General features: G+C 42.7%; 1 protein-coding gene across 1 annotated transcript; it reads right to left on the bottom strand.

The window, feature by feature from the left end:
* Positions 1–56,761: 56,761 nt before the first annotated feature.
* Positions 56,762–124,261, bottom strand: LOC140721565 (contactin-6-like). Its single transcript, XM_073036394.1, has 8 exons — positions 123,936–124,261; positions 90,946–91,251; positions 86,851–87,141; positions 68,837–69,097; positions 67,688–67,804; positions 64,680–64,781; positions 57,245–57,358; positions 56,762–56,769 (listed from the first exon to the last, which is right to left on the bottom strand). The coding sequence occupies exons 1-8, from the start codon at positions 124,165–124,167 to the stop codon at positions 56,762–56,764; spliced, it is 1,431 nt and encodes a 476-aa protein (XP_072892495.1). The 5' UTR covers positions 124,168–124,261.
* Positions 124,262–144,179: the final 19,918 nt, after the last annotated feature.

Below are 144,179 nucleotides of genomic sequence, written 5' to 3'. Positions count from 1 at the left end.
TCCGGTACTCTGGGTCTAAAGACCCACATTCCACTGACTGCATTGCTGACACTGTGTACATGTCCATGACACGTTATTGTCTGATGAACACAGACCACACAGGGTTAATGGATCACTATCGATGCAATGCTCCTCAGACAGGATGAAGAGGTCAATACTCCCCAATGCCATTAGGCTTTACAATTCAACTGCCAGGACTTAAGAACTTTTTTTTAAAGTTATTATTAATGCTTTTTGAGTTAGTGAGTTAGATGCATATCATATTATTACTGAGTTAAGTATTGTATGTAATGAGTTTTTGCTACAACAAGTGTATGGGACATTGGAAAAAATGTTGAATTTCCCCATGGGGATGAATAAAGTAGCTATCTATCTATCTAATTTGTCCTGTCCTTTTTAAATCTAATAAAAGACTTTGTATTCACCTGCATTAAAATCCAATGACATAATCCTTTCCCATTTGTACCAACTTTCTGTGATTTATTGTTGCCCTGTTTCGATATCAATGGAAACTTGTTTGTGACTGTTTAAAATCCCATCACTGGACTCAACCTGATGAAAAGTTGCAGTCACAACAGATTTGCCACCATGAATTCCCCAGTCTGGTCAGTCGTACGCTTTCAGTTCCATCAGGTTCACTTTTGGGAGTTTATCAAGCAGCTTCTGGAAGTCCGGACACACCCTGTATAACCTCCAGTGTCTATATTGGGTCAAACCTCCAGCAGGTCTCCCAGTCCCCAGCTGTAGACTGTGGGGCTGAGGACTGCAGGTGCTGGTGTTCCATATAAAGCAGTTCACAATGTACTGACTGAGATACTCATTCCATTCCTGCACTGAGTAACATAGCGACCATTTTAATGTAATTTAAGAATATTTGTGCACATACCTTTAGATATAAACCAGCAAATGAGGGCAATGAGGATGAAGACAAGAGCCACAATGTTACAAATATTCAGGCGCCACCACCACCGCTTGTCTTCTAGAGTCCACAGGGAGAAATGAACAACAACATTAGAACTGTTTCAAACTGTTTCAAAACTGATCAACACAAACAGTTCTACATATGTTTCAGTGGACAAGTGTTCCAGATAACAGACATGGACTGGGCTTGGTCAGGTTGGCTGTGATAATGAATGTCCTAAACATGAGACAATCCCACCAGGTTGGAAAAGGACCAGGTGTCAGAGCAATGCAGTGAGGGAGGTTCAGAGTGTTCACTCCACTGTCAGTGTGTGGAGATCCCCGGAGAGACTAAAGACCTTGTCGTTAGTTCTGGAAATATATTGTAAAACCTGGGTATCCATTATCCTCAGGCCGTTAAGATGGAAATGGCAGGAAGACTGCAGTCTCTCTGTGTACACACTGAGCCAATGAGACAAGACCCCACTGTAAATAAGCTCAGTGGTGTTATCCCAGTGATCAAGTGCTGCAATTGACATGGTCCTACCAGTCAGCCAATCAGGATGGTGGAATTGGGAGAAGGTTCTGGAGAAAGCTGGGCTGAGAGACATTTGTACCGGACTCTGGAGGCATTCTTGGTCTTTTGGCAGGAGATGGAGAGAGGAGAGGATCGGGAGAGGCAGCAGCAGGATCAATCCGATGGGAAGGTGTGATTCAAAGGAAACCAAGATGGGAAGTTCTACTGGAGATCAGTGATGAGGAGTTGGTGCCGTGATTAAGGGATATACCTAGATTTTGGAAGTTATGATCTCCAACACTGTGCACATTTCAGTATCTGCTGAAACTGAAGGAAGCTGAAATTATCAAGGAGTCCTCATGTGTCAAGGTACAAATGCATGTTGACTATTGGACACTGAAGTGACGTACAGTCCCTGACCAATATACTGTCCCATGGATCGAGGATGCTCTGGCCTGCCTGAGTGGAGCAAAATGGTTCAGTGTGCTGGACCTAAGGAGTGGGTATTATCAGATACCCATTAGTGAAGCTGACAAGGAGGAGACAACATTCAGATGTCCACTTGGATTCTTTCAGTTTGAGAGAATGACCAGGGCATTTCAGGAACACAACATGCCATGTAGAAGACTGTTGGGACATGAACTTGCTTGAGGTACTGGTGTACATGAATGATCTCATAGTGTTCAATTCCACACTGGAGGAGCACAAGACAAGACTAATGAAGGTGCTGGACCGCTTGAAACTAAAGGGTTAAAACTGTCACTGGACAAATGCCAGTTCTGCAAGATGTCTGTCAATTACGTCAGGCACATAGTCTCCCAGGATGGAATATCTATGTATCTGTCCAAGGTCGAGGCGGTGACCACACGGCCAAGGCCCAAGAATGTGAGAGCTCTGCTCTCATTCCATGGAATCTGTGGGTTCTACCAGAGATTCGTGAAGGACTACTCCAAAGTAAGCCACCCTTTGAATCAGCTTCTGTGTGGTTACCCTCCCTTGGGAAATAAAGGGAGGAGAATGAAAGGAGATGAAGGTAATGTTTATCTTTGCCCTTTGGAGACTTTCGGAGAAAGATGGGATGCAAAATGTGGAGGTCTTTCAGCTACAGGAAGAGCTGCTGACTAAAGCACTTGTGTTGGCCTTTGCAAACCCCTAGTTGCCATATGTCCTGCATACCGATGCCAGCCCATGGGTTTAGGGGGTGTTCTACATCAGGACCAGAGCAAGGGGTTGAGACACGTTGTTTTCATCAGCTGGAGTCTATCACCCTTCAAAAGAAGCTACCCTAAACATAAATTGGGTTGTAGTGGATAAGTTAGGTGACTATCGATATGGTGCCAAGTCGGAGGTGAGGACAGACAACAATCCTGACTTTGGTGAGGTTGGGTGCCACAGGTCACCGTTGGTCAGCAGCATTGTCTGTTTGTGATTTCAGCCTGAAATATCGGCTGGGGAATCAGAACATTGATGTGGATTCATTGTCCTGACGGTCACATGAGGTGCTGGAAATGGACGGAGAGTGGGAGAGTGTTCCTGCCTCTGGTGTTAAAGCAATGTGCCAGCTTTCTACCACAGGGAAATCAGCAGCAAGGCTGTGGCAGGATAGAGCTGTGGATCATTTGGGAGCTTCGGGTTGTGCCATTCCACAAGTTTATTGCAACTTGACAGCTCTGGATACAAAGCAGTTGCCTGCCTTGAGTCCTGTGGAATTGGCAGTAGCCCAGTGAGACAACCCTTGTATAGGTGCCATTTGGTCATCTGTTGCAGAAGGGGATATGGCCCAAGTTGAAAAGATGAAACACCTACCCTACCCCTACTGATGAGGGAATGGAACAAACTGGAGTTGCGGAACCAGGTTTTATACAGGGTCACGTCTCCACACAGGACTCAGTATTCCCAGTTGGTTTTGCCTGAGAAGCATCAGAGGATTGTGTTGAAGTCACTTCATGATGATTCTGGTTATTTGGGGTTTGACAAGACTGTTGGTCAGAAAGAATGACAATCTACAAATCAGTTAATTCAAATGAATCAATGACAGTGGAAGCAGACAGACTATTTGTCTTTGTTCTTGCTGCATGCTTGGGGATGGAGGCTGCCATTTTGTGAAGACACTCTATTCTCCATTTTGTGAGCTTGATATGCTGGGCTTGATCAATGTTTTAAAGAAGATACAATGATACTTCAGGTAATATGTTGGACTGGAGATCAGATATTCTTTGTTTGGTTATAACATGCAGGTTTGTGAATGTTGGGGTTGATGCCTGCCTGAAGTGATTCGAGCTCATTGTTGATTGAGAACAAAGAGCCATAAATTATCAACAGCCACGTGATGGGAAGAGGGCAGTAATTTGATGCTGGCTTGGAGCAGAGCCAATAAAAAGGTGTTAAAGGACAGACACATGACCTGTGGCCCACTGGAATGCAATATTTGAATTGATAAGGAATTGATGTAAAATTTGATGCTTTGTGTGTGCTGGTAATGGTAACTTTGAAGAATAACCACTGCAGTATTATGAGAGACACAGGTTTGTACTGTGAGTGTTAAAGTGCAGGCGAGTGAAGTGGGACTGGAACGTTAGTCACAAGCTGCAGGAGAGAGAGAGAGAGAGAGAGAGAGAGAGAGAGAGAGAGACAGGCTGTTGGAAATTCAGCTTGTCATTGCTATGGTTTGGAACTCTTCCATGCCCAAAAGATTGGGTTGATCATTGGCACATAGTGCACAATGGTCATGTGACTGTCACTTCACATAATCCATATGTGTGGATTTGTTGGAGTATCCTGTGGTATCACTTTTGTTGGCCCTTACCTTTGTGATAACCACTTGAAGACGATATTTCTGTGACTATCACCTGGTGATATTTCTCAGTGCATTCCAGAATGACTCAATGGACAGGATCTTCGACGACTGTTTTACCAGCGTGGAACGTGAAATTCTTTGTATTTCCCTCTCTCTACATACATCTATGTGGATTACAAATCTCTCTCCCATCATTTATTCCGTTGATTACTGAATCTTATTAACTTGCCATCTAAGACTTTAATAACTGTTCCTAAGCTTGATAGTTTGGAAGACACACACACACACACACCCACACACACACACACACACACACACACACACACACACACACACTTAACTTTTGTTTATCTTGTTTAAGTTACTATATTACAAGTAGATACTAATAAAGATCGTGGTTTTAACATTAAAACCCAACTCTGTGAATGATCTCTTGCTGCTGGTACGTTACAAGATTTTAACAAAATTGTGGGCTCGTCTAGGATATGAACAATATTGGAGCTTATTGATTGATGGATTATCAGTCTGATTGGCTACTTCCTTTTGGATCGATTTGTGTGGGGAAACCAGTAGTAATGGATATTGTGGAATTTCTGGCATTTCCAAACCCTGAGACATTAGAGAATGCCAAACAGGACGACTTGTTGGCCATTGCTAACAAGCTGGGACTTACTGTGGTAAAATGGGATATGAAAAAGGTACAGATTCAAAGCAGAATAGCTGAGCACTATATTACTTTGGGGAAGTTTGACAACAAGGTGTTAGGGCTGTTTCCTGAAAGTAAACCCAGTGATCTTGAGCTTCAGTACAAGTTGGAAGAACTAAAGATTGAGGCTAAGTTAAAAGAAAAACTGGTCAAGATTGAGTTATGACAAAAAAAAACCTGAGGCTGAGGAAGCAGAAAAACAGAGGGAATTTGAGCTAGATAAGATAGAGAAATTTCAGCAACGGGGTCTATCATTTGACTCTGGTGATAAGTTTGTTGCCAGTCTGGAAGTAAAATTGGTCCCTCCATTTGATGAAACTTCGGTTGATAAATACTTTCAGCATTTTGAGAAAGTGGCTCAGAGCCTAAAGTGGCTGGAAGGAAGCTGGCCTCTCTTATTACAGAGTGTAATTAAAGGTAAGGCACAGCAGGCTTATTCTGCCCTATCAATTGAAGAAACAGCTGATTATAAGGCCATGAAACAGGCTGTGCTTAAAGCTTATGAACTGGTTCCAGAAGCCTATAGGCAAAGGTTTAGGAATTTGAGGAAATCTGTGAACCAGACATGTGGAATTTGCATGCGATGTCTGTGTGTTTTGAACGATGCTGCACATCTAAAAATGTGGATGATAATTTTGACAGACTGAAATAATTGATTTCAACTGAAGAGTTTCAAAGGTGCATCCATATAATATAAAGGCACATTTAGATGAAAAGGATGCTGTCATCTTGCAAGAGTCTGCTAAGTTAGCAGATGAGTTTGCCTTAACCCACAAGTTTAAATTTACCCTGAGTAAGACCTTCCAAAAGAGTAGCATGGATAGTCATGGTAAACCAGAAACCAAATCTGGGACTAGTGACAAAAGAAAGGATGAAGGGAAGCAATTAAAGTAGAAACATTCTGGTCCTACTTGTCATTATTGTAGGAAACCTGGTCATGTTATGGCTAACTGTTTCCTCTTAAAGAAGAAGAAGGAAAAGGAGGCAGTTCCAGATGCCTGGTTTCAGCGCTTTGAAACACCCATAAACCCACAGGGTTCTGACGAAGCTCTGTTAGGGGCTGAGATGTCTGACCGAGTTAGGAAAGAATTCGATCTTTTTATGTCAGAGGGATTTGTTGCAGTAAGGGAAGAGTCAACCCCAGTACCAGTGAAAATTCTTCAAGATACTGGGGCTTCTCAGTCACTTATATTAGACAGTGTTCTGAAGTTTAGTAATGAGACTGCCGCTGGTGAGGTAAATCTTATTCGAGGTATTGGGAGCGACATTTCAGTATCTCTGCACAAGGTAATTTTAAAATCAGAGTTAATTTCAGGACCAGTTAAAATAGGAATATGGGCTAGTTTACTGTGCCAGGTGTTTCTGTGTTGTTAGGGAATGACCTAGCATGTGGCAAAGTTGTTCCTGCAGTGTAGTGTTGATGACTAAGCCAATCACTGATGACCCACAGATAGACCATAACATGTATCCATCCTGCACAGTGACTCGAGCTATGGCAAAGAGGCTTGCCAATGCGGATGGTTCTGTGCAGCATGGTTCTGCTACCCATGATAGCTAAAATCAGGATTCAGGTTTTGATGACTTGTCAGTGACTTTTCTGCCTTCATTGTTTCACCAGGATCCAGATACTAAATCTGACAATAAAGATTTGTCTCTGCCTAGGGAGGAGTTTATAGCAGAACAGAGCAGAGACCCTAAGATTTCAGCCTTGAGAGCTCTCCTAGGTGATGAGATTGGGGAACTGCCAGTAGGGTATTATCTCAAGGATGGAGTGTTAATGAGGAAGTGGAGACCTCCTGATATTCCTGCAAGTGAGGAATGGGCAGTTGTTCAACAGGTTGTAGTTCGTAAAGTCTATAGGAATGAGATTTTAACTTTGGCCTACAGTAAGCCCTTAGGTGGCCATCTAGGTGTGAATAAAGATGTGAATAAGATTTTGAAACAATCTTGTCACACTGGTCAGGTTGTGGGTAAATCTAATCAGGTCACGCCAGTGGCTCCACTCCAGCCTATTCCTGCATTCGGTGAACCGTTTTCTAAAGTTATTGTGGATTGTTTGGGCCCATTGCCCAAGACTAAAGCTGGCCATCAGTATTTTCTGATCATCATGTGTACATCATCTAGGTTTCCAGAAGCAATACCTCTCGGGAATATCAAAGCTGCAATGGTGTCAAAGGCTCTCATAAAGTTCTTTACTTTATTTGCTTTGCCTAAAGAAATACAGTCTGATCAAGGTAGCAATTTTATGTCAGGATTATTTCAGCAGGTAGTTTATGAACTGGAGCCAAACAAATTATGTCATCTGCGTACCATCCAGAATCACAAGGGGCCTCAGAAAGATTTCATTCTACCCTCAAAACAATGATAAAGACATTCTGTACTGAAAATGAGAAGGGTTGGGATGAGGGAGTTCATTTGCTTTTATCTGCAGTGAGGGAGACACTGCAAGAGTCCCTAGGCTTTAGCCCAGGTCTGAGGATCTTTAGCATTATTAAAGGAATGGTTGGTTAACAAAGACCTGCATATTAATTATGTTTTGAAATTCAAGGACAGACTGAAAAGAGCTTGTGATTTAGCAGTGGAAAAGCTGTTTGATGGGTTTTCAAAGGCCAATTTTAAAGTTAACTTAGCTAAGAGTGAATTTGGACATGCTACTGTGACCCATCTTGGTTATGTTGTAGGACAGGGCAAGTTGGCCCCTGTTCAGGCAAAAGTTCAGGCAATTTCTGAAGTTCCCAGTCCAACTGGTAAAAAGGATCTCAGAAGATTTCTGGGAATTATCAGATATTATCGCAAGTTCTGTAAGAACATTATTGATATTGTCTTCCCATTGACTAACTTCCTGAAGAAGGGTGAAGAGTTTGTTTAGACAGAACCTTGTCAGGAGGCATTTGATCAACTCAAAGATAATAAAAGTCACGTCACCTTCCTGTGTCATCTGACTTTGCAAAGCCATTTTCCAATGCGGACGCATATAACGAAATGATGTATCATACTCCTGCAAAATCAAACTCCAATTTAACAACCTTCTGTTCTTGTTTTCACCTTACTCAAAGGTGGATGCCAGTGATGAAGCTAAAGGGGCAGTGTTACTACAAATGGATGATTATGATGGGGTTGACCATCCTGTGGCTTACTTTTCAAAGAAATTCAATGAGCATCAACAAAATTATTCAACTATAGAGAAGGAAGTATTGTCACTTATTCTGGCTTTGCAGCATTTTGATGTGTATGTTTGCTCAGCTCAGAAACCACTTGTGGTTTATACAGATCATAATCCATTGGTGTTTTTGAGTAAGGTGAAAACAAGAACAGAAGGTTGTTAAATTGGAGTTTGATTTTGCAGGAGTATGATACATCATTTCGTTATATGCGTCCGCATACTATACGGATTCACAGGTATGCGAGTAACCTTCTACCAATGCCTCCTTATATGCGTCCAAAACTCGCAGTTATGCGAGGAGCCCCACTTTCCCACCAATACAAGTCATGGGCACACGCCTCACAGTCTCACTGTTGGGATGAGAAGCACCGCTTTCCCACCAATACAATTCAGGTGTGCGTGCCTCACAGTTTCACTCCCGCCAGTCTCGCATTGGTTTTTGTAAGGTGTAGTTCTGAGATCTTGTGCTCTTGAACTTTTGTTGGTTTTACCTATAGTGCAGTGATTTTGTGCTTGAAATACTCAGCTATGCCTCCTGACCATCCAATATCATGTCCTGGGCCATCAGCCAAGCAGCAGAGAACCGCTTTAACACTTGAAAAAAAGTTGGAAATTATAAACAGTGCGGCATCAGATAAAGATAACACAGCTCTGCAACCTACTGCTGGGAACAGAATCTTGCCTTTAAAGTTCTTTTGTTGCTTGACAATGCGCCAGCCCATCCTAAACACTTGGGCAGCATTCATCGTAATATAACAGTGTGTTTCTTGCCACCCAACACAACATCGCTGATTCAACCACTTGACCAAGGTATGATCCACATTCAAGGTGTATTTTTTTTTACGGTGAACTATCTCTCAGATGCTGCAAGCAACAGATGGTTTTGAAAACCCAGGAGTTTACCAACGGTGAGGGAATGGTGGAAGTCGGCACAAATGGCGATGTACATGGACCCGTTTAGAACGGAGTCAGCATTTCAGCTGTTCCCTGCCATCAACCCTTCTTCCCTACAAGCAAATTTATGCTGAAAAACAAAATGCTGCCAGGCAAACAACCCTCACCACTTTCTTCAAACTGGTGTCATCTCCTGCTGCTGTTCTATGAGTCTTCCTTCACCCCTTGCTGTGCTCGATGTCCACCTTATCCATAAAAAGCTGCCCGACACCACAACAACCACTCATCTCCCGGAGTGAACACACCTGCCACTGTTGGTGAGTACTGTACACCCTAGTATGTTAACTTTCTATGATTTATTACATTGAATATTACCTTAAATTGATTAAATATAATACAAACATTGCCTTGTGGTACTGCTTTTGTGTCATATTAGTATGAAAATGTGAATAAATTACAGATAAAACATATTTAGGAAGCCCTCTGGAATGCATCCATATTTTCTCCATTTAAATAATTATTCACATTATTCGATTTCACACTATGCGTCGACTGTGAGAAATGTATCCGCCGCATATAACGAGGATAGGGTGTATCATGATAGCTCACATTAAGGGCAAAGATAACATAATTACCGATTGCCTTTCCAGATGTTAAGTTGCAATGTATTAACAGTGGAGTTGAATTTATTAGTTGTATGTGCTTCTGCAACATGTTATATTAGTCTACGTATGTTAACCATACATATATTGTTTAACAAACTGTAGTTTGCAGTTAAAATTTTAATCTTCCAGATCAAGATTTTCCCTTTTTGGGGGGAGGTGTTATGAGAGATGCAGGCTTGTATTGTGAATGTTACTTTAAGTGCCTGAGTGAGGCAGGACTATGACATTAGTCACAAGCCTGAGAGAGAGAGGGAGAGAGAGAGAGAGAGAGAGAGAGAGAGAGAGAGAGAGGGAGAGGGAGAGGGAGAGGGAGAGGGAGAGGGAGAGGGAGAGGGAGAGGGAGAGGGAGAGAGGGAGAGAGGGAGAGGGAGAGGGAGAGGGAGAGGGAGAGGGAGAGGGGGAGAGGGAGAGGGAGAGGGAGAGGGAGAGGGAGAGGGAGAGGGAGAGAGAGAGAGAGAGAGAGAGAGAGAGAGAGAGAGAGAGAGAGAGAGAGAGAGAGAGAGAGAGAGAGAGAGAGAGAGAGAGAGACAGACAGGCTGTTGGAAATTCAGCTTGTCATTGCTTTGGTTTGCAACTCTTCCATGCCCAAAAGATCGGGCTGATCATCGGCACGTAGTGCACAATGGTCATGTGACTGTCACCTCGTATAATCCTTATCTGTGGATTTGTTGGAGTATCCTGTGGTATCACTTTTATTGGCCCTTATCTGAAGTCGGGGTGTTATGTGATAACCACTTGAAGATGATTTTCCTGTGACTGTCACCTGGTGATATTTCTAAGTGCATTTCGGAATGACTCGATGGACAGGATCTTCGATGACTGTTTTACCAGCGTGGAACCTGCAATTCTCCGTATTGCCCTCTTTCCACATACTTCTATATGGATTATAAATCTCTCTCCCATCATTTATTCAGTGGATTACTGAATCGTATTAACTTGCCTCCTTAAGACTTTAATAACTCTTCCTAAGCTTGATAGTTTGGAATCCACACACATGTACATATAACTGTTAACTTTTGTTTATCTTGTTTAATTACTATATTATAAGTAGATACTGATAAAGATAATGGTTTTAACATTGAAACCCGACTCAGTGAATGATCTCTTGCTGCTGGTACGGTACGAGATTGTAACAGCAGATACAAGCGTGAGCAACCCTGTGTGAAACATTTAGCAAGTGAATCCAGACAGAGGGAACGCCTGACCAGTGTAAACTCTTTTTCCTGGGTAATACTTTTGCTATTCTTTGACTGTTCAGGAGAGTCAGGAATACTTAGTGGGGGTGCACACAAGGTATTTAGTGTATGAATTCTTTTTAGTTCAAATTCACGTACTTGTTAGTTTAAATGGCAAGGGTACTTGTCAGTAAATACAGATCTCTCTGTGCCTCACTAATCATTGTTATAAGCAGGATTTTGTTTTACAACAAGACCCACAGATTGGTCCGAGATTGGTTCTATTGGCCCTGAATGAAGCCTGAGGTTTGAGAGTACTGTAAGTCCTGCATTTGATCTAATTGGAGGAAGCAGAAGTTGGCTGATAACTGGGTGTCTACACCTTACATAGCGGACAGCCAGATGCCAAATGTGCCAGTTTTCCAGGTGAAGCCAGAATCCAGGAATGGCCCTGTCAAAATTCTCCATTGGAATCACATTTTACCTCCAGGGCAGGAGGTACATTTTGACCAAGAGCCTGACATGGACCCTACACCTAGTTGGAGAAGAGCAGAGAAAGAATTAGTGGAAAAATCTGAAAAGGACCTAACCACTGAATGCTGTACAGACTCAGAGGATGAGGAAATGGGGGTGTGGTATACGTTACCGTATGCAAACTCTGAAACTTTGTTTAGAGGAACAAAGTTGCAGAGAGATCACTGAGTTTTGCAAAGAAGGTGATTTTATGTTTCCACATATTGATAGAGACTCCCATAGTGTAAAGGGACGAGATGGGATAGAGTTTGTCATTTGTTGTTCAGGAAAGTTTCCTTAGTCAGAACGTAGAAGTCCCAATGAGGAAATGTGCAATAGTTAATCTGTTGTTAGGGAATGAGACAGGGCAGGTGACAGAAGTTTGTGTTGGTGAACACTTTGCATTGAGTGATCACAATGCCATTAGATTCAAATCAAATTTGCAAAAGAATGGGACTGGTCCACATGTTGTGATTCTAAATTGGAGAAAGACCAACTTTGAAGGTATCAGAAAGGATATGACCCCAACAAACTCAGAGGTGAAGTGTCGCATCACCTGGAAAGACTGTTTGGGGCCCTGAATAGTACTGAGAGAGGAGGGGTAGGGGCAGGTGAAGCACTTGTTCCACTTGCAAGGATAAGTGCCAAGAGGGAGATCAGTGGGGAGGGATGAATGGACAAGGGAGTTGCATAGGGACCGATTCCTGTGTAAAGCAGAAAATTGGCGGTGGGGGTGGGGGGGGGGGAGGGAAAGATATACTTGGTGGTGGGATTCTGTTGGAAATGATGGAAATTCCAGAGAATTATGTGCTAGTCTTGGAGGCTGGCTGGGTGGTAGATGAGGACAAGAGGGACCCTATCCCTAGTAGGGTAGCATGAGGAAGGGGTGAGATGGCTGATGGAATTTGATGTAGACAAGGGTGAGGTATTACACTTTGGTTGGACCATCCAGGCTAGGTCTTACACATTGAATGGTCAGGCACTGAGGAGTGTGGGAGAACAAAGGGATCTGGGAATACAGGTCCATAACTCATTGAAAGTGGAGTCACAGGTAGATAGGGTCATAAAGACAGCTTTTGGCACTTTGGCCTTCACAAATCAAAGTGCTGAGTACCGGAGATGGGATGCAATGTTGAAGTTGTACAAGACGTTGGTGAGGACTAATTTGGAGTATTGTGTGCAGTTTTGGTCACCTACCTACAGGAAAGATGTAAGCAAAGTTGAGAGTGTGCAGAGGAAATTTACACTCTGAGAGACCTGAGTGATATGGAAAGATTAATCAGGTTAGGATTATATTCCCTGGAATGTAGAATATTGAGAGGAGATTTGACAGAGGCACACACAATTATCAGGGGTATAGACAGGGTAAATGCAAACAGGTCTTTTCCACTGATGTTGGGTGGGACAACAATCAAGAGTTCACAGGTTAAGGGTGAAAGGTGAAAAGTTTAAGGGGAACATGAAAGTTGTGAGAGTATGGAATAAGCTGTCAGCACAAGTGGAGCTTGCAAGCTCGATTTCAATGTTGAAGAGAAGTGTGGATCGGTATATGGACGGTAGGGGTATGGAGGACTGTGGTCCTGGTGCAGGTCAATGGGAGTTTAAATGGTTTGGCATGGTCTAGAAGGGCAGACAGGCCTGTTTCTGTGTTGTATTTTTCAATGACACTCCCTCCCCAGGGTCACTTCTCCCAAAACCCCCTCTGCAGTTGGGTCAGGGTTGACTCCAGAACAACTCCAGACATTCTGTGTCACCACTTCATATCTCAACCTATCAATCATGTAGGACAATTGCATTCTGGGTACCACAGGAATCCAGAGACTCTGTGGGGATGGTGGGGAGGGGTGTGGAAGGAGTTCAGTTTGTCAACATGAGTCACTTGGTATTTCTGCTGAAATGCAAATTAGACAGTAACAGGTACCTGGGTATCCTTTCCATGACCAGCACATGAATATGATAGCATATGCTGCAGAAAACACCAGTCCCACCATCGATGTAATGGCAATTCCTACATCCTCTGGTCTGAGGCCTGCAATTAAAAACAGTTGAATAACTGTATCTGTAACCAAATCAAGGTGATAAGAGGAGAGAATGCTGCCTCTTGAACAGAAGGCTGATGCCCACATGAACTGTCATCAACAGGTCTCTCTATCTCCCCGTGACCTTTTATTCAGACCATAAGACCAGAAGATATAGGAGTAGAATTAGGCATTTGGTCGATCGAGTATGCTCTGCCATTTCATCATGGCTGATCGAATTGTCCTCTCTGTCCCAGTCACTGCCTTCTCCCTGTTTCCCTTCATGCTCTGACCAATCAAGAATCTATCAACCTCTTCCTTAAATATGCCGTACATAAAGACTTGGCCTTCACAGTTACCAATGGCAAAGAATTCCACAGATTCACCACTCTCTGGCTGAAGAAATTCCATCTCACCTCTATTCAGAATCAGAATCAGGTTTATTATCACCAGCATGTGATGTGAAATTTGTTTATTTATTATATTTTTTTTCTCTCTGTGAGATAATGTATTGCATTGAATTGCTGCTGCTAAGTTAACAAATTTACGTCACATGCCGGTGATAATAAACCTGATTCTGATTCTATACTAGTCCTCTTGAAATAAATGCTAACATTGCATTTGCCTTCCTCATCACAGACTCCACCTGCAAATTAACCTTTAGGGAATCCTGCACAAGGACTCTCAAGCCCCATTGTACCTCATTGTTTTTTATTGTCTCTCCATTTAGAAAATAGTCAACCCTTTCCCTTCTTCAAGCAAAGTGCATGACCCCACACTTCCCGACACTGTATTCCATCTGCCATTTCTTTGCCCATTCTCCTAATCTGTCTAAGTCCTTATGTATCCTGTCTACTTCCTCAAAATGACCTGACAATCCATCTACCTTCATATTATTTGCAAACTTTGCAACCAAGTTATCAATTCCATCATCCAAGTTATTGATTTATAACATAAAAAGAATCGGTCCAAACACAGACCCCTGTGGAACACTACTAGTCATCACTATTATCTGCCTTTCCTGCAATACTTCTTGCATTGAAATATTTGCAGCTCAGGACACCAGTCGCACCATGCTCAAACTTTTGATTTCTATCTTTATCTGTGGTCTTACCAACATCTGCCTCCACAACGTCTCCACTGACTGTTCTGACACTCTGGTTCCCATCTCCCTGCAACTCCAGTTTAAATCCCACCATGAAGCATCAACAAACCCTCCCTCTCCAGTTCAGGTACAAACTGTCCCTTCTGTATTGGTCTCACCAAAGTGACATACCTGTTGTTGAAGGGGATGGCCACAGGGGTATTCTACACTGGTTCCTTAACCTCTTTCCCCTTCCTGACTGTCACCCAGTTTCCTGATTACTGCATCCTGGGTGTAACTACCAGCCAATATATCCTACCACCCCTCAACCTCATGAATAACCTGGAATTCATCCAGTTCCAGCTCCAATTCCTTAAGGCTGTTTGTTAGAAGCTGCAGCTGGATGCACTTTTCCCAGCTGTAGTCATTAGGGACACTGCCTTCCAACATTTCACAAAAGGATCATTTCATTATCCTGCCTGGCATCTCTACTGTCCTACCTGGGCATATATAAAGAAGAGAAGGGAAAAAAAAACTTAAGCTTTTCTTTCCATTGCTTTCTCTGAGTGAAGCCTCTCTTTGATAAAGCCTCAAAGAGCTAAAGTCTCAAGATCACCACTCTGACGATGTCCACTGAGACGATGGACACTGTGCTTGTCCCTGCCTTCCTTTAACTTGCTCTTGCTAAGCAATCCCAAACACCAATTGGTGGCTGGTCACCGAACCGTGACCCATTCCTGCTTTCATCTTCAAGAAATGAGACAGATTGATGTCCCCTCCTGATGTCTGGATTGGCTGCTGGTCAAAGCTCTTTTTCTTGTAAAATATGACTACTTGTAAACTTTAACTACTTCACCCTTTAACTGTCTCAGATTCATTCAGCACAGCCCTAGTTTCTGCAAATTCTGCTCAGTAAGCATACACCAGAATCCTCAAAGACCAATTTCGGCTTCCTGTGATTTAGGACACACAATTCCTCTCTGTCTCAAGGACTTGTCAGAATCCTGATGCCCAGATGAATCTGTCTGGTTGTACAGTGGCATTTATCCCTGGTTTTGCTCATTCCCATCTACTAATCCCTGTTGACCAAAAAGCTGCCCCACTTCTCCTTTCGTCATTGGGAAATGTGGTCATAAAATCTGTCACCCGTCTATCAATCTGACACAAGTTGTAACGCAAACACAAATCCTTGCAGGACACCATTAGTCACATTCTCCCAACATGGGCTACGTAATCTCCTGCAAATTATCCCCACACTCTGCCTTGTCCCATTGAGGCAACTGTCTGCTCAGGTCAACATTTTGCCTTCAATTCCATGAGCATTAGTGAAATGCCATTAAAGTCTAAGCCTCCAGCAGATCCCCCTGTGGGAAAGGACTTCAGCTGTGGGACTGAGGACTTCAGGTGCTGGTGGTCCTAGTAAAGCAGTTCACAACATCCTGACTGAGATACTCACTTCATTCCAACCAAACTCCAGAGAACAGAGTTCATCATTTACATGGAAATACAGAATAATATTTCAGCACATACCTTTTAACGCCATCCAGGAAATTGTTGCAATGACGATGGCAATGAGAAAACCAACATTATAGACAGATGTCAATCTTCTAAATGTACCAACACCTTTGGATAAATGAAAATTAAACAGTTTGAAAGCCGTTGTAACAGATCTACACAAATGATTTAACATAAGCATCAATTTACAATGTGTTCTTGGTAATGAAGATGAACCCTGAGTCAGTCAGGCTTCTTAAACACAGGGAAACCCAACCAGTTCAGAAATGGAGCAGAAATCCAAACACCGGACTGAAGAAAGTCCAGGGATCTTTCTCACACTGGCAGCAAGCAGAGAATCCAGGAAACAACAGATAAACACAAACAAACACATATTTGATAAATTCTGTAATCCCTTATCGAGTGTCTGCACATGCAGAATTGGCAGATACACTGCAGTCTCCCTGTGTACATATCCAGCAGATGAGGTAACAATCCACTGCAAATCAGCTTTGTATTATTCTAGAGATGGTGAAGGTTTCAGTTGATGTGGTCCTGCCTGTGGTGACAATACCCAGCCCCAGCTACAGCACTGAAGTTCCACTGTGAAGCCTGTTCTGTTGTTGAGGACTGAACCATCACCACATCCAGATGCTCAAGGCTTCAAACAGTGTTCTGGTCCAAGAAAAAACTGAACTCAATGTGAGTGCAGACTAAACTGTCCAAATGCTGGGACATTTAACATGGATAAGGATAGTGGTTGTCCAGGAAGTCCATCGGTAACCAGTGACACATGTCTGAGGGATTGTCCACCATAAGATCCAAGGGACACTTTTCCTTCACTGAGATTTTTTAATTCATTCAGACTGATGGGTTCAGTAATTATTGTTTAGAAGGCTACAAGACCATAAGACATAGGAGCAGAATTAGGCCATTTGGCCCATCAAGTCTGCCATTCGATCATGGCTAATTGTCTTTTACCCCTCCTCAGTCCCACTCCCTGGCCTTCTTCCCATAACCTTTAATGCCTTGGCCAATCAACAACCTATCAATTTCTGCCTCTAATACAACCAGCGACCTGGCCTCCTCAGCTGCCTGTGTTAACAAATTCCACAAATTTACCATCTTCTGGCCAAAGAAATTTCTCCACAAATCTGTTTCAAATGGATGGCCCTCTATCCTGTGGTTGTACCTGCTTGTCCTAGACTTCCCCACCATGGGAAACATCCTTTCCACATCTACTCTGTCTGGGCCTTTCAAAATTTGAAATCCTTCTAAATTCTAGTGAGTACAGGCCCAGAGCCATCAAACGTTCCTCATATGATAACCCTTTCATTCCCAGAATCCTCCTTGTGAACCTCCTCTGAATCCTTTCAAATGCCAACACATCTTTTCTTAGATGAGGAGCCCAAAACTGTTCACAATACTCAAGGTGAGGCCTCACCAGTGCCTCATAAAGCCTCAGCAACACATCCCTGCTCTTATATTTTAGACCTCCTGGAATGAATGTTAACATTGCATTTGTCTTCCTCACTACTGTCTCAACCTGCAAGATAAACTTTAAGGTGTTCTGCACAAGGATTCCCAAGTGCTTCTGCATCTCAGATTTTTGGATTTTCTCTCTGTTTAGAAAATAGTCTGAACATTTATTTCTACTACCAAAGTACATGACCATGCATTTTCCAACATTGCATTTTATTTGCAACTCTCTTGCCCATTCTCCTTATCTGTGTTTCTACAGCCTTCCTTTTTCCTCAACACTACCAGACCTTCCACCAATCTTTGTATCATCTGCAAACTTGGCAGCAAAGCCATCTATTCCAGGCTTTCTCAACCAGGGTTCTGTGGGAGTTTGTGATTGAAAAAATAAACTTTGTCTACTTGAAGTCCATGCAACGTGTGATGCTAGCACTCACAGTGGTTGGCCGTGACCGAGCAGACACGTTAGCAATCTCATTAGAGATCTCTCAGCCCAGTATGGCAGTGCAGAGTAGGGCCGTGTTTATTTGGCCATTGACAGATGTTGAGAACTGTATTGCATGGAGGGGAGGACGGTAGGCTGAGAAATGATGATAGTAGGTTGATGAGGAGCATGAAGTTTGTTTTCAGAACATTGAATGGACTCACCCATTTTTATATTTTACTAACCCCTGTGGTTTACAGAAATGTCTGAGGTTCCAATGTGGTGATTTTTGAATTACAATCTTTTGAGTCACTTCTCTGCACTAGTGCAACAACGGACACAAAAAGCCCATTTCTACATTGAAAGCTATTTATCAATGGGTGTTTCATGGACTGGTGATCCAAGTTGTCCTATTCCATTGAGCCCAGGCTGTGACAAACAACTTACTGCGTCCTTCCTGTGTCTCCTCTTCTCTTCAGCAGTCGCTCTTCTGGATTCCTGAAAATTCCTGTCTACACCGTGGATCAGTGTTCTCCAGCGGTCTCTGTCACAAGCCAGCTGCTGCCACTCATTCACCTTGATATCTGTCTGAGAGAGCTGCTGCTTAAGTTGGTCTTTGTGCCTCTTGTGCAGGACACGGTGATCTCTCTTTCCCTGAGAAATTTCTCTGTAGAGTACAGCTTTCGGTAACCTGGAGTTGTCCATGTGAGACGTGTCCTGGCCAGCAGAGCTGCCTGAGCAGCAAAGTGGCTTCAATGCTTGGACGTTGAGCTTCTCCGGGACCTCACTGTTGGAGACACGATCCGGTCAGCTGATCCCCACGATGGAGCAGAGGCAGCACTGATGGAAGTACTTGAGCAACTGGATTTGCTTGCGGTACAAGACCCAGGCTTCGGAGCCGTATAGCAGTGTTGTGATGACGGCAGCCCTGTACACCTGGATTTTTGTGGACAGATTCAGCTGGTGTTCTTCCACATGTTTCTGGAGGCATCTGAAGGCACTGCTACCTCTGGCAAGTCGATTGTCAACGTCCCTTCCTACCGTAGAATCACTGGATATGACACTACTCAGGTAGCTGATCTGCTCAAACGTGGTGAGAGGGTGGTCATCAATGATGATCCGAGATGGGTTGTAAACCCCACCAGGGGGCTTCTGATACAGGATCATTGTTTTTTTCAGACTGATCATTAACCCCAAAGTCCTTGCAGCCTTGGTGAACTGAGTGACTGCAGCCTGTAGCATGTCCTCTGTGTGTATGAGACAAGCACAGTTTTAAATTAATAGTAGCTCGAGAATGGGCTCTAACATGGATTTTGTTTGGACAAGAAGGCAGCCACCCTCAAACATTTCGATATGTCGACGTGTTGATGACATGTAACATGATGCTGAAGAGGTTTTGTGTGACAAAGTGAAAAACAACAGCTTCTCTATCCCGGGTGATGAGTCAACAGATTTGACCAATAAATGTCATATTGTAGCACTTGTAAAATTTGCAAATGATGGTGAAATTCAAGAAAACTTTTTCTGTTGCAAAGAGATGCCTGAAACAAGCAAAGGCCAAGATATATTTAATGTTTTGTCTTCATGCAGTAAGTAACTGTATAACGGAACTCTTTAGTATTGTCCTTTTAATACTCCTAAAAGCAAGGGACAAAGGGATTTGCAAATCAAGACTTTTCATTTTTAAAAGTACACCTAACATGGACATGGAAGTGATCACATAGCTTAGGACTTTATTACTGGAATGTAGAAGATTATGGTGAGATTTGAGGTATACAAATTTATGATGGGTATACATAGGGTAATTGCAAGTGTCCACTGAGGTTGGGTGGGTCTACAACTAGAGGTCATGGGCTACGGGTGAAATGTTTAAGGGAGCATGAGGGAAAGCTTCTTCATTTAGAAGATTGTGATAGTGCGGAACGAGCTGCCAGCACCAGTGGTGCATGCATGCTCAATTTCACTGTTTAAGAGGAGTTTGGTTAGGTACGTGGGTAGTAAGGGTATGGATGTTTATGGTCCAGATACAGGTCGATGGGAATAGGCATGCAGTTTAAATGGTTCCGCATGGACTAAATGGGCCATAGGGCCTGTTTCTGTGCTGTACTTTTCTATGACTCTATGACTCTACATCTGGAAACAAAAGGTCCATTTTGGAGGAACCGTGTTGGCATCTGTACTGATGGTGCCCCTCGATGGCCCCATGAGAGGTTTCATTTCTCTTGTGAAAAAGAAAATCCTGATGGTCTCACAGCACACTGCTTTCTTCACAGAGAGGTGCTGATGTCAAAAACTCTTGGAGGTGATATGAAAACATTCTGGATGGTGATTCAAAAATGGTTGACTTTATTAAACAAAGACCAGTTCACTTGAGAATGTTTAAAAAAGTGTAAAAACCTGAACAAGGAGCATACAAGTTTCCTCTACATACAGAAATCTGGTGGCTTAGCATATTAAGAGTGCTCAATAGGATGTTTGAGCTGGAAGATGAATTGCAGAAGTACTTGCAAGAAAATAGTAGGCCAGGTTTTTCTGAGTGCTTTGATGATGAAGAATAGCTGCAGAAAGTAGCCTACTTAGCAGACACTTTACATCATATGAACCAGCTGAACAAGTCTCTGCAAGGTGCTGGAGAAAATATTTTGACTCTAAGTGACAAAAATCTTGGATTTAAAAGTAACTAAATCCTTGGAAAAATCATGTTGCAAAAGGAAATCTTGAAATGTTTCCAGTGCTGCTTGGGTTTGAGAGTGAGCAAGGATCAGAAGGTCTCGAGTCTTATTGAAAACCCCCTGGAATAACTGCAGAACAAAACTGAACAGTATTTTTCCTCCCTTTCAACACAAGTGTATGACTGGGTGAGGGACCCTTTCTCTGAATCTTCTGCTCAACCTGAGAACTTGACTTTGAGAGAAGAGGAGGAACTTTGTGAAATGCCATCTGATCGTGCACTCAAGTTGGGATTTACTGACCTGCCCCTGGACAAGTTCTGGATTTCTGTGGAAGAAGAGTATCCTGCCATTCATAGGAAAGCAATGAACGTTTTGCTGCAGTTTTCAACTTCTTACATGTGTCAGCAAGCTTTTTCTTGTTTAACAAGCAACACGAGCAAGAATAGAACCATAGAACCATAGAACATTACAGCACAGAAACAGGCCTTTTGCCCCTTCTTGGCCGTGCCGAACCATTTTTCTGCCTAGTCCCATTGACCTGCACCTGGGTCATATCCCTCCATATCCTTCTCATCCATATACCTATCCAACCTTTTTTTAAATGTCAAAAGTGAGCCCGCATTCACCACTTCATCTGGCAGCTCATTCCACACTCCCAGCACTCTCTGCGTGGAGAAGCCCCCCCCCCCCCAATGTTCCTTTTAAACTTTTCCCCCTTCACCTTTAACCCATGTCCTCTGTTTTTTTTCTCCCCTGGCCTCAGTGGAAAAAGCCTGCTTGCATTCACTCTATCCATACCCATCATAATTTTATACTCCTCTATCAAATCACCCCTCATTCTCCTATGCTCCTGGGAATAAAGTCCAAACCTATTCAACCTTTCTCTGTAACTCAGTTTCTCAAGTCCCAGCAACATCCTTGTAAACCTTCTCTGCACTCTTTCAAACTTATTAATATCTGTTCCATAATTAGGTGACCAAAACTGCACTCAATACTCCAAATTCGGTCTCACCAATGTCTTATACGACCTCACCATTACATTCCAACTCTTATACTCAATACTTTGATTTACAAAGGCCAATGTACCAAAAGCTCTCTTTACAACCCTATCCACTTGTGACGCCACTTTTAGGGAATTATGTATCTGTACTCCCAGATCCCTCTGTACTACTGCACTCCTCAGTGTCTTACCATTTACCTCGTATGTTCTACCTTGGTTTGACCTTCCGAAGTGCAATACCTCACACTTGTCCGCATTAAACTCCATCTGCCATTTTTCAGCCCATTCCTCCAACTGGTCCATATCCCTCTGCCATCTTTGAAAACCTTCCTCACTGTCCACTACACCTCCAATCTTTGTATCATCAGCAAATTTGCTGATCCAATTTGCCACATTTATCATCCAGATCATTGATATAGATGACAAATAACAATGGACCCAGCACTGATTCCTGTGGCACACCACTAGTCATAGGCCTCCATTCAGAGTAGCAATCCACCACTACCACTCTCTGGTAGAGATCATTTCATTTCAGTTGAAGGTGAAATCTGTGTGTTCTTATCTTAAGTATGATCCAGAATTGAGTATTTGTGCAGCAAAAAAACAAGCACAGGCTTCACATGCTGAGCCTATATCTGTGCCTGATCATGTCACTTAGTAAGAAAATGTTATTTCAAAGTCTTCTATACAATTGTGTCTTAGGCTATATTTTAATTCATACTGCATGGGCTTATGGCTTTTAGTAACTTTACTATTCAACGTAGTCAATAAATTTTCATGTAGTAAATAGCATTAATTAAAATCAATTTACAAGCTTTATTTCAATTAAATTTACTGAGCCTTATGTCAGTTTACTAAATTAAGTCAGTTATTTAACAGAAATTTGTTATGTTTGCCTTATCAATTTTTAAAATTTCTTAAGAAAGGGAAAGAAAGAGATTAATTTCAAGAATGGTTAGCTCAGCTTAACTGCCTGTTTTTTTAAAGAAAGTTTGGCTAAAAATTCATTCTGTACTCAAAAGAGCATTGACAATTATTTTTGGATTACTGTATCTACAACTTACTGATCACACTAATGTACCATGGGCTGCAGATAAAATAATTTGTATCAGGAGATCCCTGAGATCTGAACATTAATTCAAGGGTTCCTCCAGAGCAAAAAGTTTGAGAAAGGCTGGTCTAGCCTGTACGTGTTTGGAAGTTAAGCACTTGTGTGCCAAAGAGGATATAACTCTTATTTATTTGGATTTTTGATGTTGCGTACAAGGTACAGGTTGGTGGGCTTTTAATGTTGTTTCTATTGGGTTTTTTTTTAATTGCCACTACCATATTGCTTTTTTATATTTTGTTTTATTTATTTTCATGCTGAATACGTAACTAGTCGATACACAAATGTGTGGACCCAAGTTAAGATTTTGATAGTTGCTTTCTGCATTAAAATATCTCAAACAGATAAAGGAATTAAAGACTTGGAAAGGTATTTATTGTTCTGAGTGTGTATTCTTCCCAGGCTACAAAATTTGGTAGCAGCAGTGAGGTAATCCAAGCCATTTTAGAGGGTTTTTGATGTTTGTATGCAGTACAATATACAATACATAATAGGGTAGTGGTGAAGGACAGGACAGTCGTTCCCGTGAGACGGTGTCGCATGGAGACCATGATAGAGTCTTGATGCCGGGTTGGGACATCAGGGACTGACGCCAGGATGTAGAACTGTGACGGTGATCCAGAGCAACTGCGGCCGTGAAGTCATCGTGTTTTCTGCAGGAGATGTCAGCAACCCCTTTTCCAGGCTTGTTGTAGAGACTTTTTAATGACTTGAGTTTTCATAATGTTACATTCAGAGGATGAACAAACTGAACCTGAATTCAATGAACAAATTAGAGAGATGTGTGGTCGGCATGGGGAATTCATGGCAATGGTTATAAATTTAAGCAAAAGGTCCTATGTATACACTCCAAGGGAAAGACACATCGCTCCATTTACGGGGGATGCTGAGAAAGAAGGGAGGTCTGTTGATGACTTTATTGAAGAAATCGATCATGTACTTCATGCTGGAAATTAGACTGACCAGGATCAGTATGATTTTGTTATGTCACTGCTCAGGGGTGCAGCTCTAGAAGAAGCACTGATGTGCAGTGATGACCAGGCTGATGGCTTGTTCACCTGTCTCAGGGAGGCTTTCAGAGACAAGCATAGTGCACCCCAGCTGTTGCATAGCTTCTATAGTCACAAACAGTGTGAGGGTGAAGACATAGAGAGTTTTCACATGCCCCAGCCCAAGCTCTTAACTTTCAACTGAACTGTTCCCCTGATGCTCTGGCCAGTGAAAGGGTGGTTTTTGGAGATCAATTTATAGACGGGATCAGAGATCCTTCCCCTGGAAGGGAGCTCCACTGATTTGTGTGGAATAACCCTGGGTCCTCGAAGTTAGAAGTGTGAGAGAAGGCTCATCTGTGGTTTTTAAGAGTCCACAGGAAATGCAAAGACTGTAAAGTCAAAGTGTGTCAGTAGCCAGGCACAGTGCTCACCTCCAAAAGCTCAGGAATCCAAGTCTGTCACTCCAGACAATGTCCTTAAAGTAGTCACAGAGCAGGGCAAAGCCACTAGTGAGTTGACTCAAGCAGTGAAAGATCTTACTGTACAGAGAGGTGTTGCATATACTATTATCAGTGGACCCAAGTTGCAGCCTAGATTCACAGAGGATGGGCAACCAGTATGTTTCAAGAGTCAGGTGGGGGGGGGGGGCACGTGGTCAAGAATTGCCCACAGAAGTGAAGTATGAGGGATGTACAGCCAGCATCTTCCAGCCCTCAGGTCATTGAGTTGGGCAATTCGGGGCAACCTCATAGATAATGTACAGCCATCCCGTGACCAGTTGCTGCAACATGCCATAGGACCATGTACTGTCGCTGAGCTTAAGATATCAGGTGTCATTGTCCGTTGTCTGTTGGACACAGTTAGTCAAGTGAGCACCGTGACTGAGCAGTTCTTTCGAGAACACTTGAATGGAGAGGATGAGGATATGTTGTCCACTGCCGGCTGGCTTAGGTTAACAGCCACCGACAGTCTTGATATTCCTTACCTTGGGCATCTAGAGCTGGAGGTTCAAGCGATGGGCATGAAAATACCCAATTGTGGCTTTCTAGTCATCAGGGATCCTGTTAACAACCTGTCCCATGCATTGTAGGCATGAACATTATAAGCCAATGTAGACAACTTGTCTATGCAGGATTTGACACGACTCTAGAAGGAAAGTTGGATTCTGACTGGAGAGATGATTTCCAGAAAGTGCAGATGTGAACTACTGAAAAGAAAGCCGTCGTCCGAGTATCAGGAAAAGATACTGAGCACATACCTGCTGAATCTGTAGTTACCATTGTGGCTAGGAAGGCCACTGGAGATGTTGGTTGTGACCAAAATATGTTACTTGAGCCACTTAACCCTCTCTACTAGTTGGTCTCGGAGCTAATCCCATGATCATTGATTCTTGTAGTCGTACAGTACCAGTACAGATTTTGAACCTCTCTCAAGAGGATGTATGGCTCTCACAAGACCCGATTGGGTATACTGTCAAAGTTAGAGTGCGTAGATAGTGATCAGCAATGTGCTGTAAGATTTCAGCGGATTTCAGCTGGCATTGAACAAGTGACTGTTGGTGTAAAGGAGGAGGGTAGTAACCACAAGTTAAAGTCAATTCTAGACAAGCTCGACATTGGGGTAGTGAAGAACAACAAGCTCAGCTAAGAGCTTTACTGGCTAAGTACCTGGATATCTTTGCAGATGAAGATGAAGACCTTTGGTATGATGAAAAACTCAAACATGAAATGCAGTTAATTCTTGACCAGCCCATTTCACAGTCACATCGTCGCGTTCCGCCAAATCAGTAGAGTGAAGTCAAAGAGCACATCTCAAAGTTGTTGAAGAAGGGTGTGATTCAGGAGAGCAATAGTGTGTATGTCTCACCTGTAGTGTTGGTACAGAAGGAGCAATAGTGTGTATGCCTCACCTGTAGTGTTGCTACAGAAGGCTGATTGTAGCGTAAGACTGTGTGTAGATTATTGGAACTGAATCTCAAGACCAAATTGGACACATTCCTGGTCCCGAGTATTGATGAGAGTGTGGATGCCCTGCAGGGAGCACAATTTTTCTCAACAATAGACCTCACGAGTGGTTACCACCAAGTAGTGATAGAGGAGTGTGATAGGCATCAGACTACTTTTCGTCCCAGTTTGCTCTATATGAATATTTTCACATGACATTTGGGTCTGTAATGGGCCGGTGACTTTTCAAAGATTCATGCAGGCAATCATGAATGACTTAGTCTTCCAAATTATGCTTGTGTACCTGGATGATATTCTGATGCATTCACAGACTTTCCAGGGACACTTGGAGAGGCTTGACACTGCGCTTCAGCACCTCAAGGAAACTGGTCTGAAGGTGAAATTGGAAAAATGTCATTTCCTTCAGTCAGAGATTAAGTTCTTAGGACACCAGATATCAGCCAATGGGATAGGCACAGATCCCGAGAAGGTCTCGACTGTTCCGCAATGGCCAGTACCATCGACAATCAAAGACTGAAGATAATTTATCAGCGTTTGCAGTTCTTATCGACGGCTCATTCAGGGATTCTCAAAGATTGCAGGTCCGCTGCATGATGTAGTGAATTTGTGTTTTAATGCAGGGAGTCCGAGTAAAACAAACCAGCTGTTAAAACAGTCTTGGACAGAAGAATGTCAAACTGCCTTTGACTTGCTCAAAGAAAAACTAGCCATTTCACCCATCCTCAGCTTTGCCGATTTCACACACCCTTTCATAGTGGAGACTGATGGCAGCATAAGGCTGTGCAGATTATTGGATAATGAATCTTAAGACCAAAAATGATGCGTTCCCACTCCTGTGTATTGATCAGGGAGTGTAAGGAGTTACAGTATCGTGTATTTGAGGATGAGAAGCATGGGGAGTGTTATCAGCTTCTGCTACCTACCAGCTTGAGGAGTAAAGTGTTTGGGTATGAACATGACTCTATGGGGCATCAAGGCATAGAGCCTACTCCACACCTGTTGAGAAGCAGATGTTTTTGGGTGGACATGCACGAGGATGTGGCATGGTGGATCAAAAATTGTCAACATTGTGTGCCTCACTTTAAGATCCGTCCCCCCATGAAATCATCCCTTGCTTCTCGGCCACTCAAAGTTGTCGCTGTAGATTTCACTGTGTCTGAACCGACAGCTGATGGGCGTGAGAATGTCTGAGTAGTCACAGACATTTTTACAAAATTCACCCAAGCATTCCCAACTCAGGATCAAAAGGCGGATACCACAGCAAAGGTGCTCTTGAGCGAATGGTTTATGAAGTACTGTGTTCCTGAGAGGTTGCATTCTGACCAGGGCCATAACTTCAAAAGTGAGGTCATAGCTGAGCTCTGCAAACTGTACGGGGTAAAGAAAAGCCGTACTACACCCCATCGTCCTACTGGCAACACTCAGTGTGAGTGTTTCAACAGGACGATGTGTGATTTGTTGTGTACGTTGTCTCCAGAAAAGAAACGCAGGTGGCCAGAGCATCTACCCGAGTTAGTGTATGTGCATAATGTGGCACCTCACGCCACCACCGGATATTCCCCTTATTACCGACCGTTCGGTGTTGATCACCACTTGCCAGTGGATGCTCTGCTGGGGTGAGAACAGTCTGTGGACAGGAAATATGACTGGTTAGCCACACACCAGAAACAACTGAGTGATGCTCATGCCAGAGTGAAGGAATACTCTGAAGAGAAGGCTGCAGAACGCATTGCCTCACTGGGGGGTAAAATTCATTGTCCTAAGATTGACATAAATACACTGGTTTACCTCAGGAACAGGCCATTAGGTCGTAATAAGGTCCAGGATGCTTGGAAATCAACTGTCTACAGGCTGGTGTAGGTACTAAACAACACATACACTGTGGAAGCTTTGGAGGGAGGGCTGATCAGGAGGGTGAACAGGGTAGACATCAGGCCCTGTGAGAACCTTCCCACCCCAGCTCCTCAAAGGAGACTATAAACTCATGTCCCTGGGACATGAATCAGATTCTGAGGATTTAGAGAATGATGTGATATTGGTGGAAGATGTGTCAGAACAGGGTGTACAGAATCTTGACTCCAGCCTTGACAGCATATCTTCTGGAACTGTAAGAATGTCTGGAACTGAGACTGTAGCGCCTGTGACTGATGATACAGGGTCAGATGTTGGTGGCCCTCCTGTTGTAGTACCCCACAGGAGTAAAAGAGTAAATGCTGGACAGCACTCTAACCCACATCACGAACCAAGGTCAGTCCGAGATGTGGCCTCCATAAGTCCTGCAGCAGTGTCACAGATACTGGCCGGTCGAGGTTCAGTTCCATTCAGAGAAGCAGTTAAAGAGGTTAAAAATACCTTTGCACTGAGCGAGTAATCGAGGATGTTTACCTGTTTGCAGGGGAGAATATAACCATGTGACTGTTGAGTATTATTTTTTATTGTTAAAAGTGTATTTGTGCTTTCACCCTGGTAACGCTAAAATAGCTGCCCGTGCCTTTAAGAGAAAACAGTGATGTCATTATGTACACGTGGAGTAGAAACAAGAGTTTTAATGTTCTGCAAAGACAAACATCGAGTGCTGGGAGTATGCTCTGGAAAGAGGGAGTGTTAATTAAATTGAAAGAATTAGGGGTGGAAGGAACTTATATAACTGGGTTCTAGACTTTCTTTTTGATTGAACAATTCAAGTCAAGGTGGAAGAAGAGTACTCCAGAACATATTTGGTTGAAAACGGAACACCACAAGGTAGTGTCTGCAGTCCATTACTATTTACCATAATGATAAATGACATATTTGCGCAAGTTGAGTATAGTGTGGGGAAATCCTTATATACAGATGACAAGGCTTTATGGGTGAGGGGAAGAAATTTAATTTATATACAAAGGAAAATGCAAGAAACAATTAATAAAGTGGAGGAGTGGGCAAGTAAATGGGGTTTCAAATTGTCTATAAGAAAGTCACAAGTGATATGTTTCTCAAGAAATCACAAACCTGTTTCCGTGAAATTATATGAATAACAAAAATTAGAGCAGGTAAAGGTAATTTGGTTCCTCGGTTTGTTATTTGATGAGAAACTTACATGGTAAAAGCAAATTGAGAAATTACAAACAAATGTAAAAAAAAAACAACTTATTGAGGTTTCTTGCTGGACAGGATTGGGGTGCGAGCAAGTTATCGCTATTAAATATTTATCAAGCTCTAATGAGGGTTACATTGGATTATGGATGTGTAGCATACATATCAGCTGCAGAAAGTAATTTAAAAATGCTGGATGTTGAGCAAGCTCAGGCCCTCAGGATATGTAGTCGTACATTCAGAACATCACCTGTATCAGCTCTTCAAGTCGAAACAGGGGAAATGCAATTAAGACTTAGAAGAATAAAGCTAATGCTACATTACTGGGTTAACATCATGGGGCATAACTATCCACATCCAGATAAAGCTATATTAAAAGACTGCTGGGAACATAATAATTGAAATTATAATAGCTTTGGATGGATCAGGGATGCATCAGCACAAAAATATGGTCTACATGAGCTGGAATATTGCCCTCCAGTTCCATTATCTGATATTCCTCCATGGCTCTTTACAATACATGCAGTGGATATCAACCTGCAGCAACTTTTAGAAAAGAAGTCTAACTGTGGAATCAAACTGATAGTACAAGAATATATAGACCTGCATTATAGAAACAAATTAGTAATATTTACGGATGGATCAAAAGACCCTAGCTCTGGCCACACAGATATTGCAGTCTACATTCCTCAGTGCAAAACTAGCATTAGGAAAAGAACATCAAGCCATTTATCAGTGTATACAACAGAATTAATGGCAATACTGAGTGTATTATCTTGGATAGAAGAAAATAATGTCAAAAAGGCTGTAATTTGTTCAACAACACACACAAAATGATCGTAGAACACAGCAGGCTAGGCAGCATCTATAGGGAGAAGCGCTGTCGACGTTTCGGGCCGAGACCCTTCGTCAGGAATTTGTTCAGACTGTTTGTTTGCATTAACCTCTATCAAATCAAGAAAATCAGAAAGTAGACAGGATATTTTATTGGAGATTCTATGCAAGTTGTATACACTGACCAAAAATGGGGTAGAAGTAAGCTTCCTTTGAGTTCCTGTTCATTGTGGTGTGGAGGATAATTAAAAAGTGGACATTATAGCTAAACAATCACTCAAATCGTCTATAACAGAGGTCCAGATCCCTCTAAGCAAAGCGGAAGTCAAAAGCATTATAAAAACACGTATTGAGGAAACTTGGCAGAAGCACTGGGGTGAGAGTGAAATGGAGACAACTGTACAAAATAGAAAGGCAAGTCACATACCGAAGAATATCAAGTGGACATAGAAAGATAGAAGTGATCATCAGTCGTTTAAGAATTGGACACACAAGTCTTAATTACACATTATACAAAATAGGGAAACATCCAACTGGGTTGTGTGAATACTGTAATCAACCAGAAACAGTTGAACATGTATTGATAAAATGTAAGAAGTATTAAAGAGAAAGAATGAAGATGATAGGAGTGCTTAAGAAAAAACAAAAAAAAAACTGCTGTAGGTATAGAAGACATTTTAATTGAGAGTTCAAGAGAAATATGGACCTATATCATGAAGTATCTGAAAGACTCTGGTTTATTATATAGAATTTAGGGAATGCAATTCTTTCCATTCCTCCTGTTTATCAAACGATCCACACTCCAGTCTAGTAGGTGGCAGTAATGCACCTAAAAGCTGGTTTGCCAACCACCATAAAACAAAACAAGAAGAAGAAGAAGAGTGCTGGGAGCTGCTTTTCCCAGATTTTTGCAACTAAGGTATCGGCACAGGATGGCGTGGTTGTGTAAAGTTCCTTATTGGCTGAGCAGCGTGAGCAAGGAGAATTCATTTCATTTCAGGGTCCAGCCTGTACGTGTTTGGAAGTTAAGCACCTGAGTGCCAAAGTGAGTGTACATCTTCATTAACTTGAGATGCATTTATTGATATTTTCGATGCTGTGTGCAAGGTACAGGTTGGTGGGATGCTAATGTTGTTTGTGGTTTTTTTTTTAGAATTTCCACTATTGTATTGGTTTTGTATATTTTGTTTAGTTTATTTTCATACTGCATACGTAACTAGTTGACAAACAAGTGTGTGGACTGAAGTTAAACTGAAATTGTAATGGCAGGAACTGTGCATTTAAAAAAAATAATTTTGTTGTTTTTACTTCGATTCCCTCTTTCTACTTTAAAATATCTGAAACGGATGAAGAAATTAAAGACCCGAAAGGTATTTGTTGTCCTGAGTGAGTATTTTTCCCAGGCTACAAAATAAATCACTCTTGGGTTCCTGTTGACCTACATTCCACCTTGTTTGTTTTCATCCGCCATGATGCACACCAACATCCCCTTAGGCCCCCTTACGATGGCCCATTCTGTGTTTTGGAACAGAAGTAAAAGACTTTTATCATAGATAAGAGGGATAAACCTGAACATATTTCAGAAGATCGCCTTAAACCCGCCCACCGAGATTTGGAGTATTCCACTGCCATGCCCCTGCCATCACCTCTGAACGAGCACAGGACACGAGCCGGGCTGCTGATCTGAGCTTCAGACAGGCTCACAATGCTGGTTTTAGTTAATTCCAGAGGGGCCTGTGTAGGGTAACGTGATTGGCAGAAATGTACATAATTCAGAACCATCCACGTTGAGTTGTGGTTTCACTTTAAAAGGCTGGTCTGACAAGATGACGCAATTATGTAAGGAGTTTTAGCATATTTTGCATGTTGGTTTGGGAGTTCAATAAAATATGTTATGGGCTTTCATTAAACATAAAATTCCTCACTTCATTTTATTTGTGAAAACCTACATTAATCCCTCATCTGAGTGTCTGCTGTGGTGGAGCCTCCATCTGCACTCCCTCAAATGAGAGATGCAAGTGTGGGTGTGTCCTCAGTGAAAAATGGCTTTAAACGCCCATCGTCAGATCTGGCTGCACCCTATTCAGCATCATCAGGTCCTGCTCTCCTTCACCAATTGTTTATTCAAAGACTATGCAGAAATGCAAAGAGAATCCCTAATTCACCATTGTTTCCACAATTCACCATGCTGAAATATTCTAACAATGTGCACTGAACCCATGAATGGCTGGGATTCAGACTGTGCACCTGCCCCTGTAGTTTCCCCACTTCCCTTTGCCCACTGGACCAACCCTCCCAAATGTCCCTCGATGCCCTGGTGTTGAAATTGCATTGAGTCTGGATTCTATCCATTTCTTTTTCATGCTCAACCCTCCTTCCGTTAGATCCTGTTCATCACCAACCTCCTCTCCTGGGTCCAATGTTAATGCCATTGCTAATAGTTCCCTCTCCTCAGGTATTGTTTCTCACCCTTTCACATCTCCCATCACCAGCTCTGTGCACAAAACAAAAGGCAAGACCCCACTTTCCTTACCACATGGAAGGAGGCCATTCAGCCCATCTATGCCAGTTCACTCAGCTGTCCATTCCTGATTACTTCCCCTTGAAACCATTTCTCTCCACATTCACATCAAGTCTACCACACTTATGCTACTGCAATTGACAGAAACCAGGTAACCTAGCAACCCATCTTTCTGGGATCTGCGCCCATGAACATTGAGAGTTGTCAGTTCCTCTCCATGTCTTAGTCTTCTGTTTACTGTTTGTTCCTTTGCATAGTTTGCCCTCTCCAAAAGCACTGCTGTAAACATTTCCAGACTGAATTCCATTTCCTCTTTTGTGTATCCAAGGAGACCAGTGATATCTTCCTGTGACCCAGGCCTTTCATCTTCACTGTCAACCAAACTGCTGATATTGTGATCAACAGGAAACTTTCTGATTGTGTTCCTCAATTCAAGTTCAAATCATTGACATGAACCTTAAACAACAAGGGACCTGTTACTGAGCCCTGCTTAACTCACCACACATGGCCCTCCAGACACTGAAACTCCCGTTGATCCTCACTGTTTGCTTCCTCCCTCTCAACCAATTTTTATTCCAACACCATCTTCTCTTGGATCCCATGGACATTTAGTTTCTTGAGTACGCCATGAGGAACTTTAACAAAACTTTGCTAAAATCCACGTCATGAGGAAGGGCTTTACCACTCTCTCACCTCCCCTTCATCAGGATTAATTAGCAACTTTCAAGTTCAAGATCAAGTTGTTGTCATACCATCAAATAAGACCACTTTCCTCTGGATTAATGTTCACACACAGTACATGTAACTCACGCACATAACACAAAATAATTCACCACAAATAAATTAACCAATTACAAGGTGCATATATAATACAACTGAAAAGTAAACAGTATAACACTACTGGTGCTTCATACACGATGAGACCTGGGTGGTGGCACGAAGTTCAATAGTTTTACGGCCTGGGCGAAGAAACTATTTCTCATCCTAACAGTTCTTGTCCTAATGCTACGGTATCTCCTGCCTGATGGTAGGGGATCACAAAGATTACTGGATGGATGGGAGGGATCACTGACAATGCTAAGTGCCCCGTGTATGTAACACTCCTGATAAATATATCTACTGGGTGAAAGAGACCCCAGTGATCCTCTCAGCAACACTTCTGATCCTTTGTTGGGACTTGTTGTCAGATGCCTTGCAATTCCCGTACCAGACAGAGATGCAGCTGATCAGGACACTCTCGATTGGGGTCCTGTAAAAACTGGTTATCATGGGGGATGGGGTGGGGGTTAGCCACGATATCCTCAAGGAATGGAGATGCTGCTCTGCTTTCTTAACCAAAGAGGTGGTGATGAGAGAAGTGTAGATAATAACACAAGTGTAGATAATAACACTTACCTTCATACCAAAATGTTTTCCAGTAAAGAATCACAAACAAAATAAAACCCATTGGAAGCAACACCACCATTGTGATTGACGCAGCAAATATTTTAGTGTCCTCGCTGTAAAAACCTGCAATTACAAATAAATTCAAATCAGCAAACATGCAACAACGCACCAGAAAAATGAGCAGGAGAGCTGCCAATTGTTGCCACAACCAATTTGTTCCCCTTATCTCCTGCAGGGAACAGATGTGCTCATCACTGCCCAGTCTTGTCAACCTTGACTTCTGGTCTGCACCGACTGACTCTACCTGCTGTGCTGGGTGAACAAGCCACTGATTTCTTACGCCGGCCAAGAATAGACTGACTCACTCTCTCTTCCTCAGCCAGTATTTCCCTGTTACCTGCTGCCAGTATCCTTCAGAAGCCCCTGCCCCTCCTCCATCCCTTCCTCTCATGGGCCACTCTCCTGTCCGATTGGATTAATTTGTCAGTCATTTGCCTTTTCCATCTATTACCTCCCAGCTTCTCACTTCACCCCTCCCCCACCCACCTACCTCCTCCTCCACATGGCTTCACCTTTCACCTTGTACCCTTTCCCCCTCCCCCCACATTCCTATTCTGGCTCTTTCTCCTTTCTTTCTGGTCCTGACGAAGGGTAGCCCGAAACATCAACTCTTTATTCCTTTCCATAGGTGTTGTCAGACCTGCTGAGTTCCTCCTGCATTTTGTGTGAGTTTCTCTGGATTTCCAGTATCTGCAGAATCTTTTGTGTTAAGGATCACAATCCATTGTTCTTTTGCAAGAAGATAATAAACACAAGAAAATAAGCATGGTGTAGGCCACTCAGCTTCTTAAACCTGCACCACCGTTCAATATAATTGGAGCTGACCTGCCCCTGGCCTCATCTATTCTTCTGCTTCAGTTCCATACAATCATGAATTCCCCAATCTTTCAAATATTTTTCCATCTCTTCTTTAAGTACCTCCCAAATGCTTGTGGTGGGAAAACCCACTCATCCCAGGAATTACTCACATGGATCACTTTTAGACTGCCTGCAGTGTCAGTGCAATTCTTCTTAAACAAAGGGAGCAGAACTGTGCACAGTACCAAGCAGGTCTCCAACATTCTGCACAACTGTAACAATACTTCCCCATTTCTAAACTCCAAATCCCTTGTAATTAAGGTTTATATGTCACTTCTGTTCCTAATTACTTGCTGCAACAAATCTTTTGTGATTTCTTTACAAGAACATCTTGATCCCTCTGCAATTCACTCATTTACAATTCCCCTCCATTGACATAACAGTCTGATTCCTCTTATTCAAGGGCTTCACCTCACACTTTCCTGTATTAAGCTCCATGTGCTGAAATATCACCCACTCATTGAATCTATGGATATCCTATTGTACTGTCTGAATTTCCTCATTGGAACTTGCATTTCCTCCAGCTTTGATGAATTTCAATATCTGTTCATTATATTATATTAATCAAGAATTAGAAACTCTGCTACTTCGAATCTGTCAGGTCTGTGTTTAAGAAAAAATGAAAATGTTGGTAACACAGAGCAGTTTGTGTAGCATCTGTGGAAGGTGAAACAGAGTTAATACCGCAGGTCTAAGACACTCTCAGAATAGGGAGAACGACTTTTAAGTATTCTTTTCAGCAACGCTCTATTGGAGAGATCGGATGCTTGAGAAGACATAGTTCACTCCCGTTCGCCCATTGTGCAGAAAATGCAGTGACTCATGGCAGTTTGGTGCTTTGGGCAGCGTCCAACCAGAATTCAGGATTGATTGGCATGAACAAATTAGAGTGAGGCAGTGGCTAGTGGAGCGGCCATCATTGGAGTGGTCAGAGTTAGAGTGGAGATTTTGAGGCTTTAGCACTTCAAGGCTTCAGTGAGGAGAGGCTTCAGTCAAAAACGGCAAAAACAAAGCTGCAGGTAGAGTTTTCTTCCCCCCCCCCCCAATTTTACTGTTTTTCCTTCTTTATGGTTGCAGAGTTAGGAGCAGTAGAGATGCCAGGCAGGATAGTGGAATGTTCCTCTTGTGGGATGTGGGAAGTCAGGGAGACCTCCAGTGTCCCTGACAACTACACCTGTGAGAAATGCTTCCAGCTACAGCTTCTCACACTCTGTGTTAAGGATTTGGAGCTGGAACTGGAAGAACTCCGGATCATTCGGGAGGCTGAGGGGTTGACAGGTAGGACATAACGAGAAGTAGTTACACCCAAGGTAGAGAACATGAGAAATTGGGTGACAGTCAGGACAGGAAAGGGATTAAACAGCCAGTGCAGAGAACCCCTGTGGCCATCCCCATTAACAACAGGTACATCACTTGGATACTGTTGTGGGGGGATGACCTAGCAGAGGAAAGTCACAGCAGCCAGGTCTCTGGCACGGAGTCTGGCTCTGTAACTCAGGAGGGAAGGGGGAAGAAGGGGTGAACTGTGGTGACAGGGGATTTATTCATTAGGGAACAGAAAGGAGGTTCTGTGGACAAGAATGAAATTCCCAGATGTTATGCTGCCTCCTGGGTGCCGGGGTCCAGGACATTTTGGATTAAATCCTCAGCATTCTTAAGTAGGAGGGTGAACAGCAAGAAGTTGTGGTCTGTGTATGTAGGAAGAGTGAAAAGATTCTGGAAAGTGAATTCAGGAGTTTGGAGCTAATTTGAAGGGCAGAACTTCCAGGTTGTGATCTCAGGATTGCTACTCAGGCCACGTGCGAGTTGAGGCCTGAAATAGGAAGATTATACAGTTTAACACATGGCTAATGATTTGGTGTAGGAGAGAGGGTGTCAGATTCTTGGAACATTGGACTCTCTTCCAGGGTAAATGGGACCTGTATGGAAGTCATAGTTTGTACCTGAATTGAAGGCAGACTATTATCCGAGTGGAAAGGTTTGTGAGTGCAGCACGGGGTTGGGGAGGAGTTGTTAAACTGGAGTTGCATCTGGATGGGAACCAGAGTGACAGAACAGATAGTGGAGAGGTTGTGGGGACAGACAGGAATCAAAAGGTTGAGCATGGTGCGACTGATGTCCTGAGCTGTGTATACTTCAGTGTAAGAAGTATCAGAGGAAAGGCAGATGAGCTCACAGCATGGATCAACACCTGGGAATATGGTATTGTAGCCATTAGGGAGACTTGGTTGCAGGAGGGGCAGGACTGGCAGCTCAATATTCTGGGGTTCCGTTGTTTTAGACACAACAGAGAGGGAGGGATTAAAAGAGGAGGGGATATTTTACTATTCAAGGATAATATCCTGGCAGTGTTCAGCCAGGCCAGACTGGAGAACTCATCTAGTGAGGCATTATGGTGGAACTGAGGAAAAATAAAAGTGTGAACACGTTAATGGGGCACATTACAGATTATACGAAAATCTGTGGGACTTAGGGGAACAAATTTATGGAGAGATCGCAGACTGTTGCAAGAAATATAAGTTTGTTATAGTTGCTGATTTTAACTTTCAATATATTGACTTGGACTCCCATAGTGTCAAAGGACCACACTGGAAAGAGTTGGTCAAATGTGCTCAGGAAATTTTCTTAATCAGTGTTAGAAGTCGCAACGAAAGAGTGTGTGATACTTGATCTGCTGTTAGGGAATGAGATAGGAAAGGTTTCAGAAGTGTGTGTAGGAGAACACTTTGCATCTCGTGATCGCAATGTCATTAGTTTTGAAGAAAATATGCAGAAAGGTAGGTCTGGTCTGCAGGTTAAGATTCTAAATTGGAGAAAGGCCAATTTTGATGGTATAGGAGAAGATCTAGTAAGTGTGGATTCGGACAGGATGTTTTCTGGCAAATGTGCACTTGGTAAGTGGGAGGCCTTCAAAAATAAAGTTTTGAGAATACAGAGCTTGTGTGTGCCTGTCTGAATAAAAGGTAAAGATAACAGGTGTGGGGAACTTTGGTTTTCAAGAGATATTGTGTCCTTGTTTAAGAAAAAGAAAGAGGTACATTGTAGGTACAGGCAGGTAAAACAAATGAGGTGCTTATGGAGTATAAGAAATGAGCGAAGAGTTAAGAAAGAAATCAGGAGGGTGAAAAGAAGGCTTGAGGTTGTTTTAGCAGACGAGGTGAAGGAGAATCCTGAGGGACTCTACAGATATGCTAAGAGCAAAAGGATTTCAAGTGACAAAATTGGTCCTCTGGGAGATCGGAATAATAATACATGCATGGAGCCAAAAGTGATAAAGGAGATCTTAAATGCATATTTTACATCTGTATTTACTCAGCAGACAGACACAGAGGCTATAGAAGCAAGGCAAGATGGCATCAACTTCATGGACTCTATACAGCCTACAGGCCTGTCTGACTGGAAGCCTGTGACCAGTGGAGTTGGGTCCATTGATTGTCATCTATATCATCTATCTGGATGATAATGTGGTTAACTGGATCAGTAACTTTGTGGATGACAGCAATATTGAGGGTGTAGTGAGCAGCGAGGGAGACCATCATGGCTTGCAGCGGGATCGAGACCAGCTGGAAAAATGGGCTGAAAAATGGCAAATGGAATTTAATACAGACAAGTGTGAAGAGGAGTTTGGTAGAAGAAAGAGATCCAGGAATACAAGTCCATAATTCATTGAAAGTGGTATCACAGATTGATGGGGTCATCAAGAAAGCTTTTGGCACATTGGCCTTCATAAATCAGAGTATTGAGTGCCAGGAGATGGGATGTTACGTTGAAGTTGTACAAAACACTGTGGAGGCATAATTTGGAGTACTGTGTGCAGTTTTGGTCTCCTACCTGAAGGATAAGTGTAATTAAGGTTGAAAGAGTACAGAGAAATTTTATAAGTATGTTTCTGGGCCTGGAGGACTTGAGTTATATGGAAAGATTGAAAAGGTTTGGACTTTATTCATTGCAGCCTAGAAGATAGAGGAGATTTGATATAAGTATACAAATTTATGAAGGGTACAGTTCAGGTAAATTTCATTGAGGTTGGATGGAATTTCAACTAGAGATCATGGGTTAATGGTGAAAGGAGTAAGGGGAACATGAGGGGAAATGTCTTCACTCAAAGGGTCATGAGAGTGTGGAATGAGCTGCCAGTGCAAGTGATGCATACTACCGTGATTTCAGCCTGTAAGAGAAGGTTGGAGAGGTACATGAATGGTAGGGTACTGAGGTCTATGGACACAGTGCTGGTCGATGGAAGTAGAGAGCTTAAGTGGCTCAGCTTGGGATAGATGGGCCAAAGAGCCTGTTTCTGTGCTGTACTGCTCTATAACTCTGTAACAGAGAAAATGGGGAAGGAATGGGTGGATCAAAGGGAATACCTCTGATACACTGATTTATTGTTGCAATTAGAAGCACATAAAGCCTATTTGTCAGTGTCACACATCACAAATAACAGGGCTGTAGGACATGACTTGTCAATAGAGAGAGAAAAACATGAGGCAATGTCAGATAGATGACTGGCAGAAATGGCTGGTTCTGACAAAGATAAACAGAGAAAGCAAGTTACCTAATGTTACTGAATTCAATACTGAGTCCAGAAAGGAATGACATGGCTTGAGATTATGTTCAGGAATACAATCTGACTTTGTATAATTTGTCTATAATTATATGAAATTTTGTGTGGCCAGTTGTTCTGAACAGAGATTTAAACTAAAATGGACATTCAGATATTTTAAACCCAGCTGTGGGGCCAAGGACTGTATGTGTTTGTGGTCCAGATGAAGCAGCTCACAATGTTCTGACAGAGACACTTCATTCTATCCCTCTGCTCAGTACCAAGTACATCAATTCATGTAAATACAGAATTATGTTTGAGTTACTTACCTGCAATTGCAGTGCTGACAGAAATGCCAAGTAAGAATACCAGGTTAAAGATACTAGTTTGGAAGATCACCTGACCTAAAAAAAGAAAATAAAACCATTTAAAATTCTCAGAATCAGAATTCAGACTCAGGTTAATCATCACTGACATACATCATGAAATGCGTTGTTTTGTGGCAACAGTACAGAGCAATAAATAAGAGACTATAAATTACACTGAGAGATATAGTTGTGAAAAAGAGAGCAAAAATAGTGAGGTCATCTTCATGGGTTCATGGAGTTTTCAGAAATCTGATGACAAAGGGAATGAAGCTGTTCCTAAATCATTGAATGTGTGTCTTCAGGCTCCTGTGCCTCCTCCCTGATGGTAGTAATCCCCCTGAGTTACAATCTACACAACTTATTCAAAACTTGCATCAATGAAGTGCTGCAGTGAACAGAGATGAACCCGGGCTTGGTCAGGTTCATTGTGATATTCACTGTCCTAACATGAGGCAATCAACCAGCTCAGAACTGGACCAGACATTCAAGCATTGGACTGAAGGAGGTTCAGAGAGCTCTCACACACTGGCTACAAGTGGAGAGACCAGGGAGGGACCAAAAGCATCTTCTGGTTCCCTCTGGAAACACTACATTTGATAACTTACTGACCCACAGGCATCACATGTGGAAATGACAGGTACTCTGTAGTTTGTCCGTGTTCACATCCAGTGGATGGGATATCAGGCCACTGTAAATCAGTTCTGCTGAATTATCCCAGTGACCTGGAGGACTGCAATTAAACATTTTGCCAGTGACTGAGTTCCATGTCTGACAGTACAGCCTGTTCTGATGCAGAGAATCACAACATCACTGTTTCCAGCTGTTCAATGGCATCGGACAGTGTTCTGGTTCAAATTGAAAACTGAACTCCACGAGGGTGCAGGCTGAACAGTCCACATGCTGGAACATTTTATGTAGACGTGTTGAAAGATTATCCTGAATGTAAAAATAATGCCTTAGTTCCATCCTTTAACTTTTGCAGCAACTTATCAGGATGCCATGATGGTTGTGATCGAGATCATACATCTGTCTCTGCTCCTTCAGTCTGCCCACAGGATCAACCCTTCGAAATGTTACCCATCACTCCAGTACTGAAAATTGTATCTGTCTCCAGATTCATCTGTCTCTATATTCTACCCCATCTCCTTGCCAAGTTTCACATCCACCCATCCCCCTCACCCATACTCTCCTGTCGTTTCTTGGTATCTTTGTATAAAGCAATCACATTTGCTGTTGTCCAATTTAATGGCAACTTTTCAGAACAGGGAGAACATTTAAATTGCTGCATGAAGTATGTCATTAGCTGCCTCTTTTAGACTCCAGGATGAGGTCCATCTGGATATCCAACTTGTCAGATGGTTGCACCAACAATTGACTCAGTATTTCTTCCCTGGTGATTGTCATTTTCTCAGATTTGTTGCTCGACACTGGTTCTCACTCAGATTACAGCTCAATGCTCATCATTTCATCATGAAATGTTTCAAGAGGCTCATCATGAGGCACATAAAGACCCCGCTGCCCTCCTCACTGGACCACCTGCAGTTGTCCCAACCACTCAACTGACGACGTCTTTGCCACCCCCCTGCACCTGGCCCTAACCCACCTGGACAAAAAAGACACATACGTTTGGATGCTGTTCATAGACTTCAATTCACCATTCAACACAATCATTCCTCAGCACCTGATTGGAAAGCTGAAACTGCTGGGCCTAAACACCTCTCTCTGCAAATGGATCCTAGACTTCCTGACTGGGAGACCTCAGTCAGTCCGGATCGGGAGCAGCATCTCCAACACCATCACACTGAGCACGGGGGCCCCCCAGGGCTGTGTGCCCAGTACACTGCTGTTCACTCTGCGGACCCACAACTGTGCTGCAACACACAGCTCGAACCACATCATCAAGTTCATAGATGACACGACCATGGTGGGTCTCATCAGCAAGAACGACGAGTCAGCTTACAGAGAGGAGGTACAGCGGCTAATGGACTGGTGCAGAGCCAACAACTTGTCTCTGAATGTGAACAAAACAAAAGAGATGGTTGTTGAGTTCGGGAGAACCTGGAGCGACCACTCTCCGCTGAACATTGACGGCTCCTCCGTTGAGATCATTAAGAGCACCAAATTTCTTGGTATTCACCTGGTGGAGAATCTCACCTGGTCCCTCAACACCAGCTCCATAGCAAAGAAAGTCCAGCAGTGTCTCTACTTTCTGCAATGGCTGAGAAAAGTCCATCTCCCACCCCCCATCCTCATCACATTCTACAGGGGTTGTATTGAGAATATCCTGAGCAGCTGCATCTCTGCCGGGTTCAGGAATTGCACCATCTCGAATTGCAAGACCCTGCAGCAGATAATGAGGCTAGCTGAGAAGATCTGACATCTGGCAAAGCATTCGGGCTCTCATGACCAGACTGTGCAATAGTTTCTTCCCCCAAGCCATCAGACACTTGAATACCTAGAGCCTGGACTGACATCTACATCATTTATTATTATATTGTAATTTGTCCTCTACTGTGCCTATTGTCTTGTTTATTAGTTATTGTACTGCCCTGCACTGTTTTGTGCAGGTCTGTAGTCTAGTGCAGTTGTTATGTTTGTCTAGTGCAGTTGTTATGTTTGTCTAGTGCAGTTGTTATGTTTGTTTAATGTAGCCTTGTGCTGTCACATACAGTCTAGCGTAGTTTTGAGCTGTTTCAATTAGCTCCAGGGTCCTGGAGGAACATTGTTTCGTTTTTACTATGCACTGTACCAGCAGCAGATGGTCGAAATGACAATAAACTTGACTTGACTTGAATACTTTCAGAAACCTCTGACTTTCCAACTCACTTCCTCCTTCCTCTCTGCAGTCTATAAACCTTTATATTTCTGTTCTAATCCCCTCCTTCTCAGCAAGCTTGATCTCTGTGCTTTCAGCAAATTGTTCTTTACCTCTGAATTTACCCCACTAAAGCTCACCACCTTTCCTTAATCCTTCAAGCTTTTCTCTGATACCCCACTGTCTGACCGAGCCTGGGGTCATCTGCCCTCATCTTGCTTTACTTGGCTTGGTGCCAGACTTCATTTGGTCATTTGCCTGTGAAACAGCCGGGGGCGTTTACTGTACAAACATTGATTCTATTCTTGGACAACTGTAGTCTGTACAGTGAAGTAGATCTCAAAGTGAACTTAGCCAGGCTCTCCTTGAATTAGGCCACGAGGAAGGAATGTCAATATTTTGAACCCTGGATAGTTTACAACTTGGAGAGGAAGAGGGGGAATGTGTTCCCTTGTGCTGACTATCTGGAAGGTGCTGTTGAAAACAAAACTATTTCAAATATCCAGGAAAGATCGGTGAGAGGCCTCCCGACACTGAATTCTCTCGAGGATCAGAGGGATACCTATCATGCAAACACCTCACCATCACTGGGATAAAGGGGATTCTGTCCCTCATTCCTCAGCTGATTTCATTTTGAAGTTGAACAACACCACGTGTCAAACACCAGACAGCTGAGACAGCTTCCTCTCAACCTCTTCTGAAGACCCCTCTGGAGACTGGAGCTCATACACAAAGGTAAATTACACAAAGTCACATACCTTCATCAAAAATCTTCTTGTAGATCAAGTAAAGCAGAAGCAGAACATTCACCAATGGCAACATCAGGCCAATGAAGACCAAGGCTGCAATTAAAGCGTCCTTGATGGAATCACCTGCAAGTGAAAATAAATTCAAATAAGAAAACATGTAACAATTCACCAGAGAAATGACCACAACAGCTGCACAATGTTGCAAACAACCAAACTGTTCCACTTTCATCCTGCAGGGACGGGCATGTGCCAACCTCTGCCCAGTCTTATCGACTGCATGTCCTGTACGGTGGGAAACCTAGAACAGACAATTCACGAGCCCTGATCAGTTGTCCTCAGACGTCTCCAGTCAAATCTTTCCAGGTCACCTCCTGCCAATATTCTGCACCAGCTGCTCCTTCTGGTGTTGCAATGGCCACTCCTCTGGGAGTGCACTACACTGACCCACATGTATGTAACTAGTAGAGTGGATAGGGGAGAACCAGTGGATGTGGTATATTTGGATTTTCAAAAGGCTTTTGACAAGGTCCCACACAGGAAATTAGTGTGCAAACTTAAAGCACACAGTATTGGGGGTATGGTATTGATGTGGATAGAGAATTGGTTGGCAGACAGGAAGCAAAGAGTGGGAATAAACAGGACCTTTTCAGATTGGCAGGCAGTGACTAGTGGGGTACTGCAAGACTCAGTGCTGGGACCCCAGTTGTTTACAATATATATTAATGATTTAGACGAGGGAATTAAATGCAGCATCTCCAAGTTTGCGGATGACATGAAGCTGGGCGGTGGTGTTAGCTGTGAGGAGGATGCTAAGAGGATGCAGGGTGACTTGGATAGGTTAGGTGAGTGGGCAAATTCATGACAGATGCAATTTAATGTGGATAAATGTGAGGTTATCCACTTTGGTTGCAAGAACAGGAAAACAGATTATTATCTGAATGGTGGCGATTAGGAAAAGGGGAGGTGCAACGAGACCTGGGTGTCATTGTACACCTGTCATTGAAAGTGGGCATGCAGGTACAGCAGGCGGTGAAAAAGGCAAATGGTATGTTGGCATTCATAGCAAAGGATTTGAGTACAGGAGCAGGGAGGTTCTACTGCAGTTGTACAAGGCCTTGGTGAGAGCACAGCTGGAGTATTGTGTGCAGTTTTGGTCCCATAACCTGAGGAAAGACATTCTTACCATAGAGGGAGTACAGAGAAGGTTCACCAGATTGATTCCTGGGATGGCAGGACTTTCATATGAAGAAAGACTGGATCGACTAGGCTTATACTCACTGGAATTTAGAAGACTGAGGGGGGATCTTATTGAAATGTATAAAATTCTAAAGGGATTGGACAGGTTAGATGCAGGAAGATTGTTTCCGATGTTGGGGAAGTCTAGAATGAGGGGTCACATTTTAAGGATAAAGGGAAGCCTTTTAGGACCGAGATGAGGAAAAACTTCTTCACACAGAGAGTGGTGAATCTGTGGAATTCTCTGCCACAGGAAACAGTTGAGGCCAGCTCATTGGCTATATTTAAGAGGGAGTTAGATATGGCCCTTGTGGCTAAAGGGATAGGGGGTATGGAGCGAAAGCAGGTACAGGGTTCTGAGTTGGATGATCAGCCATTATCATACTGAATATCGGTGCAGTCTTGAAGGGCCGAATGGCCTACTCCTGCACCTATTTTCTATGTTTCTATGATCCAGGATTTGATTTTCCCAACTTCCACAACAATTGGTTATGGAGTTACCCCACAATTTCACTGGAAAGTCACTGAAGCTCTCAATCTCAATTACATCAACCTCTGTCTCATTTACCAATGATAACTGGGGTCAGACTTTAACACATTCAAGAAGAGAAATTTTCCTTGTGAAGGGCAGGTTGATGCCCAGACAGCTGACTGACACCTGCACATCACACTTATTGTCACCAGCTACTTTATTTCAGATATCAGGGTCTGATGTTGCATCGTGCCAGGAACAGGAGTGTGTCTGACAGCTCTTTACATTCTTCATATCGTTTCAATGACATCACACAGGAACTGAAAAATTCAGCCAGCTCCTGTGAGCGGGGGCAGAGTGAACTTCTCCACGTGAGAAACAGAACCTGTAATCTCACAGCATCTTTTACCAGTCTCTGGTCCAGACAGTGAAGTACTTTAAGTGCAGTCACTGTTGGAGGGAATGAGACTCAGTTTGTACTGAGTAAGGCTGAACAAACAGTCATGTAAAAGCTGGCTTTGTGATGTTGGTTAACAGAATTATTTTTCCGATACTGGGGAGAAATTCTTTGCTCTTTTAGAAATAACGCTGAAGGATCATTTCCACCTTCCTGAAGAAGGCAGATGGGACTCTGGTTTAATGTCTCATCCAAAAGTGGAGATCTCTCAACGTGCAACACTTCCTCCACACTGGTTCTGAGAATGTGGGTGATGCTGGTAAAGCCACAGATATTCCCTGTCCGTTTACCCTGACAGGGGGATGGTGAGCCTCCCACTGGAACCTCTGTTGTTCCCATGGTGATGCTGGGTGTTGGTCTGTTGTTTAAGAGGGGCAGCAAGGACAAGCCCGGGAACTACAGCCTGGTCAGCCTGACATCAGTGGTGGGGAAGTTACTGGGGGGAATTCTGAGCAATAGGATCTACCAGGATTTCATTACACAGAATCTGATTAGGAGGAGACATCATAGCTTTATGTACAGGAAGTCATGGTTGATGAATCATTCAGTGTTTTGTTTTGAAGAGATAACCAAAAGGGTAGAGAGGACAATGAATGTTATTTATTTTGACATGATCCTGACATGAATCCAGGGGGATTCAAAATTGGATCCGAGATAGAAAACTGTTTTCCGTTATAGAAGCTGGTGACTCGTGGTGTGATGCAGGTATCAGTGTAGGGACTCTTGTTATTTGATATTTTTATCAGGGATTTGGATGTAAATGCACAAGGCTTGATCATTAATTTTGTGGATGACACAGAATTAGGTGTTGTTGTTGATAGTGAAGGAGAATATCGTGGGTTGCAGTGGACTTTGACCATTTAGGGAAGAGGGCTGAGGAGTGTCAAATGGATTTCAAATCTAATGGAACCTTCTCCCAATCAAGAGAACTTGAGAAAATTAATACTGATCATAAACTATAACTCCATTTCATTCACTTAGACCCCAGGATGAAGTTCATCTTGACCTGGGACTTGGCAGATGGAAGCTCTAACAATGTGCTCAGTACCTCTTCCCTGGTGATGGTAATGTACCCAGTTTACTGTCCCACATGGTTCTCCCTCAGACAATGGCTCAATATTAAAATGCTGATCTGTTCTTTCAGACCCCTCTGACTTTACATTTCACTCCCCGTCTCTCTCAGTCTACAAGTTTCTGTATTTCTGCATCTCTTTCCTCCTGTCCACCTGAGACAACCTGATCGTCATCACTTTGTGCTTTGAGCTGTCTTGTTCCTTATCTTGAATTTACCCCCAATAAAGCTCTCTATCCCTCCCTGATCCATTAAGCTCTTCTTTAATACACAACTCCCTGACCAAACCTGGGGTCACCTGCCCTTTTCCTGATTCCTGTCTCTCGGAGACAGACTTCATTTGGTAATTAGTCTGTGAATCAGCAGAGAACATTTACACTACAAACACCAGTAGTACTGGTACTGTTCTTGGATAACTATAGTCTGTGTGGTTCAGTTATTCTCAAAGTGAACTTAGCCAGGACTTGCAAAAGTTAAGCCATGAGGAAGGAATGTCAATATTTTGAACCTTGAATGGTTTATAACTTGAGGAGAAAGAGGGAGAAGGTGGTGTTCCCTTGCATTCATTGATTAGAAGATGCTGTTGTAAACAAAACTGATGCAAATATCCAAGCAAGATTCCTGGCAGCCTGAAGGAGAGGCCTTCCCACACCCAACTGTATCAAGGATGAGAAAGGCCCCAAACACTCACTCACTCACCTCACCATCATTGGGATCCTTTACACCAACCTGATATGATGCTGAAATTTGACAACACCATGATCAAACACCAGTGAGCTGAGACACGTTCCTCTCCAGACTACTTTTTCTAAAGACCCTCTGGAGTCAGATAAGAGGCGACTCCAGAATCATTCCAGTGTGGTGACACTGTAAATCAGAATTTCATAACTGGGAAATATGTCAGACAATTTCATCCCACAGGTCACAGGAATCCAGAGGGGTCAGTGGGGGTGAGGATTATTCAGCTTTTTTTCTTTTCTATCTTTTTATTAAAATGAATCTAAAATTATTTGGAGTTGTGACTGGAGTTAATACACAAGTGTGAAAATACAATGACAGATACCTGCGACCAAATGCTTTTTAATGGACCTGCACTTCAGAATTAAAGTGAATACAATTGGCAGTACGATTGACAAGATGATACTGACGATTCCCGCGATGGAAACGCCTGCAATTAAAAACAAATTCAAATGAGTAAACCTATAACAATTCATCAGGTAAATGACCATAACAGCTGCCTATTGATGCAAAGAACCAATCTATTCCACTTATCTCCACAGGGCAGGAAATGTACCAACCTCTGCCCAGATTTGCTAACTTTGTCTACATGACTGAACCAACCAACTATGCATGGCCTCTGATGTGGGATATTTTGGTGAACTACATATACCTATATCTCGCCTCACGTCTCAGAGAGTTATTGATGGTGCATCAGGATAACAACATGCTGATCTGTTATTCCAGACCTGAATTATTCCCTGCAGTCTAATCTATCCTGGTCACTTGCTGTCAATATTCTGCACTGGCTGCATCTTCTGGTGTTCCAATGGCCACACCTTGAGGAGTGCACAACACAGCAGCCAGACATCCCACATGGTCCATGGTTTGACTCTCCTGACATCCACAACAATTGGTTATGCGGCTATCCAACAATTTCACTGGAAAGTCACCGAATCACCCAAGTTCCATCACTCAGTCCAGTTTACCTATGTGTCCTCCAGTGATTTATCTGACCTGTATGTGTTCAACTGACCTGTGCTGTGTTTCTGGTGGTTCTGAACTGTTGATGCTTGGCCATTACTGTCTGAACCTCCAGCAGGTTTCCCTGCACCCAGTTGTGGGGCTGAGGACTGCAGATGCTGGTGGTCCTGATAAAGCATCTGACAATGTACTGACTGAGATACTCAATGCATTCCAACCACCCTGCAGAGAACTGAGTTCATCACTTTCATACAAGTTCATTTGACTACATACCGACAATCATGACGCTGACGATCCAGGCAATGATTAAACAATTGATGAGGAAAATATCACAGATGGCTTTCAATTTCAACCAAATTTTGATCATCTGAGAACCTTTGCAAAAATAAAAAGAAATTTACAACACTTGATAACCAAACAATATGAATGATGTAACACATGCATCAATGGACAAATGTCCCGGTAACAGAGCTTGACTCAGGTTGTTTCGATTGGTGATGATATTGCATGTCCTAAACATCAAGCAACCCAAACAACTCTGAAATGGATCAGATGTCAGAGCTTTGGATTGAAGGAGGTTCAGGAGTTCACTCACCACTGCAGCAAATGGGGAGCTCAGAGAGACACAAAACACAGTTTGTGGCTGCTACCAGGATTTGTTTTACATTTGATAACTTAGATAAACCCTCAGCCAGTGACTGTGCATGTGGAAACAGATAGACTGCAGCTTCCCTCTGGACATGTCCAGCTGATAAGGCAACAGCCACTGTCGATATTCTCTGCTGTATTCCCTCATGATCTCAAGGGCTGAGACTGACATCAAGTTGCCAGTGTTAACAAAAACCAACCCCAGCTGTAACACTGAGGTTCCACTGTTTGACTGTGAATCCTGTTCTGATGCCGAGGACTGGAACAGCTGCTCACAGCATCAGGCAGTGGCTTATTCCAACATTGAAACTAAACAGCTCAAGGGTACAGGCTGAACTGTCCAAATGCTGGGATATTTAATACAGATAAGAGGAGAGGTTGTCCAGGACATCCAGTGGTGAGCAGTGCACACGATCCAAGGACACCTCTCTTGTAGTGGTTTTTGTTCATTTCCAATTGCTCTCAAGAAAGGGGGGGGTGGAAGAGCTGGTTTCTTATTTTGCACCCACCACCTAAATTCCCACCCTCTTCAGACCCCACATTACTGAAAAAGAATTTCTCTCAATTTCCTCACAAATGCTCTTCCACATTCCCAAGTTTATCGTCCACATCGCAGGAGTTACTGAGGTGTTGAATCAAACCCTCTTCATATCACCAAATCCCCTTTCCCCATTATAACTATAACTCATTCACCTGAGACTCTGCCCATTGGCACAACTTCCATCACTAAACACTCAAGATTAACAGGCTGAATACCCTGTCTGATAAACTGGTTTAACTAATCACAAATAGATTCAGCTCTTGCCCACTGAACTGTTTGAAGATGAACTAGAATCCAAAGTTATCCCCCAGGTCATCACCCTGATGTTTTTCAACGATATGAACCAAACCGTGAATGTTTGTGTAAAAATAAAACAAGCTGCATCAGGTCTCAACCTGAAATGTTCACAACCCCTTTACCTCAGACAAGAGAAAATCTGCAGATGCTGGAAATCCGAGGGATACACACAAAATGCTGGAGGAACTCGGCAGGCCAGGCAGAGAAAAGTAGAGTTGATGTTTCGGGTCAAAACCCTTCAGCAGGACCATTTTGTGTGTGCAACCCCTTTACCTTCACAGATGCTGCTGACCCACCGAGTTCCTCCAGCAACTTGTTTTCTGTTCCTGATCCCAGTGTCATCAGTCTCCTGTCTCCATGGAGACTTGTGGTTCTGACAATTCATCAGCCTCTCTCCTTTCTCTTTGTCCTTGTTGCCCATCATGGAATTTTAACTCAGTTTAGATTTTATCCCACTATCTCCCCACATTAAACTTACCCATGATGCATACCTTCCATTCATTACCAATTTCCCTTCCAGCACTGAATGTTAACAAATCTGACAGGACTGATCTTCCACCTATTAAACCTCCAACATTACCCCTCTCACAGACCAACCACTAATCGCTCCCCCACCCCACACCCAACTTCAAGATTCCCACTGTCATTGTAATTGAGTTTCTCCATCACCAGCCTACCTTTCCTCATTACAAATCCTTGTTGGCATCTCCTAAATCAGTGGGAAATTTGATGTCTGGGTTCCCAGCCCTGTTACAGTAGTAAAACAGTTTTGGCCACCCTCTTACAGGAGAGATGCCATCGGCTGGAAAGTGTGCACAGGAGACTTGTGTAAGGATGTTGCCAGGACCTATACAGTCATAGAAAAGTACAGCACAGAAACAGGCCCTTTGGCCCATCGAGTCTATGCGGCACCACTTAAACTGCCTACTTCCATTGACCTGCATCGGACCATAGCCCTCATACCCCTCCCATCCATGTACCTATCCAAACTTCCCGTAAACATTGAAATTGACCTCTCATGCACCAGTTGTGCTGGCACTTCGATGCAGAATCTCACGACCCTCTGAATGAACAAGTTTCCTCTTAAACTTTCACCTTACACTTTCCACCTTTCAACTTTCCAGTTTAAGATGGCGCTGCTGAAAGCATGAGACAGCTCACTGCTAGTTTGAAAGCAAAGGAATTCGATTAAACCCATTATTAATAACATTTTATTCTAAATAAATTGTGGTAAACTTCCACCACAAGCAATGAAGAAGCGAGCGAAGGCAAAGCGAATTCGTGGGATGTGCCCTGCTGGTCCGCTGCAAGATCAACGCACTTGGAGTTGGAGCCGTGCTGGTTGGAGTGCAAGATTCAGAGGGGAGAAGACGGGTAAGAGGAGTTCGATGTCCGTCCAACTAACCGGGTATGAGGATGGATCGCTCTGTGCACTGAGCCGAATTAGAGAGGTTGAGAACGGCTTCTTCGGCAGTGAAATCTGGGTCTGAACCGAATCACTGGGTGGTGTTTTCAAGGCTCCTAATCTGAGGTACAATCCGCTGTTTGGACCACCTAAATGCCAGCCCATATAGACTGGAAAGGCAGGATGTGGAGAGTCGGACAAGGTTGGATCATTCTGAGCACTGAGCCGATTTGGAGAGGTCGAAAACAGCTCATTCGACAGCTAAATCTAGGCCTGTAGTGATTCATCTGTAGCAGGGCCCGGGTTCTAGTGTGAGGTTCCAACAACTTCAACCACTGAGGTTTGGAGGGTCAAAGGTCTTTTTTGTGGGTTAATTTATTCTTTTACTTTCTTATGGACATGTGTTTTTTTATTGTCTGCACATTGGGTGTTAGACAGAGTTTTTTCAAATATATGGGGTTAGTGTTTGTGTTTCGTTGTTTCATGGCTGCCTGTTAGGAGATGAATCTCAAGGTTGTATAATGTATACATACTTTGATAACAAAATGTACTTTGAATTTAAACACTGGCTCAGATAGTCTGGGGGGTTTCTCTCTCTGTGAGGCTAAGGCTGTGAGACTGCCCCTGGTTGCTGTGCTTCGTGTCTGTGAACTTTGCAGCTGTTTACCCCGTTAAAATGTTGAAGTGAATACTGAGGCTTTGGGCCTACTCCAGGCTGCCAAGGGATTTGGATCTAAAGACTCAATTTGGTTCAGAATGCTGTTGTTGTTGCTCGCTTCTATTGTTTATATAATTTGTTTTGGTGTTTCTGTTTCTCTTTCTCTCTGGGCACTGGGGAGTTGGTCTCATTTTCTTCAATTGGGTTCTTTCGAGTTCCTTGCTTTGTGACTGCCTGTAAGCAAATAAATCTCAACGTTGTATAATTTTAACATTCTTTGATAATAAATGCGCTTTGAAACTTTGATCTTTGAAACTGAACCCATGACCTCTATTTGTAGATCCACCCAGCTTCAGTGGAAAAATCCTGCTGGTATTTACCCTATCTAAATCCTTCAAAATCTCTGTCAAATCTCCTCCCCAAACTTCTTTCCAAGGAATAAATTCCTAACTTATTTAATCTTTCCTAATAGCTCAGGGCCTCCAACATCCTTGCAAATTTTCCTGCACTCTTTCAACCTTATTTCCATCTTTCCTGTTGGTAGGTGACCAAAACTGCACACAGAACTCCAAACTGGGCCTCACCAATTTTGTATCCAACTTCAACATAACATCCCACTCCTGTACTCAATATGTTGATTTAAGAGGACTAATGTCAGGGAACTGGAGGTGCAGCTCGATGACCTTCGTCTGGTCAGGGAGAGTGAGGAGGTGATAGAGAGGAGCTACAGGCAGGTGGTCACACCGGGGCCACGGGGGACAGAGAAATGGGTCGCAGTCAGGAGAGGGAAGGGGAAGAGTCAGGTACTAGAGAGTACCCCTGTGGCTGTACCCCTTGACAATAAGTACTCCTGTTTGAGTACTGTTGGGGGGCGGAGGGACAGCCTAGCTGGGGGAAGCAATAGTGGCCGTGCCTCTGGCACAGAGTCTGGCCCTGTGGCTCAGAAGGATAGAGAAAGGAAGAGGAAGGCTGTAGTGACAGGGGACTCTATAGTCGGGGGGTCAGACGGGCGACTCTGTGGAGGCAGGAAAGAAACTCGGATGGTAGTTTGCCTCCCGGGTGCCAGGGCCGGGATGTTTCTGATCACATCCAAGATATCCTGCGATGGGAGGGAGAATATCTAGAGGTCGTAGTACATATTGCTACCAATGACATCGGTAGGAAAAGGGAAGAGGTCCTGAAAGAAGACTACAGGGAGTTAGGAAGGAAGTTGAAAAGCAGGACCTCGAAGGTGGTAATCTCAGGATTACTGCCTGTGCCACCTGACTGTGAGAATAGGAATAGAATGAGGTGGAGGATAAATGTTTGGCTGAGGGATTGGAGCAGGGGGCAGGGATTCAGATTTCTGGATCATTGGGACCTCTTTTGGGGTGGGTGTGACCTGTACAAAAAGGACGGGTTGCACTTGAATCCCAGGGGGACCAATTACCTGGTGGGCAGGTTTGATAGATCTGTTGGGGAGGGTTTAAACTAGTTTGGCATGGGGGTGGGAATCAGAATGTGACTGCAGGGATTAAGGTAGAAGGACAAGGGCATGATGCTAAGAGTTCTGAGTTGATGAGAAAGGACAGGCAGGACACAAAACATAATTGTAGCCAGTTAAAGGGGTTGACATGTCTCTATTTCAATGTTAGGAGTATTAGGAACAAGGAGGATGAACTTAGAGCATGGATTAGTACGTGGAACTATGATGCTGTGGCCGTTACTGAAAATTGGTTGGAGGAAGGGCAGGATTGGATGATGCAGGTCCCGGGGTTCAGGTGTTTTAAAAGGAATAGAATGGGAGGTAGAAATGTGGGGGGGAGTGACATTGCTGGTCAGGGATAGTATCACGGCTATAGAAAGGGAGGACGCTGCAGAAGGAGTGTCCACTGAGTCAGTCTGGGTGGAAGTCAGAAGTAGGAAGGGATCAATCACTGTGCTGGGAGTAGTTTATAGGCCCCCAAATAGCGCTCGGGACACCGAGGAGCAGGCAGGCAGATTTTAGAATGGAGCAGGAAATACAGGGTAGTAGTTATGGGTGATTTCAACTTCCCTCATATTGACTGGCACCTCCTGAGTGCAAGGGGGATAGATGGGGCTGGATTTGTCAGGTGTGTTCAAGAAGGATTCCTGACACAGTATGTGGACCGGACGACGAGAGGAGAGGCTATACTGGATCTAGTTCTGGATAATGAACCTGGTCAGGTGACAGACCTCTTGGTGGGGGAGGATTTTGGTGAGAGTGACCACAACTCCCTTAGCTTCAGCATAGCAATGGATAGGGATAAAATCAGACAAAATGGTAAAGTGCTTAACTGGGAAAGGGCTAACTTTGAAGGGATGAGGCAGGAACTAGCGAGAGTAAATTGGAAACAGATGTTCAAAGGGGAAAGCACAGAAGTAATGTGGGAGAAGTTTAGGGACCACTTGAGCTGGGTTCAGGATAGGTTTGTCCCACTGAGGCAAGGAAAAAATGGTAGGAAAAGGGAACCGTGGCTGACGAAACATGTGAGGCAACTCGTCAAGAGAAAAAAGGAAGCACATGTTAGATATAAGAAGCAGGATGTAGGAGGGGCTCATGAGAAATATAGGGTGACAGGAAGGAGCTAAAGAAAGGACTTAGGAGAGCTCAAAAGGGGCATGAGAAGACCTTGGCAGGTAGGATTAAGGAGAACCCCAAGGCGTTCTGTGAGTATGTGAAGAACAGGAGTATGATGAGAACGAATGTGGGACCGCTAAAGGATAAAGAAGGCAACATGTGCCTGGAGGCGGAGGAGGTTGGGGAGGTCCTAAATGAATACTTTGCTTCAATATTCACAAGTGAAAAGATCAGGGTGATGTCGAAATAGAGCAGGCCTGTGTGCTGGACAATGTGGAGATTAAGGAAGAAGAAGTGCTGGATCTTCTTAAAATCATTAAGATTGATAAATTTCCAGAGCCAGATACACCCCAGGTTGTTGTGGGTATTGAGAGAAGAGATCACTGGAGCATTAGCTATGATCTTTGAATCCTCTTTGGCTACAGGGGAAGTGCCGGAGGACTGGAGAATGGCAAATGTAGTTCCCTTGTTTAAAAAAGGTAATAGGGAGAAACCTGGGAACTATAGACTGGTGAGTCTTATGTCGGTGGTATGCAAATTACTGGAAAGGATTCTTAAAGATAGGATCTACGAGCAGTTGGAGAAGTACAGTCTACTCAGGGATAATCAACTTTGCTTTGTAAAGGGAAGGTCATGCCTCATGAGCCTGATTGAGTTTTTTTAAAGAGGTAACAAAAGAAATTGATGAGGGTAGGGCAGTGGATGTGGTCTACATGGACTTTAGCAAAGCATTTGACAAGGTCCCTAATGAGAGACTCATCCAGAAAGTTATGAAGCATGGGATAAGTGGAACCTTGGCTATTTGGATAAAAAATTGGCTTAAAGGAAGAAAGCAGAGGGTAGTTGTGGAAGAAAAGTATTCTGCCTGGAGGTCGGTGACTAGTGGAGTGCCGCAGGAATCTGTCCTGGGACCCCTGCTATTCGTGATTTTTATAAATGACCTGGAAGCAGAGGCGGAAGGATGGGTGAGTAAGTTTGCGGATGACACGAAGATTGGAGGAGTTGTGGATGGAGCTGTAGGTTGTTGAAGGTTACAAGAGGATATAGACAGGCTGCAGAGTTGGGCAGAAAAATGGCAGATGAAGTTCAATCCGGACAAGTGTGAGGTGATGCATTTTGGAAGGACAAACCAGAAGACTGAGTACAGGATTAATGGTCAATTACATAAGAGTGTGGATGAACAAAGGGACCTTGGGGTTCAAATCCATTCATCCCTCAAGGTCACTGCACAGGTTGATAGGGTAGTTAAGAAGGCCTATGGGATGTTAGGCTTCATTAACAGGGGGATTGAGTTCAAGATTAGAGAGGTCATGTTGCAACTCTACAAATCTCTGGTGAGACCGCACTTAGAGTATTGTGTTCATTTCTGGTCACCTCATTATAGGAAGGATGTGGAAGCTATGGAGAGGGTGCAGAGGAGATTTACCAGGTTGTTGCCTGGTTTGGAGAACAAGTTATTTGAAGCAAGGTTAGCAGAGCTGGGACTTTTCTCTTTGGTGCGTAGAAGAATGAGAGAGGACTTGATAGAGGTCTACAAGATTATGAGAGGCATAGATAGGGTGGATAGTCAGTACCTGTTTCCCAGGGCACCAATAGCAAACATCAGAGGGCATATGTACAAAATTAAGGTAGGGACGTTTAGGGACATCGGGGGGAATTTTTTTATACAGAGGGTTGTGAGTGCCTGGAATGACTTGCCAGGGATGGTGGTGGAGGCTAAAACATTAGGGGTATTTAAGAGCCTCTTGGACAGGCACATGGATGAAAGAAAAATGGAGGGTTATGGGGTTTAGTACTTTTTTTAAGGATTATATTGATTGGAACAACATGGAGGGCTGAAGGGCCTGTTCTGTGCTATAGTGTTCTATGGTTCTATGGTTTAATGTGCCAAAGGGTTTCTGTATGACCCTCTCTTACTGTGACACCTCTTTCAATAAATTCTGGACCTGTATTCCCAGATGCCCTTGTTTTACCACACTCCTCAGTGCCCTACCATTCTCTGTGTAAGACCTGCCCTGGTTGGTCCTCCCAAAGTGCATCACCAAGCACTTGTCTGCATTAAGTTCCACCTGCCATTTTTCAGCCCATTTTTCCAGCTGGTCCAGATCCCCCCACAAGCAATGACAGCCTTCCTCGCTGTCCACAACACCCCCACGCTTGGTGTCAGCCACAAATTTACTGATCCAGTGAATCACATTACCAACCAGATTGTTGACACAGATGACAAACAACAACGGACCCAGCACCAATCCCTGGGGAAATAAATTTTCAACACAGATTATAGTTCAAGAATAGTAGCAAAACATCCAGCTCCTGGCATTAATATAATGAAAAGTACTCTCTCAAAATGATTTACATCTTTCCTGTAGGTAGGTGACCAAAACTACACACAGTACTCCAAATTAGACCTTACCAAAGTTTTAGACAACTTCAACCTAAGCATCTCCTGTACTCAATACATTGATTCATGAAGGCCAATGTGCTAAAAGCTTTCTTTATGATCCTATCTACCCATGACACCACTTCCAATGAATTATGGACCTCTATACCCAGAACCCTTTGTTCTACCCCACTCCTCAGTGCCCTACCATGCACCCCTAATCCTGGTGTAATCTGCATATTTACTGATCCTGTTAACCACATTATCATCCTGATCAGTGATATTGAGGAGAAAAAACAGACTCAGTGTTGATCCTGTGACACTACATTAGTCACAGGCCTCTAGTTAGAGAGGCAACCACTGTCTGGCTTCTCCCACAAAGCCAATGTTTGATCAATTTACAAACGTGTACTACCTCATCCTGAAAGCCAAGTGTCTGAACCTTTCTGACCAACCTCCCATGTGGGACCATGTCAAATGCCTTGCTAAAGTCCATAAAGACAACATCCACTGCCTTGCCTTCATCAATTCTCCTGGTAACTTCCTCAAGTAACTGAAAAATATTGGTTAAACACGAACTATCATGCACAAAGCCAAGCTGACTATCCCTAATGATAAAGCATCTTCTGATCAGAGAAATTCAGTGATAAGCTTCCAAAGATCTTCATTGTTGAAAATCTAACAAGTTTATAATGCTGATTGTTTTATACCTTAAAATCTAAAAAAAGTACAAATACAGTGTGCTGTAACGTTTTTATCAAAACACGACGTTTTATCAGAACACCAGTTGTAGGAAGGATGTGGAAGCTTTGGAGACAGTACAGAAAAGCTTTACCAAGATGCTGCCTGGATTAGAGGGTATGAGCTATAAAGAGAGGTTGGACAAATTCAGATTGTTTTATCTGGAGTGTCAGAAGCTGAGGGTGTGGGGGATACCAGACAGAAGTTTATAAAATTATGACAGAAGTAGATAGGGTAGACAGTCAGTCTTTTTTCCAGGGTGGAAATATCAAATACTAGACAGATACCTTTCAGTAATTCCCTGATCTTGGTCACATATAGAAATTCATTGATATAAAATGAAGAAAGTAGCAGTCCTATGATCGTCACACCAATCACAACAAAGTCCAACGGTGAAAGGCCTGTAATTAAAAATAAATCAAGTAAGCAAACATGTAACAAAGCTCCAGAGAAATGTCAATGAAAACCTTCAGTGGTTGCAACAACCAAATTCTTACACTGATGTCCAAGTGAAGGGAATGTGCCAATTCCCACCCAGTGTGCCAACCTGTGACCCAGACCTGCACCAACAGACCCTGTAGTAGATTAACAAGACACTAAACTGCAATACCAGGCATGTATGACTAATTCATAGTGCCCTCTCTATTTTCCACATGGGTCTCCAGCCCAGTCTTTACATGTCACCTGCTGCCAATTTCTGCACTGGTTGCTCCCTCTGATTCCAATGGCCAGACCTTAAAGAGTTCATTAAGGTCCATAGTTTCATTCTCCCAACATCCACAACAGTTGGTTTGGAGAAACCCATAAATTTCACTGAAAGATGTTCCATTCCAATTCTGACCAGTTTCCGTAGTATCTGCTGTTCATAACTGGAGCTCGATGCCAATTCTTCACTGGTGGAAATTCCTCACTGACTGCATTCAATGTGATTGCAACCTAATTTCCCTAATTTCATGATGGGGGTCAACAGTCCATCAGAGAAGAAAAAGCTGTACATGGCATTCATCGAACACTCAGACATGTCAGTCACTGTCACCAGCTCCATCACTCCAGATGTTTGTGTTGGAATGTCAGATGGTGAACAGAGGAAAGAAACAGGAGTGTTTCTGACAGCTGATTTGACTCTGCATATCTATTCACTGATGTACATAGATCGAAGAATTCAAATTCTGTGAATGGGAGCCACAGTGAAAAGCTTCTTTAACTCTTCCCACCATCTTGGTGAATTTTTTCTGTACCCTATCGAAACTAATCATATTCTGACAGGCTGCATCACTGTCTGGTATGGTCAGGCTACTGCACAGGACTTGAAAGAAGCTGCAGAGGGTTGTTAATTTTGTCAGCTCCATCCTGGGTACCAGCCTACAAAGTACCCAGGACACCTTCAAGGAGCAGTGTCTCAGGAGGGCAGCATCCATTATTAAGGACCCCCAGCACCCAGGCCAAGCCCTTTTCTCACTGTTACCATCAGGCAGAATGTAGAGAAGCCTGAAGGCACACACTCAGCGATTCAGGAATAGCTTCTTCCCCTTTGCCATCTGATTCCTAAATGGACATTGAGCCCTTGAACAAGACCTCACTTTTTTATCATATATGATTTCTGTTTTTTTTGTATGGTTTTTCATCTATGATTTGGGATCTATTTCAGGGAGAAGGAAGTCTTAGAATCAGAATGGGAGAGCTGTGGGAGCCATTTTGATTTTTTCTTCTCATCGGGGTTAAGAGAGGCGGGACTGCATTGGCGTGTGATGTCGGGCAGTGAAATGCAGAAGATTTAAAATAACAGAAATGCTGATTTGGGTTTAATTTGGAGAAGGAAATCTGAGAATCAGAACAGGAGAGCTGTGGGAGCCATTTTGACTTTTTCTTCTCATCGGGGTTAAGAGATGCGGGACTGCACAGGCGTGTGATGTCAGGCAGAGAAGCAGGGAAAATTTAAAAGGAGCACAGCCTTCTACAGTGGGCAGCGGAGTGAGCCGGGAGCAGAGTGAAGGCTTAAGGGCTTTGGCTCAACGAGCTTAGGCGGAAACGGGCAAGGCAAGGTAGGTTTAGGTTTCAATTTTTCCTGTTATTTGAGGAAACGGGGAATTATGAGTGTGAGGGCAGCTTATCGTTCTCGTTGTCGGATGTGGAAGGTCCTTGAGTCTCCTAGCCTCCTGGACCTCCACATCTGCGCCAGGTGCACTGAGCTGCAGCTCCTGAGGGATCGTGTTATGGAACTGGAGCTGCAGCTCGATGACCTTCTTCTGGTCAGGGAGAGCGAGGGGTTGATAGAGAGGAGTTACAGGCAGGTGGTCACACCAGTGGCTGTACCCCTTGACAAGAAGTACTCCTGTTTGAGTACTGTTGGGGGGTGGACAGCCTACCTGGGGGAAGCAACAGTGGACGTGTCTCTGGCACAGAGTCCGGCCCTGTAGCTCAGAAGGGTAGGGAAAGGAAGAGGAAGGCAGTAGTAATAGGGAACTCGATAGTTAGGGGGTCAGATAGGCGATTCTGTGGACGCAGTCAGGAGACCCGGTTGGTTGTTTGCCTCCCTGGTGCCAGGGTCCAGGATGTTTCTGATTGTGTCCAAGATATCCTGAAGTGGGAGGGTGAAGAGCGAAATGTTGTGGTACATGTAGGTACCAATAACATTGGTAGGAAAAGGGAAGAGGTCCTGGAAGGAGAATATAGGGAGTCAGGAAGGGAGTTGAGAAGAAGGACCGCAAAGGTAGTAATCTCGGGATTACTGCCTGTGCCACGCGACAGTGAGAGTAGGAATAGAATGAGGTGCAGGATAAATGCGTGGGTGCGGGATTGGAGCAAAGGGCAGGGATTCAAGTTTCTGGATCATTGGGACCTCTTTTGGGGCAGGTGTTACCTGTATAAAAAGGACGGGTTGCATTTGAATCCTAGGGGGACCAATATCCTGGTGGGGAGATTTGCTAAGGCTACTGGGGAAACTTTAAACTAGAATGGTTGGGGGGTGGGAGTCAAATTGTAGAGACTAGGATAGAGGATGTTAGTTCACAAATAGAGAAAGCCTGTAGACAGTGTGTGCGGGAGGATAGGCTAGTGATACAGAAGGGGAGCGCTCAGACTGAAGATGTAGGGGAGAAGGAAGAAAACGAAGATAGTAAAGTTATTTGTACTGTTAGTGATAAACAGAGAGTAAGAGGTGGAGAATTTCTTAAATGCATTTATTTTAACGCTAGAAGCATTGTAAGAAAGCTGGATGAGCTTAGAGCATGGTTTCATATCTGGAAAAATGATGTTGTAGCTATTAGTGAAGAATGGTTGCAGGAGGGGTGTGATTGGCAACTAAATATTCCTGGATTTCATTGCTTCAGGTGTGATACAATCGGAGGGGCAAGAGGGGGAGGTGTTGCATTGCATGTCGGAGAAAATATTACAGCGCTGCTTTGGCAGGATAGATTAGAGGGCTCGTCTAGGAAGGCTATTTGGGTGGAACTTAGGAATGGGAAAGGTGTAGTAACACTTATAAGGGTGTATTATAGTCCACCTAATGGGGAGCGAGAATTGTAGGTGCAAATTTGTGAGGAGATAGCAGATACTTGTAGTAAACATGAGGTTGTGATTGTGGGAGATTTTAATTTTACACACATAGACTGGGAAACCCATTCTGTAAAAGGGCTGCCTAGTTTGGTGTTTGTAAAATGTGTGCAGGATAGTTTCTTACAGCAATACATAGAGGTACCAACTAGATAAGGGGCAGTGTTGGATCTCCTGTTAGGGAGTGAGATGGGTCAGGTGACAGATATATGTGTTGGGGAGCACTTCGAGTCCAGTGATCGCAATGCCATTAATTTCAATATAATAATGGAGAAGGATGGGTCTGGACCCAGGGTTGAGATTTTTGATTGTAGAAAGGCTAACTTTGAAGAGATGTGAAAGGATTAAGAAGGAGTGGATTGGGACATTTGTTTTATGGGAAGGATGTAATACAGAAATGGAGGTCATTTAAAGGTGAAATTTTGAAGTGCAGAATCTTTATGTTCCCATTAGGTTGAAAGGAAAGGTTAAAAGTTTGAGAGAGCAATGGTTTTCAAGGGATATTGGAAACTTGGTTCGGAAAAAGAGAAAGGTCTACAATAAATATAGGCAGCATAGAGTAAATAAGATGCTCGAGGAATATAAAGAATGTAAAAAGAATCTTAAGAAAGAAATTAGAAAAGCTAAAAGAAGATATGAGAGCTTTGGCAAGTAAGGTGAAAATAAATCCGAAGGGTTTCTACAGTTATATTAATAGCAAAAGAATAGTGAGGGATAAAATTGGTCCCTTAGTGATCAGAGTGGACAGGTATGTATGGAGCCAAAAGAGATGGGGGAGATTTTGAACAATTACTTTTTCTCGGTATTCACTAAGGAAGAGGATATTGAATTGTGTAAGGTAAGGGAAACAAGCAGGGTAGTTATGGAAACTATGTTGATTAAAGAAGAAGAAGAACTGGTGCTTTTAAAGAATATAAAAGTGGATAAGTTTCCAGATCCTGACAGGACATTCCCTAGGAACTTGAGGGAAGTTAGTGTAGAAATAGCAGGGGCTCTGACAGAAATATTTCAAATGTCATTAAAAACAGGGATAGTGCCAGAGGATTGGCTTTTTGCTCATGTGTTTCCATTGCTTAGAAAGGGTTCTAAGAGTAAACCTAGCAATTAGTGGCCTGTAAGTTTGACATCAGTGGTGGGTAAATTAATGGAAAGTATTCTTAGAGATGGTATATCTAATTATCTGGATAGACATGGTCTGTTTAGGAACAGTCAACATGGATTTGTGTGTGGAAGATCATGTTTGACAAATCTTATTGAATTTTTTGAAGAGGTTACTAGGAAAGTTGACGAGGGTAAAGCAGTGGATGTTGTCTATATGGACTTCAGTAATGCTTTTGACAATGTTACACACGGAAGGTTAGTTAGGAAGGTTCAATAATTAGGTATTAATATTGAGTAGTAAAATGGATTCAACAGTGGCTGGATGGGAGATGCCAGAGAGTAGGGGTGGATAACTGTTTGTCAGGTTGGAGGCCGGTGACCAGTGGTGTGCCTCAGGGATCTGTACTGGGTCCAATGTTGTTTGTCATATACATTAATGATCCAGATGTTGGGATGGTAGATTGGATTAGTAAGTATGCAGATGATACTAAGTTAGGTGGCATTGTGGATAATGAAGTAGGTTTACAAACCTTGGCGAGAGATTTAGGCCAGTTGGAAGAGTGGGCTGAAAGATGGCAGATGGAGTTTAATGCTGGTAAGTGTGAGGTGCTACATTTTGGTAGGAATAATCCAAATAGGACATACATGGTAAATGGTAGGGCATTGAAGAATGCAGTAGAACAGAGTGATCTAGGAATAATGGTGCATAGTTCCCTGAAGGTGGAATCTCATGTGGATAGGGTGGTGAAGAAAGCTTTTGGTATGCTGGTCTTTATAAATCAGAGCACTGACTATAGGAGTTGGGATGTAATGTTAAAATTGTACAAGGCATTGGTGAGGCCAAATTTGGAGTATTGTGTACAGTTCTGGTCACCGAATTATAGGAAAGATGTCAACAAAATACAGAAAGTACAGAGGAGATTTACCAGAATGTTACCTGGGTTTCAACACCTAAGTTACAGAGAAAGGTTGAACAAGTTAGGTCTTTATTCTTTGGAGCATAGAAGGTTGAGGGGGTACTTGATAGAGGTATTTAAAATTATGAGGGGGATAGATAGAGTTGATGTGGATAGGCTTTTTCCATTGAGAGTAGGGAAGATTCAAACAAGAGGCCCTGAGTTGAGAGTTTGGGAGCAAATCTTTGGGGGTAACACGAGGGGGAGCTTCTTTACTCAGAGAGTGGTAGCTGTGTGGAACAAGCTTCCAGTAGAAGTGGTAGAGGCAGGTTCGGTATTGTCAGTTAAAGTAAAATTGGATAGGTATATGGACAGGAAAGGAATGGAGGGTTATGGGCTGAGTGCAGGTCGGTGGGACTAGGTGAGAGTAAGTGTTCGGCACGGACTAGAAGGGCCGAGATGGCCTGTTTCCGTGCTGTAATTGTTATATGGTTATATTGTTATATTCAATGTACATGCACTGTAACTGATTGATTGATTGATTTATTCTTCTATATTATATATTGCTTTGAACTGCTGCTGCTAAGTTAACAAATTTCACCACACATGCTGGTGCTAATAAACCTAATTCTGATTATGTAATATTTATTAATGATTACATTTTTATAAATTATTTATTTATGTCTACAAGATTAGAACAGAATACTCCAAGTATGGCTTGACTAAAGATAATACAATTGTAACGTGACGTCTGAACCTTGTACTCGATGCCCTACCGATGAAGGCAAGCAGGCCATTCACCTTCTTTACAATCCTGTCTGTCTTTGTCACCACTTTCAGGGAACTATCCACTTGTCCTAAGTTAATTACCATCTGCCATTCCTATGCTGACTTACACAGATGATCTTGGTCTTGTTGTACACTGAGACAACTTTCTTCACTGTCCACTATTGCACCAATTTTGCTGTTGTCCATGGATTTACTGATCATGTCACCTACATTTTTGTCCAAATCGTTAACGTCAATGACAAACAACAGGGGACCGAGCACCAATCACTGCAGTACACTATTTGTCATCCATTGCCACCTCTGCCTCTGACAACCAAGCTAAATCTGCTTCAGTGATGCTGGTTGGGAGAATTATTTTCTTGGATACTGGTGAGAACTTTGTTTCTCTTTAGGAAATATCACCAGGTGATCCGTTACATTCTCCGAGGGAACATAAATGGTTCCTTGGTTTAATGTCTCATCCAAAGGCAGAGGTGTACTGGGGTGTTAAATTATCAGAGATTACACAGACCAGGACTGCATTCCCTGCAGTTTACTCAGGTGTAATTGGAGTTTTCAAGATATTAATGGTAGATGGAAGCTATTTCCACACGTTGGGACTGAGAAACGTTACCACAGAAATTCCCTTACAAAGCACCATTTTGATTCAGTGTTTTACAGTTGGGATTTACTTTTCCAGAGTGGAAATGCCCTCCACAGAAATTCAATAGTGTGCTGTGTACAGTGGTCATCCTCACACCCTAATGGGGTTTCCACATCCGGAACACTGGTGATGTCATTTCCTGTGCAACATCCTCCTGTCGGGAAACTGCAGTGTCATTAGACTGGAACTTGGAGATGCTCCTGACTACCTGCCATGGTCTCCTCTCAGTGAGTAAATGTAGCCTCAGTAACACCATCTGAAGTCCCCATCACTTGTTTAAATGGTCAAGACCAGACTTCTGAAAATGCAACACTTCCCTCGCACTGGTTTGGGGGATGTGGGTCCTGTAGTTACTCCCCTCAGCTTGTCCTGAGAGGCTGATATTGAGCATCCCACTGGAATCCCTCATGATGGGAACTGGGTAGAGACTCCAGGAAACTAACCCAGAGACAATAAACTACTGGTCTCTGTGTGCTGACACTGTGATATCATTGTATGAACACAATTAAACCTCAATCAAATCCGGCACATCAGCAGCCCCTCAGGATTAGGGTTGATCTGTTACCACCTCAATACCATGGGTTCTGAAGTGAATAATGTTATTATTATTATTATTATTATTTAGCTGCATCATTCCAGAATAATAATTATTTTGTTCTCCTTGACATTTGTGTATAAGGAAACTACATTAAACAATTTTGAATGAAACAATTCTGAATGATAAGAGTATAGATCACATACCTTCAACGACAATCCAATAAATTAACACAATGTACATTGCAGAAAATGACAAAGTATTACAGACCCACAGGCTTAGAAAATAAAATCTGTATCCCAGACGTCCTGTGGAGAAATAAAAAAGAATATGAAAACTGTTAACAATCTCAGCATACAGATTATCTCACTGAAGGAGACCATTCTGGACATCAATCAATGCTAGCTCCCCAGTGAGCAATCACAATTTCACTGTTGACTCCACTTTAACTGTTACTCTCTCATCCCAGTTGTTACCAATGGCAAACCCTCCATCTAATCTCCCCAAATGTAAAAGACATAACAGTAAATGTCCTTGGTGAGAACTGTTTTAAACCATCAGATCCAGCTGCACCTGATTCAGCATCATCGGTCTTCCTCCCCATCACTAAATTATTTGTTCAAAGATTAACCTGAAGTGCAAGAATAATCCCTGATTTGCTCTTGTCTCTGTAATTTTGCTCCAACAACATGTTAGATGCCCATCGATGGGTGTGACTGAGACTGTCCACCTGTCTCTGTGGTTCCCTCCCATCCCTTTGCCCACTGGATCAATGTTGCCAAATGTTCCTGTTGCCCTTGAAATTGCATCTCTCTCTCACTGGATTCTATCCCATCTCAGTTCTAATTTCAGTTTCTCTACAAAGCCACCGTGTGTCTGTGTCAGGCTTCGTGTCTGTGGACTCACTTTCATCAACTTCAGTTCTGAATGTTATCTGTTTAGTTTTATTGTTTGCATTTTTTTCTACACATCGGGTGTTTGACAGTCTTCTTTTTAATGGGTTCTATTGTGTGTCTTTGTTTTGTGGCTGCCTGTAAGGAGACGGATCTCAATGTTGTATATCGTACACATACTTTGATAATAAATGTACTTTCAACTTTGATGTACCATCCCCGTTCTGATTCTGCCCCTTCTTGTTCAATTGATCCTCTACACTGCCAACTTCTCTTCCAGAGCAAATGTTAACTGACATTGTTAATAGTTCCTTCTCCTCAGATATTGATCCTCCTACTTTGAAATCTCCCATCGTCACCTCTCTGTATTTAAATAAAAGCAAAATCCTGCAGCTCAGCCATGGCAACATCACTGTCTGGTCATTCAAATCCATCCGGTTGCCTGGTGACGGGAGCTGAACACAATGTGTCCAAAACAATATAGTGACTGGAAAACCCCACGTGTTGAGAATCTGAAATACACTCAGTGGCCACTTTATTAGGTACACCTGAATATCTGCTTGTTAATGTGAATATCTAATCAGCCAATCATTTGGCAGCAACTCAATGTATAATAACATTCAAATATTGTCATGAGGTTCAATTGTTGTTCAGACCAAACACTAGAACGGGGCAGAAATGTGATCTCAGTGACTTTGACTGTGGAATGATTGTTGATGCCAGATGTGGTGGTTTGAGAATCTCAGAAACTGCTGATCTACTGAGATTGTCATGCACAACAGTCTCTAGAGTTCACAGAGAATGGTCCAAAAAGCAAAATAAAACATCCAGTGAGTGACAGTTCTGTGGCTGAAGATGTTTTGTCAGAGAAGGGCCAGACTGTATCAAGCTGACAGGAAGGTGACAGTAATTCAAATTACCACGTGTTACAACAGTGGTGTGCAGCAGAACATCTTTGACAGACAACATATCGAACCTTGAAGTGGATGGGCTACAGCAGCAGAAGACCATGAACACACACTCAGTGGTCACTTTATTAGGTACAGGAGGGAGCTGATAAAGTGGTCACTGAGTGTATCAGAGAAAATGCTGGAGGTACTCAGCAGTAGAAGCAGCATTTGTGCAGAGATTTGATGTTTCTAGTCACAGAGAAGAGTGACAGAAATCCTGAGAAATACAAGAGAAAGAAAAACAACGGTGTACGATACACTGCAGTTGCTGGACATTTGGAGTAAAAAAGAATTCTAGATTTCCATTTCTGCATCTGTGGAGAGTGGAAAACAGAGTTATGGTCACACACTCTGATCTTGTATCAGAAGTGGTCAGTTCTAACATAAACTGGAATGGCTGGTTATCTGAAATTGATGAATTCATTATTGCAGCTCCTGGGACTCAATGTGGAATAAGGGATGCTGCTCCTCAATGGGCTTTGCTGGAACTGGGGAAGAGGTTAAAGATGGGAAATCAGAGAGAAAACTAAAGTGATCGGCAACTGGAAGCTCACTGTTACCCTCAGTGTTCTGCAAAGTGGTCACACAACCTGTAATGGTTTCTCCAATGTGCAGGAAACTGCTGTGAGGACACAGAATTGGAAGTACAAGTCACTCACTGCTTTACCTGGAGGGGTTATATGTGTGCCAGGAATGGGGAAAGGGAAGAGGTAATAAAGCAGGTATTGCATCTGCTTTGGTTCTGGGAGACAGAGGTGTCCCATGTGGAAAACTGCATTGGAAAGAGAGGTTCTTTCAAAATAAACTTTTGCAAACACCCAAGAGAAATTGCCACCGAGTCTGAAAGAAAGAGTCACTGTACTGTATGCTCACCAGCAGGTCTGAGAGACAACTGCTCAATCCCCTGACACTAGATGGGGAGTAGAACTCCCTTCACAACTCTGCTCTCTATGTGAATGAGGCCCCTGTTTCCAAAGACACAGCCACCATCAGGATGAAAGGGCATCTTTCCCTCAGTCCCACCTCTAACCAGACTTGGTGACACAGTGAGATGAGACAACACAATGCAGCAAACACGAGTGAATGAAGACGGCTCCTCTCATGGCTACTTCTCCCAAATATCTTCTGCAGTTTGGTCAGAGGTGACTCCAAGATGGTTTCTGGTATTGTATGTCACTGCAAAGCACCTCAAAACTGGAAAAAATGGGCAATTGCATCCCACAGGTTACAGGGTCAGAGGGGAAGTGGGGGGGAGGGGATTGCTGGTGAAATGATTTCCCACATTTTCCCTTGTTTATGTTATCGTTCATTCAGGTTTACTGGGTGGTGTCTGAAAGTTCCTGCAAGAGGAAATTAATCAATGACAGATACCTCCGAGGGTTTTCCACCTCCACTGGTCCGGTAACACGGCTGAATGAAGAGATGGTGCAGAAATCACCAGTCCTGCAGTCAATGCAGCAATCATTATAACATCATTGAGGAAAAACCCTGAATTTAAAATTAAATTCAAATCATTAAACATCTCACGGGCAGTGGATGACAAATGATGCAACAACCATAATGTTCTATAATTTCCTGCCGAGAAGGGAATGTTCCAACCCCCGTCTAATCTCACCAATCTGTGACCCAGGCCAACACCAACTGACTCTACTCTGAGAATCATTCATCACAATGCATCGTTATACCAGTCAAGAATGGACTATTCAGATTCATTTATTTATCAGATGTACATCACAACATACAATGAAATGTATTGTTTGCATTAACAACCAACACAAGCTGAGGATGTGCTGAGGGCAGGGCAGCCTGCAAGTGTCACCACACACTCTGGTGCTACTTTCCACCTGATGTCAGGGGCTGCTACACAAATGCACATGTGGGCAGTTTGTTCTCATTGATCGGTGAAGTGCATTATCTGCCGATTGATCCATCCCAAGAGTAGGAAGAATGAGGAGAGCATACAAACTCAAGGAGCCAATTCTAAAAGGGTTACACCAACAAGACATTTGTTGAAAGGGTTAAGAAAGTAGCTTAACAAAGTTAGGATCTTTGCCTTCATGAATAGAGGCATAAAGTGGAAGAAGATCATTGTGAAACTTTCTAAAACCAGTCATGATTGGGAATGAAGGTGATTGGGAGAAGAACAGAAAATATGTTGGGGATTCTCTTTATGCACAGTAGTGGACAGGGTCTAGAATTCATCATCAGGAATAGTGAAGGGATATTCAACTGTAATTTCATATGAGGGCTGGATAATTATCTGAAAGAAAGAAATTACAGAGCTGTGGGGAGAGGACAGAACAATAAGATTCAGTTGTTTGCTCAGTGATAGAACCAATCCATTCTTAAAGGGCTGAATGTCTTTCTTCTCTGCGATAACTATTCTGGGATTCTGTGAACTCAATTAATTCAGCTTTTGCCTCTCTCTGCTGCAACACTGATTTGCATCGGCTGCATTCAATAGCCCACCAATATGGTCTAAATGTTAACTGCAAAATGTCATTCATAAATGAAGCTCACCTCGCAACATTAAGGTGTAGTTTGTCTGGATGGAGCTGACAGGATTGGTTGTGATGCAGGTGTACACTCCACAGTCTTCAATTGAAGTGCTTGGGATAACCAGTGTTCCGTTTTCATCTGTTAGTTGGTGATGCTGGGAGATTTCCCCTCCATTCTTTCGCCACTGATACACATTCAGATCTCCAAAGACATCACAGGTGAGCCGGACTGTGAAACCCAGTGATTCGATGTTGGTAAATATGGAAGCTTCTGACAGCTCATCTAAAGGAGAGAATATGAAACCATGATATTCCTATCTTGATATAGAATGCAATCTTACCATCTGACATTGCACCAGATATGTACAAAGGAACGAAAGCACAGTCGGTTCTGCACACCAAATATATACACACCAATGGAAATAAAAGCCATTTAAACCTCAATCCTGCTCTGTCATTGCTCAAGATCACAGCTAACCTGATGATAGATATTCTCATCTCCCACAATAACAGTTCACCTCTCTGCTTATCCAGGATCTATCTACCTCTGCCTCAAAAATATTCAGATTCCAAACAATCTTCTTCAGAGCTGTGGAAGCAAAAACTCAAAACTGTTTCATCTCTGTTTTAGACGTTCATTTGCAAGTTCATAGACGTGCCAGTCAGAGCAGGAATAGGATGATGGTACAGATGAATGAGTGGCTCAGGAAGTGATGTTTGAACCTTTTCCCCATTCAGATAATAGTCCGCACTATTGTTCCTTTTACCAAAATGCATTATCATATATCTCCCAACACTGTATTCCATCTGCCACTTTTTTGCCCATTCTTCCAATTTGTCAAAGTCCTGCTGCAAACACATTGCTTCTTCAGCACTACCAACCCCTCCAACTATCTTCGTATCATCTACAAACTTTGTCACAAAGCCATCAATTCCATTTTCTAAATCACTGACAAACAATGTGAAAAGTAGCAGTCCCAATACCGACACCTCCCCCCAGGAACACCACTCATCACCGGCAGCCAACCAGAAAAGGCCCCTTTTTCCCCCACTCACTGCCTCCTGCCTGCCAGCCGTTCTGCTATCCATTGCTGAATCTTTCCTGTAGCACCATAGGATTTTATTGTGTTAAACAGCCTCATTTGTGGTTGCTTATCAAATACCTTCTGAAAATCCAAGCAAATGACATCCACTACCTCCCCTTTGTCCACATTGCTTGTTACTTCCTCGAAGAACTCTAAAATTGTCAGGGAAGATTTTCCTTCACAGAAACCATGCTGACTTTGACTTATTTTACCATTTGTCTCCAAAACCCTTTAAACTTCATCCTTAATAATAGACTCCAACACGTCCCCAACCACTGGGATTAGGCAAACTGGACTACAATATCCTTTCTTTTGCCTTCTTCCTCCCTTCTTAAGGGGAACTGGCCAAAATTGACTGGAAAGGGTCACTAGCACGAAGGACAGCAGAGCAGCAATGGCTAGAGTTTCTGTGAAAAATGAGGGAAGTGCAAGGCAGATATATTCCAAATCAGAATGGATGAAGGACACTACCGTAGCTGACAAGTGAAGTCAGAGGCAAAGTAAAAGCAAAAGAGAGGGCATACAAGGAAGCCACAGCTAGTGGGAAGATAGAGGATTGGGAAGCTCTTAAAAACTTGAAGGAAACTAGGAAGTTCATTAAGAAGGAAAAGATGAATTATGAAAGGAAGCTGGGGACTAATATCAAAGAAGATACTAATAGCTTTTTTAAGGATATAGAACGGTAAAGGAGAGTCGAGGGGAGATATAGGACCAATAGAAAATGACCCTGCAGGTATTCTAAGGAGAGATGCTGAGATGGCAGAGGAACTGAATGCGTATTTTACATCAGTCTTCACAGTGAAAGACATCTGCAGTATACCGGACATTCAAGAGTGTCAGGGAAGTGGTGTTTGTGCAGTGAAAATTACAACTGAGAAGGTGCTCAGGAAGCTTAATGGTCTGAGGGTGGATAGAACTCCTGCACCTGATGGAATCGATAGATCCTGGCATCGTGCTGGATGACTAGAAAATTGCAAATGTTACTCTGCTATTTAAGAAGGGTGGCAGGCAGCAGAATGGAAACTATAGACCTGTTACTCTGACATCAGTGGTGGGAAGTTGTTGGAATTGATTGTTACGGATGAGATTACAGAGTCTGGAGGCACATGACAAGATTGGCAAAAGCCAGCATAGTTTCCTGAAAGGAAAATCCTGCCTGACAAACCTGCTGCAATTTTTTGAGGAAATTACAAGCAGGGTAGACAAAGCAGATGAAGTGGACGTGGTGTACTTGCATTTTCAGAAGGCCTTTGACAAGGTGCCGCACATGAGGCTGCTGAGCAAGATTATATCCCATGGAATTACAGGGAAGTTACTAGCATGGGTGGAGCATTGGCTGATCGGTAGAAAACAGAGACTGGGAATAAAGGGATCCTATTCTGACTGGCTGCCGGTTACCAGTGGAGTTCCACGGGGGTCAGTGTTGGGACCGCTGCTTTTTACGATGTATGTCAATGATTTAGACAATGGAATAATGGATTTGTGGTTAAATTTGCCGATGATACAAAGATAGGTGGAGGAGCGGGTACTATTGAGGAAACAGAGAGCCTGCAGAGGAACTTAGATAGTTTAGGGGAATGGGCAAATGAAATACAATGTTAGAAAGTGTATGATCATCAATTTTGGTGGAAGAAATGAACGGGCAGACTATTATTTAGATGGGGAGAAAATTCAAAATGCAGAGATACAAAGAGACTTGGGAGTTCTTGTGCAGGATACCCTAAAGGTTGAGTCAGTGGTGAAGAAATCGAATGCAATATTGGCATTGATTTCTAGAGGTAGAGAATATAAGAGCAGGGATTTAATGTTGAAGCTCTATAAGGCACTCGTGATTTGACACTTGGGAGTATTGTGTGCAGTTTCGGGATTTTTATTTTAGAAAGGATATACTGACGTTGGAGAAGGTTCAGAGAAGATTCACGAGAATGTTTCCAGGAATGAAAGGATTAACGTATGAGAAACGTCTGGCAGCTCTTGAGCTGTATTCTCTGGACTTCAGGAGAATGAGGGGGGATCTCATTGAAACATTCTGAATGTTAAAAGGCCTGAACAGAATAGATATGGCAAAGTTATTTCCCATGGTAGGGGAGTCTAGTACAAAGGGCAGGACTTCAGGTTTGAAGGATGTCCATTTAGAACAGTGATGCGGAGAAATTACTTTAGTCAGAGAGTTGTAAATCTGTAGAATTTTGTGCCACGAGCAACTGTGGAGGCCAAGTCACTGGGTGTATTTAAGCAACACACACAAAATGCTGGTGGAATGCAGCAGGCCAGGCAGCATCTATAGGGAGAAGCGCTGTCGACATTTCGGTCCGAGACTCTTCGTCAGGATCAGAATCAAGTGATTCATTTTTTTAGAATCTTTTTATTGATATATAATCTTCAACGGCTATAAAATGATACAAAACTTCAACAGATTAATATGTATACAATTAATAAAGCTGAAGAAAAAAACTGATCTTAAAATATAAAAATGGGGGGAAAAAATTATATATAGGAAAAAGGGAAAAAAAAGAACCCCATCTAACTGGGAAAAAAACCCACGAACTACAAAAAAAAACATCCATTAGGAATCAACACCCCGGAGCAATATATTTAACCATCATCTAAATATATTTTAAAAAGTCATCAACCACCATTTCATATTTATAAAAAAAATAAAATTGGAAGAATAACATATAACTTAATTCAAATTATATGATAATATTTGGCAAAAGAACCTCATCTTCTCTCAAAATCAAATCGAGGATCAAAAACTATACTTCTAATTTTTTCCAAACTAAGACATAACATCACTTGAGAAAACTATCCAATTAACGTAGGGGAAGAAATATCTTTCCATTTTAATATGATAGCGTTTCTTGCCAGTAGTGTAACAAATGTGATTACATATTGATCTGAAAATGAAATACCCTGAATATGATGCAGAACTATTCCAAATTTTCAAAGCTTTAGAAATTGTAGAAAATAAAGATTTCCAAAACGATTTTAATGCAGAACATGACCAGAACATGTGTGACAAAGTAGCTACTTCAGTTTTACATCTATCGCAATAGTTGTCTATACTAGGAAATATTTTAGATAGTCTCCCCTTTGTTAAGTAATAACGGTGTACAATTTTAAATTGAATTAAACAATGGTTAGCACATACAGAAGAAGAATTTATGTTTTTCAAAACTCAAAGCCAATCTTCATTAACAAAGGTCATATTAAGTTCTCTCTCCCAATCTTGTTTAATCTTTAGTGATAGGTTCTCTTTTTGTAACAAAAATAAATTAAAAATTCTACTAATGGAACCTTTCACTAAGGGATTCAATTTCAAAATGATATCCAACAAATCAGATTCTTGTAAATATGGAAATTTAGGTAAATATTGTTGTTAAAAAATGGGGTCAGTTGTTGAAGGTTTAAATGAGAAGTTTCGATATAAAAAACTAGATAACTTAAATTGTTTAAAATTTTAAAAATTATGAAACTGAACCCAAATCCATAAAGATTGTTTAATAACCAGATAAAGATTTAAATTTGGAATTTTAGAGAGCTGTAAAGGTAATGGAGCTCCTAAAATTGAAGTTAAACAAAATTGTTTAACAGCTTTTAATTCCAAGTCAACCCAATAATGGTTTTTAGTTCTTATCAAGCCAATATAGCCAAAAACATAATTGTCTAATATTCACAGCCCAATAATAGTCTTAAATTAGGAAGTGCAAGTCCACCATCTTTTTTAGATTTTTGTAAATGATACTTATTAATTCTTGGTCTCTTATTGTTCCAAATAAAAGAAGAAATAAGAGAGTCAATTTGATCGAAAAATTTTTTTAGTTAAAAAGATAGGTATATTTTGGAAAATGTATAAAAATCTAGGTAAAATCATCATTTTCACAGCATGAATATGACCGATTAAAGAAAGAGTAAGTGGATTCCAGCTAGAAAATAGTTGTTTCATGGAGTCCATTAAAGGAACTATATTCGCTTTATAGAGATCTTTATATTTTTTAGTAATTATAATACCTAAATATCTAAACGTATTAACAATTCTAAAAGGAATGTCATTGTATATACTAACAGGGACATTTAATGGAACAATTCACTTTTATTCAAATTAAGTTTATATCCTGTGTTATGAATGTGAAGCAAAGGGTAGAAAGTCGCCCCCTCTTTTTTGAGAATCGCAAGATCGCTATTAATTCGGGTCTGGGACCCAGGAAATGAGAGAGAGACGTCCAGAATACACAAGGTTTGGAATGTGTCCTGACCTCAGCGAAACGGAACCACTGATTACTGCCATTGTCTCTTGGAGACGGAATTGTGTATTGAGTACTGTACTATTCATTGAAACCCCCCCGCAGGGGAGAACCAGAGTGGGCTGGTTGAGGGATTGCATCATCCCAACCTGATTGACATCTGAGACCCCGTGAGTAAGGATAAAAGAGGGGTCTGGGGAACAACCCCTTTAGACGCACCAGGAGAAACGCTAGACATCCCATGACAGCGTTTAATAGTGACAGCCGGTGAGGGCTCGTGTGTGTCCTCCCTTGCCAGGGTGGCGGGCTCACCATGGAAGAACGGTTTAGCTAAAGGAGAGGTCACAATTGAACAGCCACGACAAAAGAGACACCTGACGGATCGAAATCATAAAAGGAAAAGCCGGCAAGTTTTTCTCCCAAATCTCTCTCTCTCTCCAACCATTGCAACCCAGGGGTCCCCAAAGGCTGCAGCCTGCATGAACTGAGTGAACTTTATATTTCCATCGGACAATACATTATCCCCTAGACAATGATGGAGCTTATTTCTTATTGATTATTATTATACCCGCACTTTTAGATTTAGTATTGACGATGTATATTATCTGTATATTTGCATTGATATTATTTTTGTGTACTTTTACTAATAAATACTGTTAAAAATAGTATCATCAGACTTCAACGGACGTCTCCATCTTTGCTGGTAAGTGACCCAGTTATGGGGTTCGTAACACCTGAAAATTTACCAAAATCTTTAAGTATTTCCAAAAGATTAGAAATTGATTCCTCAAGATTTGAAATAAAAACCAAAAGATCATCCGCATAAAGAGAAATCTTATGTATGGTTCCATTCATAGAGATACCATGAATATTTTTAGCTTCACGTAATGTTATAGCTAAAGGCTCCAATACAAGATTAAATAATAAAGGACTTAATGGACATCCTTGTCTAGTGCCACGAGAAAGTGAGAAAAAAGACCTACAAAATATTAGTAATAACCATGGCAACAGGATTCTTATAAATCATTTGAATCCATCTATTAAAATTATTACCAAAACCAAATTTTTCTAATACTTTAAACAAATATGGCCACTCAACTCTATCAAATGCCTTTTCTGCATCAAGAGAGATAACACATTGAGGTTGTTTAGATAATGAAGAATATATAATATTCATCAATCTCCAAACATTAGAGAAAGAATAATGGCCTTTCATAAAGCCTGTTTGATCCATAGAAATGATTTTGTTAAAATATTTTCCGAGCGATTAGGCATTATTTTAGAGAGAATTTTTGTGTCCACATTTACTAGCCAAATAGGTCTATATGATGAGCAATCAACAGGATCTTTATCTTTTTTAAGAATTAAGGAAATAGATGGTTCATAAAAAGAAAAAGGTAAATTACCCTTCTCAAAGGATTCATGAAATATTTCCAAAAGATATGGAGAAAGTAATCTTTCAAATTTTTTGTAAAATCCCACTGAATAACCATCAAGTCCAGGAGCTTGACCTGATTGCATTGATAAAATAGCTTTCTGAATGTCATGCTCGGTAATTGGAGCATCAGGCATCTGTTGATCTTCAAGAGAAATTTGTGGAAATTTAATCTTATGTAGAAAAGCCTTCATTTTAAAGGAATCTGCAAGAAATCGAGATCTATAAAGATCAGAATAAAAATCTTGAGAAGTATTATTAATTCCTCATGATTACTTACTATATCTCCATTGTTTTTACGAATCTTTAAGATTTGTCTTTTAGCTCTGGCTGCTCTTAATTGAGAAGGTAAGAGTTTATTATTTTTATCCCCAAAGATATAAAATTGACTTTTCAATTTAAGCAAATATCCTTCAATAGGATATGTTAGTAATAAATTATACTGTGATTGTAATTCTACTCTTCTTTTAAATGAAACAACATTTGGAGAGATTGCATTGATGTTATCTAATTCTTTAATTTGTTTATAGATTTTATCTAATTCCAATCTTGTTTGTTTCTTCAGTTTAGCTATATACGAAATAATTTGACCGCGTAGGTAAGCTTTTAATGTATCCAAAATTACTAACTTAGAAAGGTTTCCTATATCATTAAAGAGAAAAAACTCTTTTATCTGAGCTTCGATAAACTCAACAAATTCTGAACTTTTTAATAAATGTTCTGGAAAATGCCAAAATGGTCTGGTAGAAACCACATCTTTCAGTTCAAATATTAAGTTTAAAGGAGTGTGATCAGAAATAGCAATCACATCATACTCACATTTCTGAACATTGAATAAAAGTCAACTATAAAATAGTCGATTCTCAAATATTTATTTTGAACATGTGAAAAAAAGGAGTATTCTCTATCACTAGGATGCATGTGCCTCCAGTCCTCAATTAAACCATAATCAATTAAAAAGGAATTAATAAGTGATGCAGAACGATTAGGGAGTTGATGTTTGGATGATGACTTATCCATTAAAGGATTTAGGCAATTATTAAGATCACCACCCATTAATAACATATATTCATTTAAATCAGGTAATAGAGCAAAAACAGTTTTAAAAAAATGAAGGATCATCAACATGTTGTCCATAAATATTAACCAAAACCATTTTCCTATTACAAATTATTCCTTTAACAATCAAAAATCTACCATTAATATCAGCTATAATATCTTCCTGATTAAAAGGAATATTAGAATCAATAAAAATAGAAACACCTCTAATTTTACTCTGGGAGTTTGCGTGAAACTGGGGACCCTTCCAAAATATAAAAAAATCGATTTTTATCACATAACCTGATATGCATCTCTTGAGCAAAGATTATATCAGGCTGGAATCGGTTAATAACATTAAATGTTTTCTAATGCTTAATAGGATGTTCCAACTGCGAACATTCCAAGTTAAAACATTTAACTGTCTAGATATCATCATGAGACTTTGTATCTAAAAAAAGTAGTTTGATGCATGTCAGGATAAGATAGTCGAGAATGGCGGAGATGAACAACAATAAAAATAATTGATGTATGCTCCGGGATTCCATAATGGGGGAAAAAAAAGAAAAAAGTCCCACCCAAACTACAGTGCCCAGAAACAAGTCGATATTGATCGACGCAAGCCCCAAGAAAAGCATAGATGCAGTACAGATACAAACTCCACCTAAGTTTAAAAGAGAGAAAAAAATAATCTCTGTCTCCCTCTACCGAACATAAATCACATTACAGTCATCATGTATCTCAATATAATTAACTTGGAAGGAAAGTGTTTTTCTTGTAAAAGTAAACTTCATAACATTAGATAAGGAAAGAAAAACACATCCAAAACAATTCTTGAAATATTTGCACAGAAGAAAAACAATCACCATCTTTAAATTGTCTGGTCTATCTTTGAAACACAAAGAAATCCAAATAATTACTTAAAAAAATCTTTACAAAAGCATACAATACAAAAAAAAATGATTAATTCATTTAAGTGCTGCAAAAAAAATTCTAAATGGTTCAAACTTATCCTTCAACAGTTCTCCCTCTATGTCTTCTGAAATTGAAGCCATCCAAACCAGTCTTTTTCAGAGATAAAAATGTTTTTTTAAGGTAAATACTTCTGTAACTATCAAATCTTCCAATCTCATCACTCTTTACACCGCGAGACAATCAAACCATTATAAATCATTCAAGCTTCAGATTCGTCATCGGATGCGTCGGGTAAAGAATTAATAAAACTCAATGCTTCGATTGGATCAGCAAAAATATGAAAACCAGACTTTTTAACAAAGAGCTTTAATTTTGCTGGATATTGAAGTAGTGGGAAGAGCTCTTTTTCATACGCTGATTTCATTGCAGTTTCAAATTCAGCACGCTTCTTGACAATTTCACGTGGAAAATCTTCAAAAAAAACAAATGTTTGAATTCTGATAATGAAAAAGTCATTTTTTCCTCGCAAGCTTAATAATACGGTCTTTGTCTCTAAAACAGAGAAAACGTACAACAATATATGTTTTTACCTTGATCCAAAGATTTTAAAGTGCCGATTCTGTGAGCCATTTCGATATCTGAAGGCTGTAAACAAACCTCCGGAAATAAAGACTGAAACATTTTTGCGAAATAATCCAATGTGTTGGCCGATTCTGATTTCTCTTTTAATCCGATAATTCGAATATTGTTCCGACGTGATCGAGCTTCGAGGTCAACGATCCGTTGTTGAGCTCTTTCCAAATGAGAAAAAAGGTCCGCAGTATTTCGACTAACTTCATTAAGATCAAGGCTCAAAGAGTCGACTTTTCCTTCGAATTTCTCTTTCAGTTGATTTATCTCAATGCTGATATTGCTGATTTGAGATTCTAGTCTCTTTACCCAGAGGGGTTCCTCCCAGAATTCTTCAGTTTTCTTGGACTTTCCATTGCCTGGGTCCGGATTTCTTTTGGTGCTTCTGAGAGTAGCCATAATTATAGCTGATCCGACTGATTAAAATTGAAATTTCAAAGTTTAAATCGGAAAAGGGAGAGATTAAAGGCGGACAAGAAGCAACAGTGTCTTACATGTCTTTAACCAGGAGGCGGAGTAGAATCAAGTGATTCTTGAAAGATAATGACCAATGCATCCGTTATCTCTTCAGCAACTTCTCTCAGGACTCTGGGATGTAGTCCATCTGTCCCAGGTGACTTATCCACCGTAAGACCTTTCACTTTGCCGCGCACTTTTTCCTTTGTAATAGCAGTGACACTCACAGACCTCTGGCACACTGCTAGTGTCTTCCACAGTGAAGACAGATACAAAGTACCGATTAAGTTCATCTGCCATTTCTTTGTCTCCATGACTACTTCACCGGCATCACTTTCCAGTGGACCAATATCAATTCTCACCTCCCTTTTACTCCTTATATAACTGAAAAAGCTTTTGGAATCCTGCTTTATATTATTGGCCAATCTGCCCTCATATTTAATCTTTTCCCTTCATATAGCTTTTCAGTTGCCTTTTGTTGGATTTTAAAAGCTTCCCAATCGTCCATCTTCCCACTCACTCCGCTTTGATTCAAGTGTCTGATGGTTGAGAGTCAAAACTTGTTTCTGAATGAGTGGTGGGGTCCCTGATGATGGAGGCTGCTTTCCTGCAACAACTCTCCATGTACATGTGCTCAATGGTGGGGAGGGCTTTACCCATAAAACCATAGAACACTACAGCACAGTACAGGCCCTTCAGCCCTCCATGTTGTGCCGACACATATAATCCTTAAAAAAAAGTACTAAACCCACACTACCCCATAACCTTCCATTTTTCTTTCATCCATGTGCCTGGCCAAGAGGCTCTTAAATACCCCTAATGTTTTAGCCTCCACCACCATCCCTGGCAAGTCATTCCAGGCACTCACAACCCTCTGTGTAAAGAACTTACCCCTGATGTCTCCCCTAAACTTCCCTCACTTAATTTTGTACATATGCTCTCTGGTGTTTGCTATTGGTGCCCTGGGAAACAGGTACTGACTATCCACCCTATCTATGCCTCTCATAATTTTGTAGACCGCTATCAAGTCCCCTCTCATTCTTCTACGCTCCAAAGAGAAAAGTCCCAGCTCTGCTAACCTTGCTTCATATGACTTGTTCTCCAATCCAGGCAACATCCTGGTAAATCTCCTCTGCACCCTCTCCATAGCTTCCACATCCTTCCTATAATGAGGTGACCAGAACTGAACACAATACTCTAAGTGCGGTCTCATCAGAGATTTGTAGAGTTGCAACATGACCTCTCTACTCTTGAACTCAATCCCCCTGTTAATGAAGCCTAGCATCCCATAAGCCCTCTTAAATACCCTATCAACCTGTCCAGCGACCTTGGGGGATGTATGGTGGATTTGAACCCCAAGGTCCCTTTGTTCATCCACACTCTTAAGTAACTGACCATTAATCCTGCACTCAGTCTTCTGGTTTGTCCTTCCAAAATGCATCACCTCACACTTGTCCGAATTGAACTCCATCTGCCATTTTTCTGCCCAACTCTGCAGCCTGTCTATATCCTTTTGTAACCTTCGACCACCTACAGCTCCATCCGCAACTCCTCCAATCTTCGTGTCATCCGCAAACTTACTCACCCATCCTTCCACCTCTACATCCAGGTCATTTATAAAAATCACAAATAGCAGGGGTCCCAGGACAGATCCCTACGGCACTTCACTAGTCACCAACCTCCAGGCAGAATACTTTCCTTCCACAACTACCCTCTGCTTTCTTCCTTTAAGCCAATTTTTTTTATCCAAACAGCCAAGGTTCCACTTATCCCATGCCTCATGACTTTCTGGATGAGTCGCTCATGAGGGACCTTGTCAAATGCTTTGCTAAAGTCCATGTAGACCACATCCACTGCCCAACCCTCATCAATTTCTTTTGTCACCTTTTCAAAAAACTCAATCAGGCTCATGAGGTACAATCTTCCCTTCACAAATCCATGTTGACTATCCATGAGTAGACTGTACTTCTCCAAATGCTCATAGATACTATCCTTAAGAATCCTTTCCAGTAGTTTGCATACCACTGACGTAAGAGTCACCGGTCTATAGTTCACAGGTTTCTCCTTATTACCTTTTTTATTTTTTTTGTAATTTATTTTTTTATTGAAGTTCATCATCAAACAAACATTTCCATAAGATGTATTTCAGACATTGTACATATATATCATATAATCATATATATCACAAATCTCCACAAAGTAGTCATCTGAGATACACACTTATAGAAAAGAGTGGAAAGAAAAAACAAGCAAAAGGAAAGAACTATGTACAAGTCGGGAGTGATCTTTTCTTACAACATATTCATTGATTTGTGAGAATAAAATCAGGCCTATGTAGTTAAACCATTTTTCCCCAGTATGAATCAAATTGTTCCAGCTTATGATTAACAGATGCTGTTATCTTCTCCATTTTGTAAATGTCCATTGTAATTTCCATCCCTGCATTTAAGGTTGGGCTCTCCTGTGATAACCATTTCCTAATAAGAGTCTTTTTACCAGCCAACAACAGTATATTCATTAAATATTTATCTCTTTTCAACCATTCTCGAGGTATATATCCAAAATATATGGTCTTACTCTGCAAGGGTATTTCACATTTAAAGATGTCTTGTAGGGCATTGCATATCCCCCTCCAATAGTTTTTGATAACAGGGCAGTCCCAAAAAATGATAATGATTTGCATTTTGATTTCCACAATTTCTCCAGCAAACAGGGAGGTTGCTATTATAATGGGATTTCTGAGAGGGTGTAATAAAATATCTTATCAAGTTTTTCCAGCCAAACTCCCTCCATTTCTGTGAACAGGTACACTTCCATTGATAACTCCATATTGTTGTCCATTCTTCCTCAGATATAATTATCCCTCCTTCCTTCTCCCATTTTGTTTTAATGTATGAAGTCGAATGTGTTTTAAGATTTGACAACCCCTTATACATGCTTGAAATGATTCTACTACCATTATCTGAATTATATGCTTTTCTAAAGAGCTCTATCAAGCATGCATTTGCCTTGGTTACATTTTTAAGCGTCTTATTAACATACTGTTGCATCTGTAAAAACCGATAAAAATCTAGTTTTTCTAATAAGTGTTTCTCTTTAAGCATTTCAAAACTGAACAGTGTTCCTTCTTTCATTATGTTGCAAAGAACTGTTATTCCTTTAGCTGTCCAGTCCTTAAATCTAGCATCCAATTAATTTGGTGTAAAATCTGAGGCATATGCACACCATTTAAGAATTGCAATATCTCCCTCTAGATTATATTCTTTTATAGTAGTTTTCCATATTTTAAGAGTCAATTTCACCCATGGGTTATCAATAGTATTTATGTACCTTTGCAGGTTGTTATCAGCCAAAATTGCTTGTATGGGGATGGGAAGTATCCGCTCCTCAATGTTTTTCCATTGAGCGTCATATGATGGGTTGCACCAACATACACAGCTCTCAACTGTGCTGCAAAATAATAATCTCTAAGAGAAGGTAGGCCCCGCCCCCCTTTTCCTTTGCTAATTGCAAAGTTTTGAGATGAACTCTAGGCCTTTTACCCTGCCAAATATACCTTGATAGCATCTTGTTCCATTCATTGAATTGATTTTGATTAATCTCTATTGGCGGGGTCTGAAAGAGATATAACAGTCTGGGCAGAACATTCATTTTAATAGACTCAATCCTTGAACTGAGACTGAGAAAAGGAATCAGGTTCCATCTTGCCACATCTTCCTTAATTTTTTTTATATAAAGGCTGATAATTACATTCTGATAATTTTGCCAAATCTTTTGGTATAATGATGCCCAAATATTTGAAAGACTGTCTGCCATGCCCAGGGGTATCGACTTTCAATTTCTCTGGGTGGGCTATAGTAATATGAAAGTAATTGGGTTTTATCTATGTTGATCTTGTATCCTGATAATTGACCATATTGTTCAAAGGACTGCATCAATTTAGGCAAAGAGTATGTTGGTTGCCCTAGATAGATCAAGATGTCATCCACATAACAATCCAATTTATGATCTGTCCCTTTAATAGTAATTCCCGATATCTTCATTTTGTCTGATGTATTGAGCTAATGGTTCCAGATATAACGCAAATAGTGGTGCCTATGCACAACCCTGTCTCATGCCCCTTTCTAAGGTAAGACTACTTGATAAAAAATATCCATTAATTTTAATCCTAGCAGTAGGATTGTCATATAATGGCTGTATAGTTTTAATAATTGTGTCTTGGAAACCAAATCCATGTAAAACTCTGTAAAGAAAATTCCAATTAACCAAATCAAATGCTTTTTCAGCGTCCACGCTTATCACTATTGCTTCGATTTTATTTTTTGTATATGATCCATAATGTGGAGTGTCCTTCGAATATTGTCTTTTGTCTGGCGTTGTCGTATAAAACCTGTCTGATCGTTTCATATCAGTATGGGTAGAAACTCCTCTAATCATTTGGCCATGTTGGAGGTAAATAACCTATAATCTATATTAAGAAAGGATTTTGGTCTAAATGACCCGCATTCCATTTTATCCTTGCCTTCTTTCAGTATAGCTGAGATTATCGCTTCCTTCCAACTGGGTGGCATTTGTGCCTTTTTAGAGCCCAGTTCAGTGTGGGGAGTAAAACAGGAATTAACTCATTTTTAAATTCTTTATACCACTCTGCCGTATACCCATATGATCCTGGTGATTTGCTTAATTTAAGCCTATTAATTGCAGCTTTTAATTCAACTTCAGTTATATCAGCAGTCATCGTTCTATTTTGTTCTTTGCTTAAAGTGGGTAACTCTAGAGATTTCAAGAAGGTGTCAATTTGGGTTATGCTTCTCCCTGGAACTTTGGAATATAGAGTTTTGTAAAACACTTCAAAAGCTTCTTGAATTTCACTTAGCTTATTTTTTAATCATTTTCATTCTTGGGTCCCTAATTCTATGAATTGTATTTTCTGCTACCTTATTTTTCAGTTTCCACGCCAGTATTTTCATAGATTTCGATCCACTTTCAGAAACATTAAGTTTTTCCTGATTTCTTGCGTAGCCAAATTATTTATTTCATCCTTAATTCTTTTAATTTCCCCTAATATATCCTGTGCCAAATTCAATTTGTGTTTTTTCTCTAGTTCCTTCAGCCTATTTTGTAATTCCTCTAATGTTTTATTCCTTATTTTTTTCTTATATGAAGATATCGCTCTAATTTTCCCTCTTAAGACCGCCTTCAGAGTATCCCATAATATTGGAGGTGAAACCTCTCCATTATCATTAAATTCTAATTAGAGACCAATTTCTTTTTTAATTTGTTCCTTAAAGTACGGATCATTGAGTAGACTTGAATTTAGTTTCCAAATAGTATTCTTTGGTTGTAGGTCAAAATCAACAGATAAATATATAGGTGCATGGTCACTTACATCTATTGTCCCAATTCCACAAGTGTTTATTTTGTCTTTGTCTTTTCCAAATGTTATGAAATAGTCTATTCTTGTATATACAGAATGGGGAGCAGAAAATAATGAGTGTAATCCCTTCTGTCAGGGAAAAGGTCTCTCCATATATCAATTAAACCAACATCCTCAAAAAGTGTATTAACTTTCTTATGTAAAGATTTTGTTTCATAGGTTTTTCTATTGGAAGAGTCTAAATTTGGTTGTAATTGTAAATTTAAGTCTCCCTCACATATCAGGAGACCTTCTGTTTCCATTACCATAATATCAGTAATTTTCTGAAAGAAACCAATATCACTTCCCGGGGGTGCATATATATTCAATACAGTAACTGAACTGCCGTCTATATTCCCCCTTACCAGAATATATCTGCCCTCTTTATCTCCCATTTCGAATACTTTTTCAAAATTTAGCTTACTTGAGATAAGAACAGCAACTCCTCTCCTATGTCCTGATTTATACGAGGACACTAGAACCTACATCTGCCATTTTCCAGTCCTCCGGTACTTCCCCTGCAGCCAAAGAGGATTCAAAGATCATGGCTAACGCTCCTGCGATCTCTTCTCTCAATTCCCACAACAACCTGGGGTGTATCATATCCGGCCCTGGGGATTTATCAATCTTAATGTTTTTAAGAAGATCCAGCACTTCTTCTTCCTTAATCTCCAATGATGGACTGGGCCGTATCCACTACTCCTTGTAGGATTTTCTGTTGAAGGGCATTGGTGGTTCCAATGATGCAGCCAGTCAATATACTCTCCACCACACATCTGCAGAAGTCTGTCAGATTTTCAGGTGTCACGCCGAATCTCCACAAATTTCGAAGGGAGTAGAGGCACTTCTGCACCTTCTTCATTTTGTTCTTAACTGCTGACCCAGCATCAGTCCTCTGTAATGATAACACCAAGGAATTTAAAGTTGCCGACCCTCTCCGACTCTGATCCTCTGATGGGAATGGCTCATGGACCTCTGGTTTCCTCCTGAAGTCAGTAATCAGGTCCTTGGTCTTGCTGACATTGAGGAAGAGGTTATTGCTGTGGCACCACTCAGACAGATATTCAGTCTCCCTCCTATATGTTGATTCATCACCACCTTTCATCCCAGAATCACCACCAGCTCCAAGAACTCTTGCTGTTTTCCCAGTGGGACTGAGCAGCCTCACACATGGAAATGCTTTACTGACTTTTGTCATGAGGAACAGACATTGAAATCAATGAAATGGGCACTGCCGTGGAAACCATCAGACACGACACCTCAGGAGGAAGGGGAAGGTGTACATTAAATAAGCTGTGGAATTACCCCTCCCTCACACTCCATTACTGCATTTTGACCCATCAGTGACCCATCTGCACAGGGAACATCGATACCCTGACATCTCAGCATTTTAAATAAGATTCTGGTCTTGTTATTTCAGAGAACATCCTCAGGTTTGTTGCCTTTTTGTCAGCCAGGCTCTTAATATCTCTCATTGATCACCTTCTCCAGGGGCTGAATGTTTATGTCAGAAGCAGGGTTTAAACAACAAGATTAATGTGATCATTGTGAGCCTTGTATGGATTTCAAAAACATAAACAGAGACACCAATCTTAATTCTTTTTATATCCTCCATCTTCCTTCCTGGTCAATTGCCCAAAATTCTAGTCCTTATCTCAGTACCTGGAATTACCAAACAGAATGGAAAAGTTTATGACAATACATTGCTGACTTCACAGTGCAGAGAATGGTTTTATCCCACATAAACACGCCAATAAAAATTTGGTGGGATGAAATTTGACAGCTCCAGGAGCTTTCTGTATCTTTTAAAATTAATATTAATCTTGTCTTCCCTGATTTCAAAACTCTTAATGGTTTGTGACCAGAGTACATCACAGAATCACTTTCCTTTCATAATCCTGCTCAGGCTCTCAGGTTTTCTGCCACCGGTCTCTTAAATTTAAAAAAAAAATCTCCCTCAGAAGAAAATAGGCAGGTCAGCTTTTTTGAACTGCGTTCCTCAATTGTGGAATTCAATACTAAAACTATAGGGGATGCAGACTCAGTTAACACCTTTAAATGAGAGCTTAAAATCTATTTATTTAACCTTGCATCGTTTTGTCTTTTATTTACATTTATTTTTATTTTATTTTTCATATTTGTACTTTTATCCCATTGCAAACAACTTTGAACTACATCAACTGTGTGAAAAGTGCTCGACAAATAAATTTCATCTTTTTATTTATTATCGTTATTGAAGTTTCTTTCACCATCATGTCACACCCCTTTCCCCATTTCCCACACTAATCTAATGCATTTTGTACCTCCCTCCCCTCCCATCCCTTCTCTTGCTACTTTTTCCATTTCTCCACCTTTTCCATCCATCCACACTTTCACTTCACAACCATTTCCTTCTGTTCTCTCCAACAGGAAACCCAAGCCTCAGGTTTGACAAACAATTCTTCTTCTCTCATCCCACCAGTGCAGCAATGAATGTTGGATCAAATCCCAAACGGGCTCCTCCTCGGGATGACAGGTACATTACAGAGATGGGGGTTGAATGACAGCAGCTTTCAATATCTGCTACCTCTGTGTTTATTCTATCAGGTGAAGTGCCCAAAGTGTCTAGCCTCAACTGGAAAATACAACCACAAAAACTATGGTGACTTCTGTACCCAATGACATCCTGAATAAACACACGGATAAAAGAAAAATGGATGTCTATGAGGGACGGAAGGGTTAGATTTATCTTGGTATAGGTTAATAGGTCAACATAACATTGTGGGCCGAATGGCCTGAACTATGTTGTACTGTTCTATGGAACATAAAGCTACCTACCAAAGAGGTGTAGCTCTATTATTCTCAGCTCTTCTTCATCCACAATGAAGGTGTAATCTCCTTGGTCACCATGTTCTGCTCCATTCACAGTCAGAGCACCATTAGAAGTATTAAAGTGCAGACGAAACTTGAACTGGTCACTCAGTTCCACTAAGCTGTGACCTGGGACATGATGCAAAATGCTCCTGCCGATGAAGGTCCAAACTATTTCACTCTTGCTGGGATCAACTTTGAGTTCAGGATCCAGTAAAACTGATGAGCCAAGGAGACCAACCTCTTCTTTAACTTTATCTGTTAATAAAAATAATTGTACTCATTTAAAATGTGGTGGCTGTGAAACACTTAAACAGAGAACTTTGTGAAACTTCAGCAAATGAGAACATACTACTGAATAGATATTGAGCCACTCTTTACTGGGGTTACAGGAACTTGTCTTTCAGACAAGAATGTTGTGGAAATTCTTTCTGGCCCAGCCTCCCACCTCAAACCCCTCATCAACTTTGTCTGATCCAACACTCTCGCACTATACCTGTTCCAGCCAGACCCCAGTGCTTCTGATCTACACTGGCTCCAAAACTGGGAATTCACTGGCTTCAGATTTCTCTATTCTCCATCTCTCAGAAAGTTGAATTGCCTCACCTTCAGATTTCTCTGGGGTTCATTCATCCCCTTTTCAGGAACATCCCTCAGTTTCAACACCTTGGCAACACAGGGGACAGGCAGAACCTCAGCACGTAGTGGTACCTGGTGCCCATGTATTTAGGTTCCACACACAGCCTGATGCAGCCACACATGAAGTTCGTCATCAGAGAGAGGGTGATATTGGGTACATTTTTGCACCCGTTATACAGGGAGTGCGTTGTGATCTGTGCCTCACCTACTCCATCTCGGACCCCCAGATGAACCTGAAAACAGCTCGGGTGATTCTCAAGCTGGAGGAGCGGGGCATGGGCAACACTTGCACCAAGTACAGCAGCCTGAGAGAAACTCACACTTGTTGACCAGGTTCTTCCCAGATATCGATAGGGAGCGCCCTCCCCACAGTCCCAATTTCAGTTTTATCCTCTCAGTCCAGTCCAGACAATTATTCAAAGTTCAAAATACAAAGTAAATTTATTATCAAAGTACATATATGCAACCATATACAACAATAAGATTTATTCTCTTGTAGGCATTCACAGTAACTACAGGAAACACAAATGACGCCCCCATCCAATGTGCAAAAGACAACAAACTGTGCAAATACAAATAAAATAATAGTAGCAATAAATAAGCAATAAATATCAAAAACATGAGATGAAAAGTCTTTGAAAGCAAGTCCATTGGTTATGGGAACATTTCAGTGATGGGGCAAGTCAAGTTATCCCCATTGGTTCAAGAGCATGATGGTGGTTGAGGGGTAATAACTGTTCCTGAACCTGGTGGTGTGAGCCCTGAGGCTCCTGTGATTCTTCCTGATGACAGCAGTGAGAAGAGGGCACAACCTGGGTGGTGGGAGTCCCTGATGATGAATGCTACTTTGCTGCTACATTACTCTGTGTAGATGTGCTCAGTGGTTGGGAGGGCTTTCCTTGATGATGGACTGGACCATATCCGATACTTTTTGGAGGATTTACCATTCAAAGGCATTGGTGTTTCCAGACCAGGCTGTGACACAACCAGTCAATACACACTCCACCACACATCTATAGAGGTTTGTCAGAGTTTTAGATGTCATGCTGAATCTTTGCAAACTCCACACTTCCAGTCCCACGTAGCCGAGTACAACTCAGTCAGTGAACCATCACCATCCTTCTGAAGGGGTGCTGAAGGCATTGTGCAGCTTGTCTATTTTAACTGTTTCCATCAGGAATCTGGAGGTGCTGTCCAGCCTGTTGTCGGCACTACCAGCTGCATCGATGATGTCACCAACCAGAATGACCAGCTGTGATGTCACCGGCAGTGGTGGGAGCGGCTCGAGGATGGCCAGCCGCTCACTCCGCACGGGTGAGGTGTAAGTGTTAATTAACCAGAGTAGAGTGTTTCAGTACATTATGTATGCCACAAGGAGCCACACCCCAACCACCTCTCTGACTTGGGTGATTGAGAAGTTGTCACCCTGTAACAGAATTCCCAGGCCAGAAGGATGACAATCGTTGCCCCCAACCACACAGATGGACCATGGGGCCACCATCACAACCAACTCTGGTAGTTGCAGAGTGTGTTAGCCCACACTCCTGTAAAAAACTCACATCAGCCTTGACCTTGGCCAGTTATTGTAAAGCGTTGACACATCAAACTGTTCTCTTTACACTGATCACATTCAAAGATGCCAATTTTGCATCTATGATTAGTTCTTGTGTTACATTTCTTGTCCAGGTCACTCAGCCTCAGCCAACACGGACATCCCTCTCTTTTGAGGCTGTGCCCTCTGGTCCTCGATTCTCCCACGAAAGCAAACATCCTCATCACATCCACTCCATCTTGGCCTTTCAACTTTCAATAGGTTTCAAAGAGATCGCCATCATTCTTCTAAATTCCTCTGAGTTCAGGCCCAGAAACTTCAATCACTACTCGTATGATAACTCTTTCATTCCAGCAATCATCCCTGTGAACCTCCTCTGAACCCTCTCCAATGTCAGCACATCCTTTCTTAAATAAGGGGCCCAAAACTAATCACAATACTCCAAGTGAGGCCTCACCAGTAATTTATACAGCATCAGCATTACATCCTTGTGTTTATGTTCTGGTCCTCTTGAAATTAATGTGAACATCTCATTCACTTTCCTCACCACCAATTCAACCTACAAATTAACCTTTCAGGAATCCTCGAGGACTCTCAAGTCCCTCTGCACTTCAGATTTTGATTTTATCCCCCATTTAGAGCATAATCTATGTATTTCATCCTTCTACCAAAGTGCATGACCATACAATTCCTGACACTGTATTCCATCTGACACCTCTCCAAATCTGTCAAAGTCCTTCCGCAGCCTCTCTGCTTCCTCAACACGACCGGCCCCTCCACCTTCAACTGACAGTTTAAGGCGACTGAAACTAATCATCGAATCAGAATCAGGTTTAGTATCACCAACAAAGGTCATGAAATTTGTTCTTTTACAGCAGCAGTACATTGTAAGACATAATAATAAAAAGCAATGAATTACAATAAGTGTATATTAAAAATAAATTAAATAAATAGTGCAAAAAGAGAGCAAAAAAAAGTGAGGTATATTTCATGGGTTCATTGTCCATTGAGAAATGTAATGGCAGATGGGAAAAAACTGTTCTTGAAACACTGTGTTCTCCACATACATTTGTAGAAACTTGCATGAGTCTTTAATGACATACCAAGTCTCCATAAACTTGTAATGAAACATAGCCGATGTTGTGCCTTCATTGTAATTGCATCAATATGTTCGGCCCAGGACAGATCTTCAGTGGTGTTGACATCGAGGAACTTGAAACTGCACACCCTTTTCCACGGCTGATCCATTGATAAGGACTGGGGAGTATTCTCTATTGACTTTGCCTTCCTGAAGTCCACAATCAATTCCTTGGCCTTACTTACGTTGAGTGTAAGGTTGTTGTTGTCACACCACTCAACCAGCTGATCTACCTCACTCTTGTACGCCTCCTTGTCGCCAAAAGTGTGCTAAGCATTCCAGTGAGGAAGTCAAGAAGGGAGGTACAGAGGCCCAGGTTTAACAAAAGAGATGTATTTTGGGTGTTTGGAGTTTGTGCTCTGAAGCTTTCAAAAGGATTCTACTGGCTGGGATGTACGACTATTGTAAATATGTAATTCTACAAATATTCAAAATGTTAGAGGTCGGTAGGAAATTATACCTATTGAAATTGTGGTGATTCATTTATCACTTTATTTGTGTTTAAAAACTGTAAAACTGTGTGTGATGAGAGGAGAATCAGATTCCCTGCAAAAATTCTGCTGTTTTTATATCACCAGCTTCAATGTCTCTCTGATGACTCAGTTGATGAGTCACAACAGAGGTTATCCTGCTTAGACTTTGATGGAAATAAAAATCACACATCATAGTTTCTATGGCAGATTCTGCCATTAATAAATCACACACTACATCACAAATATCTGAAACTTCTTACCAATGACAAGCAACTCCATTATTTTCAACTCTTTCCCATCAACAGTGAAGGTGTAATCTCCTTGGTCACTGGCATTTAATCTGCTTATCGTCAGTGCACCACTCAAAGCGTTGAATTGTAAACGGTCCTTGAACTGTTCATTTGGTTCAAATGTGGCGACACCTGGGATGTGATCCAAAATAACATCACGGCTTTTGTTGCTGGCTTTGAAAGTCCAAAGGATTTCATTCTTGCTGGAATCAACGGTGATTTCAGGATCCAGTAAAACTGATGAACCAAGGACACCAACCACTTCTTCCCTTTCAGCTGATTAGAATAGAAAGAAAATATAATCACTTAAACTGTAGAGCAGGTGAAAGTGAGACAACTACAGCACAGGAGTAATATTACATGAACAGATGTTATTGGACATTTTACTGCAGTTTCAGGACCAAGCTGTGTAGGGCGACTTGATCTGTAGCCTTGGTCACCTGGACAATACTAATACTTACGTCAGGATGTTGTTTGTTGGCCTCAGCTCAGTGTTTAAAACAATCATTCCCACAGTTCTGACTGGAAACATTACAGCCTTGCTTTTATATTCTAGTCCTCTCAAAATGAATGCTAACATCACATTTGCCTTCCTCACCACAGACTCAACCTGCAAATTAAACTTCAGGGAATCCTACACAAGGTCTCTCAAATCCCTGTGTGCATCAGAATTTTGTATTTTCTCTCCATTTAGAAAATCATCAACCCTTTCATTTCTTCCACCGAAGTGCATGTCCATATACTTCCCGACACCACATTCCATTTGCTATTTCTTTGCCCATTTTCCTACCCTACCCAAGTCCTTCTGTAGCCTCCTTATTTCCTCAAAACTACCTGCACTCCACATCTACACTCACCACTGTCCGTATCACTCACTGCGGAGTCCTGTGATTGAGGGAAGTACAGTTCCCATAACTAGGCAGTGATGCAGCCAGTCAGGATGCTCTCAATTGTGCCCCTGTAGAAAGTCCTTTGGTTTTGGGGATCCATAAAAAACTTAATCGTGTATTGAAGGAAAATGAGAAGGAATTTCTTCAGCCAGAGAGTGGTGAATCCAAGGAATTCTTTGCCCCAGGACGCAGAAAAAAACAAAGATGGTAGTTTGCCTCCCAGGTGCCAGGATCCGGGATGTTTCTGATCACATCCACAATATCCTGAAGTGGGATGGTGAACAGCCAGAGGTCGTGGTACATGTTGGTACCAACGACATAGGTAGGAAAAGGGAGGAGGTCCTGAAAACAGACTACAGGGAGTTAAGAAAGAAGCTGAGAAGCAGGACCACAAGGGTAGTAATCTCAGGATTACTGCCTGTGCCACACGACAGTGAGTATAGGAATAGAATGAGGTGGAGGATAAATGCGTGGCTGAGAGATTGGAGCAGGGTACAGGGATTCAGATTTCTGGATCATTGGGACCTCTTTTGGGGCAGGCGTGACCTGTACAAAAGGGACAGGTTGCACTTGAATCTGAAAGGGACCAATATCCTGGATGGGAAGTTTTTGAAGGCTATTGGGGAGAGTTTAAACTGGAATTGCTGGGGGGTGGGAACCGAACTGAAGAGACAGAGGAAGTGGCTCAGAAATTGAGAAAGCTTGTAGGCAGTGTGAGAGGGAGGATAGGCAGGTGATAGAGAAAGGATGTGCTCAGACTGATGGTTTGAGATGTGTCTATTTTAATGCAAGGAGTATCATGAACAAAGCGGATGAGTTTAGAGCGCGGATCACTACTATGATGTTGTGGCCATTTCAGAGACTTGGATGGCTCAGGGGCAGGAATGGCTACTTAGAATGCCAGGCTTTAGATGTTTCAGAAAGAACAGAGAGGGAGGCTACAGAGGTGTGGACGTGGCACAATTGATCAGAGATAGTGTTAGGGCTGCAGAAAAGTAGGAAGTCACGGGTGGAATTTAGAATCAGGAAGGGGTCAATAAATCTACTGGGTGTTTTTTATAGACCATCCAATAGTAACAGGGTCATCGAAGAGCTGATAGGGAGACAGATTCTGGAACGATCCAGTAATAACAGTTTTGAATGTTAAAAGGCCGCCTGACAGATTAGATATGGCAAAGTGATTTCCCATGGTAGGAGAGTCTAGGACAAGATGTCACGACTTCAGGATTGAAGGACGTCTATTTAGAACAAGAGATGTTCTAGTCAGAGGATGGTAAATCTGTGGAATTTGTTGCCACGAGAGGCTGTGGAGGCCAAGTCATTGGGTGCATTTAAGGCAGAGATAGATTCTTGATTAGCCAGGGCATCAAGGGCTACGGGGAGAAGGCAGGGGAGTGGGGTTGACTGGAAGAATTGGACCAGCCGATGAATGAATGGCAGAGCAGACTTGATGGGACGAATGGCCTCCTTCTGCTCCTATATCTTATGGTCTTATGGTCTAACAGGGTTGTCGTGATGGGAGATTTTAATTTCCCAGACATTGATTGGAATCTCTATAGAGCAAGGAGTTTAGATAGGTGGAGTTCATAAGGTGTGTACAGGAAAATTTCCTGACACAGTATGTACATCACCCTACAAGAGGAGAGGTTGTACGTGATCTGGTAATGGGAAATGAACCTGGTCAGGTGTCAGGTATCTCAGTGGGAGAGCATTTTGGAGATAGTGATCACAAATCTATCTCCTTTACCATAGTGTTGGAGAGTGATAGGAACAGACAAGTTAGGAAAGTTTAATTGGAGTAAGGGGAAATATGAAGCTCCCAGTCAGGAACTTGGAAGCATAAATTAGAAACAGATGTTCTCAGACAAATATATGGCAGAAATGTGGCAAATGTTCAGGGGATATCTGTGTGGCGTTCTGCATAGGTACATTCCAATGAGACAGGGAAAGGATGGTAGGGTACAGAAACAATGGTGTACAAAGGCTGTGAAAATCTTGTCAAGAAGAAATGCTTACGAAAAGTTCAAAAAACTAGGTAATGGTAGAGGTATAGAAAATTATAAGGCTGGCAGGAAGGAGCTTAAGAACAAAATTAGGAGAGCTGGAAGGGGCCATGAGAAAGCTTTGGTGAGCAGGATTAAGGAAAACAACAAGATATTCTACAGGTATGTGAAGAGCAAGAGGATAAGACATGAGAGAATAGGACCAATCAAGTGTAACAATGAAAGTGTGTATGGAACCGGAGGAGGTAGTGGAGGTACTTAATGAATACTTTCCTTCAGTATTCACTACAGAAAAGGATTTTGGCAATTGTAGGGATGACTTACAGTGGACTGATAAATTTGAGCATATAGATATTAAGAAAGAGGATGTGCTGAGCTTTTGGAAAGCATCAAGTTAGTTAAGTCACAGGCACCAGACAAGATATACCCCGGGCTTCTGTGGGAGCCGAGGGAGGAGATTGCTGAGCCTCTGGCGATGATCTTTGCATCATCAATGGGGGTGGGAGAGGTTCCAGAGGATTGGAGGGTTGCAGATGTTGTTCTCTTATTCAAGTATGGAAGTAGAGATAGCCCAGGAAATTATAGACCAATGAGTCTTACCTCAGTGGTTGGTAAGTTGATGGAGAAGATCCTGAGAGGCAGGATTTATGAACATTTGGAGAGGTGTAATATGATTTGGAATAGTCAGCATGGCTTTGTCAAAGGCAGGTGGTGCCTTATGAGCCTGATTGAATTTTTTGAGGATGTGACTAAACACATTGATGGAGGGAGAGCAGTAGATGTAGTGTATATGGATTTTAGCAAGGCATTTGATAAGGTACCCCATGCAAAGCTTATTGAGAAAGTAAGGAGGCATGAGATGCAAGCGGACCTCACTTTGTGGATCCAGAATTGGCTTGCACACAGAAGGCAAAGAGTGGTTGTAGATGGGTCATATTTTACATGGGGGTCAGTGACCAGTGGTGTGCCTCAGGGATCTGTTCTGGGACCCCTTCTCTTTGTGGTTTTTATAAATGACCTGGATGAGGAAGTGGAGGGATGGGTTAGTAAATTTGCTGATGACATGAAGGTTGAGGTGTTGTGGATAGTGTGGAGGACTGGAGAGGTTACAGTGGTACATAGATAGGAATCAAAACTGGGCTGAGAAGTGGCAGATGGAGTTCAACTCAGATAAGTGTGAAGTGGTTCATTTTGGTAGGTCAGATATGATGGCAGAATATAGTATGAATGGTGAGACTCTTGGCAGTGTGAAGGATCAGAGGGATCTTGGGGACTGAGTCCAAAGGACACTCAAAGCTGCTGCGCAGGTTGACTCTGTGGTTAAGAAGGCATATGGTGCACTGGCCTCCATCAACAGTGGGATTGTGTTCAAGAGCCGAGTGGTAATGTTACAGCTACATAGGACCCTTGTCAGACCCCACTTGGAGTACTGTGCTCAGTTATGGTCAGCTCACTACAGGAAGGATATGGAAACTATAGAAAGGGTGCAGAGGAGATTTACAAGGATCGTGTGGATAGTCAGAGTCTTTTTCCCAGGGCTGAAATGGCTAACACAAGAGGGCACAGATTTAATGTGTTTGGAAGTGAGTACAGAGGAGGTGTTTGCGGTACGTTTTTTGACGCAGAGAATGGTGAGTGCATGAAATGTGCTGCCCTCAATGTTGTTGGAGGCGGATACAATAGGGTCTTTTAAGAGACCCTGTATAGGTGCATGGGGCTTAGAAAAATGGAGGGCTATGGGTAACTCTGGGTACTTTCTAAAGTAAGGACATGCTCTGTACAGCATTGTGGGCCGAAGGGCCTGTATGGTGCTGTAGGTTTTCTATGTTTCTATGCTTCTATGAAGCTGCGAAGGGCAAGTATTTATGTACGGTATACTTGAGGAAGAGGTTGATAGAGTCTTGATTGATCAGAGTATGAAGGGATATGGGGAGAGGGCAGAGACTGGGGCTGAGAGGAAAATTGGATCAGCCGTGATGAAATGGTGGAGCAGACTTGATGGGCCAAATTCTGCTCCTATATCTTATGGGAATGACCACAACTGGACACAATACTCCAAATTATGACCACCAATGGTTTATACAATTTAAAGATAGAATCTCAACTCCTGTGCTCAAAATGTGCCAAAAGCTTTCTTTACGACCATATCTACATGTCATGCCACATTCGTGGAATTATGCATCTGCATTCCCAGATCTCTCTGTTCTACAGACACTCCTCTGTGCCCTACCCCTCATCTTGCAAGCCCTAGCCTGGATGATCCTGCCAAGTATAACACCTCACACTTGTCTACACTAAATTCCATCTGCCATTTTTGAGCCCATTTTTCCAGCTGCTCCAGATCCTGCTGCAAGCTTTGAAAGTCTTCCTCACTATCCACCAGACCCTCAATCTTAGTGTTATCCACAAATCTGCTGATCCAGAATACGACATTATCATCCAGATCATTGATATGAATGACAAACAACTAATGGACCCAGCAGTGATCCCTGTGGCACACCATTAGTCATGGCTCTCCAGACAGAGAGGTAACTATCTACTTCCACTCTTTGGCTTCTCTCTTCTCCAGTGAAGCCAATGTCCAATCCAAATTACTACCTCACTTTGAATGCCAGGCAACTGAACCTTCTTGAGCAGCCTCCCATGTGGGACCATTTCAAAGGCCTTGCTAAAGTCTATGTAAACAACATCCACGCCTTGTCTTCAACGTTCCTGGTGCAACAACAGCCACTTGACTCAGCGGTGAGAAGCCACCTTTCATAAACAACATACATCTGGGGTCGGTATGATTTCAGGTTCAAACCAAACAGGAATGTCATGATGTTCTCATTAAAGAAACCTCAATTTGAGCGAATACTTTGTAAATTATGCCCAAACCCAATTATCAATTGGCAACAAATAACAGATTGTACACCACATATTATAAAGAAAGTATATTTATCAATTTCAGTTTCATCAAATAGTTATTAAAAAGAAAGAAATTTAAAAAAGAGCCTATTAGAGTTAAACCTGTCTAAATATTGGAGCTCATCTTTTCCAAAGCTGGGTATAACCGTTACTCATGGTGCTGAACCCCCGGTCCCCCTGAAAGCACCCACCACAGTCCTAACTTCCCTTGAAGGCCATCTTCAGCAAACTGGCTTTCTCTCATGAGTATTGGCACTCGTCCTTGGAGATATCCACCTGCACAAAGCACCTCTTGCAATGGAGACTCTCCTTCCCATGGCATTCTGTGCAGGACCCGGGTAAATTAACCATATAAACCATATAACTATTACAGCACAGAATCAGGCCATCTCGGCCCTTCTAGTATGTGCTTACTCTCACCTAGTCCCACTAGCCCGCACCTAGACCATAGCCCTCCATTCCCTTCCTGTCCATATACCTACCTAATTTTACTTTAAATGACAATACCGAACCTGCCTCTACCACTTCTACTGGAAGCTTATTCCACACAGCTACCACTCTCTGAGTAAAGAAACTCCCCTTCGTGTTACCCTTAAACTTTTGCCCCGTAACTCTCAACTCATGTCCTCTTGTTTGAATCTCCCCTACTCTCAATGGAAAAAGCCTATCCACGTCAACTCTATCTATCCCACTCATAATTTTAAATACCTCTATCAAGTCCCCCCTCAACCTTCTACACTCCACAGAATAAAGACCTAATTTGTTCAACCTTTCTCTGTAACTTAGATGGTGAAACCCAGGTAACATTCTAGTAAATCTTCTCTGTACTCTCTCTATTTTGTTGTCTTCTTTCCTATAATTCGGTGAACAGAACTGTACACAATACTCCAAATTCAGCCTTACCAATGCCTTGTAAACTTTTAACATTACATCCCAACTCCAATACTCAATGCTCTGATTTATAAAGGCCAGCATACCAAAAGCTTTCTTCACCACCCTATCCACATGAGATTCCACCTTCAGGGAACTATGCACCATTATTCCTAGATCACTCTGTTCTACTGCATTCTTCAATGCCCTACCATTTACTATGTATGTCCTATTTGGATTATTCCTACCAAAATGTATCACCTCACACTTACCAGCATTAAACTCCATCTGCCATTGTTCAGCCCACTCTTCTAACTGGCCTAAATCTCTCTGCAAGCTTTGAAAACCTACTTCATTATCCACAACGCTAGCTACCTCAGTATCATCTGCATACTTACTAATCCAATTTACCACCCCATCATCCAGATCATTAATGTATATAACAAACAACACTGGACCCAATACAGATCCCTGAGGCACACCACTAGTCACCGGCCTCCAACCTGACAAACAGTTATCCACCACTACTCTCTGGCATCTCCCATCCAGCCACTGTTGAATCCGTTTTACTACTTCAATATTAATACCTAACGATTGAACCTTCCTAACTAACCTTCCGTGTGGAACCTTGTCAAAGGCCTTACTGAAGTCCATATAGAGAACATCCACTGCTTTACCCTCGTCAACTTTCCTCGTAACCTCTTCAAAAAATTCAATAAGATTTGTCAAATATGACCTTCCACGCACAAATTCATGCTGACTGTTCCTAATCAGACCCCGTCTATCTAGATAATTATATATACCATTTCTAAGAATACTTTCCGTTAATTTATCCATCACTGACATCAAACTTACAGGCCTATAATTGCTAGGTTTACTCTTAGAACCCTTTTAAACAATGGAACCACATGGGCAATATGCAAATCCTCCGGCACCATCCCCGTTTCTAATGACATTTGAAATACTTCTGTCAGAGCCCCTGCTATTTCTACACTAACTTCCCTCAAGGTCCTCGGGAATATCCTGTCACGATCCGGAGATTTATCCACTATTATATTCCTTAAAAGCGCCAGTACTTCCTCTTCTTTAATCATCATAATTTCCATAACTTCCCTACTTGTTTCCCTTACCTTACACAATACAATACCCTTCTCCTTAGTGAATACCGAAGAAATTGTTCAAAATCTCCCCCATCTCTTTCGGCTCCACACATAGCTGTCCACTCTGATTCTCTAAGGGACCAATTTTATCCCTCACTATACTTTTGCTATTAATGTTACTGTAGAAACTCTTCAGATTTATTTTCACCTTACTTGCCAAAGCAACCTCATATCTTTTAGCTTTTCTAATTTCTTTCTTAAGATTCTTCTTAGATTCTTTACATTCTTTATATTGTTCTCTTCTATTCCTTGTACTGCTCAAGTATCTCATTTGTTTTACCCTGCCTATACTGTTATGCATTTCCTTCTACCTAACCAGGACATCAATATCTCTCAAAAATCAAGATTACCTAAATCTATTATCCTTGTCTTAAATTCTGACGGGAATATACAAATTCTGTATTCACAAAATTGCGCTTTTGAAGGCCCCCCACTTCCCAAGTATACCTTTCCCAGAAAACAACCTGTCCCAATCCACATTTGCCATATCCTTTCTGATACCATCAAATTTATCCTTTCTGCAATTTATCATCTTAACCCAACCACATCTACCCTTTTCCATAATTACCATAAAACTAATGGCATTATGATCACATTCATTTGTCAGCTGCCCTGTCTCATTTCCTAATAGGAGATGTAGTATCATATTCTCTCTAGTTGTGATTTCTATGCACTAATTAAGGAAACTTCACTAAACACATTTGACAAACTCTTTCCCATCCACCTCTTTTACAACATGGGAGTCCCTGTCAATATGTGGAAAGATAAAATCGACTATTATCAGAACCTTGTGTTCTTTTTGCTGCAGTCTGCAATCTCTGCAAATTTGCTCCTCCAAATCCCGTGGACTGCTGATGGTCGATGATATTATCCCATTAACTTGGCCATACCTTTCTCATTCCTCAGTTCCACCCAAAAAGTCTCACGAGATGAGCTCTCCCATCTGTCCTGACTGAGCACGGCCATGACATTTTTCCTTACTGGTAATGCCACCCCTCCTGCTCCATCATGTCTAAAACAACGGAACCCCAGAACATTGAGCTGCCAGTCCTCCCTCCTGCAAACAAATCTCAGTAATGGCTACAATGTCATATTCCACAGGCTGATCCATGCCCTAAGCTCACCCACCTCTCCTACAATACTCCTTACATTGAAATATACACAGCTCAGGACATTTGCCCCACTATGCTCAATCTTTCAATTACCTGACTTTGTACATGGGCTGAACAACACCTTTCTTTACAACCACTCCATGATCTGTTTGGGCACTTTGGTTCGCATCCCCCTGCGACTCGAGTTTAAACTCCACCACCACTCAACCCCCTCCCCCTCCCCACCACCTGTACAGCACTAGTAACCCTTCTCACTAGGATATTAGTCCCCCAGTTCGGGTGCAAACCATACCTTCTCTACAAGTCTCTCTTTCCAGAAAGAAAGTGCAATGATCAAAATATCTGAAGCCCTCCATCCTGCACCATCTCCTCAGCCGCATGTTAAACTGTATGATCTTCCTATTTCTGGCCTCGCTAGCACATGGTATGGGTAGCAATCCTGAGATCACAGCCCTGGAGATCCTGCCCTTTAACTGGGCACCTAATTCCCTGGACTCACTTTGCTGGAACTCGTCACCCTCGACCCATGTCATTGGTACTGACGTAGGCCACGACCTCTGGCCACTCACCCACCCACTTAACAATACTGTGGACTTCATCTGAGATATCCCTGATCCTGGCACCCAGGAGGCAACATATCATCTGGGAATCTCACTCTCAGCCACAGAAGCTCCTTTCTGTTTCCCTCATCAATCTGAATCCCGTCACTGCCACTTGCCTTTTCTCCCTCTTCCCTTCTGAGGCACAGAGCCAGACTCAGTACCAGATACCCGACTGCTGTGGCTTTCCTCTGCTAGGTGATACCCCACCTCAACAGTATCGAACACATCCTACCTGCTGTTGAGGGGAAAGGCCACAGGGGTACTCTGCACTGGCTGCCTCTCACCTTCTCCACCTGACAGTCACCCATTTACCCGTGTCCTGCACAGTGTGTGGAACTACCTGACTGTGTGTGCTGTCTATCAAATGATCTCAGCCTCCTGAATGATCCAGAGTTCATCCAGTTCCAGCTCCAACTCCTTCACACAGTCTATTAGAAGCTGCAGCTGGATGCACTTCTTGTAGGTTTTGTTGTCAGGGACACTGAAGGTCTCCCTGCCTTCCCACATCCGGCAAGAAGAGCATTCCACTGCCCTGTCTGGCACCCCCACTGCTCTAAATTTTCAAAAAGAAAGAATGAAAGAATAAATGGCAAAGAAAAATCTGCCTACGGACTAATCCTCCCCTAAGCCTCGATGAGGCAAACCCTCAAATCCCACTCTAACACTGGCCCACTCACACAATGTCCACTTTGCTGAAACCTAACTTCCAATCAGATTTTCCCAATCTCCTGCATATTTGTATCCCATAATTATCAAAATATTGCCCTTTTTAGATGCCTGTTCTATTTCCCTCTGTAATTTGCAGCCCACTTCCTGTCTACTGTTTGGAGGCCTGTATATAATTCCCATCAGGATCTTTTTACCCTTGTAGTTTCTTAACTCTACCCACAAAGTTTCTACATCTTCTGATGTCGATCTCTTTCCAAGGATTTAACTGAATATTTACCAATAGAGCCACCCCAAGCCCTCTGCCTACCTGCCTATCTTTTCCATACAATGTGTACACTTGGATATTAAGCTCCCAACTCTAATCTTCTTTCAGCCACAACTCAGATGCCCACAACATCATACCTGCCAATCTCTAACTGCTCCACAGGATCAACTCCCTTATTCCATCTACTGTGCACATTGAAATATAACACCTTCATCACCCTTTTTGTTTCTGGCCCCGTTACAATTTAACTCATCCCACTGACTGCAATTTTGCCCTATCGTTTCCCTGTCTGTCCTCACAGCCTCACTGCACACTGCAACTAGTTGTATACCAACTGCCCATCCTCAGCCCTATCACTGCGGTTCCCATCCTGCTGCCAAATTACTTTAAACCCTCCCCAACAACTCTAGCAAACATGCCTGCAAGAATATTGGACCCTCAGGTTCAGGTGTAACCTGTCCTTTTGTACAGGTGGTTCCTTCCCCAGAAGAGATCCCAGTGATCCAGAAATCTGAAACCCTGCCCCCTGCACCAATTCCTCAGCCAGATCATCCTATTCTTACCCTCACTGGCCCGTGGTACAGGTGATAATCCAGTGATTACTACCCTGACCAGCTTTTCAACTGACTGTCTAACTCCCTAGATTCTCTCTTCAGGAGCTCCTCCGTTTTCCTACCTATGTCATTGGTACCAATATGTGCCACATCTTACAGCTGTTCACCCTCCCCTTTAGAATGCCGTGGACTCGATCCAAGACAATTCTAACCCTGGGATCTGGGAGGGAACAGACCATCCGGGTTTCTCTTTCACGTCCACAGAATCTGCTTTCTGCTCCTCTAATCATGGAATCCCCTGTCATTACGGACTCCTCTTCTCCTCATTCCCTTCGAAGCTGCAGAGCCAGACTCAGTGCCAGAGACTCAGCCGCTGCTCAACAGTATCCAAAGTGTTATACTTATTATTGTGGGAAACGGCCACAGGGGTACTCTGCACTGGCTGCCTATTCCCTTTCCCTCTCCTGACAGTCACCCAGGTACCTGCATCCTGTACCTGAGGGGTGACTATCTCCCTGTATCTCCTGTCTGTCACCTCCTCATTTTCCCGTATGAGCTGAAGGTCATCCAGCTGCAGCTCCAGTTCTTTAACACAGTCTCTGAGGAGATGTAACTCGGTGCACTCCATGCAGATGTCGTTATCAATGAGACTGCAGGTCTCCCAGAGTTCCCACATCTCTACAAGCAACACACACTAACTCCGGACCCACTCTCAGCACACTAGCTATGTACTAAATGAAAAAATATTACCAGAAACTTTCTTGCTTACTTACTTACTCCGTCAGGATCTCCCGGTTGCCACCCACTTCAACTCTGCTTCACATTCCCATTCAGATATGTCCACACATGGTCTCCTCTACTGCCACGATGAGGCCAAACTCAGGTTGGAGGAGCAACACCTCATATATTGTCTACGTAGTCTCCAGCCCCTTGGTATGAACATTGAATTTTCCAACTTCCGGTAATTCCCTCCCCCTCCCTTACCCATCCCAGTTTCACTCTGCCTCCTCTTCCAGCTGCCTATCACCTCCCTCATGGTTCTGCCTCCTTCTACTACCTACAGTGCTTTCCCCTTACATTCCTTCTTCACCTTTCCTGCCTATCCACTCCCTGCTTCCCCTCCCTCACCCCTTGACCTTTCCCCTTACTGGTTTTTCACCTGGCACCTACCAGCCTTCTCCTTCCCACCCTCCCCCACCTTCTTTATAGGACCCCTGCCCCCTCCCTCTTCAGTCTTGACGAAGGGTCTCGGCCCGAAACGTTGACTGTTCGTTTCCACGGATGCTGCCCGACCTGCTGAGTTCCTCCAGCGTGTTGTGCGTGTTGCTTTGACCCCAGAATCTGCAGAGTATTTTGTGATCACAGAGGAAAAGCAGTGAGAGAGGGTTTCACTGAACTCCCACTGAAGAGCAGATTTAACACCAGAGCAATTCATCACAATAACAATGCCGAATAACTTGTTATGTGACAAACAAAGTGAAGAGCAGAATCAGTCAGGTTTAATATCACTGGTGTTTGTCATGAAATTTTTGTTATGCGGCAGCAGTACATTGCAATATATAATAATAAAATAACTACATGACAGTAACTATATACAGTCATTACAGTATATATAGTTAAATTAAATAAATAGTGCTAAAAGAGCAAAAAATGTAGTGAGGTCGTGTTCATGGAATCAATATCCATTCAGAAATCTGATGACAGAGGGGAAGAAGCTGTTCCTGAATCATTGAGTGTGAGCCTTCAGTTTCCTGTACCTTCTCCCTGATGGTAGCAATGAGAAGAGGACATGTCCTGGGTGACGCAGACAGTAAGGAGCAAGGCCATAGGTTAAGGGTGAAAGGTGAAATATTGAAGTGGCACCTGAAAGGGAACTTCTTCACTCAGTGGGTGGTGTGAGCATGGGACGAGCTGCCAGCAGAAGTGGTGGATGAGGGTTTGACTGGAACGTTTAAGACAGGTTTGGATACGTACATGGATTGGAGGGGTATGGAGGGAGGGCTGTGTTCTAGGTGCAGGTCAATGGGACTGGACAGAATACCAGTTCAGCACAGACTAGATGTGCTGGAGATCCTGTTTCTGTGGTGTAATGCTCAATGATTCTATGATTCCCCAATTATTCTGAATCACTAACTGTCCATGTCACAGTCACTAATTCAGTGTGTTGTGTACTCGTGGTTTCTGATAGTTTGAGCTGCTGTCATAATCTCTGGTCTGCTGTCATCCTGAACAGTGGCCAGCAGGTGGCGCAATGGCATCAGCACCGGACTCCAGAGCGAAGGCTCCCGAGTTCGAATCCAAGTCAGGCCACCCCCTGAGCACGGTTTCCATCCGTGCCGGTGAGCGTCGAGCTAGCCACTCGGCCTCGGGAGAAAAAAGGGTCGAGTCAGGAACGTTCATATCATGACCTGGTTAATCCGAAAGGAGACCAATCCTGACACCACACGCCAGACAAGAACAGTTGACTGTCTGGTGCGACATGCTAATTAAAAATCCTTAACAGAAACACTGAACCCCGTTTTCCTCTCAACTTCCACCATGGATGATCCATAGAACATGGAACAGTACAGTACAGAAACAGGCCCTTCGGCCCACAATATTGTACTGAACCAATTCAATTGTAATCAAATGGCTAACTAAACTAATCTCCATACACTGTCCATATCCTTCCATTTTCCTCACATTCATGAGCCTATCGAAATGTCCCTTCAAAGTCTTTAATGTTTCTGCCTCTACCACCACCCCAGGCAGCCACCATTTTGTGTAAAAACCTGCCCTTTCATCTCCTTTGAAATGATCCCCTTGCACCTTGCCCTCTGGTATTAGACATTCCTACCCTGGGGAACATATACTCTCTGTTTACTCTATCTATGCCTCTGATATTCTTATAAACTCTAACAGATTTCCCCTCGGCCTCCATTGCTCCAGAGAAAACAACCCAAGTTTAACCAGCCGCTCGTTACAGCAGATGCCCTCTAATCCAGACAGCGTCCCGGTAAACCTCCTCTGTACCGTCTCCAAAGCCTGGACTCCCTTCCTATAGAACTATTTCCATTACTCCAGATGCGGCCTAACTAGAGTTTTATAAAGCTGCAACATAACTTCCTGACTTTTGAACTCAATGCCTCGACTAATAAAGGCAAGCATGCCAAACACCTTCTTAACCACCCACCAACCTGTCGAGCCATTTTCATTGAGCTATCAACCTGGACTCCAAGATCCCTCTGCTCATCTTGTCCTTAACAGTATTCTGTTTCTTTACATTTGATCTACCAAGGAACAACACTTCACGTTTGGCCGGGTTTGATCTATGTCCCATTGTAATCTCTGACAGTCTTCTACACTACCCACAACATTACTAGTCTTAAACTTACTGCAAACTTACTAACCCACCCATCGACACTTTCATCCCGGTCACTTATCCACTTCGCAGATGTGTGGAACATTTTAAAAGGGTCTGTTTTCCTGACTCTGAACAGCTCCCGTATAGTTTTGGTACAAATGATAACTTTGAAACATTTGTTACTCATACTATGGCATTTGTGTATTTCTACACTTTGTTTACCAACCAGTATATCCTGCTTCAAACTCAGGGGAATTCCCACCTCGCCCCAGGTAGGAATGTTCTGGAAAATGTGAAATCAGACAAGGGGGATGATTCAGTCCCTTTCCATTCTGGTGAAAGCAGTGGATCAACAGGTTTTCTTTCCCAGAGGTAGGGCTGGTTAGATAAGCTCCTGATTTTGTAAACATTTCTTTAGCATGCATCTCGTTTCACAAAGTTTTGGTCGAGTGTACTTTCAGCTGCTGTTTTTCTATCTCTGCCTCCCTTCAGGGTTTTCTGCTTTCTACTGTTCATGCATATTTCTTCAAAAGCTCAGCTTGTGGGACTGATTATGTTAAATATTTTATTTCTATCGTTCTTTTATCATTTTGTTTTTACTCCAAACTTTCATCCCTATTATCTGTCGTCCCTGACCAAGTACAGTAAATGAGGATACTTCTGAAGAATGAATTGTGAAGAATATCTTTCCGATATTTCACTGATCACTGACTGCCATCTTGTCTAATACACTCAGTGGCCATTTATCAGATAGACCCCGAAACCCGATCATTCATACAAATATCTGATTAGACAATCATGTGGCAGCAACTCAATGCATAAAAGCATGCAGACATTCAGTCCTTGTTCAAACCTAACACCAGAATGGGGAAGAAATATAATTTAATACAACATAAATATAATTTCAGTGACTTTGACTGTGGAATGATTGTTGGTGCCAGATAGGATGGTTTGATTATCTCAGAAACTGCTGATCTCCTGTTTTCTCATGCACAACAGTCTCTGGAGTTTACAGAGAATGGTGTGAAAAACAAAAATATCCAGTGAGGTGCATTTCTGTGGGTTAATGAGAGAGGTCAGAGGAGAATGGCCAGACTGGTTCACGCTGACGAGAATGCGACAGTAACTCAAATAACCACTTGTGACAACTGCAGTATGCAGAAGAGCATCTCAGAAAGCACAACACATCAAACCTAGTGGTGGATTGGTGATATCAGCAGCAGAACACAAACACACACTCAATGCCACTTTATGAGGTACCTCCAGAAGTAGCCACTGAGTGTCTGTATCAGTCGAGTTCCCTCATTGGTATGTTCGCTCATTTTTAATCACCCGACGACTTTTTTATATTTTTGCAAGCCCACCCACGGACACTGGTTGTTGCCCACTCTGCACTATATCACTGAATAAATAAATCAGCTTGAAAGTTAATATAAACTGAGCATCAAAGTAAAAATGATCTTTGAATTTTATCAGAATATTGACAATTCCATGTTCCCAGTCAGTTTATCTTCACCATGGATGTGCAATCCATCTGCACTGGTGTCTCAGATCAGGGGGTCTGATGATCAGATTCATCCTAACATTGAACACTTTCTCCTTCAGCTGCATTCTCCATATCAAAGGCCTCGTTATGGACACTCACTTGTGCCAAAACATTCATCGTCCTCCTGTGTAATGTTTGGAACATCAGTGTCTCACTCCCACAACACCTTCTCTGGTACATTGACAAATCTGTTGGTGCTGCTTCCTGCACTTAGTCAACACAGAAGTTCCACTGTTGCCAATTTCCACCTTCCCTTCATCTTCCCTTGGTGCATCTCTGTCTCTTCTCTTCCCTTCCTGGATCTCTCCATCATAGTTCAGGAGATACACTGATCTCCGCTATCCATTACAAGCCAAGATTCTAACACCCATCTTGTCTGTACTTCCCTCCACGCTTCTTGTTGTGAGTGACTCCATTCCATTCTCCTAGTTTCTCCAAGTGTTACGGTATTTCTCCGGCAACAATGAATATAGAATTGAGACAGGTTTTTTACAAACAGGTAAACAATTTATTAAACTCTGCTCAATAAAAATGAAAAGTAAACAAACGACTAACTTAACCAGAAGTTAACTGCTATATAGCAACTCCAACAGTTCTTACAGCAATAAATGCAAACACATTTCTTAAAGTGGTAAATGTGAAAGTCCAAATGATTTATACAGTCAATTAGGAGAGACTTCCCTGAAGTAACGAATTCCTCGACGACGTGACGTTACTGCTGATCGCAGCCGAAATATGCCTTGCCCAAAAGACTCACGATGAAGGAAATTAGATTGGCTTAAAGTAACTGACCTTTTCCTTGGCAAATAACACTGCCCCAACCCTTTCTGCTCTTACAAGGCAGGGGTTATCTCGGATGCAGGTTACTACTTCCTTGAACAAAGATCCAATAAGGTTGATCCTGTATTAAACCATCGATGACACCAACTTTACTCGATCCTTCAGGTTCCCATACTTTGATAAATTCTTCATTCTCCAACTGAATTGCAAAGGTAGATCAAACCAAAACTGGCAACGTTTGGTGAAGCTGCCAACAATAACCTTTGAGACTTAAGATAGAAAGTAAATCTCCACTTTAAAACAAAACTGTGTCATGAAACCAAATACGCAGCATAACAGGGTAACTGACGACTTAAACGATGTCTCAACACAAAAACTCCTGCGTCACAGCAGGTTTTCCAGTTTTATACCTGTTGAGAACATGTCATCACGTGACCTCACACTGGCAGGAAAATTACATCATGTGACCTCACACTGGCTGGAAATTACATCATGTGACCTCACACTGGCAGGAAATTACATCACCCCACCATCACAAGACCATTACATCATGCTCACCAGATACTCAATTAAAAATATTGATCTGTCAAGAGCAAAATTTTAACAATTATTTACAAAAATATACAAATGTATAAAATCTATAATCTACACAATATATATAGTATTATCATACAGCACCTTACTAATTAATATATAGGAATATTACAAATGTTGACATACTACTCCATAAAAAAAATTGTACATTCAACATCTAGCTAAACAGTCAGCAATCACATTATCTTTGCCTTTAATAAGAGTTATCAAAATATTATACTCCTGTAACATCAAACCTTTGTTACTAAATAAATCAAACTCCAATTTCCTTAACCATTTTCCTTAACCAAGCCCGGACCTACAACATAACCAAGATAAGTCACAGTGGCATGACCAAATTCACTATCAGCTAAGTTAATAGTTAAGTTAGCTTTTGAAAGCTTTTCAAATAGCTTCTCCACCGCAGTAACATGTGCTTCCCAAGTATCATTTCCTGTAACTAAATCGTCAATATTGGCATCTGCATCTTTTAACCCACGAATCACAGAATTAATCACCCGCTGGAAAGTACCTGGGGCATTCTTCATCCCAAATGGAAGAACATTATATTCATATAACCCAGATGGGGTTACAAATGCAGAAATCTCTCTCCCTCTATCCGTCAATGGAACACACCAATACCCTTTTAACAAATCAATCTTTGTAAGAAATTTTGATTTTCTGACTTTATCCACACAATCATCCACTCTAGAGATTGGACACACATCTGTTTTCGTTACAGCGTTCACCTTCCTGTAGTCAGTACAAAACCGAATACTACCGTCTGACTTAAGTACCATAACACAAGGTGAACTCCAATTCCAATTAGAAGGTCTAATAATATTATTTTCTAACATATACTTAATTTCTTTCAAAGATACAAATCCTTCAGTTATAAAATGATCATATCTCTCCTTAACTTGGTCAGACTCTGACAAAGCTTCATTTGTATTTATCAAACCCTGTGGATTCACAGGTGTTTCAATGTGTTGCACACAAGCATCTGGGACTGCTTCCTTCCCCTTCTTCTTCAATCAGAAACAGTTAGTATTACGTGACCAGGTTTCTCACAATAATTACAAATGGGACCAAACTGTCTTTCCTTCACGTTTTCCTTCCTCCTTACCTTTCTCACTAACTTCTGATTTAATTTCTAGTTTACCTTGACTCTCTGTGCTATTTTTCCTTTTAAAAGTTCTACCCTGAGGAAATTTACTCGTATGGATTATGGCATACTCATCAGCTAATTTAGCAGACTCCTACAATGTAGCAGTGTCCCTCTCATTTACATATGCTCTTACTTCAATAGGGGTGCGCCTTTTAAATTCCTCGATTAAAATCTACTCTTTCAATTTATTATAGACCCATTCACATTTTTAGAGGAAACTCATCTCTCAAAACACACAGCTTTATTGTAGGCAAATTCCACGTAAGTTTTTTTCCACAGATTTCTTCAAATTTCTGAATCTTTCTCTATAAGCTTCTGGAACCAGTTCATATGCTTTCAGTATATGCTGCTTCACAATATCATAATCAAGTGCTTGCTCAGCAGTTAAAGCTGTATAAACTTGTTGTGCCTTGCCTTTAATTACACTCTGTAACATCACTGGCCATTTCTCTGTCGGCCACTCTGAAATCAGAGCAAGTTTCGAAATGCTGGAAATATTTATCCACTTCTGTTTCATTAAATGGAGGAGCTAATATAACTTCTCGGCTAACAACAAACTGTTTCCTAGGACCAGAGGACTGATTCTCGGACCTTAATTTCTCCATCGCTAGCTCGAACTCCCTCTTTCTCTCAGCTCCTTTGGCTTCAAGTTCTCTCTTTTTATTTGCTTCTCTTTCTTCAAATTCCCTCTGATTATTTGCAGCTTCTAACCAACTTAGTTCCAAGTCAGCTTTACATTGTTCTAACTTCATTTGTTCGATTTGTAACTGAATCTCTAGTTTACTTATTGGAAACATATCTAATATCGCTTCATCAAAAACACCCGAATCTACATAGTGTGACGTGATTTTTCTCTGAATTACAGGCTTTGTTGTAGCCTTCTAAATACCTTTAAGGTCCAAACCTACTAGCAATCGCAGATACATCACTCTTTTTCGCCTTTGCTAATAACTCCAGGTCTGGCGATGCCAGAAAGTCGTCAATATTCATTGAGAAAGTGGCCTGTGACGGTTGAGTCTTACAGTTAAGTGGTAGGTTACAGGTTTATTTATTTAGAGCTAACAGTAGCATTAGAGGTATGCATTTAGGATTAGTGCTGTGCCTGGAGTGCCAGATGTGGGGACCTTGGGAGACTCCCAGCCTCCCCCAGGAATACATCTGCTCCAGATGCAATGAGATGAAGCTCCTTAGGGATCGTGTGAGGGATCTGGAGCAACAACTTGATGACCTTCAGCTTATTAGAGAAAGTGAGGAGGTGATCGATAGTACCTATAGAGAAATAGTTGACAGCACCTCCGTGACAGTCCCCCTCAGGAATCGATATATAGTTTTAGATACTGTTGGAGAGGTTGACCTGACAGAGGAAGACCACAACGAATGGGACTCTGGTACTCTGCCCAGCGCCGTGATCAAGAGAGCAAGGAGAAATGCCGTTGTTATAGGGGATTCCATCGTGAAGGGAACAGACAAGAGATTCTGCGAGCCGGACAAGGATACCCGGATGGTGTGTTGCCTCCCCAGTGCCAGGGTACGAGATATCTCAGATCGGGTCCAGAGTATTCTCAGGAGAGAGGGCGAGCAACTGGAAGTCTTGGTACATGTTGGTACCAATGACATAGACAGAAAAAGAGAGGAGGTCCTGAAGGAAGATTACTGGGAGCTAGGAAGAAAATTAAAAAGCAGGACCTCCAGAGTAATAATCTCAGGATTACTGCCTGAGCCACACGCTAATGATGGTAAGAATAGCAGAATTAAGCAGATGAATGTGTGGCTAAGTAACTGGTTCGGCGGGCAGGGCTTCAAGTTCTTAGATCACTGGGATCTATTTTGGGGAAGGCATGACTTATACAGAAACGATGGGTTACACCTGAACTCAAAGGGTACTAATATCCTGGCGGGAATGTTTAATATAGCTGTTGGGGGGGGGGTTTAAACTGAGTTGGCAAGGGGAAGGAAACCAAAGAGTTAGGGTCGAGGAAGAGGAAAATAGAAATAAGTCAAGGAAGTCCTGCTGTTCAGGAGGATTTAAACTAATGTGGCAGGGGGATGGGAACAAGTGCAGAGAGACAGAGGGGTGTAAAATGAAGGTAGAAGCAAAAAGTAGTAAGGTGAAAAGTAAAAGTGGCAGGCAGGCAAATCCAGGGTAAAAATCAAAAAGGGCCACTTTTCAACATAATTGTATAAGGGCTAAGAGTGTTGTAAAAACAAGCCTGAAGGCTTTGTGTGTCAATGCGAGGAGCATTCGTAACAAGGTGGATGAACTGAATGTGCAGATAGTTATTAATGAATATGATATAGTTGGGATCACAGAGACATGGCTCCAGGGTGACCAAGGACGGGAGCTCAACATCCAGGGATATTCAATATTCAGGAGGGATAGACAGGAAAGAAAAGGAGGTGGGGTAGCCTTGCTGGTTAGAGAGGAGATTAATGCAATAGAAAGGAAGGACATTAGCCTGGAGGATGTGCAATCGATATGGGTAGAGCTGCATAACACTAAGGGGCAGAAAACGCTGGTGGGAGTTGTGTACCAAACAGTAGTAGTGAGGTTGGGGATGGCATTAAACAGGAAATTAGAAATGTGTGCAATAAAGGAACAGCAGTTATAATGGGTGACTTCAATCTACATATAGATTAGATCAGTGGTTCCCAACGTGGGGCATACGCCCCACAGGGGGGTAATTTGATTTTTAAGGGGGGCAATTCGAGAATGAGTTATTAACAGTGAATTTTTTCTAGTAAGTCTGTGTGAATATGAGTGTGTGTGCGAGTTAATACATATGTGTATATACAGTATGCATACATAAAAATACTTGTGTGTATGTACATGTGTAACTGCGTATGTACTGTATATATAGTGTATCACCATCATTACAACCATCAAATGGCTTTCATAATTAAATTAATGAATTGACTGATGTAGGAAGGAACGAATGAACAAGTCCAAACGCGTAAGAAACTCGTACGAGGTCGCGCCAATGCTGCTTTTTGCAGTAGCTTTCGGTTCTTGGTGGTGTGAAGGTGTGTACATTGCGTCATCTCTTATAAACGGTGTATCTGTCTTTGTATTGTTATGACCCCAGCCCCCTCCTTTGTGAGAATCGCAAGAGAGAGAGAAGCCTTAAGGTTTGGAATGTGGTCTGGCCTCTCAGCCAGACAAAAGCCACGGACATAGCCATTGTCTTTGGAGACACCTTTGTGGAATAAGGGTCTGGACTACGTGCAAACCCTCAGGGCAACGTGGGCTGGGTGATGGGGAAAGATTGCCTCACCCCACCCTGATTGACATCTACAACCCTGCCAGCCCAGATAAAGGGTGGGCTACCGAGGCGGTCCCTCAGACGCACCAAGGAGACACACGAAGAAGACACGATAGCGCTTCCCGTCGGAGCAGGAAGCCATTTTGAAGGAAGCCACGTGCGTTAGATTCCGGATCGGGAGTCTGTGGCTGAAACCCAAAGTAAAACCGTTTTAACTAACAACCGGGATTTGCTTCACAAAGACGACGGGCAAGTGTTCCTTTTTCTCACCAATCCTCTCTCTCCAACACGTGAAATGCCAGTGGTTCCCAAACGGAAAAGCCTGCAGATTTATGAGTGACTTTTATATTCCATTGGACTCAGTATTCCCCTAGACAACGATAGAGCTTATTTCTGATTGATTATTACTATACCTGTGCTTTAGATTGAGTTTTGACGACGTATATGATCTGAATGTTTTGTATTAACCATACGTTTGTGCCCCTTGATAAATAAAAAACATTTGAAAATAGTACCATCAGACTTCAGCGGACTTCTCTATCTTTGCTGGTAAGTCACCCGGTTACAGGGAACGTAACAGTATGCTGTAGAAACGAATCGGCATTGTTTTATTTATTTATTATTATTATTATTATTATTATTATTTTAATATCACTTAATGTTCTTTTTTTTACAATTTCTTAGTAATTTCTTCCTCAGAACTTTAACAGTCCTTTGGTTCTTTTATTTTTCTCTTTCATGAATGCCATGTTCTTTGGAAGCTTGTTTAAACCAAGTTAATGGTCTTTTAGTCTTCCTCCAGGTGAATAGGAGTTCACTTTTTGAATAATAAGAATTATATATCACCACAGGGGGCATCAGGATTTTAGAGGTGATTAGGTGGGGCATGGCCAAAAAAAGGTTGGGAACCACTGGATTAGATGAACCAAATTGGTAAGGGTGCTGAGGAAGAGGATTTCTTGGAATGTATATGGGATTGTTTTCTGAACTAACATGTCGAGGAACCAACTAGAGAGCAGGCCATTCTAGATTGGGTATTGAGCAATGATATGGTGGAATTCTTCATTAAGATGGAGAGTGACATAGTTAATTCTGAAACAAAGGTTCTGAACTTAAAGAAGGGTAACTTTGAAGGTATGAGACATGAATTAGCTAAGATAGACTGGCAAATGATACTTAAAGGGTTGATGGTGGATATGCAATGGCAAGCATTTAAAGATCGCATGGATGAACTACAACAAGTGTTCATCTCAGTTTAGCAAAAGAATAAACCAGGGAAGGTAGTGCACCCGTGGCTGACAAGGGAAATTAGGGATAGTATCAAGTCCAAAGAAGAAACATACAAATTAGCCAGAAAAAGCGGCACACCTGAGGACTGGGAGAAGTTCAGAGTCCAGCAGAGGAGGACAAAGGGCTTAATTAGGAAAGGGAAAAACGATTATGAGAGAAAGCTGGCAGGGAACATAAAAACTGACTGTAAAAGCTTTCATAGATACGTGAAAAGAAAAAGATTGGTTAAGACAAATGTATGTCCCTTACAGTCAGAAACAGGTGAGTTGATCATGGGGAACAAGGACATGGCAGACCAATTGAATAACTATTTTGGTTCTGTCTTCACTAAGGAGGACATAAATAATCTTCCGGAAATAATAGGGGACTGAGGGTCTAGTGAGATGGAGTAACTGAGGGAAATACATGTTAGTAGGGAAGTGGTGTTAGGTAAATTGAAGGGATTAAAGGCAGATAAATCCCCAGGGCCAGATGGTCTGCATCCCAGAGTGCTTAAGGAAGAAGCCCAAGAAATAGTGGATGCATTAGTGATGATTTTTCAAAACTCTTTAGATTCTGGATTAGTTCCTGAGGATTAGAGGGTGGCTAATGTAACCCCACTTTTTAAAAAAGGAGGGAGAGAGAAACCAGGGAATTATAGACCGGTTAGCCTGACATCGGTGGTGGGGAAAATGCTAGAGTCGGTTATCAAAGATGTGATAACAGCACATTTGGAAAGCGGTGAAATCATCGGACAAAGTCAGCATGGATTTGTGAAAGGAAAATCATGTCTGACGAATCTTATAGACTTTTTTGAGGATGTAACTAGTAGAGTGGATAGGGGAGAACCAGTGGATGTGGTATATTTGGATTTTCAAAAGGCTTTTGACAAGATACAGGAGATTAGTGTGCAAACTTAAAGCACATCGTATTGGGGGTATGGTATTGATGTGGATAGAGAATTGTTTGGCAGACAGGAAGTAAAGAGTGGGAATAAACAGGACCTTTTCAGAATGGCAGGCAGTGACTAGTTAGGAAACGCAAGGCTCATTGCTGAGACTCCAGTTGTGTACAATATATATTAATGATTTAGACGAGGGAATTAAATGCAGCATCTCCAAGTTTGCCGATAACACGAAGCTGGGCGGCAGTGTTAGCTGTGAGGAGGATGCTAAGAGGATGCAGGGTGACTTGGATAGGTTAGGTGAGTGGGCAAATTCATGGCAGATGTAATTTAATGTGGATAAATGTGAGGTTATCCACTTTGGTGGCAAGAACAGGAAAACAGATTATTATCTGAATGGTGGCCAATTAGGAAAAGGGGAGGTGCAACGAGACCTGGGTGTCATTGTACACCAGTCATTGAAAGTGAGCATGCAGGTACAGCAGGCGGTGAAAAAGGCAAATGGTATGTTGGCATTCATAGCAAGAGGATTCGAGTACAAGAGCAGGGAGGTTCTACTGCAGTTGTACAAGGCCTTGGTGAGACCACACCTGGAGTATTGTGTGCAGTTTTGGTCCCCTAATCTGAGGAAAGACATTCTTGCCATAGAGGGAGTACAGAGAAGGTTCACCAGATTGATTCCTGGGATGGCAGGACTTTCATATGAAGAAAGACTGGATCGACTAGACTTATACTCACTGGAATTTAGAAGATTGAGGGGGGATCTTATTGAAACATATAAAATTCTAAAGGGATTGGACAGGCTAGATGCAGGAAGATTGTTCCCGATGTTGGGGAAGTCCAGAACGAGGGGTCACAGTTTAAGGATAAAGGGGAAGCCTTTTAGGACTGAGATGAGGAGAAACTTCTTCACACAGAGAGTGGTGAATCTATGGAATTCTCTGCCACAGGAAACAGTTGAGGCCGGTTCATTGGCTATATTTAAGAGGGAGTTAGATATGGCCCTTGTGGCTAAAGGGATTGGGGGTATGGAGAGAAGGCAGGTACAGGGTTCTGAGTTGGATGATCAGCCATGATCATACTGAATGGCAGTGCAGGCTCAAAGGGCTGAATGGCCTACTCCTGCACCTATTTTTTATGTTTCTATGTTTCATTGCTGCTGAATACCACCCACAAACCAATCAAACAAAAGAATCGGGTATCCAAATCAGATCGATAATTAAACAAGCACTGAAACTCAAAAACGGAACATATCCTAGATGAGCGCCCAGTTGTCACGGTACATCTCCGGCAACAATGAATATAGAATTGAGACAGGTTTTTTATAAACAGGTAAACAATTTATTAAACTCTGCTCAACAAAAATGAAAAGTAAACAAACGACTAACTTAACCGGAAGTTAACTGCTAAACGGCAACTCCAACAGTTCTTACAGCGATAAATGTGAACACAGTTCTTAAAGTGGTAGATGTGAAAGTCCAAATGATTTATACAGTCAATTAGGAGAGACTTTCCTGAAGTAACGAATTCCTCGACGACGTGACGTTACTGCTGATCCCTGCCGAACTATGCCTTGCCCAAAAGACTCACGATGAAGGAAATTAAATCAGCTTAAAGTAACAGACCTTTTCCTTGGCAAATAACACTGCCCCAACCCTTTCTGCTCTTACAAGGCAGGGGTTATATCGGATGCAGGTTACTACTTCCTTGAACAAAGATCCAATAAGGTTGATCCTGTATTAAACCATCGACAACACCAACATTACTCGATCCTTCAGGTTCCCGTACTTCGATAAATTCTTCACTCTCCGACTGGATTGCAAAGGTAGATCAAACCAAAACTGGCAACATTTGGTGAAGCTGCCATCAATAACCTTTGAGACTTAAGATAGAAAGTAAAACTCCACTTTAAAACAAAACTGCGTCATGAAACCAAATACGCAGCATAACAGGGTAACTGACAACTTAAACAAGGTCTCAATACAAAAACTCCTGTGTCACAGCAGGCTTTCAAGTTTTATATTGATAACATGTCATCACGTGACCTCACACTGGCTGGAAAATTACATCATGTGACCTCACACTGACGGGAAATTACATCACCCCACCAACACAAGACCATTACATCATGCTCACCAAATACTCAATTACATCATGGTCATCAGACAGTCACAAGATACCCACGGGGGATGTAATACAAGTCACTGCATTTGCTGTAGTGATGATCATTCTGCAATTACCTCAGAAAGGTCTTCCTTCTTCCCAAACAGTGGCTTCCCCTCAACAGGTAAGGCCCTTGACTGAATCACACACATCTGTTTTCACCCTGTTCTCCTCCTGGACAGAACATTAACAAAGGTCCCCTGGTCCTCACCTTCTCCTCCATCAGCCTTTACGAGTTTATCCCTCACAATTGATGCCAGGATTTCAGCAGAACCATACTCTCATCCCATCCCCTTTCATCTTTTCAAAGGGATCACTCCCTTTGTGATTCCCTAGTCCACTCTTCCACCCTAATCAACACTTCCATATCATAAGGTGCTTCCCCATACAACCACAGGAGATGCAATGCCCAAAATGGAACACAGAAATTGCTGGAAACACTGAACAGTTACTGATGATGGTTTGCAGGCAGAAAACAATGACTGTTTCTCTTTCCTCAGATACTGCCTGAACTGTTGGAGCTTTTCTGGAATTTTCTGTTTATCTTTCAGATTTTCAGCATCTGCAGTTTTCAAATGTAACACCTGTCCTTTAACCTCTCGCCTTCCCACCACCCTCATAACCAAACTGTCATTCCAGGAGAAGCAATGACTAACTTGCACTTCCTGCAAATTCATGTCCTGCATTCGGAGTTCACAATGTGATCACAGTTAGTCATTGTCAGAGAGAGACACAGCATTGCCCTTCAGACCACCAAGTCTCCACCAACAACCCACCACCCATTTACACCAATTCCACATTCATCTCATTGATTGTTCATCTCAACGTCCCATCAACTCTCCCAAATCCCAGCACTCAGCTACACACTGGGGGCAAATCACAGGAGTCAAGTGTATTTGTATCATCCCTCACCATTCCTTTCGTTCACCATCATTACCAGGGAGATGAGAGTATATTTCATTGTAATGGCAGAACCAAAAATAAATCTAATTGGACCATTTCTTTGTTCTTCACTTTTCATTTCCCCGTTTCTGCCCACAAGGATGTACATTGACCTTCTCTCATCCTATTCTCTTCACATGTTTATAGCAGCTTTTACACTCAGTTTATGTAACCCGCAAGCTTGATCTTGTGCTATTTCTCCCTTCCCATTGTATTTTTCCCCTCAGTTGCTAAAACCGCCCCCAATCCTCAGGTTTGCTATTTTTTCTGCCTTTTTATGTTTCTCACCATTGGATCGACCATAGAAGATGGCGTTAGCAAGCAACGTGACCATGGCAATGTCCTTCAGATGGTTCACAAAACTAATTCTTTTACTCCTTCTCCTTTCAAATATAATTCTACTAAACTGCATGGGATTGGAACCTGTGATTTACATTTTGACGGTGAGTTTTTGGGCCGATTGTGTGATCTGGCACTTTGCAGTCTCTGAGGGAGTTTGATGAGGTTTGGAGTGGAGTGTGCAGCCTGAGGCCAAGATGAAAGCATCTAGTAAGATTGAAATCAACGAAGACGAGAGCAAAAGGCGAGCAGGTGTTCAGAACGTTTGACCGGCCTTCCTCTCCCTCTCGCTCACTGCTGCTGGAGGAAGGTGCCGGAGTCTTTGACCCTGGACAAGGTTTGATCTGCACAGTTTGTGGGCTGGACTTGTTTAGAATCTGCAGTTCATGTTATGTGGGTTTCTGTTTCTGGTTGCTCTCATTTTATTGCTACTTTTTCCCATTTTGATCGGAGCAGCTCTGCTGACTGAACGGTGAACGGTGAAGGGTGTAGAGTTAGGTAAGGGAGAAATACAAAGAGATCTAGGAGCCCTTGTTCATCAGTCACTGAAGGTGAATGAGCAAGTGCAGCAGGCAGTGAAGAAGGCTAATAGAATGTTGGCCTTTATTACAAAGGGAATTGAGTACAAGAGCAAGGATATCCTTTTGCATTTGTACAGGGCCCTGGTGAGACCACACCTGGAGTATTGTGTACAGTTTTGGTCTCCAGGGTTAAGGAAGGACATCCTGGCCGTAGAGGAAGTGCATCGTAGGTTCACAAGGTTAATTCCTGGGATGTCCGGACTGTCTTATGCAGAGAGTTTAGAGAGACTGGGCTTGTACACGCTGGAATTAAGGAGATTGAGAGGGGATCTGATTGCAACATATAAGATTATTAAGGGATTGGACAAGTTAGAGGCAGGAAATATGTTCCAGATGCTGGGAGAGTCCAGTACCAGAGGGCATGGTTTGAGAATAAGGGGTAGGTCATTTAGGATAGAGTTAAGGAAAAACTTCTTCTCCCAGAGAGTTGTGGGGGTGTGGAATGCACTGCCTCGGAAGGCAGTGGAGGCCAATTCTCTGGAGCTAGATAGGTGTCTTATGGATAGGGGAATCAAGGGATATGGGGACAAGGCAGGAACCGGGTATTGATAGTAGATGTCAGCCATGATCTCAAAATGGCGGTGCAGGCTCGAAGGACCGAATGGTCTACTTCTGCACCTATTCTCTATTGTCTACCTATTGTCTATTGACTGCAGTCATGGAACAACACTGCACTGAATTGAACTGAACTGAACTAAACTGAACATTCCTGGACTGTTTCTGGGCTCTGTGGTTGGATGTTTAATGTTCTGTGTGTTGTTCGCTCGATTTTTGCCGTTTGGGTGTTTGATGTTTTCTCTGAATGGGTTCCATGGTGTTTCTTTGTTTCCTGGTTGGCTGTGGGAAGATGAATCTCAGGGTTGTATTCTGCACAAATACTTTGATAATAAATGTACTTTGAGCATTGAACTTTATTCTCTAGATTCTTTTGAAATCCATTAATTCTTTGTCTCAATTCCTTACCTTGTGCATTGAACACAGAGGTGGGAATGGCAGCTGGAGAAGGCCAGTGACAGACAACATCCAGTTACTGAACAGGAGGTGAAGCCTCCTACTGATCCAAGGGCAGAGTTTCCAGGGTCTGGAGGTTCCATGGACCAAAACCTGAGTCACTGAACCCATTCCCCACTGCAGGTCAGGACTAATCAGAAGAGGACACACATACTGTTGTGCAGTCTCTGTCCTAATGGGCACTAAAGGTAAAATAAAAATCCAATCATTCACAATCAGCCATTCAGATATTCCGGTGGTTTGGGATCTGGTTCACCTGGTAACAATTCCCACACTATACCCGAGGCTCTCCAGGTTTCACTCTCCCCTGACACATCAGATTCTGTGGAGAATTTATAATACCGTGAAACACCTCAACCAAAAAGTCTGTTGGGACATTAACACTTAATCACACCCGATAGTCCGGAAGGTCTGGTAGTCTTCCCCTCCACCATCAGATTTATCACTCTGTACTGCAATGAACTGCTGCCACAAAACAACAAATTTCACCACATATACTGGTGATATTAAACCTGATTCTGATTCTGACAGTCCAGCACCAATGTCCCGAGTGTGTCTGATTGTCAGAGTTTGAATGTACATCTTTCATACAAAATTGAATACAATTGAATTGAACACACACACACACACACACACACACACACACACACACACACACTGACAGTACTGTGTAAAAGTCTCAGACACATATCTATTCTAGGGTGCCTCAGAATTTTGCACAGTACTGCATTTGTTAACGAGGAACAAAGAGTGAGTTTTTAAATCTGGTGGCATTAAAGGATGTTGGGAATGGCGAGGGTAGAGCACCACAGGAAGGGTATGGAACAGGTGGCAGAGAAAGCCTGCCAGGGGCAGGGATGGCACAGTTACATACGTACCCAGCCCTCAGACACCAGGCAAGGGCATTTCATTCCAAACAATTGGTTCACTGATCGTTACAGAATATCTCTCAGGGGCTTCCACTCCCTTCCCTCTCCCTGCCCCCATCCCACTCTCAGTCAGCAAAAGAGACCCATATCAGAATCAGGTTTATCATCACTCACAAATGCCACAAAATTAGTTTTTGTTTTCGGCAGTAGTACAATGCAATCCATATCACTCCAGGACTGTCCAAAAGTCAAAGGCATTCTAGTGATATAAATAAGCATGAGGCTTCTGCACAGTACGGTACATAAAAATCAAAATGAAACTTCTGGGAATTCCATCATCAAGGACACCGACAGTCCCAGCCAAGCCCTCATCAGGGAGGAGGTACAGGAGCCCAGAGACCCACACCTCAATGTTCAACAACAGTTTCTGAACTTTTTTACGCTCCTCACTCCCTCTGGAAAGCAGCCAGCAAAACCAAAGACTAATCTACCCCAGATACTCTGGGTACTCTGGATAACAGATACCCCTCTCCCTTCTCCCATTGGGCAGTAGATACAAAAGCCTGAAAACACATCCCACCGGGCTCAACAAAACTTCTGACCTCATTAATTACCTAGTTCTAGTAAGATTTATAAAGTGTACTCTGTAAACGTACATGGTGTGCTGTCTGATATTGTGAGTGTGAGTTTGTATCAGTGTGCATTTCACAGCATTCACGCAAATGGGAGACCCGGTTTGGCGGGTGGACGGATTTTCCCCGAGACATACACAAGCGACAGCCTGGGCGTTACACGTGAGAACGCTGTTCCTGGACTACAGTTCAGTGTTCAACACCATAATTCCCTCCAGGCTCAACAAGAAGCTCAGAGACCTCGGCCTTCACCCTGCCTCGTGTAGCTGGATCCTGGACTTCCTGTCAGATCGCCAGCAGGTGGTAAGAGTGGGCTCCCTCACCTCTGCCCCTCTGACACTCAACATAGAAGCCCTCAGGGCTGTGTACTAAGCCCCCTCCTTTACTCTCTGTATACCCATGACTGTGTCCCCACCCACAGCTCCAATCTGCTAATTAAATTTGCTGACGATACCACACTGATTGGCCTAATCTCAAATAATAATGAAGCAGCCTACAGAGAAGAAGTCATCACCCTGACACAGTGGTGTCAAGAAAACAACCTCTCCCTCCATGTCTATATTTTTGTACATCAATGTACAATATCCCTCAATGTCTAAATTTCTATAGGGGCACAACTGAGAGCATCCTGACTGGCTGCATCACTGCCTGGTTTAGGAACTGTACTTCCCTCAATCTCAGGACTCTGCAGAGAGTGGTGTGGACAGCCCAGTGCATTTGTAGATGTGAACTTCCCAGTATTCAGGACACTTACAGTGAAAGGTGTGTAAAAAGGGCCCGAGGGATCATTGGAGACCCGAATCACCCCAAACACAAACTGTTCCAGCTGCTACCATCCAGGAAACGGCACCACAGCATTAAAGCCAGGAACAACAGGCTCCGGGACAGCTTCTTCCTCCGGGATATCAGTCTGATTAATTCATGCTGATACAGTTGTATTTCTATGTTATATTGACTGTCCTGTTGTACGTGCTGTTTATTATAAATGACTATAAATTGCACACTTAGATGGAGGTATAACGTAAAGATTTTTACTCCTCATGTATATGAAGGATGTAAGTAATAAAGTCAATTCAATTTACCCACTGGTTTGAGATGATTGGAACAAAAACTTCACACCAATTTAAGTTTCTTCTCCAGGTAGTTAATCGGATTAATCATTTGAGTTAGCTGCACCTCCATCCATTACCTCAATACTGCACTGTAAATACTTCGAACTATGTTTTTGAATGCTGTTTACAATATAGACAATAGGTGCAGGAGTAGGCCATTCGGCCCTTTGAGCCAGCACCACCATTCAATGAGATCACGGCTGATCATCCACAATCAGTACCCCATTCCTGCCTTCCCCCCATATCCCTTGACTCCACTATCTTTAAGAGCTCGACCTAAATCTTTCTTGAAAGCATCCAGAGAATTGGCCTCAACTGCCTTCTGAGGCAGAGCATTCCATAGATCCACAACTCTCTGGGTGAAAAAGTTTTTCCTGAACTCTGTTTTAAATGGCCTACCCCTTATTCTTGAACTGTGGCCTCTAGTTCTGGACTCCCCCAACATCGGGAACATGTTTCCTGCCTCTAGCGTGTCCAATCCCTTAATAATCTTATCTGTTTCAATCAGATCCCCTCTTATTCTTCTAAATTCCAGTGTATATTACATTGTGAATAGATGCTGGTATTTGTGTATTTATACACATTTCCTTCCGTATTTATACCTTAACTTCTAAATTTATTTTATATAATTCTTTATTGTTATTAAATATTTCATTGCATATCACACCAGCACACAACAGCAAATTCCTAGCAACACACACAAAACACTGGAGGAACTCAGCAAGTCAGGCAGTCTCTGTGGAAATGAATAAACAGTCAACATTTCGGGCCAACACCCTTCATTAGGGCGCTTTTGTGTTTACAGCAAATCCCTAACACCTGTCAATATTTATGGCGATTAGATTTCCTCCGAGATCCTGGAATGGTTTCCCAGTGATAACATGGAGACTTGACCTGACAATTGACCTCATCATGCCCTTTCACCTCACAGTCTGCTTGCACTGAGCTTTCTGGGGAACACTTCATACCTCATTCCGTTGTTGTACATATTCCTTTGTACCAGCTCAATGTACTGATGTCGCGGGAGTTCTGTATGACATGCAAAAGAAAAGTTTTACATGTCCCTCCAATTTACCATTACAGTCAGGGTCTGGAATTGAACTGAAAACCCCGAACACTACCTCCTTCTCTCTCTCAGCTGGCACCGGTGTGTTGTGTTTATTTGTTCATGTAAACTGTGTCTCATTTCAGTCACGTGAACAAATGATCTTTGTCATGTTTGTAATGTACTGTGCTGTTAAAAAAGCGAATGGCCGTGTCATTTATTTATACTCTGTATACTTATGCCTCGGACAACAGACTTCAGCTTGCAAAGCTGCAGTTCCCCAAAAGAAAAAGCTTGTTCAGTCAGCAATCTGTTGTGGTGACACCACAGTCTCCGAGCGCGGAAATGGAGACTGTGGCTCTCGGATTCACATCTGAAGTCATTCCCTTACCTTCGGCACCGACCACACCAAGCTGGAACAGAAGCGAGAAAAGGTGAACGAGTGAAAATATCCGGAGGCTGAGAAGCGACATAAACTTCTCAACCCGGGGTTGACGATTCTTGGGTCCGACGCTCATCCGATCCACGCCTCTTCCCGACCGATCGGTGCCGGACCTGCTCCGGGATACTGACCCCGTTCGCTGGCGGACAGGGAGCAGAGGAGGGTCCGCACACGAACTCATAACAATTGATTAAAAAAAGCTGAACACGACAACTGTTAAACTGTCCGTTAATGATTTTAAGTTCCTGCTTCTCTCGTTTCAGTTTCAATTTCTTGCTTTGTGATCGAGAAGGAGGAGGAGCCAGAGTTTGTACAGACGAATAAAACTTGTATGTTTTAGCAGTTTCTTTTTTAATTTCATAAATGATCTTTGTTCATAATAAAATAGACACAAAAAGATGTTTAAAAATTTACATCCTATTCATCATATGGTCAATATATTCAGCAGTGTTAAAAAAATAATTGCCGTCCGTGTTTCCCTCGGATGACACACTATGACCCGAGCCGATTCAGGCCCTCCCCTTCCTGGAGCAGAAGGATCCCAGACTGTGGTCCTTCCCCACCGAGTCTTTACACTGGCTGCACTGAGCTTCAGTGTGTCCCCGGCACATCCTCATACAGCCTGAGTGTGCCGGCACATCCCTTACAGGCGCCTCACTGTGAACCATAGAACATCACAGCACAGAAACAGGCCTTTCGGCCCTTCTTGGCTGTGCCGAACCATTTTTCTGCCTAGCCCCACTGACCTGCACCCGGCCCAAATCCCTCCAAACCCCTCTCATCCATGTACCTGTCCAAGTTTTTCTTAAATGCTAGAAGTGAGCCCACATTTACCACTTCATCTGGCAGCTCATTCCATACTCCGACCACTCTCTGTGTGAAAAAGCCCCCCCCCCAATGTTCCCTTTAAACTTTTCCCCCTTCACCCCTAACCTATGTCCTCTGGTTTTTTTCTCCCCTAGCCTCAGTGGAAAAAGCCTGCTTGCATTCACTCTATCTATACCCATCATAATTTTATATACCTCTGTCAAATCTCCTCTCATTCTTCTACGCTCCAGAGAATAAAGTCCTAACCTATTCAACCTTTCTCTGTAACTCAGTTTCTCAAGTCCCAGCAACATCCTTGTAAACCTTCTCTGCAGTCTTACAACCTTATTAATATCCTTCCTGTAATTCGGTGACCAAGACTGCACACAATACTCCAAATTCAGTCTCACCAATGTCTTATACAACCTCACCATTAGATTCCAACTCTTATACTCAATACTTTGATTTATAAAGGCCAATGTACCAAAAGCTCTCTTTACTAACCTATCTACCCGTGATGCCACTTTTAGGGAATTTTGTATCTATTCCCAGATCCCTCTGTTCTACTGCACTTCTCAGTGTCCTACCATTTACCTTGTACGTTCTACCTTGGTTTTTCCTTCCAAAGTGCAATACCTCACACTTGTCTGTATTAAACTCCATCTGCCATTTTTCAGCCCATTTTTCCAGCTGGTCCAGATCCTTCTGCAGGCTTTGAAAACCTTCCTCACTGTCCACTACACCTCAAATCTTTGTACCATCAGCAAATTTGCTGATCCAATTCACCACATTATCATCCAGATCACTGATATAGATGGCAAATAACAATGGACCCAGCACTGATCCCTGTGGCACACCACTAGTCACAGGCCTCCACTCAGAGAAGCAATCCTCCACTACCACTCTCTGACTTCTCCCATTGAGCCAATGTCTAATCCAATTTGCTACCTCACCATGTATACCTAGTGTTATGAATGTACCACAGCTCTGAGGGGCTGAAGGGTGCGGGACCAGCCCCCTCCTTCTGGAGAATCGCAAGATCGCTATTAATTCGGGTCTTGGACCCAGGAAATGAGAGACAATGCAACGGATTTGACCATTGTTCTTAGAGACACCTGTGTGAATTGCAACTCTATAGTACGTGCCAGCTATCAGGGACATGGACATCCTCGGGCAATGTGGGGTGGCGATTGTATCACCCTACCTTGATTGACATTTACAAATCTGCCAGTCATGATAAAAAGGAGACTGCAGGAGGCAGTACCCCAGCGACACACCAGAAGGAGAGACCATCACTCATCGCTCCCGTGAGGACGGGAAGCTGTTTGGGAGCCATGTGTGATTCGGTTCCCCTAGCTTGGGGAACGAGTGGCTGATAACTCCGAAAAAGACTTCGAAATGACAACGGGGAACCCACGTTCCTGATTCAACGAGTTGAGTCCAAAAGGCTGGCAAGTTTATTTTCTCTCTCCAACACGTGAGACCCCAGCGGTCCCTGAAAGGCTAAAAGCCTGTATGAACTTCCGAGACTTTGATATTTCCATCGGACAATTGTTTTACCCCTAGACAAATGATAGAACTACTTCTTATTGTTGATTATTACTATACCCGCACTTTAGATTGAGTATTGACGACATATATTATCTGAATGTTTGTATTAACCTTACTTTTGTGCCCCTTTATAAATAAAAACGTTTAAAAATAGTACCATCAGATTTCAGCGGACCTCTCTATCTTTGCTGGTAAGTGACCCAGTTACGGGGTTCGTAACAACATTGGGGTACTCGTCTCAGGATTTGATACCAAATTGGAGGGCCAGTGAATCGGGCTTAAGTCAAAAATTTGGATCTGTTAACGGGTAGCCAGACGGGAAACCAGCAAAGATGGACGTGGATGAATTTATGGGAAACCCGACTCTGGGGGCGCTAGAGGTGGCTACCAAATTAGACTTGGTAAATCTGGCGAAGGGGTTAAGCCTCACAGAGGTGAGGTCATCAATGAAAAAGCGGGAAGTGCGAAGGGTCATAACTCAGTATTACATTGGGAAGAAGGTGTTTGCAGCTGAGGATTTGGAAAATATCCCTGAAAAGGTACTAGCGAGTGGGACGGATCAGTTAGAGTTGGAGAAATTAAGGTTGGAACATGAATTTAAAGTAAAGCAGCTGGAAGCAGCTGAGAAGGCGAAGGAAAGGGCTGAGAAGGAGAAAGAGAAAGAAAGGGAGCAGGCGTTCCAACTAAAGGAGTTAGAGGTGAAACGGGTTCATGAGCTCCAGCTGAAGGAGCTGGAAACAGCTGAGAAAGAGAAAGAAAGAGATGAGAAGGAGAGGGAGTATGAGGAGGTAGAAAAACAGAGGAAACATGACTTGGAGATGGAGAAGTTAAGGAAAGAGCGAAGAGATCAAGGGTCAGACCGAGGGGAGAGGTTTAATGTTAGTCGGGAGTTAAGGGTAGTACCTCCATTCGAAGAGTCGGATGTTGATAGTTATTTCTTGCTTTTTGAAAAGGTGGCAGTAAATCAGAAGTGGCCAAAAGAGCAGTGGGTGGCGTTGTTACAAAGTGTATTAAAAGGGAAGGCACAACGAGCATATGCGGCGTTGCCCATCGAGGCGGGGGAAGCGGAGAATTATGCCAAAGTAAAGGAGGCCATTCTCCGGAGTTACGAGCTAGTACCTGAAGCCTATAGACAAAGGTTCAGAAATTTAAGGAAAGGGTGGAATCAAACGTATACCGAGCTAGCCCATGAGAAGGGTGTGCTCTTGGACCGTTGGTGCACCGCGGAACAGGTGGACGAGGATTATGGGCATATCAGGGAGTTATTTTTTGATTGAGGAATTAAAAGGGTGTGTTCCAGAGGAGATCCGGATGTATTTGAATGAGAAGCCGAATAAGTCCATCTCAGAAATTGCTAGGTTCGCAGATGAATATGCCCTAACCCACAAGACAAAGTTTCCCTCAAATAAAAGTACCCTGAGAGACCGTGGGAACGACTGAGAAAGTCCGCCGGCTGAGGCAGAGGTCCCGCCGGGAGCTAGTGGTAAGGTTGAGGGGGAAAGGCCAGGCGGCCCGAGATTTCCGGGCTTGACCTGTTTTAATTGTGGAAAGGGGGGACATATTGCATCTAGGTGCTTTGCTCCGAGAAAGGAGCCAGAGAGAGGGAAAGCAGTGGTCCCTATCGGGTGTGCAGTGGTAATCAGAAAATCAGCAAGAGGGTCCCGGGTAAGCAGAGAGCGCAAGGGGTCTGAGATTTATCTGTCACACGGAACCGTGTCTTTAAGGGGGGGGGGATCCACCAATTCCCGTACGGATTTGGAGAGACACGGGGACGGAGCTATCATTAATTAGCTGTAACGTATTAAAATTCAGACCTCAGACGGGGGAGGTAGCCCTGAGACGAATAGGAAAATGGACAGAAATGGTGTCCTTATGTAAGGTCATTTTGGATTGTGAGCTGGTGTATGGATCAGTTGAAATAGGGGTGCCATCAGAATTCCCGAGAACCGACGTGGACGTCCTTCTTGGGAACGATTTAGCAGGGGGTAAGGTTTGGTCAGCCATGACTATGACCCGCCGACCGGTGCGTGTTGAGGCCCCGCCCATAGAGTCACCGAGCTATCCCGCATGCGCGGACACTCGCAGCCTGTCGAGATCGGCAGCTGAGAACGGGAGCAGTTTAAAATTGGCCAGCTTTGATTTGGCCGAGACGTCTTTACCGACCCTGTGCCACGAGGGTTTAGAGGGTGGTAAAACGAGGAATAGTAAAGTAAAAGGGGGTAAGGGAGAGGAGATAGCTCTGCCCTTAGTGAAGAGAAAGGTCCTAGAGGTAGGAAATAAAGATGAGAAACAGATAAAGCTGTTAAAAGGTCCAGAGTTGGACATGGATGATCTGTCTGGGGTGGCAGACCTGTTTGAAGAAGTTGAGAGTTATAAAGGTGTTCCCGATAATGAGATGAGGGCAGTCCTAGATGAAAAGACCTTGGAGAGGTCTGCTGGGTTGGCAGACGAGGCTGTTTCAGCCCGCGGGGTTGAGTTTACTCCGGAAGGGAGTTGCCCAGAGAGTAGCTGGGAGGAGCAAGGGAATTTGGAATTTGAAAAAGGTACAGGTATTGAAAGCCTGGAAGAGGTCAATGTCCCGTTTGAGAGTGTCCAAGACGGGGATACACGTGGTTCCGAACCTAGTCACGGAGCCCAGAAAAGTTCTGAGGTATCTGATTCAACTGAACGAGATGGCCGTCCTTTTGGGTCAGATAGACTGGGTTCAGTGAAGACAGGGTTAACCCTGGTAATTGGGGGAAGTGAGGGTTCCCACGTGTTTGTACACGAAGGGGTGGTGAACCTTAAAGTGGAACTCAACCATGGGGGGATAAATATTATTATTGAAGGGAACGGAAAGTTTGTAGTTCCCAGATCGAATAAAAAAAATTTAAACCCTGCAGCTCGCTTACAGAGTAAGCCGGGAGCTGCCGGGGCCCCACACGCTATTGTTATTCAAGGGTGTGGGGTGAACAGGCAGCATTTGACAGGCTGTCTGGAAAAAGTGGGATCGCTTGCAGATCTTAAATTGGAAACTAATAGCATGACGGGTCCTGAAGAGAAAAATAGCAACTTGCTTAAAACTAAAGAATTGGGTAGAAATGAATTAGGTCTGGGATCCGGTGTTGATAAGATAACTCCTATGAATAAGGCGGACGGGAGTTTACCCCGCCAAACTACTTGAGTTCCTCCCGTAGAAACTCACCGGAAAAAAGGTGATGGTTAATGGGGGCGCCATTTTTAAATAGGAAAACTGGCTGTACGGGATTTTGACAAAGCATGTGAATAACAAAGACAACCCCCTTGGAACCTGCCTGTTAAGTTGAAATCTGATGCTACCAGCCTTTAGTCGGGTACAAGAGAAAAAAAAATATTAAAGGAAGTGCCACTGTACTCGTTACCTGTTTAGATGATGAATTAAATGTATAACTGTATAGCTCTGTAGTGAAAAGAAAAGCTTGTGTATTGTGTTAGATTCTAAAATCCTGTAAGACTCTGTACCACTTCGTTTTCACCACTGGTGAAAACGCTTTGAAGAAAGGGGGTGTTATGAATGTACCACAGCTCTGAGGGGCTGAAGGGTGCGGGACCAGCCCCCTCCTTCCGGAGAATCGCAAGATCGCTATTAATTCGGGTCTTGGACCCAGGAAATGAGAGACAATGCAACGGATTTGACCATTGTTCTTAGAGACACCTGTGTGAATTGCAACTCTATAGTACGTGCCAGCTATCAGGGACATGGGCACCCTCGGGCAATGTGGGGTGGGGATTGTATCACCCTACCTTGATTGACATTTACAAATCTGCCAGTCATGATAAAAAGGAGACTGCAGGAGGCAGTACCCCAGCGACGCACCAGAAGGAGAGACCATCGCTCATTGCTCCCGTGAGGACGGGAAGCTGTTCTGGAGCCATGTGTGATTCAGTTCCCCTAGCTTGGGGAACGAGTGGCTGATAACTCAGAAAAAGACTTTGAAATGACAACGGGGAACCCACGTTCCCGATTCAACGAGTTGAGTCCAAAAGGCTGGCACGTTTATTTTCTCTCTCCAACACGTGAGACCCCAGCGGTCCCTGAAAGGCTAAAAGCCTGTATGAACTTCTGAGACTTTGATATTTCCATCGGACAATAGTTTTACCCCTAGACAAACGATAGCTACCTCTTATTGTTGATTATTACTATACCCGCACTTTAGATTGAGTATTGACGACGTATATTATCTGAATGTTTGTATTAACCTTACTTTTGTGCCCCTTTATAAATAAAAACGTTTAAAAATAGTACCATCTGATTTCAGCGGACCTCTCTATCTTTGCTGGTAAGTGACCCAGTTACAGGGTTCGTAACACTAGCGACTGAATCTTCCTAACTAACCTCCCATGCGGGATCTTGTCAAAGGCCTTACTGAAATCCATGTAGACAACATCCACTGCCTTCCCTTCATCCACTTTCCTGATAACCTCCTTGAAAAACTCTAACAGATTGGTGAAACATGACCTACCACGCACAAAGCCATGTTAACTCTCCCTACTAAGTCCCTGTCTATCCAAATACTTGTAGATCCTTTCTCTTAGTACTCCTTCCAATAATTTCCCTACTACCGATGTCAAACTTACCGGCCTATAATTTCCCGGATTACTTTTAGAGCCTTTTTCAAAGAACAGAACATGAGCTATCCTCCAATCCTTACCCGTAGACACTGACATTTTAAATATATCTGCCAGGGCACCTGCAATTTCAACACTAGTCTCTTTCAAGGTCTGAGAGAATACCCTGTCAGGTCCTGGGGATTTTCCTCAAGATAGCAAGCACCTCCTCCTCTTGAATCTGTATAGGTTCCATGACCTCACTACCTGTTTGCCTTATTTCCATTGACTCCATGCCAGTTTCCTTAGTAAATACAGATGAAAAAAACCCATTTAAGATCTCCCCCATTTCCTTTGGTTCCATACATAGCCAACCACTCTAATCTTCAAGAGGACCAATTTTATCCCTTACTATCCTTTTGCTCTTAATATACCTGTAGAAACTCTTTGGATTATCCTTTACTTTGACTGCCAAAGCTACCTCATGTCTTCTTTTAGCTCTCCTGATTTCTTTGTTAACTATTTTTTTGCACTTTTTATACTCCTCAAGTACCTTATTTGCTCCTTGTTTCCTATACATGTCATACATCTCTCTCGTCTTCTTTATCAGAGTTCCAATATCCCAAGAGAACCAAGGTTCCTTATCCTTATTCACTTTGCCTTTAATCCTGACAGGAACAAACATACTCTGCACTCTCAAAATTTCTCTTTTGAAGGCCTCCCACTTATCAACAACATCCTTGCCAGAGAACAACCTGTCCTAATCCACGCTTTTTAGATTCTTTCTCATTTCTTCAAATTTGGCCTTTTTCCAGTTTAGAGCTTCAACCCGAGGACCAGATCTATCTTTATCCATGATCAAGTTGGAACTAATGGAATCACGATCACTGGAACTAAAGTGTTCCCCTACACACACTTCCGTCACCTGTCCTAACTTGTTTCCTAATAGGAGATCTAATATTGCATCCTCTCTAGTCGATACCTCTATATATTTATTTAGAAAACTTTCCTGAACACATTTTACAAACTTTAACCCATCTAGACCTTTAACAGCAACACACACAAAATGCTGGTGGAACACAGCAGGCCAGGCAGCATCTATTCGTCAGGTCTCGGCCCGAAAAGTCGACAGCGCTTCTCCCTATAGATGCTGCCTGGCCTTCTGTGTTCCACCAGCATTTTGTGTGTGTTGTTGTTTGAATTTCCAGCATCTGCAGATTTCCTCGTGTTAGACCTTTAACAGTATGGGAGTCCCAATCAATATGTGGAAAATTAAAATCCCCTACTATCACAACTTTATGTTTCCTGCAGTTGTCTGTTATCTCTCTGCAGATTTGCTCCTCCAATTCTCGCTGACTATTGGGTGGTCTATAATACAACCCCATTAATGTGGTCATACCTTTCCTGTTTCTCAGCTCCACCCATATGGCCTCGGTAGACAAGCCCTCTAATCTGTCCTGCCTGAGCACTGCTGTAATATTTTCCCTGACTAGCAATGCCACCCCCCCCACCCTTCATCCCTCTGCCTCTATCACGTCTGAAACATCGGAACCCTGGAACATTAAGCTGCCAGTCCTGCCCCTCCTGTAGCCAAGTTTCACTAATGGCTACAATGTCATCATTCCACATGCCAATCCACACACTCAGCTCATCAGCCTTCCCCACAATACTCCTCGCATTGAAATTGACACACTTCAGAAGATTATTACCACCACACACAACCCTTCTATTTGTGACTTTGCATGAAACTTTAACATCATTTATTTTCAGCCTCACTCCACTGTCTGCTCTGGTACTCTGGTTCCCATCCCACTGCAAATCTAGTTTAAACCACCCCCCCCCCCTCCCCAACAGCACTAGCAAACCTCCCTGCATGGTTATTGGTCCCCCTGTAGTTCAGGTGTAACCCATCTCTCTTGTACTGGTCCCACCTGCCCCAGAAGAGGTCCCAATGATCCTGAAATCTGAAACCCTGCCCCCTACACCAGTTCCTCAGCCACGTGTTCATCCTCCAGAGCATCCTATTCTTACCCTCACTGGCACGTGCACAGGTAGCAATCCTGAGATTACCACCCTCAAGGCCCTGCTATTTAACTTCCTACCAAGGCTCTCTATACTCACTCTTCAGGACCTCCTCACTCTTTCTTCCGACGTCATTGGTACCGATGTGTACCGTGACATCTGGCTGTTCACCCTCCCATTTCAGAATGCTGTGCACACGATCAGAGACATCCCCGACCCTGGCACCCGGGAGGCAACAAACCATCCGGGAGTCTCTGTCACGACCACAGAATCTCCTGTCTGTACCCCTGACTATGGAGTCCCCTATCACTACCACTCTCCTCTTCTTCCCCCCTCCCTTCTGCACTGCAGAACCAGACTCAGTGCCAGAGATCCGGCTGCCGCAGCTTGTCCCAGGTAAGCCACCCCCCCCCCCCAACAGTATCCAAATCAGTATACGTTGTTGAGGGGAATGGCCACAGGGGAGCCCTGCTCTGCCTGCCCTTTCCCCTTCCCGCGCCTGACGAAGGAGAAGGGGAAATTATCTGTGTGCTGCTCCTTTGGCGTAACTGCCTCCCTGCAGCTACTGTCTATAAACTCCTCATTCTCCCGAATGATCTGGAGGTCATCCAGCTCCTGCTCCAGTTCCCTAACGCGGTTTGTTAGGAGCTGCAGCTGGATGCACTTCTTGCAGGTATCGTTGTCAGGGACACCAGAGGTCTCCCTGACTTCCCACATCCTGCAAGAGGAGCATTCCAACATCCTGCCTGGCATTCTCTCTACTCTAAACAAACAAAACAAAACTTACCGGAACCCACCCTCGCCTCTGCCTGTTCACGCTGAAGCCTGTTGAGCCAAAGCTGTCCCACTCCGACTCAGTCCACTCCGACAATGGCCGCTACGACGATGGCCGCTGTATATGGCAGTCTTTTTTTAAACCTTTGGCGCGCTACGTTACACGCCTGTGCAGTCTAACCTCTTCTCCCCGATCAATTAAAAAAATTGGCTTCTCTCTGAGATGCCTTTACTTCTTCACTCTCCGCCTCTTGCTGTTGCTGGAAGATCAACCGGTTTCAGACACGTCTAAGGGAGTCCTTCACCAAATTGATCTCCTAACAGCACCGGATGTCTGTCTCGCGTGGGTATGTGTCCGGAGAACAGGGCAAACCCATCGGCCACATCACCAGTGATGGGTCGAACCTCGGCACATTGACACTCGGTGTCCACGTGCTTCAGATCCACGCACAACTAGATGCAGCCACGCACAAAGGCGGTCATCGGGATGAAGGGAACATTTGGTACAATTTTCTCTGGGGAATTGTGCACGGCAACCTGTCGGACTCGCTCCATCCTACATATCCAGATGAACTGGAGGATAGCCCAGGTGTTTACAATAGAAGGGGAGAAATCCTGATCAAAAACTCTGAATGCCCATCACTCAGGACTTCACCACGCAGGGTGGATCATAATAGAAATGCTCCCCAAAATGGGTTTGGGGTAGTCAGGATTTGCTTCAGACTGCTCCACACAGACATCTGTAGTGCAGTCCAAATCAATCAGTGGGAAACAGAGAGCTTCCCGATCGATTCTGGTGTCAGACACGGGTGCTCACTCTCCCCTGCTTGTGTGCTGTGTAGAAACCTTTGGCAAACCGTCAGGAAGAACGAAGGGAAAAGAGAGGTGGTGTTGTCAGGCGATGGAGATACATGCATGATGTTACTGTATTGTGCTCAGATCCATGGTCAGTTCACAAACCCATCGGCATCTATGGCCATTTGAATCACCATCATTGGTCAGAGCGAGGTCACTGGACCGATCTAATGTCACAATCACCATCAGGTCCGACGACCTGAAGGAGCCGGGCATCTTGTTTGGAGTTGCTGAAGCATGTAACAAAATGGCTGGAGCAGACTGGGACGGTAAAACAAAAACTGTCTTTGTGGAAATGGCGTTCTCTGTCAGTAACTTCAAAGGAATTAGCCTTCAGCGTCGGATGTTACCCAGTCGGGCAGTCCTAGTCCTAATGCTTTTGCACCTCCTTCCTAACAGTAGTGGGTCAAAGAGATTGTGGGATGGGTGGTATGGATTCTCAGCAATGCTTCCGTGTGGGAATGCTCCTGACTGACACATTCCAGGCTGTGGGAGTTTGTGCTGAGGCTCAGTGCAGACAATGCAAAGGCTCTGTGGGGAAAGATCACAGTCTAAGCTCCTTCTGCCACCACATGTGGAGGGGCAGAGTTGGGTGGGGAAGCCCCTCGAACATTGATTAGAGGGCCACATCAGTTGTGATGGTACTATGGTTTAAGAGAAGTTAAAACTACTGAATATGTTGAATAGATGATACTAAGAATTTAAAAATAAATTACAATACTCTTTTTGCAACAAATCTTTTTGTATATATGTTGTATTATGAAAATTTATTTTTAAGTTTTAAAAATCAGTTGTGAAACTATGACAGTTGGCTTGAGTTTTGGAGAGCATTCTTTTGAAAGTTCTTTCAAGCTTGTTGAATGGGGAGAGGTTAACCAGAATGGGTCTGTACTTGCCAGAGTTTAAAACAACAAAATATAATCCAAATAAGATTTACTAAATCTGCTAAAAATAGGATTACATTTTCAAGGGTGTCCACAACCTCAAAATAAGGGGTTGGCCACTCAGTACAGAAATGACAAGTTTCTTCACACACGGGCTTCATCATTGAGTATAAACTATTCAAAAAAGAAAGAGAAAGATTTTAAATATGAAGAGAATGATGGGTGAGTGCAGGAGGGTGGTATGAAGGTAAAATGCCAGCCACGAACTTATGAATGTCAGGGAAGGCATGGGAAGAATGAGTGGGAATGAGGGGAAAGAGACTGCAGAGAGTTGTAGACTCAGTCAGATCCATCACGGACACAGCCCTCCCCACTGTTGAGGACAACTTCCAACGGCAGTGTCTCAAGACGGTGACATTCATCATTAAGGATCCTCACCACCTGGAACATGGCCTCTTCTCATTATCTCCAGAGGGATGGAGACCCCATTAAGGAAAAATCGCACACCATAAACTCATCCAAATGAGAAAAATGTATTATCATAGACAGAAGATTTGTTACTGTGCAAAAACAGGGAAACTATATAATTCATCATTTTATAGTTTTGCTGGATGAAAAATGAGTAAAGGGGCACAATTAGTCCTGAAGAACGATTTCACCCCAACATTGACTGCTTATGTCTGTAGATGCTGCCTGACCTGCTGAGTTCCTCCAGTGTTTTCTATGTGTGCTCTGGATTTCCAGCAACTGCTGAATCTCTTGTGTTTCCATTTAGTCTTGGTTATAGTTGTATGAATGACCATAATGAAAGGATGTAGGTTGGAAAATAAACTGCGAGAAGATGAAAGAATCCTAAGGCAGGATAAAGAATGGTTACAGAGTGAGGACAATATAGTAATTGGAATATGATCAAAGAATAGCCACATTGGAATTTAAAATGGAGTGAGGCTAATGAATATTCAGGATTAGTGAGATCAGGCCCCTTCAGAAGCAAAACACAAAGTGAATTTTCAAATACTAGAAAAGCAAAAATAATGCTACCTTTAACATAAGAAGGAAGGAGTACAAAAGTAGGGTGGTCTTGTTACAACTGTGCAATGTTTTGATTGGATCTGTGTGAAACATTGCATTTATTTTATCAAAAAGAAAAATCAATTCCAATGAAATCTTCATGTCTGACAGTGAAACAGGAAATAAACACAATGACAAAATCTCTCATTGATTTACAAATAGCATGTAATATTCACATTGAGGAGTAGACAATAATGAACGATTGTATGATTACACATCCCATGTCAAATTCATTCAGACATCCGCACACGGGCTATTGGACAGTTATTCTACAACTTGCACTTGTTTGTCAATCACTCTTTATTTACTTGTGCACAAGGACAAGAGCTCAGTCAGGGTAATTAAACTGTTCTGAAGTTTCAGCTCAAAATTGATGAGTTTTATACAGATATTGATCCAATAATAAGTTAATGTACTTCTGAATCCCATTACTTGCATATTTAAGTTCCAATCATAATACATTTTTCAGGTACCATAAACCAGCAAAAATGTATGAGTTAAATGCCAATCATGCATTAGAATTAGTAAAATCACTGTCCAATTGCTAGTGTGCCTTCATATATTTATTTATTTATTTTTTAAAGTAGGTGCAGAAGTAGACCATTCGGCCCTTCGAGCCTGCACCGCCATTTTGAGATCATGGCTGATCAATTACTATCAATACCCGGTTCCTGCCTTGTCCCCATATCCCTTGATTCCCCTATCCTTAAGATACCTATCTAGCTCCTTCTTGAAAGCATCCAGAGAATTGGCCTCCACTACCTTCGGAGGCAGTGCATTCCAAACCCCCACAACTCTCTGGGAGAAGAAGTATTTCCTTAAGTCTGTCGTAAATGACCTACCCCTTATTCTCAAACCATGCCCTCTGGTACTGGACTCTCCCAGCATCTGGAACATATTTCCTGCCTCTATCTTGTCCAATCCCTTGATAATCTTATATGTTTCAATCAGATCCCCTCTCCATCTCCTTAATTGCAGCATGTACAAGCCCAGTCTCTCTAACCTCTCTACATAAGACAGTCCAGACATCCCAGGAATTAACCTCGTGAATCTACGCTGCACTTCCTCTACAGCCAGGATGTCCTTTCTTAACCCTGGAGACCAAAACTGTACACAATACTCCAGGTGTGGTCTCACCAGGGCTGTGTACAAATGCAAGAGGATTTCCTTGCTCTTGTACTCAATTCCCTTTGTAATAAAGGCCAACATTCCATTAGCCTTCTTCACTGCCTGCTGCACTTGCTCATTCACCTTCAGTGACTGATGAACAAGTCTTACGTTCTTACCTTGTCTTGGTATGCCCGGTGGCCTTGGGTCCCAGTGTGGCAAAGAAGCTGAGCAAAGAGGAGCTGGGCTCTCAGGGATTGAGTTTTGTTTGGGGAACCATGTTCAGATCAGTAACTGTACAATGTCTGCACACTGTTCTGTCAGCACCTCATCTTAACCCTTCCCTTCCTGCAACTTTCATAGGTACAGTTGTTAAAACATAAATAAAAATGATTCACTTATGGTAAATAAGGCAGAGATAGAGTGGATGTGGAGAGGATGTTTCCTATCTAGGAGTCAGGGGGAATCTGGGAGCACAGGGCACAGACTCAGAATAAAAAGACAAACATTGAGAATGGAGATGAGGAATTCCTTTAGCCAGAGGGTGGGGAATCTGTGGAGTTTGTTGCCACAGGAGGCCATGTCATTGGGTGTATTTAAAGCAGATATGGATCGGGTCTTAATTTCTCAGGGCATAAAAGGTTATGGGGAGAAGGCAGGAGAATGGGGTTGAGAGCAAAATGGATCAGCCGGGATGAATTGGCAGAGCCGACTTGATGGCCAAATGGCCTAATTCTGCTCCTATGTTTTATGCTCTTAGGGTCTAAACAAGAATTTTAATTATTTTATTGTTTTCTGGTCTAAGAATAGCAACTAAACACCTCCTTATCAGCAAAATGGCCCAAAATATAACTGGTAATCAATATTTTATGATTATTTCTAAATTTATTCAATTTCACCTTTGTAAGTCCATATTCTTTCCTCTTTTCTTCTGCAAATATATGCCGTAACAGAGCACAGAATGGGTGGGGGCTTTCCACCCGTTCATCCCTCCCCACTGAACTCCCTCCCAGCACTTATCCTTGCAAGCGGAACCAGTGCCACAGCTCCCCCTACACCACCTCCATCACTACCATTCAGGGCCCTAAACAGTCCTTCCAGGTGAGGCAACACTTCACCTGTGAGTCTGCTGGTGTCATCTACTGTATTTGGTGCACCCGTTGGGCCTCCTGTATATCGGAGAGACCTGACGTAGATTGGGAGATGGCTTTGCCGAGCACCTCTGCTCTGTCTGCAAGAAAAAGCAGTTTCTCCCAGTGGCCGCCCATTTCAATTCAACTTCCCATTCACATTCTGACATGCCAGTCCATGGCTTCCTCTACTGCTGCGATGAGGCGACATCGGAGAAGCAACTTATATTCCATCAGGGTAGCCATAGAACATTACAGCACAGAAACAGGCCTTTTGGCCCTTCTTGGCTGTGTCAAACCATTTTTCTGCCTCGTCCCACTGACCTGCACCTGGACCATATCCCTCCATACCCCTCTCATCCATGTACCTGTCCAAGTTTTTCTTAAATGTTAAAAGTGAGCCCGCATTTACCACTTCATCTGGCAGCTCATTCCACACTCCCACCACTGTCTGCGTGAAGAAGCCTCCCCTAATGTTCCCTTTAAACTTTTCCCCCTTCACCCTTAACCCATGTATTCTGTTTTTTTTCTCCCCTAGCCTCAGTGGAAAAAGCCTGCTTGCATTCACTCTATCTACATCCATCATAATTTTATATACCGCTATCAAATCTCCCCTTCTCTGTAACTCAGTTTCTCAAGTCCTGGGAACATCCTTGTAAACCTTTTCTGTAATTTGGTGACCAGAACTGCACACAATACTCCAAATTCAGCCTCACCAATGCCTTATACAACCTCACCATAACATTCCAACTCTTATACTCAATACTTTGATTTATAAAGGCCAATGTACAAAAAGCTCTCTTTACGAGCCTATCTACCTGTGTCACCACTTTTAGGGAATTTTGTATCTGTATTCCCAGATCCCTCTGTTCTACTGCACTTCTCAATGTCCTACCATTTACCTCGTATGTTCTACCATGGTTTGTCCTTCCAAAGTGCAATACCTCACACTTGTCTGTATTAAACTCCATCTGCCATTTTTCGGCCCATTTTTCCAGCGGGTCCAAATCCCTCTGCAGGCTTTGAAAACCTTCCTAACCAACCTTATGACATGAACATCAATTTCCCAAACTTACAGTAACTGCTCCCCACCCTCCTTCACCAATCACCATTCACCATTCCCCATTCCCATTTCCCTCTCTCATCTGATCCCCTTACCTCCCCATCACCTTCCTCTGGGGCTCCTCCCCATTCTCTTTCTTCCATCCTCTCATCAGATTCTCCCTTCTCCAGCCCTTTATCTCTTTCACCTGACTTTCCAACTCTTTACGTCACCCTTCCCCCCTCCCTGTTTCACCCATCACCTGCTATAGTACCTTGTATTTCTTCCTCCCCTCCCCTCACCTTCTTACTCTGACACTTCTCATCTCTTTTTTCCAGTCCTGCTGAAGGGTCTCTGCCCGAAACATCGACTGTACTCTTTTCCATAGATGCTGCCTGACCTGCTGAGTTCCTCCAGCATTTTGTGTGTGTTGCTTTGATTTCTGGCATCTGCAAATATTCTCTTGTTTGTAGAATTGCTCCCCAAATATTCCAGTCTTTCCAAGATGTTAAATTCTAGTTCCAGATTTAACTGTCCACTCGTAAACAGTTTTCCTGAATGCCCATTTCCCTCTGAAATATGGGCATCTCATATCCAGAATCCATGTTTGTACTGTTCATCCCTGCGAATCTTTGCCAGTAACTGCAAATTAGCAGTTAATTCTCTCCATGAAAAGTTTTCACACATTTTTCAAAGGACCAAAGAGGAAAGGGGGAAAAACTGCTGGGTGGGTGCCCCTGTCATATTAACACATTGATGCAAACTCTTAAAGGCACAGCCTCTTCAAAAATAGCCTTTATATTCTCTCTTTCTCACACTCACACACACACACTCTCACTCTCCCTCCCTCACAAGTGAATTCATACGTGGCCACACTACACATAATTAAAACATGCAAATTATTCCAAGATTAAAACATTTCTGAAAATCTTCTTTCCCTGAGGGTTAAATCATTACCAAATATATTGAGTTATAATCCAACAATATTGAGGAACTGTGTTACTCTAAGACTGTAAACAATGAAATGTTGAAAGTTATTCATCATGCACAGGTAAACAACATTCAACAAGTCTAAAGCATGAAATCCCCACATTAACCAAAATTCCAACATATGTTGACCATTCAGTAATACCAATCACTGATTATTGTTGGGATTCTGATCACATGAACTGTCCGCTGTAGAGTTCCAGACATAATGGCCCACGTTACCACAGCTAAACAGCAGATTTCAGTATTATCCTGCCACCAACAACAGCTTTCCCGATTGGGTACGGGGAAAATCCAGCACTGTGTTACTTCCCTTTTACAATCTCTCTGCTGGCTTCTACCCTGACCTGCATTTCCCCACACGATACCCTGTGTATTTCCTTCAAGTGAAAACACTTTAGCTGCCTCTGAATTATTCCCAAAGTTAACATCGAACTCCTGTACTTCCTTCTCCCATGCTCCATTCATTTTCCTCAGTACTCGTGCCTCAGTATGTGTAGGGTCACTGGGATGAAAGCGTTCCAACATCTTTCCAGATTTGTTGGTGATATGAGACACTAATGTACTTATCCATCTGTTTGTGTTTCTGGTTTGAAATGATCTCGATCTAATGTTGATCCATACACCCCTCGGGACACCATCCACAGAGAGGACGCAAATGCAGTGTGTGTTCTCCTTTCCTCTGGGAACATTTACACAACTCATCTATTGGGTCCCCGTTGTTATTACCCAGAACAGTCAGAACCACATTATTTAACTCCTTATTTGTTCCCCCAGCATGTCGCAGCGTTTCTGGCAAAGTGGAGTGTATGTTCAGATGCAAGCATGTTATAATCAATCACCTTTCCGCGGCATTACTGAGACCAGGTATTGCTTTCTGGTAACTAACTTCATGGAACAGTTCCCTAGGATCATCCCCAGGGATCTGTAGAGTCTGTGCGGATTGGTGATAGCATATCCTCTTCACTGACGATCAACACTGGTGCACCTCAGGGGTGTGTGCTTAGCCCACTGCTCTACTCACTGTGTACACATGACTGGTTTGCTTGGCATAGCTCAAATACCATCTATAAATTTGCTGACGATACAACCATTGTTGGTAGAATCTCAGGTGGCGATGAGTGGGTGTATAGGAGTGAGATATGCCAACTAGTGGAGTGGTGCCACAGCAACAACCTGGCACTCAACATCAGTGAGACGAAAGAGTTGATTGTGGACTTCAGGAAGGGTAAGACAAGGGAACACATACCAATCCTCATAGAGGGATCAGAAGTGGAGAGAGTGAGAAGCTTCAAGTTCCTGGGTGTCAAGATCTCTGAGGATCTAACCTGGTCCCAACATATCGATGTAGGCATAAAGAAGACAAGACAGCGGCTATACATTATCAAGATTCAAGAATCAAGATTCAAAAACTTTATTGTCATTCTAACCGTACATTAGCTCTGCAGGGCAGAATGAGATAGCGTTTCCCAGGAGCAGTGCAAATCATAACATAACAAACGCAACACTAAATAATAAACATAACAATAAAAAGTAAAACACAACAACCACATGTCGGTTAAAATCAAGTTATAAGTGTCCAGTGCAAGTTAAAAGTGACCAAAGCAGAGTCAGGTAGAGCAGCTATTTTGCAGTCTGACTGCCTGTGGGAGGAAGCTGTTTAGTAGCCTTGTGGTTTTTGTTTTGATGCTCCTGTAACGTTTGCCTGATGGCAGAAGAACAAACAGTTCATGGAGAGGGTGTGAGGGGTCTTTAGTGATGTATCGTGTCTTCTGGAGGCACTGACTCTGAAGAGGTCTTGGACAGAAGGTAGGGAGACCCCAATCACCTTCTCTGCTCCCCTAACCACCCTCTGCAAGGCTTTTTTGTCGGCAGCACTGCAGCTGGAGTACCAGAATATGATGCAAAAGGTCAGCACACCCTCAACCATGCCTCTGTAGAATGTAGTTAAGATGTTAGTGGGAAGTGATGCTTGTTTAAGCTTCCTCAGAAAGTGCAATCTCTGCTGGGCTCATTTCACAATCCCAGTGGTGTTCCTGGACCAGGTGAGATTGTCCGAGATCTGCATCCCAAGGAACTTGATGTTTTCCACTCTCTCCACTGTGGAGCCGCTGATGCTGAGGGGTGTGTGCTCAGGATGAGACCGTCTGAAATCGACAATCATCTCCTTGGTTTTGGTGACATTAAGCATCAAGTTGTTGTCACTGCACCAGCTCTCTAGGTGTTTGATCTCCTCCCTGTACATTGTTTCATCATTTTTGCTGATGAGCCCCACCACTGTGGTATCATCAGCAAATTTAATGATCAGGTTCTCCTTGAATCTGGCTGCACAGTCATGTGTTAGCAGTGTAAATGGCAGTGGGCTGAGCAGTGTTCAGTGTGATGGAGTCAGAGCTGCAGGGGCAATTTTCTGCAGAGAGAGGAATAGTATGTGCGTTTCGATCTGAAAGAGGGGAGGTGGATGAATATGGAGATATGGATTAGAATGATTTAGCAGATAAGACGACTCGATATGGTTATGATGAGGAGCTTCCCTCAGAAGATTTCCCGCTGACATAACACCAAGGAGAGCCTGTGATACCAATAGCATGATTTCCACACCCCCACACTTCCAATCACTATTGGAGAGGGAGGAGTGTGGCAGAATATAGCATTAATGGTAAGACTCTTGGCAGTGTAGAGGATCAGAGGGATCTTGGGGTCCGAGTCCATAGGACGCTCAAAGCAGCTGCGCAGGTTGACTCTGTGGTTAAGAAGGCATACGGTGTATTGGCCTTCATTAATCGTGGAATTGAATTTTGGAGCAGAGAGGTTGCAGCTATATAGGACCTTGGTCAGACCCCACTTGGAGTACTGTGCTCAGTTCTGGTCGCCTCACTACAGGAAGGACGTGGAAGCCATAGAAAGGGTGCAGAGGAGATTTACAAGGATGTTGCCTGGATTGAGGAGCATGCCTTATGAGAATAGGTTGAGTGAACTTGGCCTTTTCTCCTTGGAGCAACAGAGGATGAGAGGTGACGGGATAGAGATGTATAAGATGATGAGAGGCATTGATCATGTTGAGAGACAGAGGCTTTTTCTGGGGCTGAAATGGTTGCCACAAGAGGACACAGGTTTAAGGTGCTGGGGAGTAGGTACAGAGGAGATGTCAGGGGTAAGTTTTTTATGCAGAGACTGGTGAGTGCGTGGAATGGGCTGCCGGCAACGGTGGTGGAGGTGGATACAATAGGGTCTTTTAAGAGACTCCTGGATAGGTACATGGAGCTTAGAAAAATAGAGGGCTACAGGTAAGCCTAGTAATTTCTGAGGTAGGAACATGTCCGGCACAACCTTGTGGGCTGAAGGGCCTGTATTGTGCTGTAGGTTTTCTATGTTTCTATTACTATTCCCCTTTATC

The sequence above is a fragment of the Hemitrygon akajei genome, chromosome 2 (assembly GCF_048418815.1).
Source record: "Hemitrygon akajei chromosome 2, sHemAka1.3, whole genome shotgun sequence".
Lineage (NCBI taxonomy): Eukaryota > Metazoa > Chordata > Chondrichthyes > Myliobatiformes > Dasyatidae > Hemitrygon > Hemitrygon akajei.
Note: the sequence above shows the minus strand (reverse complement) of the source record. Positions and strands in the feature narration are given on the sequence as shown.

Excerpts from the sequence above, each read along its gene's own strand:
- LOC140721565 (XM_073036394.1), bottom strand. The coding sequence starts at position 124,167 with ATGAGTTCGTGTGCGGACCCTCCTCTGCTCCCTGTCCGCCAGCGAACG. Across the intron at positions 69,098-86,850 it reads AATAGAGCTACACCTCTTTG|ATGAGCTGTCAGAAGCTTCC; the intron begins GTAGGTAGCTTT and ends TCTCTCCTTTAG. Across the intron at positions 67,805-68,836 it reads CTACACCTTAATGTTGCGAG|GGTTTTTCCTCAATGATGTT; the intron begins GTGAGCTTCATT and ends TTTTAAATTCAG.